This window comes from Drosophila nasuta, unplaced genomic scaffold (genome assembly GCF_023558535.2).
Source record: "Drosophila nasuta strain 15112-1781.00 unplaced genomic scaffold, ASM2355853v1 ctg7_pilon_split, whole genome shotgun sequence".
NCBI classification, from domain to species: domain Eukaryota; kingdom Metazoa; phylum Arthropoda; class Insecta; order Diptera; family Drosophilidae; genus Drosophila; species Drosophila nasuta.
Genome location: NW_026869620.1, coordinates 31,823 through 150,351, shown reverse-complemented (window position 1 = coordinate 150,351; position 118,529 = coordinate 31,823). Strand labels below are relative to the sequence as shown.

Genomic DNA, 118,529 nt, shown 5'->3' with positions numbered 1-118,529 from the left:
ATCTCTTTCTGTTGACTTTGCTCAATCATCAATTTGTACCGTATGCGCACAGTCGCCAATCTAAAGCAACAACAATATAATCTAGAATGTCCTCTACAATTTTTCCATTTCCCTGTCTTCACTTCTTTTGTCATTAAAAACAAATTATGTATTGTATTTATCCAGATGCTGTTCTAATTTTTATTGGATCATTTTGCTCGCGTGCAGTCTTGTAGTGAGTTATTCTTTCACTTTTCAAGAATTGACTAGCGAAAAGTATTTAAATTAAATTATATTAGCCAATCTTAAAAAATTATGGCAAAACATTTTTATCAACCTGAAAAGTGTATTAGAAGTTCTACACCTCAATTTCTTATTTTGTTTACATATTTCCCAGAACCATAACATTTACATATATTAATTTCCTAATTTGCTAATTTCACAATATTGTTATACCCATTACCCATAGGGTAGAAGGGTATTATAACTTTGTGCCGACAGGAAATGTATGTAACAGGTAGAACGAGGCATCTCCGACCCTATAAATAATATATTCTTGATCAGCGTCAACAGCCGAGACGATCTAGCCATGTCCGTCTGTGTGTCTGTGTGTCTGTCCGTATGAACACCTAGATCTCAGAGACTATAAGAGATAGAGCTACAATTTTTTTTCGACAGCATTTGTTATGCTTGCACGCAGATCAAGTTTGTTTCAAATTTTTGCCACGACCACTTCCGCCCCCGCAAATCAAAAAAATCCAATAACAAGCGTAATTTTAAAGCTAGAGTAGTGAATTTTTGTATGTACAATAATAACTATAGTAGTTATGATTCCTAAGAATTTGGTTGCGTTCAGATAAAAATTTTGGAAGTTATTAAAGAAATACTTTTGTATGGGCAAAAACGCCTATGTACTTACTAAGGGTCTTAGTTGCTTTGGCTGACAATCTGGTATATTGTGCCGTCTATGGTATATTTTGAGTGCGGCACTACACCGATATTCCACATATACCATTTGGTATATTTTTAGTATTTTGCAGTATATTTGGTATATTTTGAAAATAATAACGCAAAATATATTGCTTTTAATTAAAATGGGTAGCGGGTATCTCACAGTCGAGTACACTCGACTGTAGCTTTCTTACTTGTTTTAAAGTTAGAGTCATGCATTTTGGTGTATACAATAATAACTATAGCAGTTGTGATTCCTGTGATTTGGAAATAAAAAATAATAATCAGATAAAAATTAGTCTTACTAGGGATCTTAGTTGCTTTGGCTGACAATCTGGTATATTTTGCCGTCTATGATATAATTTGAATACGGTACTATATCGATATACCAAGTATACCATTTGTTATTTTTAATACTTTGTAGTATTTTCGGTATATGTATTTGAGAATAATATCGCTGTTATTCAAAATGGATAACGGGTATCTCACTGTCGAGCAAACTCGACTGTAGCTTTCTTACGTGTTTCCTTTTTTAACTATCAAAGCAATTTGCTAAATATTTTACTTCGCCGTTGTTAAATATTATAACAGTGTAAAACTTATTTCTGAACCGTGAAGATCAAAGATATTTAAATAAAAGTAAAACAGACCAGAGTCGTACAATTACTGTTACTTAGAAATCAAAAGAAATTAATTTTAATGCATTATAAGGTAAATCGCTTCTGGCCAATTGTCTCTCATTCCCCTCAATTTAATTATTTCCATATATAGCGACTGTTTAAGAAGCAGAGCATGGTGCAAAACTTTGAATAGATCCCATTCCAATGGTCGCTTACTACGTTTCTTTTTTACTCAACCAACCTTTCCTGTATTACAAAATATATTATATAATACCAAATATACCATAGTGTACAAAAAATACCATATTATACCAAATGTACCGTGTAGTAAAAAATATACCATACTATAAAAAGGCTCAATTATATCCTTGTACTAAATTTTATCTTCTACTTTTCCGTATTCCATTACCGGAATTCCCATAAATCATCACATACAGAATTTCCATTTTTTTTGCGGTGCAGATTTTAACATAATAAATATAGAATGTTTGCAAATTTGTTCTGAATAGTAGCGATAGAATACTTGGGGGCTTCAGACAGCCAATTTATTTATAAATTTCATTGGGGGGATGGAAGACCTCCAGGGAATATTTTCGTGATAACCCCATCACCCCATCCAAAAAAGAAGAGAATGTGTTTTAATGTATATATTGTTTTATTTGTTGATTAAGGTACTTGTATTTGATTTAGAATACACGTTTGTCTATTCGTGTGTTATGTTCACCATTTGGAATATTGTATAATTAGTTAAAGTGTGCCTCATAAATGTTAAAATGTATACTTCTAAAATCGTGCAGTATTACAACTATATAAAAGTCGCTTTATCCGTCAATAATCATAAGGGTGCATTCTCTCTAGATAATATCAAGCATTTCATAAAAATATCGCATTAGAAAATCATTATAAAGCTGAACACTCATCATTGCAAAATTTTGGTTGCGAATCTCTTTGAAGTGATCAAAATTGCGACAAAAATGTATTAAGATTATGGAATCAGAGCTCAATGTAATGCAAATTGTTTCTTGAATAAATTTTGGGTTATTCTACACATTTAAATGAAATGAAACAGATCAAAAGAGATTCCCACATTTAAGCTATGAATCAAATTCATCGTTTTCAATGATGAAGTTGCTTTCGTTGTTGCAAATTTAATTTGGAATGTATGTATGTATATATGTATATTTGGTGCATTTCATTTAAAATGCTTGTCAAGTTGTGAATAGTATTTAAAAATAGTGTTATTTTACAGCTATACATATTATACCAATAGAAACATGGATATATGGTAATATTAATATTGCGTTGAAATAAATATGGAAAACTGTGAAGGATCGCTTAATTAAACTAGATAGATATCGATAATGATGCGATGGCGTGCATCAAATTGACCTGGAATGTGTTTTAAGGTTACAGATTGCTTCTCTTAAGTGATTCTCCTCTACTATATATTGTGTATATAGCTCTTTTTTTCTTACTTTTTGATTTTGTGTTTTTCTTTTCTTTTTTTTTTTTAGTTTAAAAGGCTCAGTCTTAAGAGTAGTTACAGTTACGGTGTTGGACAGCACATACATACATACAATATCTGATCGGAGATTCCATATAAAGCTGAAGATCCCATATGTATGTATGCCGACGTGTATGTACATAGCAACCAAAAAAAAAAACATACATACATATATCTATATTAACTAGAAAAAAAATTAAAATGTGGATAAATATGATATAAAGAGCGATTGGTTTGCTGAAAACGTTTGGAATCACAGTTATGTTGTGTTGTTGTTATAACTCTGTTTTTTGTTGTTGTTGTCCTTGAATGTTGTTGGGCTTCTCAATGCTTGCGGCGATTCTTGTGATTGTGCAACATGACAATCTCATCGCCGCTTTCATCGGCCACATCCAGCTCCAGCTCTGGCGCCATATCCATCACCACTTCGTTCTCGTCATCCTCATCATCCGTATGCAAAATGTGCTCCAGCTGCTCCTCGTCGAAGTACGGCTGAATGGTCATGCCACCTACCCAGAGAGAGAGAAAGAGAGAGATATAGAGAAATAGGAAGAAAAGGTAAATAAACATAAAGACAAGAAAGCATTTTCAAGCGGAATTATTTATAAAATATACCAAAATAATTTAATGGCAAATAGTAAAATCTATTAAAGGTATATCGATATATTATTCCATTTAAAATATACCATAGAATACAGAAACATTGTTTCTTAAATAACTTCTACAATATGCATAATACCGTAACTTTCAGGAATTCAGAAATCATAAGACTGTGGCATCCCAAAGTGTTGACTCCCAGGAAGTTCTTATTGAAACATACGTCGACCACACTGCTGTCCTCATCAGGAACCATTCACTTGGCAGTTGTATGGGGACGCGGCGAAAACCCTTTTGAATACGATCCGCGAAGCGCAAAGCAAGATCTTGAGGACAATATGCAATGCAATGGATATCGCAAGAGATCTAGGGACCAAGTGTTATTTTAATAGACTAGCCTTACACCCAAATGCGCTTGCTCAACGTCTCTTGGCAAAAGGAGTCTAAAAAGACTGAACCTGCAGGATCTGCCTACTAAGGTTATTTTTTATGTCTGTGATGTACATTTACTTAAGTGACTCTTAATGTATAGTAAATCTAGTCGTGATCTCACACTATTTTATGTTATAATAGGCAATATGTGAAATTGTTAATGTATAATTAGGTTAAGCTGTCACATCGGTAGCAGTAAGCTTATTTAAACAACTTGAATAAACTAAATAAATAAACAAAGACTGTTGTTATGAATGTACGTGCCAAAAAACGATTTGCGAAGGTATAAGTGAGCGTGGCACAACTCTAAAAAAAATTAGATATATGTGTATCAATACATGTGCTGTTGAAAATTGAAAAATTATAGATTTATCTGTTATAGACCCTAAGATCAACGTGTTCATATGGACAAATTCCCTTCTACGGGTAGCGGGTAAATAAATGGAAATTCGCTTACGCTTTATGGGGGAGCGAAAGAGCTCCGTTTCGCCATCGTCCCCAGCATCCTCGTCCAGCTCGAACTGCTCCTTGCCCTTCTGCGGTAAGAGGGAAAAGTCGTAGTAGGGCATCTTGCCGCGATGGCGACGATAGAACCAGAACTGTGCGCACAGCACACAGATGACGACGCCCACAATGATGAGCACGCTGGCCACAAGGATGAACACGAAACGGGGTAGGCCAAAGACGCGGGCATTGAACTTGAGGTGGAAGACAACGTTCTCGGTGGGCTGTCCAGCCTGAGGCAAACGAATGTCCCGGGTGGCCTCAAAGTGTCGCGGTGCCTCCACCTTGAGCGTCACCGCGCCGACGGGCACCGAGCGCAGATAATATTCACCCATGCTGTTGGTAAAGTTGCGCAGACGCGTCAGACCCGCCGGATGGATGACCGAGATCTTGGCATTACGTATGGGATGATTGCCGTCGTCGAGCACAATGCCAGTGATGCTGGTCATACCGCTGCTGCTGCTGCCGCTGCCGTTAGCGCCATTCAGTTCGGTGACCTCGCCACGGATCAGGCTGAAGGCGTGCAGCTTAATGGCACCCAAGTCGATGAGCTGGCCAGACTGCACCGTTGTCTTGATGATCTGCGACTCGTGGTTAGGCGCACTCACCTCCAGGCCGTAGAGGCCCTTGGGGAGCATCAGCTGGAAGCGCGCCTCGTTGCGCGACACGTTGTAGATGCCCTCGTGCTCCAACAGTCGGACAAAGGCCTCGCGCAGCGGCTGTCCCTTGTCGTTCTGCACCAGGCCACTGATACCCGTCTGGACTAGGCCCAAAAAGTTCTTGATCTTCTCGATGTTGGTGCGCCAAACGGAAGCGATTTGACTGTGCGCCGGCATGCGACAGCAGGACAACCCCAACGTATACATGGGAATCTTGTAGAGTTTGTACATCAGATTGGTAAGGCGATCGGTGGTCTCGCGATGGAGTTGCCTGGTGGCCGAGCTGCTGCACTGCAGCGGCGAGTAATTGAACTCGGTGCGCTGTATGCTGTGCGCGAGCTTCTCCAGTATGGAGTCGCCCTTGGGATAGCTGAGCTCCGAGCTGCCGGCACTGAATGTCAGCATTAGATCAAAGTGCTCGTTGCGCAAGAACTGCAGCAACAGATCCCGCGATGCTTCCGTCTCGGGGCTCAGAATGCGCTCGGCCAGCTCATCGGACACCACGGGGTCGCACACAGAATTGCTGCAAAGAGCGACATCAGATATGGCTGCCATCGATATGCACATGACAAAACAATACTTACTTGGCGTTGTACATGCTGAAGATCGACATAAATTTCTCCGTTTGCGGCAGGAAATAGATGACGCTGCGCTCCAGAAGCTGCACCACAGTCGAGTCCTGTAGCTTGTGTCCCTCGATCAGGTGGCGCACCAGGTTCAGCATAATCTCTCTGCCCAGCGGCGCTGTTGTATCGTACAGCGAACTCATCACCAGAAGCTTGTACTTGTGTTCCTCCGGTTCGCCAATCTGCAAGGGGAGGACACGCAAGAATTCAGCATATATAGCAAGTAGGGAAACTGCAGTCGGTGGGGTTAAATCTTAAGATATACTGCAAATAGTACTCTAATATACCGAAGTCAATAAATGGTATATCGATATTAAATTACATTCACAAGTTATCCCAGACTGCCAGCCAAAGCAACTGAAATGGACTTTTCGAAATGCGGGAGTGGACGTAATCTATAAACTTGATCTGCGTGCAACAATAACAACTGCTGCCGAAAATAATAGCTCAATCTCTTATATCAAGATGTTCATATGGACGGACGGACAGGCGGGCGGACAGACAGACGGATTTGGCTTTATCGTCTCGGCTTTATGGGGTCGGAGGTGCCTCCTTCTATTTGTTACCCGACCCCATACGGGTTCAGATATAGTTGTGTCGCTACTCACATTCGAGGTCAGCTTGATGTAGTTGAAGTGGCGACTGAACTCGTTGTCCGCATACCCGAAGCTGGCAATCTGCGGATTCTGATTCTCGAGCTCGGCCAGACGGTTGCGCACCTCAGCGTTCGTGTGGTATCGGGTGTTCACCACATTCTCGATGATGCGAAAGTCGTTGGCCGACGCCCAGTGCTGCGGATCGTCGCGCATCACCGTCACATCCAGTCGCATGCCGAAGGGCTCCGCGTCGGGCACTTCGACCTCCACTCGCAGCGGGGCAAAGCCATCGGCCAGAACGGTGACATTGTGGCGTCCCGGCAGCGTCAGTTTCCAGTAGTCGCCGAAGGTGCCGCTGTACGTCGACTGATTGCCGCCATTTAATCCGACGGCAGCGCCAGCTATTGGTGTGCCAATGGAACTGCGGACAAAGCCGTGGACACCATGGTGCACCTGCTCGATGAGCTGCAGCAGCGGCTCACGATTGTCTTGCCAGTACTGGGGCAGATCCTTGGCCTCGGGAAACTTGTCGCAGCCCATCTCGATAGTCAGCTCCATGCAACCGGCGCGCACATAATTCCAATCCTGCATGCCGCCGGTGACACTGTACCACTGAGCGCCATTCGTGATGCCATCGGTGAAGAGCTCGTTCTTGAAGAGCGCACACGGCTGGCCCAGATGCATGGTGGGATGGGCACGGGAATAGACCAGAGCGAGATGGCGGAACAGTTCGTTGTCCTCGGTGGGATTCAGCTTGCGACCACTGATGCTGGAGTCGCGCAGACGCGAGTACGGATCATTGAAGTCGTTTTCGTTGTCGTCGAACGGATAGTTGGCCACCAAAGAGCCGCCATGCAGATTGGCCGACAGCACAAACGGCAGAGAGAGCGTCCAGTTCATCACAGCAGCCACCTCGGGTTCGGTGACCTTATTGAACTTATCGGTGCCATATTGATCCGGGAAATTGCGATTCAAGTCCACGTTGTGGGCGTTGGCGCGACCCAAGGCGCTGGTGCGATCGCCCTCCCGCGATATCTCATAGCCATCGGGATTCATGCTGTACAAGAAGTGCATCCGTGTGCCATTCACCAGACGCGTAACACGCTCATCGTTCTCGTAGCGCTCCAGCAGATACTTGGTCAGCAACAGGAGCATCTCCTTGCCAACCACCTCGTTGCCGTGCATATTGGCCACATACTTGAACTCCGGCACGCCCGGCACATGTGTGCCCGGGGTGGTGGATATCTCCATCACCCAGAGATCGCGGTCCTGCACGCTCTTGCCAATGCTATAGAGGCGGGTCAGCGAGGGGTAACTGGCGGTCAAGTTCCTCAAGAAGCTGCAACCAAGTGGACTTGTTACAGCAACTGCTCAAGGTGAGACAGCCGAACGCTTCGACTCACCTCTCCATGGCCACATAGTTGTGATGCTCGAAGGGCGTGGGCGTGAGGAAGCCATCGAATTTCTGCTTAAGCTGCTCCGGTGGCTCGGCGCGTTCCACTTTCTGTTTGCGAAAGTTGCCTGCATTGAAGAAAGAGTTGAGAAATTGATGAACGAACGAAGAACAGAACAGTACAGAACAGACAACAAAAAAGATCGATAAATCGATGTGCATCGCCATCGAACTTGACGCACGCAATGAGTGGCTGAGTGTGAGAGCGAGAGAGCAAATGCAATGCAAGAACCGAAACCGAAACCAAAACCAAATCCAAAAAATAGACAACTAAACCCAAGACATGAACCAAAGTCAGGTGCCGAATCGCAAGATGCACTTTAAATTAGAGCGATAAATTAACTATATACTATGTTAATAAAATATGTGTATGTGACATGCGAAAAAGCAAAAGCGATTTTGTTGAATTATGCAAGTTGATAGCGCGACGTGGTGATTTGTTTTTTGTAAGCAATCAATCAATTTGTGGTTTCATTTCATTACACATTTATTTCGATTAAATTAGTTGCAAAAGGAGCAAGACGAGATCGACGTCGAGAGAGATAAAGATAAAGATAGAGAAATAGCAATTTTAAAACGAGATAGAGAGCAAAAACAGTCGTATTTCGTATCGAAGAATTAACAACGACGCATGTCTGTCTAAGCCATTATGTACATATGTTTGTTGATTTGAACCCTGAGAAATTATTGCATTCTGTAACTTAACAACTTAACTAACTAGTTTGCACCAGTTCAGTTGCAGTGCGAACCATTTGTCAACTGGACTTAACAAATGTCTAGGCTACATATTATAATAGTTTTACAATAAAAGTAACAATAAAGAGTATACATAAATATGCCAAATATAGTCGAAATTGTTATCCAATCGTTAATGTATATTGTTTGTAATTGTTATCGTAGTTATTTATTATGTTTTCTAATAAGCTTTTTAAAGAACAACTTAACAGATGGATGGCAAATGGATTTAGTCCGAGTTCGGGTTCAGATTCAGGATCGGTTTACGGTTTAGGGGTTGAGGGTTTGAGTTTGGTTTTGCTTCAATGAAAATAAAACGCACTACGCAAAAAAACAAAATTTTATTTGGCCTGTTCTTGTTTTCTGGTTTTGTTTTTCTTTTCCTCTAAATATGCCATTATCGTTATTATTGGAATTATTCGTTCAACTCCATATGCTTGTCAATCATTCAATACGTATGCATAATGTTGTGTTAACAATTTGTTCAAACTCACGCTGACATTTCTAAAATGTTTAACAATCTTTTAATCGATTTGTATGTTTGCATATATTTATATATCGGGATCTATATATTTATATATGGATATTGAAGACATGCATATTAGGCTGCTTTGTTTTTTGTTCTTTTTGTTCGCATATATGTATGCTGCGTTAAAATAATTTTTACACATGATTTTCGTTTCGGTTTTTTTGGTTTTAGAGGTAAGCCACTAAATGTATATAGTAATTTGTAAAGTATATATATATATATATATATATGTATATGTTCTTGTATAATTGAGAGGGGGGATTTAAAGGCCATTGTATGGGTCTTGTGGGTGGGGTTTTCTACGAGTAACGCACTGCTTTCAAATACTCTTGTATGTACAAATCAAATTGTCTATATAGGTAATATATAGCATATACATATACCATATGTTTAAATCTCAAATTTTCAAATTGATATTGTTGTAACTGTAACTGCAATTCTAACTGTAACTGTAGCAGTGGCTGTGTCTGTGTGAATGTTCATTAGCTGTGTGTGTGCGTTAAGAGAGCGAAAGCAAAAAAGAAGACCATATGCTGTGTGCGTAAAAGTAAAGAGATTCCACAAATGCGAAAATGAAACTGAAAACTGCTACAAAATGCACAAGGAAAATATGTGTGTGTGTTAACGTGCGTTTAGATGCAGATAATCATAAATAGATAGAACGAGTGTGTGTGTCTGCTTGTGTGTGGGTGTGTGTGGGTACAATGTTAGTAATAATCGATTAGTTAGCTGAGCGATAGTTCGATGACGGTGCTTGTGACGGCTGCTGGTGAGGTTGCATTTGTTCGCGGCGGCGACTTCTTTTGTTCTTTTGTTCGTGGGTCGACGACAGTGCCGAGATGTCTTAAGATCTTGCACAACACCCATCTTCCGTCTAGTGTCTAAAAAAGTATGGATTGTAATAACTGCTAATACCATCATAATTGGTCTCAACGGGCGACAGCTTGAAGTCGACGCGCATTGCCTCCGCATTGTCATTGGTTACATGCAGCTCCTGGGGGGCGCTCGATTGATAGCTGCAAATGAAAACAGGAGATACAGGAGGGTTCAAATTGACAGATGGATCTCTTACCCAAAGGCCGCCGCATAGACACTGTAGATGCCTGGGGTGAGCAGGCGCCAGTATTCGCCACGCTTGGAGGTGCGGATAGGCTTATCCTCGAGACCGGAGACAACAATGGTGGCATCCGCAATGGGGTAACCGCTGGCATCCTGCACCAGACCCTTGATGCCAATGTGCGCCTGCTTCAGCAACTCTATCAGCGGACGCTTGTTGCGCGCCCATTCCGTGGGCAAAGTGCTGGCCGCTGGGAATTTGCAGCACGACAACTCGATGGTCAGCTCGAAGCAATTGCTGAATGCATAGTTAAAGTCCTGCATGCCGCCAGAGAGCTCATACCAATTGGCACCGTTGGTTATGCCGCCGGCAAAGGTGTCGTTGCAGTTGTTGCCACGTCGCATGATCGGATGATTGTCCGAATACGTGTGCGCCATTTGCTTGAACACGCGATCATCCGGTGTGAGACTCTCTTCGCAGCAGTCGTTGTGCGCTCTGCGTTTCAGACAGCAATACTATTAACATCGATTGACTGATCAATGGGTTAGGGGGGTGGTACCACTTACAGAGAGTTATCGTAGGGATAGCTGGCGACGACAGCTCCGCCATGGAAATTGGCAGATAGCACAAATGGTTTGCTCACAATCCATTCGGCCAAGGCGGCGGTTTCCGGCTGACGCGACTGTGAACGTAAATGATTGACATGCTGCTGATCCAGACGATCAGGGAAATCCCGATTCAAGTCCACGCCAACGGCGTTGCCCCGTCCCACATAATTTGGCAGCGATTCGCAGTTGCCCTCCTGCAAAGTGAGAGAGAATGGGAGAGAGAGAGAACCGAGAGATTAGTTAATTGATTACGTGCATTAAATATGTTTATAGGTAGTTCCTCTGGCTTTATTATGTTATGTAGGCAATTTGGCATTCAGTTCAGACATGACCAAACTTGATAGTCAGGTCGCAAAGCTCTTACAACACACATTATCGTTAATGTATGCATTACCAGTGGCTGAGAGAGAGAGAGAGAGAGAGAGAGTCGGAGCGAGAGTAAGAGTGTATTGTGCAATACGCGCTTAAGGCCCTGCAAAAGCTCAGCATAGGCTTTCTGCCGCTTGATCCTCTCTGCTCGTAACGGCAGCAACTGTCAATTAAATAATTGGAGCAAACTGTCAATCGATCGAAACGGAATCAGACAATTGCTTGTGCTTTGGTTGTGTAATAAATTAATTGATTGCACTCACATAGAATATTCATTACATTATTCATTTCTATAGTATGTATTTGTATGAATGATTTTATAAAACTAGGCTAGTCACAGTGGCCGATCACGCAAAGTGGCGGCATTCAAATTACTCCAGGCGGTTGGTGGCAGGAAAACGGGGGCGGTAACAATAACAGAAAAAAACGGTATACTTTAACTACATACAATTGTCAAAAGCTTCAGTGTTTGCAGAGTGCAAGCAGTGGGAGAGAGCTTTGGCAATATGGATGCAGGTACGTTCAACTTAACACACACACACACACACGCTCATATACATATGTGCAATGCAATTGTAGGTAAATCGATAGCAGATTGCATATTACACAGTCTGATGTTTACTCAAGCCTAACCGTTAATTCGCCCTACGCTCATTCGCTAATCAACACACATCGAGCGGAATTAAAGCAATTCATGTGAAAGCAACAAGCTTCGCAATATGTCAACAACGAAGGGGCGTGCCAGAGAGGAAGATAGCAAGCCTACGCAATCAAAAGGCAAGTGCGCAACAGCGACGTCACACACTCACACACACACACCTATACGATAAGCAGCGCAAATTCTGCAGGGCAGAAGCTGGGCTGCGTTGGCTTCACATTTCATACAGTACTAAGAATGTATGTGTGTATTTGTGCATTGGTTATCGATTTTTCCCAGTCACACGCAAACAGGTGATGACAGTAATTTGATAGCACACAGACACATACCTGGGAGAGAGCATAACCGTCAGGATTCATGGTGGGCATCAAATAGATATCGGTGCTGTTCACCAGCTGGGCCACCTCGGTGCTCCGTTCATAGTTGCCCAGCAGATACTGGGCCAAATAGACAAGCAGCTGTCGCCCCACTGTCTCATCGCCGTGCATGTTGGCAATGTATTTCACTGGCGGCGTCAACAGCGCACGCTGCCTTGTGCTCTGCGAGATCTGCAGCGCTAACAGATTGCGTCCCTCCAGCGAACGGCCAATGCTGTGGACACGCGCCTGATCCGGATATGCCTTCTCGAGCCGGGCAAACAGATCCTCGAGCTGCTCCTGGCTGCTGTAGTGTGGCAGCTGCAGAAAGCTTTCGTCCTCCTTGATGACATAGCCCTGGACGAGCAGCGTCGCCACCAACGTTGTCATTAGCATCAATGGCAACAGCCGATGCGAAAGTTTTTCTAGCCACTGCTGCATCATTGTTGTTGCTGGCTGCTGCTGTCAGTTATCACTGGAGTGCAAATTAAGCGAGCGGCCCGCTTTAGATACAGCGCTACTACAAATAAAACACCGTGTGTACCTCAGTCACCGTCGTCGTTGTTATTGCAGCAGCAGCAGTAGCTCCACTCGATTCAGTTCAGCTTCAAAAAATGTACTGTTTGAAAATTTGCTGCGTTGATTGGCCTTAAGCCCGTGCTGTCCGCCCGCTGTCCCACTGCCGCAGTCGACGTCACTGCCACTGCCGTCGCTGGCGTTGGTGCTCTGTTGCTGAGAGCGACGACGTGCGATAATTGTAGGGAAATTACACGCCAGAGAGCGTCGCGTTGCCTCGCGTCGAAGCTTTGTCAGTCACGAGTTTTGTTGTTGTCTTCTCTCGGTGTATGCGTGTTATTTTTTTTTATATACATACATACATTTGTTTTGTTTTGTTATTGCCGCATGTTATTGCGGCGACACATTGCGTTTAAGCACAAATTAATAGTTTCTCGGTTTTTCTCTCTTTTATTTGTTATTTATTGTGTACGGGGTTTTTTTCTTCTTGTGTACATATGTGTGTGTGCTTGTATGTGGCTTTATTTTTCGCACATCTCGATTCCAGCCCAGCCGTGAGCGGCGTGCGGGCGGCGTTGCCAGATGCAAGTGAGGCGCCTGCGCCAGTCATCGGCGCGAAAGAAAGAGCGAATGCGTCGACTTCAGCAGCATGCTTCAATCGTCATCGACGCCTACGCACGTCACATGTGTCACCAGGCAAAAGGATGTTATTACTGTAGCCTATATTAAAATCGATAACTTGCGAGTTTTTGTGACGTCAGAGCGCCCAGTGCACTAACAATAACATTGAGCGTGGGCTCAATTGAAATTATTTTCGTATACACTCAGACGACGGCCTTTCTTGTATGCGTGTATGCATGTGTGTGAGTGTATTTAACTGTTATCAATTGCTCGCGCTATCGGTTGAGCGAGAACGTTTGTGCGTGTGTGTGTGTGTTTTGTGTGTAAAGATAGTCCAGCTGTTTATTCACACCAGTTAATGCCAAAGTTTATCTCCATCGATTATGAAGCCCTAGATCGAACAGATCTATAAACTGAATCTCGTAGATATGTCTTAATAAATTCAAAGAATAGTTTCAATATGCACATATTGCAAATGCAATCGACAAAACTCTTGACATACATTTTGTACGTTGATGTTTGCACTTACATACATACAACATACATATGTATGTATGTACATATGTGCGCGTCTGTATGTAGGATCAAGTTGTGTTCGATACAGCGCTACAGTGTCAACTACATAAGACGAATTTCTCATTGCAATTCACATTTTTCCAAAGCAAAGATTAACAAAATGTCGATGCAGAAAAGAAGTCATAAAGCTGCGACCTAAAGCGCACTCGACTAAAAGATACCGTGTGTGACATACGGCTTCTTTTTAATAGTCGAGTACTCTCAAAAGATTTCTTTTTACATAATATTAAATTGCATTTTAATTATTTTTGATTCGAAAGCTATTATTATTATTCGCTATTATTGCGGAATCCAAGAAATAGCAAACTGCCTTGCAAAAAATATCAGCAACAATCAACAATTTTTTTTAATTTAATTCAATTTTTGGATTTTCAAGATTTTATAAAATTTAAAAAAATCCTGAAAATATACACAAATAACAATAAATATGCCCCATTGAATAAACTTTATGGGCGTGCAAAAAGAGCAAATATATTGTAAAGACAACAATGAACCGGTTGCATAACATACAGTGTGTCAAATCGCAAGAAACTGGTCAAAGACTCTTTCGCTGCAAAGATTGTCAATAGAGGCGAAACAGTTGAAATACTATAGCGACGGCTTCTAAACCAGTTTTGCGGTGCTCTGGCATAAACATCCATACTCTCATACGTACGTATGGTTGTTTATAAATGAAGATATTAATGTATATAGTAGATGTACTCGTAATTACACAGTACATTGCAGCAGATGACGTCAGGCGGGCAAGGGGGGAGGGAATGGATTAACACCAACCCAACATTAATTTGATCTTTATTTATAGTCCCGGTAGCCATAAAACTGTCAGCACAATCAAAAGAAATTTGGTATAACTAATTCGTACAACCAACTAATCTAATCAGACAGCCATTGAAAGCGGTGACAGAGATACACACCAAGTCATAAGTAATGCCATATAATGCCCATAATAAGCAGCTATAATCCACGTTCTTTCACCTCTCTCAAATAACCATATGCCGCAAGCCAAAACATGCCACATGTCGCAAGCCACATGCAACATGCCACATGCCGCATGCCACAGTTATAACTCCCGTTCTGTGATAAGATTTGAAAATCTTACTTTGCTTTAATGGCCCATTAATTTTCTATCAATAAAAAAGGCGATAAAGCAGTGTATACTTGATATCGCAGCTAAATATGACACAATATGCAAACAAACACTTTGAATTCCCTGCAATAGATTGAAGAGAACCTCGAAATGTCGATAAGGCAACTAGCAGATAAGCGAGTTCGTGAGTTTTTAATGCATGTTTCGCATGAACTGGCTGTCTAAGATATTCTATCAACTCACACTAGAAAGTTATTATAATATATACATACAACCTGAAAAACTTGACCGAAGCTTTAAGATTTTCTTTTCTTTTCACATATGGAACATCAAAGAAAAGGATATTCATGATATTACGATTACGATTGCATTAAGATCCAATTGAAAAGTTAAGATCCATGAAAAGGATGTTATGTTAATGGCAAAACATGAAAAATAACCCGCGTGAAGAAAGGATAAAAATTCATAGAAAATATATAAAATAAATAAAAATGTGTAATGATTACTTGCACAACTCGATGGGGACTCGACATTCATATAATACCATAATATATACAAATCAAGATGGGGGAAGAACCCATTTTTTTGGTTTAGTGTACAACAAAGTATAGAACGAAACAGAAAAACTTGTAAATTTGCAATTGTTGCCGGCATTAATGTTAAATGTGAATGAAGACCAGAAATATGAACTTGAACTTTTTGTATAACAACAAGACAGAAAACTAAGGAGTGGCAATGACCATGATGACACCTTCCATATTAGCGCACCCGACAAGTGTTTAACATTATGTTATCTTTATTTTAACATCTGCCTAAGATTTTCTGGCAAGCAAATACATACTTGAAATATCGCTTGACTGACTTTAAAGAGCTCTCGATGGGGATAGAGATCACTTAAATAACCACTCGATGTCGATAATATACACAAGCACTTAGCTTGCCCTCGACATATTATATACATAGATGTAGACACAATTGCTAATTAACCGATCGTGCTACGTTAATCCCAAGCATACAATTGATAAACTGGGTCAAAACACAATATGCGCTCTCTATTTCTTTCTCTCTCTCTCTGTCAGTTTGGACTTGTGAGGCTCTCTTCTTGGAGCTAAGGAATGCTATAGTTCAGTTTCGATTCTGTTGTGAAAGGTGAGCATGGTTTTCTTGAGAACAAAGCCAAGTCACAGCAAGTGGCTGAATAATAGCCCGGAAAGGTTCAACTCATGAAATGAATCAGACAACACTCACAGATTTATATACATACGTATACGTCGTATTTGGTATGTGTAAGTATAAGTACATTCACTTTTTGGCAGGTTCACTCAGGTCTGCAGCTGTTCACAGATTGAATTGTTTCACATTTCGAGAAATGAAAAAAACCCATAAGCGCAAAGAACCTCTCGTTGTTTCTTAGCATACCCGGCAGTCAACATCGCTAAGGTGTATAACCAATTTGTGCCAATGAATAAACGGAAGCCCTCAGGTATACAATTATTTATTCGTGACTACAGTCAGCTGACTATCAGCTATTGTATATAAGAGTTCTACAGCTTAAAAAAGTGCTAGCAAAAATCTGAATAAAAAAAACCTGGATAATTCCAATTTATATTGTAAAAAATGAATACATTTTTAAAATCCATTCTCATCGGGGAGAACTATTAAAGCAGCGTGATTGTATAATATCATTGTTTCGATAAATAATATTTTGTTAACTTATACCACTTCGTTTTTATTATTTCAATTTTTACCAGGTATCGCGCAATCGAACTCAATCGACTGTTTTGGACTGTCTTTTCTCTTTGTAATAAAGTCGAACTGTTTATCAATCCTATCAGAGCGAGAACTTAAATGAGGGGATCGGTTCGCTTGATCTGCGATTACAATAACTCTACTGCTACTTGGATGGATAACTCACCTTGGCAAGGGCGAAGCCATCCGGATTCGCACTGGGCAGGAAGTGTATTTCAGTTGTGTTGAGCAATCGCTGAACTTCCTTGTCGATTTCATAGCTACTGGCCAAATATTCGGCCATGTAGAGGACGATTTGGCGTCCGAGGGTCTCGTCGCCTTGCACATTTGCCACCAGCTTGACCATTGGACGCAGCAGATCGCCCGTGGTGGCGTCCGATGTGGGCGCATTGAGCGCCAGGGCGTTCATGGGACGCCCCTCGATGGTGGTGCCGACGACATAGGGTTGGGCCAGCGTCGGGTAGTCCTTGTTGAGGCGTGTGAATAGATCTCCGATTTCCTCATTGCTGAGGTAATGTGGATTATCCAAGAAGCTCTCGATTTGCTCGATTACTTGCACTTGCGCGATGGCAGCCGGTGTTGTTGTCGGATTGGCTGCCGCAAGACACGTAAGAGAGACTACAACTACGTAAGCGAATACGTACATTTCGCGACGACACGTAAGCAGCCAATAATAACAACGAAAGAACCACAACAATAGTGCGTAGGCGCAGGCGCGCGCGCCGCGCGGAGTTGTCCGACAATAGACAAAGATCGAGCGAACGAGAAAGAGAGAGAGCGATCGGTAATCACTTGTTGAACGAGACGATAAATTGCAATCCGCTTGCTCACTTTCTTTTACTGTGATATGCAATTAGGGTACACTGTAAACTAGACAAGGACAGCAATTGAACACTTGTATTTAGCTAATACTTGTTGAGACTGCTTTCTTTCTTTTGCACTTGCGACTCGTGAAAATAGGTGACAGCGACTGGGACTGGGGCTTGATGATGACGTGCACTAACCACTCAAGAGCCGCTCTTAACTTACCTTTAGAACGCACACATACAGACACAGAGACACTGCACTAACTACGCACTAGCTGGCGCGACTGACTGTCACTTTGTATTCGCAGAATTAATTCTTTCAGACACTAAATAATATAAACACATATAAACAAAAAAATTACTTAAAGGAAGAGCTTTGTTAAAGCTGTTTTATTTGTACGAGTGCGACCATAAGCAATATTTCTTAAATGTTTGTTTTAAAGTACCGATATATACCAAACTATTAAGGCCAAAGAGTTGCCACCTGGTTACACACCATTACTAAACAATCGTATGTTGAAGCAGCTAATTTCTATTTTTTCAATAAATTTTCATTCTGGCTGAAAAATTTTGTTTTTAAAATTTAACCTTCTGTCGCAATCTATAAGAAGCTACAAGTGAGCAAGGGACAGGTAATGAAATCGAATTTTTTAAGTGTGGCTGTATGTGAGCTAAAATATCGGTATTTTTATTTTATTTATCGATTTCCATAGCTTATTATTACAGCAATATATTTTGCGGCATTAAAATGATTTAAAATATTACCGTTAACTGATGTACAATTCTTTAAAGCGAAGCAAATTATGACTAAAAGCATTATTAATTATCAATAACTCTACTCTTCACAAATGATGAATGAAGAGCTGATAAAATGGACACACCCCGAATTTGTTTTACATTTGGATTTCCAATTGGAAAAATTGGAAACTGCAACTTACTATTTTCAATTAAAAGTCTTTTAATACTAATATTATTACTTAAATTCAGTATTTGGTTGAGGGTACCCAATTGACTACAACAGATATGCATCATCTGTGCAGGAAAGTAGCCTCGTCTAGACATATGCATGTATGTACATATGTACATACATACATAGTCTAAGAAGAATTTTTAGTCAGTTCAATTCGCCAAAATGTAAAAGTTGGGGATATATTCCAGCTTGTCGCTTTACTGAGTTTCCTAAGGCCCACATGTGGAACATTTAATACTATACGTAACCTATCATAAGTAAATCAAAGCTTAGTAGCAAGATTTTGGCTTTTCACTCCTTTAACTTCGAGCGATATCATAAAATAATGCTTTTTCTGCTTTTTCCCAAAAAATCAGAAGTTGCAGTCAAAGCATGGGTAAAAATCGAAAAGCTACGAAAATTCAAAATCATCAACAATCGCCTCATTTCTTTATTTACTTTCTGCTTTGCTGTTGCTTTCGATCGTGTACATACGCAACTGCAGCACTCGGTGACTTTCGGAAGTCATCGGTAGCCACTGTCGAGAAAATCAAACGCATTCGCCATTTTTTTTTTGCTACTTTTGATTTTTGTTTGAGCTGCTTACGATCTGTAGCGTAGTCAAAAAAGAATTGATTTTCGCGACTGTACAGATTATAACTTCCGAAAGTCGCCGAGTGCTGCAGCTGCGAGTTACATACATATATATGTACATATGTATGTACATACATATACGATCAAAAGCAATAGCAAAGTCAAAAGCAAAAAAATAAAAATGGCGACTGTTGATGATTTTTTTATTTTCGTGTTCGTTCGCTTCTTTTAAACTTACGCTGCTGATCGTAAGCAGTTCAAACAAAAATCAAAAGTATCAAAAAAAAAATCGAATGCGTTTGATTTTCTCGACTGTGGCTACCGATGACTTCCGAAAGTCGCCGAGTGCTGCAGCTGCGTATGTACATATGTATACGATCGAAAGCAACAGGCAAGCAGAAAGCAAATAAAGAAATGAGGCGATTGTTGATAATTTTAAATTTTCGTAGCTGTTTGATTACTGAAGTTTTTTAAACGCTGTATTAAAGTAAATTTTGGGCCTGTGACGATTTTTTATGTACATATTCCTATTCCTACCCTATTCCGCATTACATATCACACTATGAATATGAAAATTAAAAATAATGGTAATACTCAAAATATTGTTTTACATCACACAAGATCCCCTGGATATCCTGTTTAAACAAATTTGTATTTAAATATAGTAGTCATTTCCACAATAACTTGACACTACGAAATAGTTTGATAGCATTTTTGTCTCTTCATACAAAAAGCATTTATTTATTATTAGATTCAAATTAATTCCTCACAGTTCTATTGTAACAATCAATTTGTAATCAAATTATTTGAGAAACATATATATATAACGTAATAACTGAAGAAGTGTTTTAAATGTGGCGTACAAACTTCACTCCACAATGCATTCCATTGCAAATATTGTTCGATTGGAGTTAATTCTTTCCAATTAACTTTACTTAACTTAATTACTTAATTCATCTATAAACTTAAAACTGAGGAAACATTTGAAACGTAGTTAATTTGTTAAGTTTCATACAAAGGAGTTAACTCCAATTTTATAATGGGTCCAAGAACGTTTTTTGGTTTTTTGTGCCCCGATATAAGTTGCAGTTGAGGATGCGTGAAGTGACGACGAATCTGATAAGATAAAGATAAATTTAAATTAAGAAACACATAGTATAAGCTTTTCGCCCTTTAACTCACCAGCCCTTCGTTTTCGCCAATATTAGCGTAAATGACAGTCAAAGGAGCATGACGATTGTGCATTGTAATGTTCATGAGATATCGGTTCAATGAAAAAAAGTTACATCCAAGTTCTATACGTGTTATTTCCAGGATCTCTAGCGATGGTCTTTGGGCTACAATTTCCCACAGGCATATCTCACTTGAACAGCTCCTGCGGTCGAGATCCAGTCGCACAAGGTTTCTGAAAGATCTAACCTCATTGCACAGATCGTAATGTATGCACCAAACTCCGTCCAGCATCAAACCGCGTATGTTGTCTGTATTGCCTTCAGTACCGCCGTATTGGTCTATACCCATGAGAGTGATAAGCGGATCATACAATGGTTCGTTTCTATTTCCAAATTCGTCGGACACGCGAATGGTAATTGTTCGCAGATTGGGCAAATGCATAAATCCTTGAAATGAATGCTTTATAATGTAGACGTCAGGTGCAACCAATTCCTCAATCGACGGTAATTGTCCAAGGAAACAAAAATGATAAGTATGGTGTTCGAAGTACGGATGTACAACGATTAGCTTCCGGAACTGCGTCCACTTCGACATCGAGCAGTAGCAAATAGGAAGATCAGGCTTCATACAGCGCACCCCAGGAAATATGTGCGTCATTATTCGTTGAGCCTCAACACGACTACGAGAGTCATCCAATGTACAGGATAATATTTGTACACTGGGTAAACAGAAATTTTCGCAGATCCTCAAAAATTCCATTGGTACACTCTGCAGCTCCATTTCCTCCACTTTCACACTGAGGCTGGACATAAATGTGTTCAATAATGCTCGGTTGTTTTTTAAGTGTCTCACAATTCCTGGAAGTAAGTTCAATGCAAGTTTGTTGATTCCAGGTAGAGATCAGATTGATGTGTATGCGATTCAGATCGTCCGAATCGTCTTCACAGGCTTCGTATAGTGCCATCTGGTCGGTCAAGTTTAAATGTTCAATTATTGCCAATTGGCAATAATCGTTTAGTACTTTGAACATCGTGGTGTATCAATGCGTATATAAATTTAACTGTAAATCACAATTTCCACTGCGGCGTGCGTAGTATCTATTGGCGACTGTTAGGCGGCAACGCTGCAGTGTGACCATCTCCGTATATGAAAAACGGCACATTTCACATTATTACGTTTTACCGCGAAAAGCTTGAATTTTGTTTAGCCAATAAACATTAGCTAGCTAACAGCTGATTAACAAATTATTAAACCAGTAAAGTATTAATTAATTTTACATTCGTTAAAACTCTTCCTGCATTCGGTGATTTATTAACATTTCCTGAATATCCAACAAATCTTTTGACAGACAGATCGACAAAATTAAAAAAAAACAAAGTGTGCACAAATCTTGGCAAATATATCGATATTTTTATTAATAAAAATGCCATTTCCATGACAATCAGCTGATTACCGTTCAAATTTTTACGCTTTAAAATTATTGCAATTTGTAATTTGTAGTTTGTAATTCTAGAGAAAAAGAATATGGAAAAAGAAAATGGGTACAACCAGAATTTCTTTTCTTTTTATTTTAGTGTTGTGTTATCTCCCAATGCAAATAAGAACTGGAGTTAAGACTTGTTTTTAATATGGTGCAAATTCCAAAAATATAAAATTTGGGCATATACGCCAGTTTTTTAGCTTAGCTGAGTTGCTCAAAGCCCCAGATTTATGGCAATTAGTACTCTACGTAAACAATGTACGAACCATAACTAAAGCAATGCCATTAAATTTTTATTTGGATATATATACATAGTCATTTCTACAATAACTTGACACTACGAAATAGTTTGACAGCATTTTTCTTCATACGAAAAGCATTTACATATTTATTATTATATTCAAATTAATTCCTTAGAGTTCTATTGATACATATATTATACATATATATAAAGTAATAACTGAAGAAGTGTTTTAAATGTGGCGTACAAACTTCACTCCACAATGCATTCAATTGCAAATATTGTTCGATTGGAGTTAATTAATTACTTAATTCATGTTTAAACAAAAACTGAACAAATATTTCAAAGGTTGATCACAAACTTCAATGGTTTTTATTTCTTAACACTAATTGGCACTCTGTGACACAAATACTTGAATAGTTAATTTAAGAAGTTGCAGCCGGAGTATGTATTGTAGTTCAAATTTCATAATAGGTCCATAGCGGTTTTTTGGCTTTTTGCAACTTTGTGGAAGTTGCAGTCGTGGATGCATAAAGCGACTATGGATCTACTAGGATAAAGACAAATTAAGAAATACTCAAAGTATGGGCTTATTGATCATTAACACACCAGCTGTATGTTTTTGCCAATATGAGCGTAAATGACTCTCAGAGGAGTAGGGCGATTGTTTAATGTTGTAAACAACTCACTTCGGCTCAATGAGCTTGAGCGATGGACAGTTGGCGACTATTTCCCACAGACCTGTCTCAGTTGAACAGCTATTGCTGTCGAGATCCAGTCGCCTAAGGTTTTTTAAATATCCAACCATTTGGCACGCGTAGGACTTTTCGTACACGATTCTGTCCAGCAACACATCGCTTATCCTGTTTAGATCTCTTTGAGTGGGTGCCCAATCGAGAATCAAGAACTTCTTCATGTCCGGATCGCGCATAAACTCATATAATGCGACCACGCGAAGTATACATAATTGTCTTTAGCTTGGGCAAATCATTAAATATTTGCGACACATTTAGTAACATGTATCTTTCTGGGACAACCAATTCTTCAATAACCGGGGAATCCGCCAGAGTACATTCGCACCCAACGTAGCATCGCGGGCGCGAATTTCGAATGACTAACTTACGCATATACTTCCACCTCGGCAACATGTAAAAGCAAAAACATTTATGAGGTGTCACACAGCGCACCCCAGGAAAGATGTCCCCCAATATTAGTTGTGCCTCAACAGCAATATTAATATCATTCACTGTGTAGTCTAATATTTCTACTTTGTAATTGATGCAGGTCAGAAATGTGTGCAACAATGGTCGGTTGTTTATAAGTGTCTCAAAATGCTGTGGACTAATTGCAATGCGAGTTTGTTGTTTCCAGGTTTTGATCAGATTTATGTAATTCCAATTCGCTTCGGCTCCATTGGCTTCGTATAGTGCCATCTGGTGTGTCAGGGAATTACCGTTTGCTGCGTCCATTATCGCGGTGTTTTGAATGTATAAAGTTAATTTTAAATTGCTTATTGCTGCAATCCAGTTTCAAAGGAAAAGCTGCTGCTTTGCGTCTTTTCCTTTTATATTAACAACTACTACTGCAAGTATTTCGCGGCAACGCTACAGTGTGGCCATATCGCATAAAAAAGGACACAATCTAAAAGCGAGAGCGGTCACATTGCAGAAGCTAATTTTGTGATCACACTGACCGCTTTGCCAAAAGCCACCTGACTGACAATTATTATTAGGGCACTCAAATGTTGGCAATAATTACATTTTTTTCCACTCGCTGAATTATTGATATTTTCTCAATATCTGTAAAAATACCATGTGCTTCAACCACGCGATTCTATGATGCAAGTGTTAGCATCAAGTCGCATTATTCAAACAGCTGTTTTGGGGTGTAAGTGTAAACAAACTTATGCAGGTAGAACAAGATTATCACAAATCAATCGAAAATATGCCATTTCATAAATAATGCGAAATCAATCAATAGCGATAAAATTCCTATATGAAGTGGCCAATTTGATCGTCTCTTTTCTTTAAACATTTTCTTACGCCTTTGTATATTTCCTTTTATTTTTATTGTGATTTTTAAGAATTACAAAGCATTGTGAAATCATTTCAAAGCGCCAAAAGTTCTTACTTGATATTTATCGATATAGTACTCTTATCGATAATCATTGCCGCTTCGTTGATGATGCAGTTCGATCCTCTCCATGCAAACTGGTAGATAAAAAATATTTGTCGAAAGATTCCACTTTATAGAAATTCTTAATTATGCGGCAGTATAAGCAGGAACTATCAAAAATATAGACATTTCTCATGAATGTTGTGCTGCGCACATTTGTATATCGATATATATATGAGAAAATTGCGTATGTCTTCCCATCGCGAATTGTGTATTTGGCGCGTACTCAAAAAATACTTGGTTGAATTCCCATTTATTTGTGTTTTTATTTTATAATGTGCTTGGCTTTGCTTATACAATTTAATAACAACATATTTCAAAAAGAACAAAAAAGATTGCGTTGGCCTATCATTATAATAGAAATGATAAGAAAAGCCTAAGTTTATAATATTAAAACGTGTATATATCAAAAATTAGTATAATATGGTTATGTTAAGGCAAATTTTTGAAGAAGTGCATCCTTTTCAAACGGTATCAGACATTTGGATTTGCATCATAAAGTATTTAGAGTTTATACACGTATGTATACTATATAGTTACAGCTACGAGTATAATAGGTGTGTATTACGCCATATCAGAGTCTTCGTCTTAATTTTATGTGAATTATATGTAAGGTATGTATGTCCGTGTACTCAAGTTGCCACAGCTAATAGATTGATCCTTCAACGCCGATGCTTGGATATATCGACTTCGGATACCGAAGAGTGATTTTGTTAGCTTAGCGGAGCGTAGTATTTGTTTTAAATGTAAAAAAGAAAGCTTGCTTGGTGTTGGTTTTGATATTTTTGTCCGACACATTGTACAAAAGGTAGACTGCTTACACAGTACGTTTTCAAGTATAATGGTAAAAAAGATTTGTTGGTGTTCAGCGTTTCCACAATTTGACACGATTTCAGTGTACATATGTATGTCTCGAGTAGGTTTAGTAATTATATTAGTATTGCAACAGGTTTCCATTCACATTACATTGGCTTGCACTCTCACTCTATCTCTCTCCTTTTTCTCCCTCGCTTTAGCTTTAAAGCTATCGAGAAATACAATCTGAATACAACGTATGCAAAATCAATAATAAATCATTAAAAATTCATAAATTTCCCTACCCTCACTTAGGTTCAACATTTAGCCACCACTTACGCGACCTGCCCTATTTGTCATGTCGCCCTGCCCATTCACTCATCATCATTGATTGTGGGCTCCCACCGCTGTTGTGTTATTGCTACTTTGAAGTTGTTGATCCTGGCGTTGCTGGCGACGCTGCTGCTGTGAGTTGGCAATCCGCTTCTTGAGCATTTGAAATGTCTGTTGCATGTTGGTCATCTGAAAGCGAATCGAGGTGCTGACGTCACGCTGTAATTGCTGCACTTCCTGGATGTCCTTGCGTAGATTCTGATATTCATTTTTTACTTCAGTCATGGACTCGAGAAGCTCCATCACCTCCATTTCATCCATTTGCTCCATCGTTGTCTGGTCCAGGCTGCGCTCCACCGCGTGCAGCTTGTGCGCCATAGTATACAGCTGTGAGCCAGCATTTGCCACCTAAGGTCAAAGGTTAGTCGATTCCCAATTATGCATGTTCCATACACACCGATTTTTCCAAAGCGTTGATATCCTGATACCCCGACATCTCCATATTGTATATGTATGTGTTAAGACAATGAATGTATCGAAGTCCAATATGCCTTACTAGTCCAGTGCCATGTTGACTAAAACAATTGTTAACTGCGCAAATTAAAGGCAAGTTTGCAATTCGCTCCTTACACTACGTTTGGGCGCCCTGCCAAGCCAGCGACTGTCTGCGAAGTTGCGACGTCTATGCGATGTAAGCGAATCCTGCGGCTCTCGCTCGGCTATTTATACACACGCAAGCCATTGGCACACGACGACGTCACACACTCGCACACTCGCTCTCGCATAGATATTACTACTCGTCGTATACCATTCTGCTTGTGACGCTTAGCTCTTCCGCTTCCGTCTCTGTTAAATGGACGAAGGCAACGACGAAGCGCCAGCGACCTATTGAATGTCACAACAACAACGAAAATAGGATCAAAACATCTTGTAAGCGACGTGCAAATACCCTTCCACTGAATGTTTCATCATTAACATATTTTATATAGCAAAGTAAATATATACAAAGTGAGTTTCTAAAAATTTGAAAACGAAATTTTATTTATTAATTAATTTTCAAATGTTAATGTTAATAACGATCATTAAATATTTGTCTATTACATTTAGATGTCCTTGTATTTATTTTATAAAAAATATACATAATAACATTTTCAAGTGTACTCAAATTCTTGTAGTTCCCCGAAGCATATTGTTTTGTATATATGTATAGTAAATATGTATTTGTTACTTAAGGACTTACTTAAAAATATTACTTTTATTTTCTATATTGAGTTACATGTATATATGTCTATAATATGTAAAAATAAAAACAGTACATAAATGTTGCTATATGAATTAAACCAAAATTTGCAATTTCTTAAGATGAGCAAAAGCAATATCACAGACAATGCTAAATCGTGTAAATCGTGTCCAATATTATTCAAAGGCAAACTTTAGACCAAATGCATAAATAAGTTCTAGTATCCCCTAACCCCACCAATGGTAGAGTAAACCACCACCAATCTGCCTGTGGAAATGTGGGATTGTGCTTTATCCAGTGAATGGCAACTTTGGGCTAGAGAGAAAGTATTTTAATTATGATTGTGTACACATGTTGTTGTTGACCAGGAAGCGGAAGTCGGTCGCAACTTTCGTTGACCCGCTAGCCAATGTAAAAGAATGAAAGAAACTTCACTCATTAAACAAATTTGCTAGCCTTTCATTTCCTGTCTTTTTTATTCGAAATTCATTAAGGTTGTTGGGGAATTACACAACACTCAAGCAAGCAGTTAACAAAATCCCAAGTGTTTCGCAATGGACAATGCGCACGGCAAACAATTCGGGGATTCGGAAAAGGACGAAGATGCTGAAGTGTTGCCGCGCTTCAAGGGACTACCCAACATTACGGAGGGCGTCGAGAATATACATCTTCATCTGATGCAACGACATCTTTATTTATATCCCGCCGATGGCTCCCATACCAAGTGGATGGCACCGCAAGTGATCATTCTATTCGAGTCGGGCCATATCAATCAAGTGGTTGATGCTGTGGTCAATGATTTAAAGCATCCCATTGGCTATGGCCTGATTGCCAGCATCTTGGTGCAAGAGCCACTCCGTCAGCCACTCGTCCGACGCCTCAAAGCCCGCATGGAGCTGATGGATGAACGCATTGCGAATCATCCGAATTTCCAGCACACGCTCAAGATGATTGAGCGTATGAATTGCAAATCGGTTTTCATCGAAGAGTTCGATGTGACGGACAAGCAGAAGCTTTATGGCCGAATGAAGGAAAGATCACCATTAGTCATCTTGGACTTCCCTCAAATCTATTTTGGCGAACGGCCCTCGGCAATTATCACGCTCAACACGTTTCGCAATCTCAACGAAGCGATCCAGTTGTGCTTGCGTGAAGGTCTCAATTTCGATACGGTTTCCGTGTGGACCGCAAAATTGACAGAGGGTTACGACCTGGTATCGGCACTGGCCATGTTTCCAAATTTTAAATTCAACTGCATCAATGTGCCGTTTCAGACCACAGCTTTGGTGGTGGTTAACAACAATTACCATTATGAAGTGTTGTCTGTGAGCGGTGAACTGATAACAATTGTTTTTCCCATACAATATAATATGTCGTAGGGCCCTTCATTTATTTTTGTATTAGTAAAAATCAGTAAAAGCATCAAACAAGTTGCGTATTGTGAAAAGTAACAGAATATCGTTGAACGTCTATCGATAACATCAGCTGTTGCAATTAATCGATATTAATGACAATGGTAATTAGACATATATATATATAGAACTTTCTAACAACGTCAGATAGAAATTAATTAAAATATAGTCAAACGCAAACGATGGGCAATTTTCATAAGAAAGTTTTACGTGATGCGATTTGATATCGATAGCTGACGTTAAAGGTGCATGAATAATCGATATGCTGAGCAGCAACAACGACATCGATTGCTCTGCCAGCACTAGATCCCATCCGCAACTTTGGAAATAAATACAATAAATTGAAAATAAATATCAGAAAAGCAGTGCTAATGTTGCCCGATTTGAAGTGACGCCGAACGCAATGATTTGTCGCTTGTGCTTGAACACATTAGACGAGCAGAATGCCGTGCTGCTGTTCGCTGCCGCCGACAACGAGAGCAACGACAACAGCAACAACGACAACAATTTAACAATGCCGGAAAACTATTTGGTTCAATTGATATCGACGCATTTGTATCTCTGTGTAAGTGTGAATTGCAATCAGATCTTAGTTGTATCCCCTATCTAACCTCAAGCTCATACTCATACGCAGCTGTCCCGCGACGATGCCATTTCCACGTCCATTTGCACCGAATGCTGCGCCCAACTGGAGAGCTTTCATAACTTTTGGAAGCTAGTAGAGCACAAGCAAACGACGCTTTGCAGTCAGTTCCTCGAGATCGACTGCGATGTCAACTGGTCGGAGGATGTTGGTGGCGATGTCGAGCTGCAAACATCAGTCATCATGGATTTCAAGCAGGAGCCAGGCACGGAAGCAGAACCTGAACTTGATGTCGATGCAGATGAGTTCAAGGCGGCGGTAGCTGCAGCGGCGGCCGCGGCTCACAAGTTTCCATGCATGTTTTGCGACAAGTCCTTCAAGATGAGACGCTATCTGGAGGAGCATGTGGCAACACACACCGGAGATCGACCAATTGCCTGCGCCTATTGCAACACAGCGTTCCGCTGTCGATCCAATATGTATACGCATGTGAAAACTAAACACACGACGCAATGGCAAAAGGCGCGTGCCGAACGCGATGCGGCCAAGATCAGCAGCAGCAACAATAACATTCAAGTCCAAAGAAGTGTCAATGGCGATGCCGATAAGTTTGCCGATTCGGCAATGCTGGCGACCAATGAACTGGATTTGAGCGAATTACGAATACCGATTCCCAATGCGTCGGCATCAGCTCTAATGCCGACAGCGCCAGTCTCAGCAATGCCAGCCCCCGCTTCACCATCCCCTGAGTGCAATCCAGACAACATTGTCATTGTGAAAAGCGAACCAATGGAGGCAATCAACCTAACAGTGGGTAAGACTTCATCGCCGCCCGTTAAGCGCTTGACGCGCGCCAGTCGCCGCAAAACGCATTCACCCAAAAAAGTGCAGCACACGGAGCGCAACCACAGCGCAAGTGAGGACAGCAGCAATGATGCAACAACAACAGTTGATTTGCATGGGAAACGCCTGAAGACTGAGCAGATGCAGCAGCAGCAACTGACGACGTGCAAGGAGAACGAATTGATGCTGGCCAACTATAATGCTGTGGCGGCCGTTGTGGCAGCGCAACAACAACAAAGTCTCATGCAGCAGCAGGAGCAGCTGCTTAGTGCAATGGCGGCCGTTAACAGCACCAGCAGCACAGCAGTCGCTGCAGCTGCAGTGTTAAGCATCCAAAGCAGGTGTGTTTAACGCTTTAATCGAAAATAACCGGAAAACGACTTGAAAACTAAATGATGATTGCTTTTTTTCGTAGCATGACAGCCGCTGCTGCAGCAACTGAGCCGTATACGTGCAACATTTGTGGCCAGTGTCTGCGCAATCAGCGGGCACTCAACAATCACCTACACAATAAGCACAGCGGCACGCCGACGTCCAGCGCAATTCTGGAGCTGCCCATTTGCGGCAGCTGTGGCGAGCTGTCCGGTCGCAATCATCGCTGTCTCAGCAAAGCCAAATACGCCTGCGATGTGTGCGGTAAATCATTCAAAATGAAGCGATACCTGGAGGTAAATAATGCTGCTCTCAATTCTAAATCCCTTTTACGAATTGAATATTTATTTATTGTTCATTCAGGAGCACTTTGCCACGCATACGGGCGTCAAGTTGCACACCTGCGCGTTTTGTCCCACGGAATTTCGTTCCAAATCGAATATGTATCATCACACGAAGCGGAAGCACAAACTCGAATGGGAACATTCGCGTGCCAGCCGCAATGCAGCCAAGATAGCCAGTCAGCAGCAGCATCAAGTGGACGCGAACGTGAAGGAGCCATCAGTCAATGATACAGCATCCTAGTGCACGAATGAATCTCGTCGTGGAGGAGCAGGCACCATTATATAATCAATAGTTCACTTTTTGTAGCCGTACTTATTACTTAATGCAATATGCGCATTCTCTAATTGTATTTCTGGGCTAATCGGAGCAGCCCACATGTTGTACATATATAACTTATATACACTACCTACCCCAACTTCTCCTACTCCCCGTTTATGCCTTACCCATTTAGATGTAAAGCACCGCTTAATCTCCTTTTTCTCCCTTTCTTTCTCTTTCTCTCTCTAGCTCACACACATAAGCACTCTCTTTGCTAGTTTGATTTAAAATTCTGAGTAATCTTATACACATTTTTGCCTAATTTAATTAATTTATTGGTTTTTATACACACATACAGAAAATATGAAAAATATTCAAATGAAATATTCCAATTTTATTTGTTATGCTCTTTTTATTTGTAATTAATGTATTGTATATCTACAGACGAATGAGAAAGAAACGGGGACTTAAATGTGGATGATACCTTTAGAAATTAAAAAATATGTAATAAAAAAATGTTCAATATAACTCAAAATAGTAATGTTGGTTCGCATTCGCTCTTTCTCACTCGCTCACGCTTGCTCTCTCTCTTCAATTGACGCCAGGCGTTCTGAGAGCGCGTCCTTAACTCTATGGGCAGGAGGGGACTGGGTATGTTGGAATTTTACATTCCTCTGGTTTGTGTGGAGATGCCGCTGATTGTGCCGCATTCACTGAGATTGGTGCTTCCTGCTTCGATTCCTAAGTTCCGCTGCTCCTGCTTCCTTCTGCATTCACTTGGCATTGCTGACTCGCAAATTCATCACATCGATTGGCGGCACAGAGAAAACAAAAGCTAGGCACCCGAAGCGCAACAGGCTACCATGGGCAAGCACTGCGGATCCCTCCCAGGCGCCAGGCACGATTGGAGCATTGGGTGCAATTTGGCAGCGGCAGGCTGGTTTTAAAATTGGTGCCAATCTGCAGAGTGAACAAAATTGCATTGCAGTTAGAGTGATAATGCACTGCTGTAAGTTATCGATAACATGCACACACACATTTGGTGGCATTTTTGAAAATATTTGACAGATGCTTACTTGTTATGCGTTTCCCTTTTGGGGTCATACTGGCGCTGAATGTTTCGCCGCTTGTCAAGCAGATCATCGACACGCCGCTTGAGCTCCGCATCATCGGCACGCATCCGCTTGCCGCCATGCGTTGGCGCATACTCCGTTAAATCGCATATGTACAACTGGCCATTGACCTCGGTGCCAAACTCAGAGTAATTGATCAGCTCAAACGATTTGGAGAACTCGTCATAAAAGATGATGGCATGCTGCGGCGATATGCGTGCACAATATCCAATTGCCGACAGATCAACAGTTTCGGTGTGGGCCAACGTTGTCGACGGCGTATAGTGTCCGCCGTAGCCAATGTAAAGGGATCGATAGCGCATAAACAGCGACTGCTCCAACCCCAGTGGACTGAACCAGCGGCTGTCCTCCAGCATATCGCCCAGTGGCGTCAGAACTGCACGCGCTCGCACTTTGCACCGCAGGAGCTTTAGCTGAAGCCGCGTGGCCAGCTCGTAGGCCTTCTCTGTGTCGCTGCGCTGGCGCGGTACATAATTCTCGGCAGCGGCATCAGCGGCCGCAATGGCAGCGGCTGTGGCGAGCGCTGGATGCAGCGCCATCATGGGATCTTCGTCGGCACCATTGCTGTTCTTTTGTGCCAGTATTGAGGATGTTTCGCTGGTGAAGAGCAGCGAGAAGCGACGCATATCCTCTGGCGCCAGATCGCCTTGCAGTGCTGTACACTGTGGATTGCCATTCGCGGTGGTTGTCGTCATCGTCGCCGTTGCCAACTGACGCAAACGTCGCGCTGCTGTTCGATTCTTGTACTGGGTAACAATCTCGGGATGCTCGACGACTAGCTGCTGCAAGCGTTGATGGGCCAACTGCTTAATGATGTCAACGTCCAGATGACACAGATCGGCGTCAATGATACCCGCTGATGATGATGCCTTGCAATCATCTTCATCCTCCTCGTAACTCAGATCCAGATTGCTGCAATTATTTTTGGGTTTTTGTGTCGGCTCTAGAGCAACTGTAGTTTGCATTGGGCAATCATTCTGATCGCTAGTCGCGTGCTCATCCGCTTCCGTCTTGTTATCAGCTGCATTGACTGTGACAGGAGCAGCAACATTTCTATTACTTTGACCATCAGCGTCGGCATCGGCATCGCTGTCGCTTAAATTTGCATCGCCATCCAAGTCCACATTGCTGCCATATTCACGTTGTATCTCGCGAAATTTGGCACGTGCGCAGCGCAATGCTTCCAGATCCTTGATCAGCGATTCAGTGACGCTTTCCTTCGAGATATCCTCCACAGTCGTGGGCAATTGTTTGCGACGCTTGACGCGATCATAGCGCAGCGTTTGGCGCATCGATGGCAACAGCGCTGGCGGATGCTCGTAATGATAGCGCACTATGGATGGGACCTCTATATGGGCACGACTGCGCATATCTAGCTTGACGCGGAACGGCGGATGCTGGGTGTTGACACGGCGAAAGAACTCCATTTTGACATTCTCATGGTCCAGCGGCTGATGGAAGCGATTCCACAAGCGCACGCGCTCCGTCGCTGAAATGCTGTTGGTCATGTTGGCATCCTAAACGTATACGAAATACTTGCAATTAACACGGGAGTGCATTTACTACTTGCTCTCTGATCTAGTGAAGTGGAACTTACAATAAAATTCTCGACATGATTGGGGCACATCCACAGGCCAGCGGGCAAGGCGGTCAACGGCGGATCGAGGCAATCCTGATGATAATACAGCGGACAATAGTCACACGATATGAGCGGCGCTCGCTTGCAGCTTCGTGTACAATAGAAGCAGGTTTTGGCGGGCAATGGGACCAGCCCTTGGGAGTCCAATTCGAATGGCTTCGAGTTGCGTCGCTGATTGCCAGGTTTGGTGCGATGCCCCCCGTTGCCATGTCCACCGTTGCCAGTGCCTCCCCCACCGCCACTGGCGGCGCCACCACCTTGTGGTTGTTGCACTGGCTGCACTTTGCCATTGCCCGGGAACTGTGTGTGTAGCTCCAACTCCGGTGGCAACGAGAATTGCTGCGGATTCAGCATGCTTGCGGCGCGTATGACGTCGTCCAATGGCGTCGGTTTCTTATTGGGATCGAGGGCACGCTGTATGGCCAGCGGCATCTTGGACAGCAGCTTCTCGGTGCTGTTGCGTTCGCTGTTGCTGCGCTTGCGTAAGTTGCGGATCTTGAGCGGAATGGACTCTAGTTCACCGGATGACGGCGTATTGGCGCGCGATCCGCTGCCTGCCGATGGCACTCGCTCCACGGAGCTGGCTTTGGAGGAGCAGGCCGGCTGCGACACTTTGGCCATGCGACAACTGTGACACAACCACTGGCCACTTGGTATGTCCTCCTCATTTAATGGTGGATCACTGTGAATGACAGATAAGACAAGTTAAGGCCGCACATCAATTGGACGGTCTAGACACTTACTGGCATTGCAGATGAAAGCTGGATGGGCAGCGATCGCAGCACAATAGATTGCCGCCTTCCTCACAGGCATCACACAAATCATGGTTATGTCCGCGTCCTGGACGCCTATAATATGGATGCTTTGTGTTGCCGCTTCGCTGCACCAGTTTCTCGTCCTCGTTCGGCGGCGGCTTGATCAATATCTTAATTTGCTACATGGGTGAGGTGGGAAGGGAAAGCACAGTTCGATTCAACACATTATGTGTCTGTTTCTGTATCTGCTGAAATCTGCGGAATCTCTCTGATTCTCTGCATCCCGAATGTGAAGCTGAGAAAATGCGAGATAGTAGGCAGTTGATACGCACCTCCATTATGCTCAGCGAACCAATTGGATCCTGGTCAGCCTTTGACATCTTGCTAGCGTTTTTTCGTTTTCTCCTTTTCTCGTTAACACACCAACCAAATTTGTTTTAGCTTGAAGTTGGAACCAAAACCAATCACAGCGTTGTATTTGTCGCAGTGTGACCGCACATCCCATTTTAAAACATACCGCAAACGGCGCTCAGTATTTTGCAATCGTGATAAGGGGCACACTTTTAAGCTGCTTTCACTGTTGATATTTGTTGAATCGATAAACGACCACACTCGGTGAAGAACATATAAACACAACAAAACATACCTGCTGCGCATATATTTGGCAATTAATTGAAATTATATTAAAAAGGCAAATTCGTTGCAAAGAAGCAGTGTTAACGCTAGCAATGTTTTCGATATTTGGCAAACGCAAGCCAGCCGAGACACCTACTGAGGAGGCTATACAGGGCCCATCGGATGCGCCCAGACAAAGCAACGGTGATGATTTCATATTTGTGGAACGCAAAACTGACACCGAACCCATCTCCTCTCCCATTGGCGGTGTCAGCGGCATGATGTATCCACCCATGCCACAATCAGCATTTGGGCCCATGCCATACCCGCCAGCACCCGCGCTGGGCCCCAAACCAGGTGCAGCACAAAATGTACCAGTAAACTATCTTCAAGACATACCATTTGAGCTGTCGCCCCAGTTATCGAGTAAGGATGGTTTTAATGGTACACAGTCGCAAATCGATCACATTTTGGCGCTCTTGACTCGTCAAATATCTATTGATGGCCTTGCAGATGAATACACCTTCAGCCTGGAGCGTTCGGTGCAAAACGAGTGTTAGCTGCATTGAATAAATGTAAATCTAACTATACATACACTTTATAACATATTATAGAATAAATTTAGACCTGTTGCGAATGACCAGTTACTTTCATTCAGTTTCAGTTCTTTCATGGCACCTCTTTCAGAGCGATAGGCAATCTTTACTTTCTGATTACTATGTACCATTAGCTTTGGCTGCTCAACAACAGATGCCGCCAGAATCATTTTCATATTTACAATTTGGGATTTGTTATTCGAAATCTAAGTTGCCTTTGCCTTTTCAACTTATACTTCCTAAAGTCAAGCTAACGAAAAGCTCAGTATTAATTTGTCGTTCGACGTAGAAAGTTAAAATTTCCTGTTCTCTCTCATAGTTTATTATAAATCCATAAAGATCCAAATAAATTTTTTTCATTCGAATCGTATAAGTTGTTTTTCCGGTTGTATATAAAATTTCAAGTGGTTGAAACGTAAGGCGCGTTGAAATTGCAATGGCCAGCTCAAATGTGTCCGATTGGGATGAGGCGCTGCCCACATCATCGACCGAAGAGGAGGAGGAAGAGGATCCCGACTACTGCAGCCCGGAGAATCGCAAGAAGCGGCAGGAGGAAAATGTCTCCAAGTTGCAGTCATATGTGCGACGCATGGCCTACCAGCCGGCCCTGCCGCCCAAGGCACGTGCCTATGATGTGGCACTGTCGCAGCCCAAGCGTCTCACCTTGGAGGCCAATTACGAACAGTTCAAGGACTATTATGATCCCAAGCTACGTGCGAAGCGCATTAAGCGCATGCTGGGCAAATATAATGCAATCACCACTGAGTAAGTGTTTAGAATTGGTTCGTGTCTTCGATAAAGAAATCCATTTGTGTCTTAGTTTAACTAAATTAAATGTACGTTCTTGTGATTCACAATATTAAACAGTTTGAATGGTGTTCTTTAAAAAAAGTACATACATAGGTGCTTGATCAATTTAAACCTATTTTCTATTTGCTCGCTCCAAATCAAATGCAATTAGTAATTGGGACTATTCCATTTTAGGCAACTCGAGGATGTGCTCAAGAGCACAAAACGAAAGGAGCGCCGAAAGGAGGATTTCCTGAAGCGCAAGCAAGAGCTCTACTACAACATGCTCACCAAGATGGAGCGCCAGTGTCGCACCCAGTATCTTAATGTGCTGATCAAGAAGTTTGCCAAGTTCATCGCCCATCTGGCAACAACAATGCGAATACCGCCACAACTGGTCGATCCATATGCACGCATGCAACGCGGCATCTTCTGCAACATACTGTTGGCTATTGGGGTGCAGCCCACATCGCAATCGGCCATTTACTATACCAGTCAGGATGCCATCGAGTACGATGTGTGCCATCGCTTGGCCCATGCGTTGCTCAGTCTGATCATTAAGGCGCTGGACACGGCCGCCACAACCGAGTCTGCCAATGATCTCACCAAATCAGCAGCAGGAACGACTTCAGCAGCAGCTCCTTCAACGCAATCGCAATCCGCTGATATGGACTTTAAGATGGACAACTACATAAAAGAGCGTCTGATGTGCGCCGCCAAGAAGAAGATACGAAATGAGCAGCGTCGCAAGAGATTGTCCACATTCAACTACGATGCCTTCCACAAGTGTTCGCGCCTCGACTGCGAGTGAATCCAAATCCCTTTCCTTATCATTTTTGTTTTTTCTTTTTAGTTTTCCGCATTTTTTTCTCCCAACAATAACAAGCAAAACAGCAAATGTAAAATCCAAACAGTGCATATTTAGTTGGTAGCAGCAAGCTTGACGCAGAGCCATCTTTGTGGCACCTCAAAGCGATCGCTGGGATTGGCCGTGTAGCTCTCAATGCATGGCACATGCCACACACCCTTGTCCAGCTTATGGGTGCTAAGCAGATACCGTATCGGCTCCTTTACCACGATCTTTCCCATAGGCTGCGTTTGGGTAGCTAGTGAATATTGATGCTCCTGTTGCCAGCGACGAAACGTGGACTTCAACTCGTTGCCCAACAGAAAGGCGTGACTGCGCATCAGATCACGCGAGAAGAAGTCTGTGTCCTGGCCACTGTGCAGTGTAGCGTACAGCAAGAACGGATCGTCTTGAGAGCTGCAAGACAACGGAAGGGATTAATGGATAAATTCGTAGGAAACATGGGGGCAAACACTTGCATATTGCTGGTTAGGAAGACGCAGGCATTGCTTTGGATGTATTGCATGGCCGGCTTTGACCAACTGCGCATATGCTGTCGGCCCAGCACCAAGACACGCTTCCGTCGCTCCTTGAAATACCGCACTACGGTGGCCAAGAGTTGTGCCAGCTGTGGTGGCGGCTTCTTGTTGCCCGTGGAATAGGCAACGTTCAACCCATCGATGACACAATCGTAGGGCGCCGTTTGCTCCACATAGCGCTTGAAGCGCTCCACTTCAGCAGGCGTTGACTTCTGGAATATGTCGTTGCGTATGAGCACCTTGTCCAGAAACGCATCGCGCAGACTGGCAAACTCCGCCTCACTGATGGCCACATGTTCCAAGTGTTGTTGGCAGGCGGCACATTTCCCCAGGCGCTCCAAATGCGTCGACGTTACCTGCAGCTGCTGCGGCATCTGCTGGGCGAGATTGAGCAGCTGTTGCGCCACCTTATCAGTGATGAGAATGTTGTGCTTGCCCAGAAAGTGCAATAGTCGATCCACCTGGAGCGCGAAGCCTGCCACATCGCGTGCACTGCTTTCAAGCTGCGCCACATACACTTCGCATTTGGGCAGCTTGCGCTGCTCTAGCATCTCCTCCAGCAATCGCCAAGCGAGCTCCGGCTGCGAGCAGGTGAACGCCTTGGCAGCCACGGCGCTGTACGCCGACACAGTGGGTGTGCTTGTCACCTTCATCATCTGTAGAAAGTGCACAGCACGTTGCCAATGCTCCGTGGTGGCCACCAGACCATAAATCAAATTTTCACAGCTGCTGGCGTCGAGGATCTCATGGCTGCCTTGCAGCCTATCACAGATCTGCATAATCTCAGACTGCTCCTTATCGCTGAGCATACGCAGCTGGTGGGCAGAATGGTAAACGCGCAACAGGCGGCCTAATGTCGCGGCATTGGGTTCGATTTCGCTAGTCTCTAGATAGCGCAGATAGCTCTTAGCTAGCGGCAACTGTTCGCCGCTGGCGCACATGCCCAGTATGACGGCATCGACATTATGTGCGCTGATATATTTATTCCTGCCACTCAGTACACTCCTCACGTGCTGCCATTCCGCGTTGCTAAGAGCTTCGCTTCTCACGAAATATTCAGACTTTAGTTGCTCTAGCTGATCCGATTGCACGGCGCCTAGTTGGGGGCGTCGCTTGTGCGCGCTGGCAAGGAATCGATGTGGTGGCAATCCTCTGATGCAGCTGTGCTGAAGCTGGCATAGTAAGCGTAATTTGTACATAACTATGGCATTTGTTTTGCTATTTTCTCACTTGTTGCCGGTTCGGTTGGGCAATCGATTACCGATTGGTTTGTCGGCGACTAATTCGATAGCTGTCAATTTGTGATCGTTTTTACACATAAATAAATGACGCTAAATGTTTATTTGCATTTTAATGGCATTATCGGCATTTTAATTGTGACACATACATACATATTTTACAATAAAAAGGGGACTAGGGAACAAAAATGTTGATGCTATTTACATGCGTACTATCAAAAATGAATTATTCAATATTTCAGAATACACATTAAATTGTTATTAAACATGATTTTACTTAATAATATTACTTAATTATATTAATATATGTACATATGTATAATATTGTAAGTCGATAACAATTGTTCCCAAACAACTCAACATGTTGAATAGTTTGCGTTTGCTTGTTCCAGTTCAATTGAACTAAGTTCCGAGCTAAACAGTTCACATGAACAGTGTTGTCGGTGGCTGGAGTGAACTGCGTACAACGTAGTTGTAAACACACAATATTTTTTGTTTGTTAGTAAGTTCCCAAAAATTCGCACGTGTGGTTCAATTTTGTTGTGTGTGTTCGAGTGCACTTGCAACATAAACAAACGCACATATACATACATCCGTAACCCAAGATCCGATCATCGTTATTATGCCGATGTAAAATGAATGCATTGCGTAATATATTCACGTCGCGTACGCTAAACTATCTCCGTCAAAATGGCCAGAACGCCATCATCAATGCTACACAGCAGCCGGCGACGGTGCCGCTGCCCGATGCCGATGCGGAGCAAGCGCTGAAGGATGCGCTGCGTACTCCACCGCTCTCAATACCACGCTCCATACTCGATGCTTGTCGCTTCACGGCCATTCCGGCTATTGGCGGAAATGCGGGCGGAGCAGCTAAGCCATCGGGCTCGTTGTCGCCCACAACGTTGAAGCGTTTTCGACGCATGCAACGCCGCATGGAACTGGTGTATCTGTGTAAGCTGTGCAACACACGCAATACGAAAATCATCAGCGAGGAGGCGTTTACCAGTGGGGTCGTCATCTTGCAGTGCGATGGTTGTGCCGTCGATCATCTGATCAAGGATAATCTCGGACTTTTCGCCAACGAAGACAACAATAGCACCAGCAGCGGCAGCAGCAGCATGGATATTGAGCAATTGCTGGCGAAGCGGAATGCGCGCGTGCGGATCATCAAAGTGAATGAGCATGGCGAACTCATTTAGTGTTTCCATCTAGTCAGTCGAGGATTTTGTAATTGACTGGTAACGGGTGACTGGTGATAATAATCGTGGCCGTGACAGTGACGCAGTGTCGTCGTGTCACGAAGCAAAGCCCAGCACTTGGAGCAGTCAGAAAATCCCCACAACAATGCTTAACTCTTGTTTTGGTTTTGTTTTTGTATATAATACACATTGTATGAGAGCCGTTGGCTAAATATATAAAAATTTGTTAATGCTGGTCAAACCTGCCCATGAGTAAAATTAAAAAATAAATAAATAAAAAAAATCGCAAAAAAAGCAAATCGAACAACAACAATAATCGAATCATCGACTTTCATTTATTGCAATCTTATCGGTTCATTCAGCCCGAATTCTGATTAATGTGTTTACCAGCATTTGGAAATTCGTGGTATCGCTAAAAATAAGCCCAACAGACATTGACAGAGAACTTTAAGCGTATCGTCAAATGCGAAACGAGCACGCGCCAATCACATTGCCATTTTCTGTTTCATATCTAGGTGCTGTAGCTATGGCTGTTTATTTGCCAAACACACACACACCCTTCCATTCGAGCATACAGTGTACGTCGATTATGTGCAACGACGGTCGGGCAGAAACATAATATATGAGCATATATAAAAAAAGTTCAATATGTTTCTTTTCGCAGAAAGCGAATACTTGCAGCATGCAAATTGGAACAATTGAAATGCATTCGATCGATTGTAAGCTGCCAACTAGCCCTAGCATTTTAATTGATTGGCAGTAAGCGATTTAGTTTGCATGCACTTATAGCGAGTGTTGACTGTGGCAAAAACAGATCTTTCTACGTATATTGCGTACGTAGTATCTCTATCTCTAGAGCGTGCCAGAACGCAAAAACAACGAGTCATTCTGAGTGGGATGGGTTGTGTTGGGAGGTGCTGCTTGCTTCGCTAATCAAAAATGTTGGCAAAATATACATATGTATGTATGTACATATACACACTCAAAGTCCGATAATATTTAGATTTGCTAATTACCCAGACGGCAGACGCAAATGAATAACAACAAAATTTAGTCACTTCTGATTGACGTGCTTGTGCGAAACGTAGCCTAAAACAAATACTAAATGGCTGGATCGTAGGTAAAACTGGAAGCAAGCAGTGCACTCTGCCTTGCTTTCGTGCAAATTAGGCCGTGCACTGCTTTACATGCCTGATCAACTTGACATTCATTAACGTGAGAGCGTAGCCTAGTTGAGTCTAGACTTTTCAAATAAACATCAAACGAGCGTATTAAATGCTATCTCTAATGCTTTCGTCATCTTTATCAACACAGCACCCCAATCAACAAAAACTTCACTGGGGCTTGTCACGTAAAGTATTACTAATACCACGCATTGTCCCACAGTCCGGTAAATTACTGGTATGAATCTTGAAACGCCTTTTGCTGCTGATAAGCAACGTATCGCGTCTATTCAATTCGTCATTCAACAAACACTCGAATTAGATCCAAAAAAAATATCTCTGTATTTATTGCTAGTGGGTTACCAAGTTATTAAACCAAATCTCAAGTACATTCTTAGTAATATATGTATATGTAGTTCATTTTAAATTAAACGACAGCGAGATTAAATAAAATTGTAGATTTATTTTCTTTTTATTTTATTGAAATTTACATGTGGTAGAGTTCGGCTCTAATGATAATCTCTGTGCGCGCTTTTTTATACCCTAGCTAGTTGCAAGTTACAATATATCTATGCCAACTGTGCCCAGATTTGTCTATTTTCATAGCACATACTTGCCAAGGGAATGATTGCGGTTAATTACTAAATTTGTTTTTAATACTACAAATTATTCGTATTAGTTTGTATAAAATCGGACTACTTTAACATATAGAAATGATCGAGTTGCTTGGAATTTAAATACTGATCGATCTTGAGATTTTCTTTTAGTTGAAATTATATATAGAATTGTTTTCATTCTGCAAGGGTATTGAATATTCGGCGTGCCGAAGATAGCTTCTCATTCTTGTTTTCATATTGCAATTGTTTGTTTGTTCGATTTTACCTTCTTCTTTTATTAATATACATAGTATGTATGCTATATTAATATTAATTTATGCAAATTTTGTATTTGCTTTTTTTGTTTAGATTTGTTTTGTTTATAGGGTGTTTTCTTTATTAGTAGCTTACGGAAGCGCACTTTGTTACGGCCTCTTACGACGAATTTGATGCGATTATATATTCATGTATAAATTTGTTTCTTAGATCTGCTGTTAACTATTTCACAATTGTTTGTTATTGTTGAAAACAAGAATTCAATACAACGAAATACACAAGTCTCCTATCAAACACACATGCACACACGCACGATAAGTTCACCACTTGCGTGTATATGTGTATGTGTGTGTGTTAAGTTAAGTTCTTAAAGCATAATGAGTAAGCGAAATGTAATCAAATACTTAAGTTTAGTATGGAGCTGCTGCAGTCATTTACATGTGCTTGTGTGTATGTAAGTGTTGTATATTTATATGCTGCCGTAGCTTTTACTTTTTGTTGACAATTGTGCTAAATGAACTTACAACTAAGGTGAATTTGTTTGCTTATCAAAAATATCCATCATTCTTCATAATGATGAACTTATACATTGTATGTGGTGTATTTGTATATGTGGGTATGTGTTTACGCTCTCCTACTCTCTTTTTGCATTCATTCATATCTGTTTATCGACATCGATTGGCGAAGAGCGGGCAACAAATGTGCACATCTCAAAATTATTTACATTAACGGAAGCGGTAACGATCAATGGATTTTGAAATGCAAAAAGCTTTGCGGAAAACTATTGAATATGAGAGCAAGAGAAGATTTGTTGCATTTCGATATGATGATTTGCAGCCACTTCCTGCTTGGCAATATTCTTTCATAAATTCCAGAAAGTAGCTCTACATACAATAACAGGCATTTAGTATATCCAGTGATGCAATAATAAGTACAATAAATGAACAAAACAAAATGAATTAGATTACAAATCAGCCCTAGTACTATGTTTACATTTTATCATCTAGTAATTATAGTTGAATTAGATGCTATAGAAGCAATTGGTTTAACAAGGCTGCCGCACTCGTGAAGGAAGGTTTCATGTTTATACTATTTATCATTTATAGCTGTTTGTATGTGTTTGTTGTGTGTGTAAGTAAATGTATTTTTCAGATTCAGTCGTTTATGTTATTTGTAAATTAAATTAACTAACATTGATGTGTGTTTTGTTGTTGTGTATGTTTTACAGTTGTGTTATTGTTATTCAAAGTGCAGAGCTTAGCAACTCTTCTTGATATTCTTGCTGTTGCGCTGTTACTCTTGTTATTATAATTAATATAATTATTATTGTTTGTTATTTCATTTTAATGGCCCTGCGCATGATTCGCGTTACAACTTCGCACTTTGCGTATTTAAATAAATATATAATTAATATGCATACATATTTGTTTTGGTTTTTTTCGTAGTTTGTAATTGTACAATAGAGAATACTTGTAAGAAATACTTGTTTCGTTTTCTTTTGACACTTATTAATCATTTAACTAGTGTTGTGGAATTGGAATGTGTGTGTTTGCCTCAATGTCAGTGAAGCACATTTTGGGGGGTATTATTCTGTTTTGTTTTGTCTTTAAACTCATAATAATAATCTAAATTGTTAACTAAAGTTACGCTTTTCATCTCTTTCGTTTTTTTCTTTCCTTTTTTTGCCACCAAATTGAGACGTTCAGCTGCTGTGCGAGCAAGACGGCAGATCTTTTCTTTTCTTTTTGTTTCTACATATATTGCATTCACGAATACAATAATCAGTAAATATAGTGCGTATGTGTAATGTTTATATCTACATATTAAAGTTCTTGGCTTAGTTACGGACAATTTTAGTTTGATTGTAAAATACTTAGAAGCTTAAGTACAGCTGTGTGAAATGTATACAACTCAAATACAACTTATAATAATCGTTAAAAAAAAAATATAAACATAGCTTGTGGATGTGTCATTCATTTCTTAGGGGTGGGGGAAATGCATAGCTGCAATAACTTAGATCTGTTGATTGATCTTCTTTACTATATATCAGCGGGTGGCTGGCTCACAGTGTGGTGCGACTGGAGCGACCACCGACGGCGCCGGTGCTGCCATTGGGACGATTGTGACGACGCTTGTGCAGGTAGAGGCCAGCGGCTTGGGCGAATGCCGAGCCGCATATTTGGCAAACGTAGCGCTTGACCTTGTCGTGTATCTGTTTGTGATTCTGTAGATTCTTGGTAGACTTGAAGCTCTTGCCGCAGATGTCGCACTTGAACTCCTCGTTGCTGTAGTGTTGCTTCAAGTGATCGAAGAGACTGTGACGCGAGACAAACGATTTACTACATTGCGGATAATCGCATTTGTAGCATCGCTCTCGCTCATCCTGATGCACCACCCGATGCGCATTTAAGTGTCCCGGCGATGCAAACGTGCGATGACAAACCTCGCAGGGGAATGGCTTCGATCCATCCCCGGCGAATAGTTCGTCGTCGTCGCCCACCAGGGAAACATCAGTAGCTCCGCTGCCAGCAGCATCTGCATCGCCGCTACCGCTATCGAGTATACTGTGATTCAGTGCCAATGTGGGCAGGAATAGCTCATCGTTGTGGCGTCTCAAATGCTCATCGTAATTGGACTTCTCGCGAAAACTGGCCGTGCACAACTCGCAATTATATTTGACTTCGTTGCCCGCGCCCAAATGCAGTTGCTTATGGTTCTCAAACTCTTCGCCTGTGTTGAACTGAATGCTGCACACATTGCAATAGTAACTGCCGCCCAGACTTGGCTGATGGCTGAGCATATGCAGATCGAGTTCCCGCAACGTTTGCACTATTTCGCCGCAATGTTCGCACTTGAATGGCGGAATGTCATCGTCCATGAAGTGCATTTGATCGTAGTAAATGTAATTCGGTATAAATTTTCGACCCATGCGTTCGGCGTTCAAACGTTCCATCTTCTGTTTGGAGTAATCAAAGCGCAACTGAGAGATACGTTTCGAGATTTGTATGGTGGTTACATCGATGAGCTGCTGCAATTCCATAGCCATTTGTTGCAGCCCCTCGCCGCGTCGCTCCTTGCTACGATAGTCGGGATCGAAGCGATTGTAGAAGCACTGATAGCGCTTAACCATAACGAGCAGTTTGGCGGTAGAGGTATCGTTCCATATGGCCGAAAAGCGTCGTCTGTATGAGGTTTCCTGTGCAGGAACAAATCGAAAGTGCATTAGAGAACAGGTATGGTTTTTTTTTTTTGCAATACCGTCTTATTTTAGAATACAAAGGCTACGTTTAAATTGCAGCACGATATCTGCTGTAACTTAGGCTATTTGTTAAAAGATTAGTCAGTCGAACAATGAGTTAGAATTAAGCATTTTGTATAACTACAAAGCTTGATCTGCATCTATGTTCCACTTCTTTGCAATAACATTGAAAACTACAACTGGTTCGTAGCTTTGCTAAGCACTGGTTCAAAAATATTCTATAGTTTGCTTAATTGAATTTAACTTTTTATTGAAAAAAAAAAAAAAATATAATTGGAAATTTAATAAACCATTTCGTAGCGCATGATCAAGTGTCGAAAATGATGTTCTATAAAAATTGCAACCTTCCAGCTCATAAATTAAAAGAACGTCTTACTATATATCAGCATTTGGTAGTGGATTAAATAGTAGTTGACTTTGCTAAACTCGCATCTCAACTCAATAGAAAGTTAATAAAAAAAAAACGTAGATTTACATTAAACTAAAGAATTCAATTCTATGTTACATAAAATTAGTAATAACTAACGCAATTTTTCCTTCTTATCTGTAACGCATAAAAGACTCGACTCGAAGATTCCAAATCCCCACCGTTGTTTAATCGCTGATATGTGTGCAGTTATATAATCCATCTCCAGCTCTAGCTCCAGTTCAAAACAAACAAGAAAGCGTATCCAATAGCAGTGTCTGGTACACAAAAATACTGATCGCTTCGTATTGATTTACGGAACTCACCTTGACAACGGCGTCGGACATTTTCGAGTTGTAACTGTAAAGTTCGTTAAGAAAATGCAGCTCCTTGAAATACCAGAGAGTGCTGATGTTCGTCTTCTCGAGAGCCATGCGATTGCATTCGCGCTTGTAAACAGTGCGCAGATTGTCCCATTTCCTTGTGATCGCATCCTTGGCCAGTGAGATGTTAAAGCGATTCTTAAACTCGAGCACAATCCAGTCGAGGAAGCGAGCGCGTTTCACGCGATCCCGGAACTGGGCATGACTGTGATCCCACAGAAAGGGATTGCGCTTGTAAGAGTGTATCAGGAATTGTATCATCTTGCGATCCTTGATGTGCATGGTCAGCTCCCGATCGCGCTACATTCAGAAAGCAAAGAACAGAGATTAATGTCTAGACAAATTAAAAGAGCCTTAAAGAGTACAACTTACGCCTAACAGAGATTCCTCCACCATTTCATCATAGCTGAGAAAATCAGATTCGCCACCAGCTGCACTGTTGTTGCCATGTCCTGCATTATAGCTGCTGGGATTGTAGTCAGGATACTCATTTGAATTGTCATTCAAATAGTTATGATCATATTCATCCATCGAATCATCGCCGTCGGCTGTTAGCGGCTCGTTCTTCACATCGACCACATTGGAGCCACTGCCGTGCCGTCCCAGGTATGGCGGTGGTCCAGCCAATTTCATGCGGGATCTGATGTTGGCCCTTGAGAGATCACTCTCGGGCAGAATTGCTTCGCTGTCGTCGTCCACATTATCAGTGTCATCGGCGGGCAGTAGATTATCGTCATTTACGGCATCATCATCGTTCCCGTTGTCATTATCGTGGTCGTTATCATTGTCGCTGCTGTCTAGCTCTTGCAGCTCCTGTTTGATGACCATTTGTGGCTCGAGCAGCGCAGTGTCCGCATCGGTCAAGTCTTCAATCTCATCAAACTGTTGCAATAAGCTGCTTCCATTGCCATAACCAAGTCGCCCTCCTACGCCGCTGCCGTCATCAACGTCGTCGCCATCACCATCAGCATCGTCTAGGCCTATGGACATAGGTTGGCCCAAGCCCAATCCCAACCCCAGGCCCAGTCTGTAGCCAGAGCTGCTGTTGCTGCGATGGGCTGCATCTTCGAGATGCACAGTTTGCATGTGACCGATGAATGCATCGAAGTAGAGAAACTTCTCGCTGCAGAAAATGCAGCGTAAGGCGAAATACTGAAAGTCCTCCGTGGCCGTCACAACGCCACAATCCTTTGTGCACTGTCGAAAAATCTCCTCATCATTTGTACGTGGATATGCCAACACACTCATTGTGCTCCCACCACGCTCCCACTTTTGCTAGAAATCTCTGTTGGCAATATGTTAGCTTGGCACACTGATTATCTTGGGAACTCACTGCACTGATTGAATTTTAGGTGATATTTTTCCTCTCCCCAATTAACAAAAAAAAAAAAAAAAAATTGTCGCCGAATTAGTTTCGTTTAGAGATGCGTGCTAAGCTACGTTTGCTTATCGATATCGTAGTATCGGGGTATCGGTGCCTTCCTTGATGATATAAATACAAATGTGTACATACATACATACACATGAACGTATGTATGTAGCGCTCCAAACAGACAACAAAATGAATTTCAACAAATATTTAAATAGAAACTTCTTTGCTTTGCCTCATTCTTCAATTGGGACTGGTAAGCTTCACATCACCACACACTGTCACAATAATACGAATTTGTTCATTTTGTAAATACTGCATAGACTTTAATATATTAATTAAATGTTATTACGAATAACAAGAAATGCAAACATGTTTTTATTTGAGACTGTCCACTCGATAATTTCGAGAGTGGCCGTGTTTACCACAATCGATAGTTCACGAGAATATCATAATAATTGTATTTAACTTGTATTATATTATAATATTATATATATAATTCATAATAAATTCTAAATTGTGGTATATTGTTCAGTAAAGTTACTTCATGTTTTGGAAACATATGTAAAAAACTTACAATAGCGCAACAAGAAATCGATAACTTTTGTATTCTCACACATATTGTTGACTTGAGTGATTACCCACATTATCGCTATCGAATGTTCTGTGATTCTACTTAAACCAGTCGGCGGCGTGTGTGTTGCACTTGCATTTAATTTGTACTCAATAATTTTAATATTTATTATTGAACTAAATCACAGAAAATGGCTTCAATCAGCTTGTTAAACCCAAAGGCTGAATTTGCCCGTGCCGCTCAGGCGTTGGCCATTAACATCAGTGCGGCGAAAGGTTTGCAAGATGTGATGCGCACCAATTTGGGACCTAAAGGAACCGTCAAAATGTAAGTAATCTATATTAAAACGCAAGTTTATAGACACCATGACATAACTGAAAAATGCACAATGTGCAGATGCTATTAAACTAGCGCATTTCATAAACAATTTGTGACATCTGCTGCGGCAACCAATTTCCAACAGTGAGGTTAAGACCGCTTGTCGGCATGCGTCATCTGCTGAGACTGAGACAGCAATAGCAAATTTGCAGTGCAAAGCTCAATCATTTTATTTGCATTTTCTAAATAAAACTGCCAGTACAATGAACTGATTGATGAAAAAAATGGCAGCATATTTTATGATGGACTAGAAGTTTTTCCTTGAAAGCCCCCGTCATGTGCGCTCCACACGCATACACACACATGTGCATATGCCCATATGGTTGTTTATGTGTAGACAGGGACAGTGAGAGCGAGAGAGAGGAGCGTGATTCATTCTGTGCATTCTCGAAGCTTCGCTACATCGATGAATCGATAACGCTTGTTGATGTTATCGCAAGGAGTGGAAAGCGACTTATGGCAATTATATTTATTTGTATTGCAGGTTGGTCTCTGGTGCCGGTGACATCAAAATCACGAAGGACGGCAATGTGCTGCTGCATGACATGCAAATCCAGCATCCCACTGCTTCGATGATTGCACGTGCCAGCACCGCACAGGATGATTCCACTGGCGATGGCACCACGACAACAGTGCTACTAATTGGCGAGTTGCTGAAGCAGGCGGACATCTATTTGTCGGAGGGTTTGCATCCTCGCATCATGACTGAGGGCTTTGAAAAGGCACGCGACAAGGCGCTGGAAGTGCTTGAGAAGGTTAAGCTGCCCGTCGAGATCAACAAGAAGAACCTAATGGAAATTGCCAACACCAGCTTGAGGACCAAGGTGCATCCTCAGTTAGCCGACTTGTTGACCGAAGTGTGTGTGGATGCTGTGCTGTGCATTGCCAATGAGAAGCAGCAGCCCGTCGATTTGCACATGGTCGAGTTGATGGAGATGCAGCACAAGACGGACACAGATACGCAGCTGGTACGTGGCTTGGTCATGGATCATGGTGCTCGTCATCCCGATATGCCCAAGCGTCTGGAGAATGCGTACATTCTGACTGCCAACGTTTCACTCGAATACGAGAAGGCTGAAGTCAACTCCGGATTCTTCTACAAGACAGCCACAGAGCGCGAAGCGTTTGTGCGTGCCGAGCGCGATTTCATCGATCAGCGTGTCAAGAAGGTCATCGAACTGAAGCGTGCTGTCTGCGATGGCACCGACAAGTCGTTTGTTCTGATCAACCAGAAGGGCATTGATCCCATCTCGCTGGACGCCCTGGCCAAGGAGGGCATTCTGGCTTTGCGACGTGCCAAGCGCCGTAACATGGAGCGTTTGGCACTCGCCTGTGGTGGCACTGCCATGAACTCATTCGATGATCTGCAGGAGGAGCATCTGGGTTATGCTGGGACAGTCTACGAGCATGTGCTTGGCGAGAACAAGTTCACATTCGTCGAGGACTGCAAAAATCCGTTGTCTGTGACCATTCTGATCAAGGGACCCAACAAGCACACAATCACCCAGATCAAGGATGCTATTCGCGATGGCTTGCGTGCGATTAACAACACGATCGCAGATAAAGCTCTGGTGCCCGGCGCCGGTGCCTTTGAAGTGCGCGCCTACAATGAATTGGCGCAGTTCAAGGACACGATTAAGGGCAAAGCTCGGCTGGCCGTGCAAGCTTTTGCCGATGCTCTACTGATCATTCCCAAAACACTTGCCATTAACAGCGGCTACGATGCCCAGGACACTATTGTTAAGCTCACGGTGGAGGATCGTTTGAGCCCCGAACTGATTGGTATTGATCTGGCCACTGGTGAGCCGATGAAGCCAACCGATCTGGGTGTCTACGACAATTACATTGTGAAGAAACAGATCCTCAACTCGTGCTCCATCATTGCCAGCAATCTGCTGCTCGTCGATGAGGTGATGCGTGCGGGAATGACCAGCCTCAAGGGCTAGTTGTGTCACTAGTTTCCCCTTGCTGTCCCTTGTGTAGCGTTTATGAGTTTCATTTAAAATTAACACACACATTTAAATTAAACAACACACACAACAGAACAAACACTACACAATACAAATTCTTACATGCACCCGCTAACTACGACAACAACAACAACTCAAATATGAACGATTCACGTCGTTGCTGAATGAGAGTAAAATGCTAACACTTATAGCTCCAAGTATTTCTCAACATTATTTTTTTGTATCACTAATGTTTACTTAATACAAACCATTGGTTTAAAAAACAATGAAAATACACACAACTTCATTTCAACATAACTGGCTTGTACTTAATTTTAACATAGCTGTATGTTTTTGGTTACGAAACGTATGTTTCCAAAACGAGTAATGTGGAAAAACCGTGGTCTTTAAGATTCGAGCGAGAAATGGATATTACGGCCATATCTGTATTAACAGTCTGTCTGCGTTTGCTAAGGATATCTGTATATGTACAAATCTATATAAAGTTGTTTATTTAATCCGAATGATGCGTTCACAACAATTTCACTTGTAGTTTAAGGAATGCATGTCAATTTCCAATTTAAAATGTGCTTAATTGGACAACTTTTCTCTATTTTCTTGGCCTCTGCAGACATTGAATTCAAATATCTCAGTCATAAATGGAAATTTAATCTTATTTCCATATGATTTATTGCTTATTTTAAAATTAATAAATTTGCAACGACTGAAGACCTGCTGCGGAAGTTGAGTCTCTAATCTGCCAATTGAGCAGCCGTTTTTTTTTTTAGGAATTGAATTGCTGTTTTTTTGCTGAGTGTATGTATGCACATTTGTATATATAATATATGACTTAATCATACGAAGTTTGTATATTTTTTTTATTGAAAGTCAAAACAAATTTATTTTCATCTAAAAAAATAGCGAGAAATCTCATAGAGATCCCTTTGATATTATAATAATACTAGCAAGACTAGCAATTGGATTCGTCCTACATTCACTGCTTAGGGCTTGGGAGGATGAACTTTGTTATTATTTTACTATTGTTGAATGGTTAAATTTAAATATTTTGGTGAGTCTGACATTTAAATCCCTGTTTTCATTAATTTAGCTAAATGCCTAATTATGAATAATATTTCCGCTACATATGTATGAAGTAGAAGCGTATTTTTGTAATCGGAACATATAAAGTATATACATTTTTCATCAGCATCAACAGTCAATTTTATATAGCCCTGCTACAGTTTCTGAGCATGAGTTGTTATAATATTACTATTGGAAATACTGAAAACACTAGAACTATATTGAACTATAATTTGCCCCGAGAGGAATGAGTCTGGATCCTATATTAATATATGTTACATATGTACACTCAAGTGCTATTTTCAAAAGTGATATATTCTAGTCAATTAAGAAATCTAAGAAAAAGAAAACATATTGAATATGTTATGGAAGATGATCATTTCAATAATATAGAGGAAACGAAATCATCCGCGATAGTCGTATTGCAAATTGAATGATATAATTTACTAGCTTGTTTCAGTCGCGGTTTAAGATGTTTGTATTGCTTTACTTTATTCCAAAAACTACAAAATGAAAACATTGCTACAACGAATATGATGAAAGACTTGGAAAGGAACATGCATAGAATCACTTTAACGGTGAGGAACTACTACTAATAATCAACAATTCATGCTATTTTATTAATAAAAAGTAAAGTAGTAAGTATAACCTTTCAAACGATCATAAACGATTTCTTGCAATTATAGGCACCAGTTTTTTTTACAAAATAATTAAATGAAAATAATCAATAAATAATAATTGGTATATTGATAGAGTACTACCTTTTAAATATACCATGGAGTACTTAACATACCAGATTGTCTACAGATGTGTTGCCATAAAAAAGTATTTCTTTAATAACTTCACATTCACATTTTCAGGAATTATACATTCTACAGTTATTATTTTATGTACCCCAAATTGAAAATCAAGAATATATTTACTTTTTGGGGTCGGAGATGACTCCTTTTGCTTGTTACCTATGTACATATTCCACAGTCACAAAGATATATGTATATACATAACATATGTTACATATATATAACGGGTATAAAAACTAAAATTGCTATTAATTGTGTGTGCAGAGCTTTTTTCTAACTTCGTTCGCTTTCGCATACAAGTTTAAATCCAGACAGTTACTCAGATTCCAATAATATAATCAAGTATTGATAACGGCTTTTTATATACTTTTCGAGAAATTATTTTAAATTGATAGAGTAGAAAATTAAACAAGTATGAAAGCGTTTTATACACCCGCTATCTATTTTCAATACAACCCTGCAGTTCTGAGCGCTAGTTCGTTGCTGGTGAAATAAGCACTTACCAGCAGACCACCACTACTTACAAAGTGGCGTCTAGCCATGCGTTTTTTAATTTCCGTTTTTGTATGAAATGTCCGCAAATAGGGTCAATCGCCACCGCCTCGATTACCCACGAACTAGTGAAATAGTGCAACATATTAGGGTCTTTAAAGAAAGTACTTACATTACTAACCCCATGGAAAGGTCGGTAAAATAAGTGCTTACATCGGACCCCATTGAAGGGTCGGTAAAATAAATGCTTACATCGGACCCCATTGAAGGGTCGGTAAAATAAATGCTTACATCGGACCCCATTGAAGGGTCGGTAAAATAAATGCTTACATCGGACCCCATTGAAGGGTCGGTGAAGTAAGTACTTACATTGGAACCCATGGAGGGGCCTGCCATTATAAATTAAAAAACATGTACAATTGTAATTACAGTTTTTATTTAATTTAAAATTGTCTTTATTCTTACGAGTCTTGTTCTTTCATTACTTTTAGGCAGTTCGAGTTTTTAAAATATCTCTTTTTTTTGGTTCTGCAGGGCCTTTCTCAATTGGTCCTCAGCTGGGTCAATACCGCCGACTGCAGATATTGAATCTACAAATAAAAGGGATTAAAAAAGTTTTAATAGATTGAAGTGGATAATGATTATTAAATAATTATCTTTTAAAATACTCACCGATCAAAACACCAAAGAAATTGTCTTCTTTTTTTAGGGCCGCAAACCCCTGTCATTATTTCCATAACGTAGATTTTCTGTCATAATTTCCAATTCCACTTCTTTAGGCACATTGTAGTTTTCCACCGTAAAACTATACATTATGCTAACTGCTTGTTGTACTTTATTATCTGTTTATTTAATATTTTACGCATTAAACATATAATATGTTACATACATTTATTATTTTTTAAGTAACTCACCTAATAATAGATCGATTGATCCGCTTTGCATTTCTCAAATGCTTGCAGAATTTTGTCAGCCAGCAAACACAGCTGCGTTTGAGCAAAAGAGTAGCACAAAATAAAACAAAGACGCGTAAACAAACAGCGATGTAAAGCGTAATCGAAGTTTTGTCTTTAATCTTGTGTATGCTCTTTCCACAAAATAACAAAAACCAAAGCGATGCTTGCCGTTATTTTGTACTTATGCGTTAAAGCGCATACATTTATAAACTAGGTGGTTCGACGTTCGTTTACTATAGGGTCAATCTAGTAAGTACGCATGTAGTGATCGACGAGGTAAGCACTTACCCAATCGACACCTCCTGTTCTGCAGGGAAGCAAAACTGTGTGGAATTATTCTTAAAATATACGTAATTAATATATCGTAGATTACTGAAATAAACTTAAGGCTATATTTGATATATCTATATACAATTATATACAAATATTCCAAATAATATCTTTTATGGACTCTGAGATTTAAGTGACATGGTTATGTTGTCTCGGCTATTTATTTATTGATCAAGAAAATATGCAGATATGGGTAATTCTCTGACGGATATAGCGTGCGACCATCTTTACAGTGAAAATAAAAACATAAACTAAAACATTTTTAAAAATAAAAAAGATTATTCTTATAGCTCTAGATTAGTACTATAATTAGAGCCAATTTTTTTTGTGTTATGTTTTCTGTTTTGATAATTGCGAAAATTGACAAATTTATACGCAAACCAAAAGATGAACGAAATTATGTATTTTATAATAAAATAGAACACGTTCCTAAAATTAATCTTAGCTCTAAATATAGTGCTCATCCAAAGCTTTAAGAATAACCTTCACTTATTTTTAAAATTGTTTTAGTTTATGTTTTTTTTCACTGTAAAGATGCTCGCACGCAACAAATTCCGACAGAGCATTACCTATATGTATTATTTCGAAGATATCTCTTTATGTGGTGTCTGTTATATACATATTTTCTGTAGGCACTAAGTGATAATGCCCTTCTACCCACTGGGGAGCGGGTATAAAAATTACGGTCTTACCTCATTTATTGAATAAATTCGCTGCCTTACTGTTTGTGCTGTCAATCAGTTAATCAGTCAATCAGAACACGAGATGTATTATTATTGTATGTCTTAAACTAGTTTGCCACAACTATAGCAAGTTTTGCTTTGAATGTGAAATCAAGTTGGTTAATTTTTTGGCCTACACTTGATGCCTTAAAACTGAGTTGTGGCATGAATCTCATTTCGTGTGTCTCAAGAAATGCATAGTAAATTGGGTATTGGCTGTGCCTTTGGGTGTTTAATTCAAGGGTGAGTTAAGAGTGAAGAGGGGAAAGCAATCAACACTTTGTGAACCTTGGCAGTGAATTATGCAAATGTTCGTGTTGTTGCTGTTGTTGTTGTCCTACACATCAAAGCCGGAACTTGACCGGAGACGGGCACACATGGAAAAAAAGCTTAAACAGCTGACAGAACCCAATTTCCCAACGCCCAGCACGCATATATGAATGTGTGTATAGAAGCAGTGAATACACTGAGCTAAAAAATCAATCGACTTTTAAAAATTCAAAATTCTTTAGCGCAATATTGTGGGAGAGTATTACAACTTTGTGCCTCCATGATATGTATGTAACAGGCACAAGGAGTATAAATATAATATATAAAGTATATTTATTATAAAAATAAAAATAGATCAAGCGTAATTTTGAAGCTAGAATTTCTCGAATATATTTTCAATATGCCTGGTCTAGAATTAAAATTTTTCATAAAATTTTATATTCACACATATTATTTTAATAAATGGCTCTGTTCCACCAGACACAAATTTTGTATCAGTTAGAAATTGAACCATTGATTGATTTGCGACGTATTGTGTCAATTGAGAAAATATGTATGCGCCAATCTAAGGTCTATCACTACGTAAACAATTATATAATATATTGTGAATCATAATTTGTGAAATACAAAAAATCTTTCGTGAAAAAATTTGTAGTACATTTTTGCTAAAATTGGTACATTTTTTCAAAATTTTGGTACAACAAATTTTTTTTGGAATGGCAACCGTGGTTATACATATAAGAAATAATTTTTTTTTTAATTTATTTAAGTTAAGAAATGACTATTTAAAGCTTTCTTTAAGTAGCTAAAACATATACATAAATTACAATTTTGGAGGATCAAGTGTTTTCTCGCAGTGCACATAAATAGCTGTGCCATTCAAAATGAATTCCTGCTGTCGCCAGGCTCAATGTAGGACATTTGTAAAACGTCTGAAAGGATTTTTCATGTCTCCCAATACCCCTGCCACGCCCTATGCCCCGCTCCCGCTTTTCCATCGCCTGTGAGCTTGTGCGGAAATTGATATTGAAATGTGCATGATAATGAGCTTCAAATTTGTTTGCGTATTTTCAGCACATTTCACATGTCCACAACTGAGTTCTATCATTGCCTTTGTACGTCTGTGTGCGTATTGTATGTGTCTCTCTGTATGTCCGTGTGTATGTGTGTGTGTGTGAGTGGGAGTGTGTGTATAAACTATTTGGCGTTCATATGTGTAATGGGCTTAAATGCGGCACAAATGTATGGGAATCCATTACAAACTCGTCGCCAGCATACCTTTGGCCACTTTTGAGTGTCTCTCTTTTGTGGTTCTACGAGTTGACCAGGATTTATGTTTGACATTTGCTGTTCCCACCCTGTATGTTCTATTCCCGAAGGGGAATATTGAGTATTCATTGAGAGTTTTCAATTAAGTGAATTTGAATGAATCAAGACTGATTTTACCTTGATGATAATTCCTGTTTTTATTTTTTTTATTAAATTATTCACAAATAGATATTCAATTTTTGCACAACAAAAATTTAAAGTGGCTCCACAAATTGAAGATTGTGTTTATCTTTATTATAATTACGTTGGATGTAATATGCATTTTTTTTATGTCTGTAAATTATCAACATTATCTTACTACTATTAGTAATAATATTATATTATTAATAGTACAGTAAAACTTGAAAAAGACTTTTTCGAATTCAATACTTTATATTGAGACGTATTTATGGATTCATAGTTTACAGGGTATTCGAATGTAACTCATTTTTACAGGCTTACCTGCGTTTACAATAGAGTTAAATGGAAATGGAATTGTGGAGTGGCATTTTCCTAGAAATGCGATGTGGTTCGACTCGGTTCAGTTCAGTTAGGGGTAGCCTTGGGTTCTAGGTTCTGGGTTTTGGGTTATGTTCGTTTTTTCGTTCTTCTCTATGCGGAGCAGAGTTCACAGTTTGTGCATCAAATTGGCTTTTGTGCAGTTGCCAAATTGATGGGCCCCTGCATAATATAAATGGCTGGGCATTTTTAAGACTTTTGACGGTTCCGGCGGCGGCAGCGGCGGTGGGACTTTCGTTAAATGCAAATTCCTGTTGCATACGCCAGGGTGAGGAGGGGAGATAGCGGAAAGCGGGCAAGTTCCAAGTTCAAAAGTTTCCATTTCGCTGGCTTTGTGCAAGATTGTCGTTTGCCTCCCCCGGACAGACGGTGACTTCATTACCGATGCCTTCTTGGCGGGGCAGAAAGTTGCCCGAGTTCGACTTAAATGAATTTGTCGGCATTTTTGCGTAACTTTTTAGTTTAATTAATTTTAAAGCCAAGGCGAACAAAAATAGAAAAAAAACAAAACAAAAACCGAAAAAGAAAAAATCACGTCCAAAAGCCAAAAGAAAAGTCAAGTGAAGAAAACGCAAGATGGCGAAAAGTTGAAATTTATTTTTATTTGCTTATTTGATTTATGCGCTTAGCTGAAAAGGCAACTCAAGTAAATAAATTAGTGCAAAAAGGATTAGGCACTGAGCAATATCAACTCGAGGGGCGCCAGCACGCACTCTTCACACTCTTTACTCCTTACTTCCCTTCCTATTACTCAGTAGGTTCCCCCGCTGCCATAAATCATTCATTTCCGACTTGCCAAAAAGCCATAAAAACGGGGCCAGGCATATTTTTTTATTTAATTTATTTGTCGCTGCTGTTGGCCTTGCCTATTGTGCCACAGAACTCCATCCTCATGCCCCCCTTTCCATCTTTCCGTCCGCTTTTAAATATACTTTCGTTTTTCTTGATTTCGCCTTTGAACAGCAAACAAAATAAAATTGGGAATAATTCGCATGTTGTAGGCGGAAGGGACACAAATAGCAGTTAAATTGCACGAAAATTAGACGCGAAAAATCGCTCCAAAAAAGTAATGCAAAAATGGCAGCAAAACAAAATTACGCAAGCCTGGAAACAAACGATGAAAACAGCAGCCAAAGAAATAGCTAAAATCTGGAATATGCTTGCAGAAAATACTGCGAAATAATTTGGCTATAAATGTAGCCGAAGGAATGTACAAGTAAGAAAGTTACCGAAAATACCAAAAAATACTAGAAAAAATATACCAAATGGTATGTTTGGTACACCATTCGAAATATTCCATAGACGGCACAATGGACCAGATTGTCAGCCAAAGCAACTAAGAGCCCTAGTAAGTAGGCGTTTTTGCCCATATAAAAGTATTTCTTTCATAACTTCCACAATTTTTATCTGATCGCAATCAAGGATCAGGAATCATAATTACTATAGTAATTATTGTATGTATATACCAAAATTCGCAACTCTAGCTTTAAAATTACTCTTGTTATTCGATTTTTTTTAAATTGCGGGGGTGGAAGTGGGCGTGGTAAAAATTTGAAACAAACTTGATCTGCGTGCAAACATAAAAAATGCTGTCGACAAAAATTATAGCTCTATCTCTTATAGTCTCTGAGATCCAGTGTTTCATACGGACGGACGGACAGACGGATATGGCTAGATTGTCTCGGCTGTTGACGCTGATCAAGAATATATATACTTTATAGGGTCGGAGATGCCTCCTGCTACCTGTTACATACATTTCCTGCCGGCACAAAGTTATAATACCCTTCTACCCTATGGGTAGCGGGTATAAAAAATAGCTGAAATTGCTGGAATTTATACTCGACGTTTCTTGTAGAAAATCAGTTCCGCATATACGGCAAACTGAAGGGATAAATTCTTTTCTCATCTTGTGTCTACACATGACGTGACTGGAAGAAAACTTGTATATTGTCTACTAATAAAACACAATTGGGACATCCCTTATCCATCATGGACTTTGCCTCAGTCGGTGTCCAAAGAACAACACCAGACTCATTGCAAGAAGCTTTCTACAAGAAGATTCATCTAGCGATCTACAGGAAATTCTTGCAGTCACGGTCTTGGCATGACACGAAACACCCCAATTGTGTTTCGTGTCATGCCAAGACGGAGACTGCAAGAATTTTCTGTAGATCGTTAGATGAATCGTCTTGTAGAATGCTTCTTGCATTGAGTCTGGTGTACGCGCCCTCTTAGCGCAACACGTAATTTCCCTAACGCCTACTTTTCTCGAACATGTGCAATTTTGTGTATCATTTGTCATTTGTTTTGTGAGTGTTGTACAAGAAAGTTGATTTTTTCCTGCGCGTCTTTTATAAAACAATAAGAGGTAAGTTGTTAATATTATTAAACTACTATTCTAATCTGATTTAAATTAAAAAATATATTTGTATTTGTATTTATATTTACAGTTTTGAGGACCACGAAAGAGCTACGTTGGATGATAAAAATAGAAACTACAAGGCATTGTTCAGGGCGAAGAATATTGAAAACGGCGAAATAAATTAATTTTTTCTTTTAGCTATTATATTATTTAGTTATAAGTAAAACTGTTTAGATAATATTATATATAAATTTAAGTACTCATTGTATTAGTTTTAATAAATTTAATTTCAAGTATAATAAACATTTTATTTACTGCATATATTTTTGAGCGTATTTTTATTTTGCATACTCCGAACTACGCACTAGAATCTAAGCACAGATTTTCGGCAAGAGCTGCACCGCATATTTTCTACAAGAAACGTCGAGTACAAATTCTGCCAGCGCAGCCGAGGGAAATTTAAATTTCCCTTTGGCAAGAATTTATACTCGACGAGTCTTGTAGATAATCAGTTCCGCATATACGGCAAAACGAAGTGAGTAAGTCTTTTCGCATCTTGTGTCTACACATGACGGGACTGGAAGAAAACTTGTATATTGTCTACGAATAAAACACAATCGGGACAATTGGGGTGTCTGTGGAGTGGGAAAGGGAGGGGCAGTGTCAGGGACAATGTTGCCGTCAAAACTGGCTTTTTCAAATACCATTTACTTGAAAAAATTGCAAACAGCGGGCAGCGGGAATTCTCGCTTTTTTTTTTACATAAATGTTTTTTTAGATTTTTTTTCTATTTGCCCAAAATTGTGGGACAATATTTGCTGTAGCTGTTCTGTCGATGCTTGCCAACATTTTTAGTGACAAATCGATTGTATAGTGTTGTTAGGCAATCTCAAAGAACACTAAAGGCGAAAGTGAATTGATCTTAAGTTCAGTGTGTTTTGATTGTTTAAAAAAAAAGTCAAAAGACTTTAAACGAAAATATCGGACGACACGGAAGACAGTTACTGCAAATGTACTATTACCGCAAAACTCTCTGATTTGCGCGCCCATGCTTTGACCAAAAAGCATAAAAGTGCTAGGTTTGCTGTATGCAAACAAACCAAATAGATTTTGTAGCTTTGACGGTCAAGACGATGGAGCAAGAAACAGTGCTATCTCTTTTTGTGGCCGAGTGTACATTGTTGGCTCATTTGGATCATTTAGGAAACCAAGCAGTTGAATACTTTGAAGTCGACAGCGCTATTCGTTTTTCTACTCGTTGTTTTCTACTTAAAATTAAAATACATTTTATTCTAAATCATGCATTTATAGTTATGGCTTGCGCAGACTTGACAAATGCTGATATAGATATTCCTTGCTAATAAATTCCTAAAAATGATAGGAGCTGGATGAATATATGACTATAAAAATGAGGAGAATGAGGATAGTTTTAATGAAATTCTCCAAATATTGTGAATATTAGAGCAGCTACTGTACAAATTCTATACATATGTTTCAATATAACCGATTTCGTGCGTTCACCCTGTGACTATCAGAAAAATATAGAGAATCCAATAAATTGAAAAATCAGTTTTTTTTATAGCTTTTTTTCTAATTTTTCAGCTTTTTTGCATCGTTTTTCCCGTCAAAACAGCTTTTTTTTCTGAACAAACTTTGGCAACACTGGTCAGGGAGCGGATGACATTGCGTGCAAATGGCTTTTCACATGCTAAGTTGCTGCAGCAACAACAAACAGTTTCTCGGCAGAACTGGCAACAGCAACAGCAACAGCAATCAACGTGCAACAAGCCGAAGTTGAGGACAAAATCGTCGTCGCACCTGAAGTGGCTGTCATGTGTTGTTGCTGTTGTTGCTTCAGTTGTTTAGCATCGCGTAATTCATTTCGAGGGCACACAACGAGTCCGCCTCTCCTCCCCTCCTCACCCCCCTCATGAATATAAATAGTAAATATGTGTGTATAGTCACACTTAAATACATACATATGTATGTTATATACATACATACATACATATGTACATACATACATATCATTTAACCATTTAAAGCGAAAGCAACAAAAACTAATCGAATTAAACATATGGTACAAACATATAAACAAACGTGTGCTCAAACATAAAGGAAAAACACATCCAAGCATAACCCAGCAAACCTCCAGAAGGTACACAATGACTACTAGATAAAGATAAACGAATTCAAAAATGTTGACACATCCCTGCAGAACTGGAGGTGTCGATTGGCCATGGGTAAGTGCTTACCTCGCCGATCACTACATGGGTACTTACTAAAGTGACCCTATAGTAAACGAACGTCGAACCACCTAGTTAATAAATGTATGCGTTTTAAAGCATAAGTACAAAACAACGGCAAGCATCGCTTTTGTTTTTGTTATTTTGTGGAAAGGGCATACACAAGATTAAAGACAAAACTTCAATTACGCTTTACATCGCTGTTTGTTTACGCGTATTTGTTTTATTTTGTGTTACTCTTTTGCTCAAACGCAGCTGTGTTTCCTAGATGATGAAATTATTGCAAGCATTTGAGTTGAGAAGTGCAAAGCGGATCCGCGATCAATTATTAGGTGAGTTACTTAAAAAATAATTTATGTATGCATTATATGTTTAATGTGTAAAATATTAAATAAACAGATAATAAAAGAATATCAAGCAGTTAGTATAATGCATAGTTCTACAGTGGAAAGCGACAATGTGCCTAAAGAAGAGGAAGTGGAAATTATGACAGAAAATCTACGTTATGAAAATAATGACAAGGGAATGCGGCCCACAAAAAGAAGACAATTTCTTTGGTGTTATGATCGGTGAGTATTTTAAAAGATAATGATTTAAAAATCATTATCCACTTTAATCTATTAAGACTTTTTAATCCTTTATTTCCAGATTCAATAACTGAGGACCAGTTGAGAAAGGCCTTGCAGCTCCAAAAAATAAACGATATTTTAAAACTCAAGTTGCCTTAAAGTAATAAAAGTATCCGACTTATTAAAATAAAGAAAAATTAAAATTAAATAAAAACTGTAATTGTAATTGTAAATTTTTTTTAATTTATAATGGCCGACCCCTCCATGGGGTCCGATGTAAGCACTTATTTTACCGACCCTTCAATGGGGCCGATGTAAGCACTTATTTTACCGGCCGTTCCGTGGGGTCTAATGTAAGTAGTTTCTTTAAAGACCCTAATATGTTGCACTATTTCACTAGTTCGTGGGTAATCGAGGCGGTGGCGATTGACCCTGTTTGCGAACATTTCATACAAAAACGGAAATTAAAAAACGCATGGCTAGACACCACTTTGTAAGTAGTGGCTGGCTCCTGGTAAGTGCTTATTTCACCAGCAACAAACTAGCGCTCAGAACTGCAGGGTTATTTCTAGCCGCGACCTATGGCAAAATGTTGGTTAAAACTATTAAATTTGTTTCGTATTTTATAGAGTCACAATTATACACAAAATCAGACTTCGAATATATATAGGATTTTTCTGTAGTGTACGGATGTGCATTTGAATGCAATATTATTTTTTTTTCAGAAGATGAAGTGATGCTTAAGCTGACTCTGGGCAAATGTACCTAATCACAAACAAATTTAGCATTCGCAGGCAAAAATAACAGAAGTAATATTTATTTTTGATTACACTGTTCAGTGTTATGAATGCCATTTTGTATTTCTTTGGTTTGCCTTTCAATCAAATTCCATTCAAAAAAATATTGCAAAAAATAATGGATCTACCAATACTACATGTAGAAGTATAATTAGAACACTTTTGTTTGTTGTATATAATATATTTTATACATATATGAATATATATTTAAATTTTATAACCACAAATAATATATAATAGTGAATTAAATTAAATTAAACATTTTGAAAAGATAAAAAAACATTAAAAATTATTGAATACTCTTAATCATGCAATATCATGCATTCTCTCAATTTGTTAGATACAATTAAATTTTCTAAACCGTTTTTGATTTTAATTTTAATAAGATGCTGCATTGATCAGCATCATCTGTTCGTGCTGAAAACTATCGCTATCGCTTACTATGTCGAATACGAATTTTTTGTTGACTGGGTAGAAGTGCATGACGCCTTCTATATGTGGATGTGAGTGTGTGTGTGAGTGTGTGTGTGAGTGAGTGTGAGTGCCCCAAAAGTTGGCATTCGAAGAGGACTTTTGACAATCGATTAACGATTCATGTGGCGGTGTCGATGGCGGGTGGCGCATTATATGTGCACAGCTGTTATTTGGGCAGACGCCAAATCTGATATTCTAGGAATTCGCTGCTACTTTCACCTAAGCTTCAAAAGCAAATATGTATGTATGTGTGTATATTAAAGTTGATGCGAACTGTTGGCAAATGAAATCTTAATGCAGATTTAACATAACAACCGCAGTAGTAGCAATCGCACAACAGACAAGAACTCACAACTGCGTCGTCATCAAAGCAAAAAGGAAAAAGTCAAATAAATTTTTCGGCTTCGCAAACACGCGAACGAGTCGAAAGAGTCAAAATAAAAAGAAAATAAAGAAAAAAATACTCGGTGCCAAAGTCAAAGGCGTATTCAAGTCGTGCAAGCACATATGAATTTGCCCCCCTTCCCCCATAAATACATACATATGTATATATATATATGTATGTGTGTATTCAGATTATATGTGCCAACGGGTTTCATTCGTTGCCTTCAACCGCTGCGCGACTGAAAGCACATTTTAAATACAAATTTATATAAATGTTTGTAGGGAGTTGGCGGCGATTGGGAGGTGTTCGCTAGATGTGTCTTTGCTCGCGAGCTAAATTTTATTTGACTTTGCATGACTTTCGTGTGTCTTTGAACTGCAAGATGAGCCACCACCCATCCGTTACTCCCTTCGCCTTTCTCTTCCTTTTTTCACCTTGAAAATCAATCGATCTTCCATAATTCAACAAAGGCAATTGAATTGTTATGTTAAGTAAACACTTCACATTAAATACATATGTAATCGATTAATCCAGACGAATTCCATTTAAAGACGATATTTAAAGCGCAGTTGTGCAGGTTAAATCTCCACCTCCTCGTCTCCCATCATCCAAGAACAACTAACGCTTAAGGCTGGATACACAAATCACCCGAACAACAGCTGACAGTTTTAACTGCGCCGCAATTGGAAATTCTTGGAGGCCATAAAAACTGAGCAGCACTTCTTGCCATGCCAATGACCATTAGAATGCGGCCGACTTCGCCTGACCGAACAGCGACTAGACTCCTCGCCTACCCCCACGCCTCTTAATCAAACTCCACACACCCACATCGAGCACACATACATACGTTCACATACAAACAAACAAACAATTGTGCAGAGAAAATGGCCACGCTGAAGTATGCAAAACAAACGACGAGTTGACGTAATGCGTTCTCTTGAATGCCATTTAATTAGCAATATGTATTATTAATTAGTTTAATATCTAGACACTGTCGCATATTTGATTTATGCTGCCCGCACAATCATAAACAGCGATATTTCATAGAAATCTCCACATGTACACACATACATACATATATTCCGAGGCGTTTGCATATTCATTCATATATTATGCTACATTCAATGAAGCCTTGCTTTAACTAGCGCTTTAACATTGATTGTTCTTTGCAATCGATTAATGCTCTTATTCTAATTGTCATCGATAGTTGCAATTTGATGATTAAATAATGTTAGTTGAAGCATTTTATGTATATGTAGACGAAAGTCTCAACTTTTTGAACAGCGTCAATTCATCACTGTCTTGCACAAATACAGTGCAAACTCGAATATGCATAATTTATGTAATTTAAGTTATCACAAATTAGCAAATGAATTTGTAAAAAACAAAAATATTATCTAGAAAAAATGCTGCTTGTTCGACGCTCTCGAGATGAACTGATTAAGGTGTTTATTATAATTGTAACACTTAATGCGAATGAAAGCATTGCAGGTGTAAAATGAAAGAGACAACAAAAATGAAGGTGACCGGCTTTAAAAAATGATCCGACTTATCAACACCAGACTGTAGACAGACTCATAACATTTTCATTAAGTTAAAAGCAACCAGGGAAAACTAACCAGCAGCGGGAACTGAAAAGAGTACGAAAGTAGCTACGAAGGAAAAGCTTGGTAAATAAAAATTGTCAAATTAAGGAATAGCCAAATGGACAAAAGTTGTAAAAAAAAGTTTATTAATTATTTAGCAATGCCTGCGGAAAATTTACCTAAGTTTATAAAACGTCCTTTCACTTGCTCGTTGTCGACCTTTCTTCGTTTCTCATGGCTTTGTGCGTGTGCCCTAGTATATATGTATGTATGTACATATGTATATATAGGTTACATCTGTACATAAATACGTATGTTGGCTTTATGAAAGTGTTTATACAGTGTACCCTGAAGAGTGAGCACTCTATTTTTGAAAGTTACAAAATAAAATTATATTCAAACATTAACTAAGTACTATATTTAATATTCAATTCTTCCCACTAATTTTTTACATAAGTTTTCCTTTTGTCAAAATGTAAAAATTCTAATCTCTGATTTCGATACTTATGTAACTCTAACTTTAAGCAAACTTAAGTTTTATGATGTGAGCATTAATCAATTAAATAAATAAATATATGTTTATTGTAAATAAATTCAGTGTTGTGAACATCACTAATTTGTATTAGTTCACTGTAACGGGTGTATACTATATAAATCGCGAAGCTTGGCCCTTGTTTACGTTACGTTGCCAAGGATAAGGATAAGCAGAGGTAGGAGGAGGTGGATCAGAAAATGGAATCGCAAACCTTTCTGCGCTTCACATCTTTCATAATCTTTTATTCTCTGGTTGTGTTGGCCGTTTGTCATCACGCATTCAGTCAGACACCACACACACACACACACACACACACACACACACACATACACATACATACACACACATACACATACATACACACACATACATATATTCACACTCAATTCTAGTACATAAAGGACAAAGGTCTTGACTTTTAGCTGCGGCTTTTGGCGAAAACATTTCCTTGAATGCCACAATTTGGACATTTTGCTTTTTCCGCTTCTGTTCGGTTGAATTGGATGAAAGCGACCTTGTACATGGGTCAACTTTGAGTGATGGCCGCGACGAAATTCCCGCATTATGGAATCCATGATACAATAATACAAGGTAGTCTCATTGTGCGCCTTTTCGTTTGGTTTCAGTCCGTTAACGTTCAGTGCGCTCGCGCTTGTTGAAGGGAAAGGTTGTATGCGGACGATTTTTTCCCTAAATATTAACCCTTGTGCAAGACAAAAATGTCAGATTGTAATTATGTTATATATATATATATATATATGAACTTTGTGATAGAATTAAGAACCTGAACAAAAAAATTAGTAATCAAAAACAAAAACAACGATTACTGTCAACTTCTAAACTATAAAAAATTAAATTATAAAAAACATTTCAACTCTTTTCAATATAGTGGAAAAATTAAACCCTATGCATCACTTAAGGGTTAATCATAAAGCTCTACTGTCGATTCTTTCGCCCTCACTAGGCGCAGTCGTTTCACTCGCACTTATGTATGGTATAGATAACGGACAGCTTTTGCCGACGGGACTACCTTGTATAATTGTATCATGATGGAATCCATAGAAGAATGCAAATTCATTAACTGCTTGCCAGCTGTGTAGCTGTCTGACCACCATGCACTTTGGCGTGCATATTGCAGCAATCAATTGATATCGACACGAATATCGATATCGATATCGATACGCGAATATGCAATATTGCATATGCGCTCCATCGAAGCGGAAACTCATTTGAAATTCATGTATTCGCGACACTCTTAGCGGGGAATTGTGGTATGCGCAACAGAAGCGAGGCAATTCCATTCTATGTATCTCTCCCTCTTGCTCTCTGTGTTATTGCGTGCGTGCCTTATTATGATGCATATAGTAATAAAATATTCATTCATTTGCCATCTAGACGACATGTCCGGGGCAGGCAAAGACAGGAGATTAACTGCGTGATCCAACATCTTTCCCCTTAGATTAGCAGCCTTAATTAATTTGCATTTCTGTGCATAAAATACACAAAATGTAATCATTTTTATTTTTAATTATTTCAATGCTTTGCATTTAATTTATTCTGATGTTATTCATAAGTGTTCTAATTCATTTATTATTAATGCAGTGCTTAGATGTTTTCTTTGTGCCATGTGATTCAGAATATAGTTATTTGATTATTTCATTCAGTATACAAAAATATTATTTCTAAGTGATTTATTTGTAAAGATGAACTTGGATGCAAATTATTGTTTTCATTACACTTTTGAGCGTTGTAAAGAGAGTTTCCTATAATTAATTCGAACTCATTCTGAACATTCTCGTATGATAATTGATTGGATTAAATTATGTAGTTAAGTGAAAATGTTGAACAGAGCTTTTTCACTCGAGACTTCTGTGTCCAAGTAATGTACTAGACTTGGATACAGGTTCCATCGAAGTCTTTCGATCGCGACATCAATTGTTATCAGTTTTTAAATGTGATATAACACAACTTCTTTGTCGTATGTGTGACTAAAGCAAAGGACTTGAGTGAATTGTAACAATAACGTTTATTCGTACTTGTGCGTAGCTCAAAGCATGATACAATTATACTATAATTATCTATAATTGTGTCATGGCTCAAAGTAATACCTTCTCTAAAAGATAAACTTACGCTTGGTGTTCAAAGCTCCAAGTAAAAGCCTAGCTGACATGTACATAAGGAGCTAATTCTAGTAAGGGGATTGTATGGATATACATATATGTATGTAACAAGGGTGGAGGCTAGTCGATATACCCTAACGGTGTCAACCGACACCGACACAGTATCGCAAGCTTAGCTTATTTTAAGCTAGTTGCAGCATATTTGAAAATGAACAAGTAAGAAATTTACAGTCGAGTGTGCTCGACTGTGAGATACCCGCTACCCATTTTTAATAAGTGCAAAATATTGCGGTATTATTTTCAAAATATACCGAAAATACTAAAAAAATACTAAAAATATACCAAATGGTATGTTTGGTATATCGATACAGCACACCATTCAAAATATACCATAGACGGCACAATGTACCAGATTGTCGGCCAAAGCAACTAAGAGCCCTAGTAAGTAGGCGTTTTTGCCCATACAAAAGTATTTCTTTAATAACTTCCACAATTTTTATCTGATCGCAACCAAATTTTCAGGAATCATAACTACTATAGTAATTATTGTATAAACCAAAATTCGTAACTCTAGCTTTAAAATTACGCTTGTTATTCGATTTTTTTGATTTGCGGGGGCGGAAGTGGGCGTGGCAAAAATTTGAAACAAACTTGATCTGCGTGCAAACATAACAAATGCTGTCGAAAAAAAATTGTAGCTCTATCTCTTATAGTCTCTGAGATCCAGTGTTTCATACGGACGGACGGACAGACGGACAGACACACAGACGGACAGACGGACAGACGGACATGGCTATATCGTCTCGGCTGTTGACGCTGATCAAGAATATATATACTTCATAGGGTCGGAGATGCCTCCTTCTACCTGTTACATACATTTCCTGCCGGCACAAAGTTATAATACCCTTCTACCCTATGGGTAGCGGGTATAAAAAGCTTGTAAAATATGCATCTAGCTTATAGCTTGAAATATAGTTTTTTTTATACCATTCGGTATATTTTTAACATTTTTGGAGTATATTTGGTATATTTTGAGAATAATACCGCGAAATATATTGCTTTTATTCAAAATGGGTAGCGGGTATCTCACAGTCGAGCACACTCGACTGTAGCTTTCTTACTTGTTTCTTTTGGAAACTGTCGCTATGGAAATTTAAAGACCTACAGGCATGCTGCGGTATTCACTTTTCGTTTTCGTTTTGGGACAAAATCCGAAATTTTCGATTTTAGGTTCTCCGGTTTTCACAAGTTTTTGGTCATCGTTTTGCTATCGGAACGTATCATTTTTTACTGCTGAAACAGCTGACTTGTGTTTTGGTAAGAAGTAAACAACGCGAATAATGCCTTTCGTATGTCCAATTTCCTGCGTGGATAGAACTCATAAGGATAATTTTATCGTGCATAGTTGATTTATGCTTTCCCTGAAAAAAATATATTTGCCTTTTGTCTTTTGTCAAACAAAGATTTAAAACTTTCTTTAAAAAAATCAATTGAACGGCAATCATATGTTTCTCATAAAAAAGGGAATGCCACCTTTTTAATGGATTTCATTCCGGTTATTCCAACAATTTTTTTTTTTTATAAAATTTTAGCACTTAAGTAATTAAATTAAATACATTAATTTTTATAAAACATATTTTACCCAACTTCAACAAATTTAATGCCATTATTATTATTATGTGGCCATTACAACCCTTTTATCGGGTCTCAGCCTGAAGCGCGATGTGCCTCCACGCGGCTCTGTCCTGAGCGCGCCTTCGCCAGTTGGTAACACCAAGTGTGGACAGGGTTTCCATCACCTGGTCCTGCCAACGCGTTCGGGGTCGTCCTCTCCTTCGTGTCCCAACAATCATCGCATCAAACACCTTACGAGCCGGAGCATCTTCATCCATACGGGCAACGTGGCCCAGCCAGCGAAGTCTTTGAGATTTCACTCGACTGGCCACGTCAACATCGCCGTATAGCTCATACAGCTCGTGGTTGTATCGGATGCGATAAACATCGTCCACGCAGATTGGACCAAAGATTTTGCGAAGAATTTTCCTCTCGAACACTCCAAGAGCAGCTGCATCTGACTGGGTCACAGTCCAGCAATCCGCACCATATAAGAGTACTGGAAGAATGAGCGTCTTGTAGAGTGTGGTTTTTGTGCGTCGAGAGAGAGCTCTACTATTAAACTGCCTACTGAGCCCAAAGTAACACCTGTTGGCAAGTGTTATTCTCCGCTTAATCTCCAGACTGACATCATTTGTGCTTGTTATAGCAGTGCCTAGGTAAATAAACTCCTTGACGGACCCAAAGCTATAGTTTTCTGCAGTCAGCTGAGAATCAAGACGCCGCGATTCTCTGCTAGAGCACACCATAAACTTTGTTTTCTCCATATTAACTGCTAGTCGTACTTTTGCTGATTCCTTTTCAATAGCCCAGAAGGCTCCTGTGACATCACGCTTGGTGCGGCCAATGATATCAATATCATCAGCGTAACCAAGGAGCTGGACACATCTGTTGGTTAATATCGTGCCCGTCCGATGTACACCGGCCTTTCTTATAATACTCTCCATTAAAATATTGAAGAGTATACAAGACAGCGAGTCACCTTGTCTGAGGCCACACTTGGTAGTAAAGGTTTCGGATTGGCCACATCCTACCTTGACAGAGCTGATGGTGTTGCTCAATGTCATTCTGCAAAGTCTAGTCAGCTTTGCTGGTATACCAAGCTCAGACATGGCGGCATATAGGCGATCTCGCCGGGGCTATCAAATGCAGCTTTGTAGTCGACGAAGAGATGGTACGTGTCGATCTGGTTTTCGTAAGACTTCTCCAGGATTTGGCGCAAGGTGAAAATCTGGTCAACAGTGGACTTGCCAGGCCTGAACCCACACTGATAAGGTCCAATCAGTGCTTCAGCATGGGGTTTCAGTCTTTCACACAATACGCTCGTTAGGACCTTGTATGCAACTGGAAGAAGACTAATTCCGCGGTAGTTGGTGCGCACCGTGGCATCACCCTTCTTCAGGATGGGACAGATCATGCTGAGATTCCAATCTTCGGGCATGCTCTCCGTGAGCCATATCTTACTGATTAGTTGGTGCATGCTCCCTACCAACATATCACCAGCTGCCTTAAACAGTTCTGCCGGCAGGCCGTCAGCACCTGCAGACTTTTTGTTCTTAAGCCGCTGGATTGCATCCTTGACTTCGATATGACTTGGGATTGGCACTTCAATATCAGTGCCATAGATTGGGGTTCGTGGATCATAATCTTCAGAGTCTGTGCTTGAGCCAGATAACAGACTCGAAAAGTGATCCCTCCATAACCTCAGCACGACCTCTGCTTCTGTGACAAGGTTTCCATCATCGTCCCTGCACGCCACTGCACCAGACTTAAATGGGTCAGACGCTTGACCCTCTGGTAGAAGTTACGTGCTTCATTTCTGCATCTGCTGCTCTCTATGCTCTCACACTCTCGCCTTTCCTGCTCTTTCTTCTTGCGTCTGAAAAGGCGTTTTTCGTATCTTCTTCTCAACCTGTAGACGTCCACAATAGCTCGTGTCGCCCCAGCCTGCAGTGTTCTCCTGTAGGCGGCGTCCTTTGCAGCTGTTGCGTCACGACACTCCTGATCGTACCATGGATTCCTTGTTAGAGGACGCTGGAATCCAAGCACCTCTTCTGCCGAAGCTCGCAGGGAGTGAGATATGAGCGCCCACATATCGCTTATGTCTTGAGGTATTGAAGGTGCTCGGCTTAATAGCCCCGAGACGTGAGTGGAGAATGCATTCTTCGCCTGTTGTGATTGCAGCTTTCCGATGTCCAGCCTTCTTAACGCACTTCGACGTGCAATCTTCGCCACACATAGCCGTGTGCGAATCTTAGCTGCAACAAGATAATGGTCGGAGTCGATGTTGGGACCCCGACAGGATCGTACGTCGAGTATGTTAGATGCGTGCCTTGCATCGATCACAACATGATCGATCTGATTTCTGGTCAGTCGATCGGGAGAGAGCCAAGATGCCTTATGGATGTCCAAATGACGGAATCCGGTACTACGAACTACCATATTATGCGCAGCTGCAAAGCCTATTAATCTGAGACCATTGCTCGAGGTGGTCTCATGTAGACTAAATCGCCCGACGGTGGCACCAAAGATGTCTTCTCGTCCTACCTTGGCATTAAAATCCCCGAGGAGAATTTTAATGTCATGGGAAGGACAGCGGCCATAAGCTCGGTCGAGCTCCGCATAGAAAGCGTCCTTGGTGGCATCGTCCTTTTCCTCCGTTGGGGCATGTGCGCATATCAGGCTGATGTTAAAGAATTTGGCAGTAATTCGGATCGTTGCAATTCTCTCGTTTATTGGCCGAAAGTGAGAGACTCGGCGCCGCAGCCTGGCACCTACAACGAAACCACAACCAAATTCATGCCGTTCTGGATGGCAGCTGTAGTAAATGTCACAGTTCTTCCTCTTTATGCAGCCTTGTCCTATCCATCGCATCTCCTGGACAGCAGTGATGTCAGCCCTACATTTGATGAGGGTATCTGCTAGTTGTTGAGCAGCACCAGGTTTGTACAAAGTTCGTACGTTCCAGGTGCATACAGGTCAAAGTGTCTGATTGCATTCAACTTGGTGAATGCCAGCATGATTCCTGTCACTGCTTTCTTCAAGCCGACGCACTACCTCCACGTGGTTCTCCCCTGGATTGTCGCTCGACAGCCGTTGAGTGGCAAACTAAAGCGCGCGACGAGAGTCCTAACTCTACAAACTAGGTTTTGGCGTAGGACTTGGAATCCACCCATGCAAAACACAATTTCAGTGAAGGAAGCAAGAGAAGCCTCGGAAAGGAACCGATCTAACGTTGACGACCATAGCAAACGTAAAAAGGACAATGATTCAATACGTTTGCTATGGTCGTCAACGTTAGATCGGTTCCTTTCCGAGGCTTCTCTTGCTTCCTTCACTGAAATTGTGTTTTGCATGGGTGGATTCCAAGTCCTACGCCAAAACCTAGTTTGTAGAGTTAGGACTCTCGTCGCGCGCTTTAGTTTGCCACTCAACGGCTGTCGAGCGACAATCCAGGGGAGAACCACGTGGAGGTAGTGCGTCGGCTTGAAGAAAGCAGTGACAGGAATCATGCTGGCATTCACCAAGTTGAATGCAATCAGACACTTTGACCTGTATGCTTCCCCCCATTCTGCCATCCGTTTCATTATACAAGTATTTTTAACTTGCTTTTTCATTCCACCAAAAGTATGGCAGCTTAGGCGATAACTCATGGTGTCGGATTTACCGGTCGCTCACCAACACGAAAATTGTTGTTGCCGACGGCAAAATTTTATTTCCAAATTTGAGGTGGGGTCAGAAATTAGTCGTTTTAAACATAATTATAAGCCTAATCTTTTGGCGCTCTTATAAGAACGACAATTTACCACTGAGTCAGCTGCTTTTTTCATTTTGCAAATAAGATCCGATTTAATATAGAAAAAGGCATTTACTTTTCATTTCGGCAAGACAAATTTTCTCGTTTTACAATTCGAAAAAAATCTTGTGAAAGTGAAAACGGGAGCACCAATTTTTTAACGAAACCCAAAAGTGAATATTGGAGCATGCCTGAAGGTTCATCTTTTCTCTCATTTGGGTGTAGATTATTTTTCTGCATTATTCTTTTAAAATTTGGCTTATTATATTCAAACGAGAGAAGTAGATCATCAGTCCTCAAAAAATAGAACAGTTGGAACAGCAGCAGCAGTTGTAACGAAGTCAGTGGTCAGTAGGAAGTAGAATTATTTAAGTTTAATCAAACTGTACTATTACATATATATATTATCAAATATCCCACATATCAAAGATAATCTTTATAACCAACATTACATACATACATGACCATCTTATTAACGAACCCGATAAAACCTTGCACGCTCTTTGCGAATAATTTTCTTAATACTTTTCTCGTATTGTAGAATACTTATATAATCGCAGCTTGTGTGCAGCTAGCACAGCTGATTTCTTAACTACCCTGCAGTTCTGAGCGATAGTTGGTTGCTGGTGAAATAAGCACTTACCAGCAGACCACCACTACTTACAAAGTGGCACCTATCAATGCGTTTTTTAATTTCCGTTTTTGTATGTCCGCAAATTGGGTCAATCGCCACCACCTCGATTATCCACGAACTAGTGAAATAGTGCAACATATTAGGGTATTTAAAGAATGAACTTATATTAGACCCCATGGAACGGCCAGTAATGTAAGTACTTACATCGGACCATATGGAAGGGTCGGCCATTATAAATTAAAAAAATTTACAATTACAATTACAGTTTTTATTTAACTTTAATTTTTCTTTATTTTAATAAGTCGGATACTTTTATTACTTTAAGGCAACTTGAGTTTTTAAAATATCGTTCTTTTGGCCTTTCTCGACTGGTCCTCAGTTATTGAAACTGGAAATAAAAAGGATTCCAAAAGTTTTAATAGATTGAAGTGGATAATGATTATTAAATAAATATCTTTTAAAACACTCACCGATCATAACACCAAATAAATTATCTTCTGTTTTAGGGCCGCAATCCCCTGTCATTATTTCCATAACGTCGATTTTCTGTAATAATTTTCACTTCCTCTTTGTTAGGCACATTGTCGTTTTCCACTGTAGAACTATACATTATGCTAACTGCTTGTCGTCGTACTTTGATTATCTGTTTATTTTATATTTTACACATTAAACATATAATACATACATATATGTATTATTTTTCGTCAGCCAGCAAACACAGCTGCGTTTGAACAAAAGAGTAGCACAAAATAAAATAAAGACGCGTAAACAAACAGCGATGTAAAGCGTAATAGAAGTTTTGTCTTTAATCTTGTGTATGCCCTTTCCACAAAATAACAAAAACGAAAGCGATGTGCTTGCCGTTATTTTGTACTTATGCTTTAATACGCATATGGGCAATTCTCAAAGAAAGGTAAACCACGACCGAAAAAAAAAATCTTCACATTCATCGTATTTTTTTGTATAATGTCATAAAGAAATATCCAAATTTTTATAATACAATGGATCCGTAGCATATCTCGGTTGTTTTATAAAAAATTTGCCTGCAAACTGAAAAATGTAATTTTTTCTCTTTTAGCTCCTTTTGTATGCATTTTTATGTTTTATTATTTCACAAAGAAAACATATGATATGTTTGCTCTTTTTCTACCAAATCTCTTAATAGCAATCCAATAATAAGATAAAAAATGCAAAGTGAGCGAAAATATGTTCAATCAACTGTTTATTTTTATTTTGCTTCTTATCTATGTTCAAATCGTACGTTCGCGACCAAAAACATCATTTTATTGTAATTGCTCCGCAATAAGTGCAAGCAGGTGAATGAAACTTCTCGTGTTAAGTGATTTTGGTATATATATTAAAAATATAAAAATCGTTGGGGTTACTCAAACCAATCTTTTTTATTGATTGTCAAAGTAGCGTACGTTCGCGACCTTACCTATAAGCATATGTCGATTTTACTAGCGTCGCATGGATTTAAAAAATTTTTTTTGTTTTTGTTTTTGAAAACTATGTCGTTTGCAGTTACTTATTACTTGTTAGTTATTACTTATTATTTATTACATATTTTTCTTGCTATTAATAAATTTCAGTACATATTTCATATTTAATAGAAATTTATTTTTTTTGCTTTTAAATGTTATTAGACACATTAAATTGAGTTTGTTTTGTTTGTTTGTTTTGTTTTTATGAAATATGAAGTTATTAATAAAAAAAGTTGTGGTAAAATAAAAATTTTATTAATAAAACAACATGGAAAAATCGTACGTTCGCGACCGTACGTTCGCGACCGGAACTTAATTAAATTAAAAATAAATAAATGGAGATATTTTCTTGGGAGTAGACTTAATAGAAAGCTACATGATTCTACTTTAAAAGTAAAGTTATTTCTTTAAAATATTCCGTCTCAATTCGCAGAGTTTTGCATTTTACTGTATTAAGCCAAAGTCGACTTCCATTTTGCGTACGTTCGCGACCGCATGTTTTTTGACAATATTTTGAAAATTAAAAATCGATAAGCCCCATAATTTACACTAACCAAAGAGCTAAACAAATGCTATCGAAGAGTGAAAAAAAGTTTCAGGAAACGTTTGTTTTCGATTTTATTTTTCTAATTTATCTCGTACGAACGTACGTTCGCGACTTTGAGAAATGCCCATATATTTATTAACTAGGTGGTTCGACGTTCGTTTACAATACGGTCACTTTAGTAAGTACCCATGTAGTAATCGGCGAGGTAAGCACTTACCCATGGCCAATCGGCACCTCCAGTTCTTCAGGGTAATTACAGAATATGAAAGTTTATGCTTTGCCTCAGATAATATATTATATGTATGTTCGTGTTAATTTCATTTGCTGGTCATTAGGCGTGAGTAGAGAAGAAGGTGGGTAGAGCTAAGCAGCCAGATCGGGTTTGCAGAAGAAAAAATATTAAAATTCGCTCGATGGAATTTTTAGCAAGTGTATGGTAGAAGGGTATCATCTAAGTTGGATTTTTATATGAGATACTTTTGCATTATTCGCACTATTTTACTTTTATTCAAAATGAGTAGCGGGTATCTCATAGTCGAGTACACTCGACTGCAACTTTCTTACTTGTTTTAATTTGTTACCTTATCGATTACATAAAAATGGGAGTCAGGAAGGAAGAACTTGAGGCTAAGAATTATTTGCCGTGGGCTTCTTTTGTCATTTACAAGTTGAGCACAAAAAGTGACAGACAATAAATATAAAATACATTGTAAAGACTGAGAAAAATTTCGGATTTAAAAGTGACTTGAAATGCTTTTCAATGTATGTTGTTGAAATTTTGTACAATATTCTTTACATTTAAATAAATAAATTATTATGGCTTAATAAACTTATAAAATAAACATGAAAACTCAACAAATCATCTTATGCTATATTTAAAATTGAAATTTTCGATGTTTTAAAAATATTTCAATTAAGATGTTGGGTCTAAGAGTTTCTCTTCATGTAGCTGAGATATATTTTTGTTTTGTATTCGTATTTGCAGCTTTAGTTAGTTTATTTGTTTATCAAATTTGTGCTATTTTGTCTGCAAAGCGAATAATCCGTTGGCTAATTGGTAACAGAGGAAACTTTAATTGCAATGCAAATTTTCGTAATGCAATTTATTACTTCTTGTTGCCGTAGCTTGGGAATTCGCTTTGAGCTTTTGAGTAAATTTAGTTGTGCCTCGTTGTGAAGCTGGAGCTGGAGCTGGAGCTGGAGCCGGGACACCTTCGCCTCGCCTCGTCTCGTCTCGTCTCGTTGCGACTGGCCTCGCCTCCATTGGGTATAGAAGCCGAATTATTTTTCATGCTCAAAGGCGCTCAAAGCATCTTGCAGCGGCAGGGCGGGACACAGCACATTTGGGGCGTGGCAGCTGCAAAACATATCCGACAGCTGTTCATAAGCTGCCTGTTACCGATGAATAGACGAGACAGAGACGGAGGCGGAGAGGCAGCAGGTAGACGAAATGTTTTCACTGTACTTTATGTATTTCCGCAATTTGTTTACCATCATAAAATCGCAAACGCATATTGAGGCAACCAAGTATTAAATCCCTCTTGACAGACAAGCCAATTGAGGCAACCGAGAGCGAAAGCGAGGCAGCGATGGTGTGGGACGTGTAGATAAACCAACGTGGCGTATGCGTAATAAAAATAATAAATCGCTTGTCTTTGTTTCCTCGCTCGCATAACAAAATCAGGAGCATTGCATTAAGTTTAAGATTACAAACGATTGAAGGAGTCTCTGCCTGAACAGCTGGCTGAACGGCTGGCAAAGTTCATGTCGACGCTTCTGCTAATTTCCAATTAAATATTTAATAAGCGCAGTTAAAGCTTTACTTTTTGTTTTTGCTTTTGCTTCAACTGTTTTCGCAGGTGCTGCCACGAGCCTGCAATAAACTATTCATTAGCTCTATCAAGCGGTAATTAGACATTTCAGTAGTCACTAGAGTTAATTTAGCTAAGGTCTTAGAATGAGAAACTTTAATTAGAAACAATATCTAATGAATTATGTTAGATTTAATCGCTCTATTGTAAACGAAATTGTTTGCAACTTAAGTCCCAATCATCTGAACACTCAAAGTATCCACACTCAATGAGAGTATCACAACCAAAAATAAAACAAGTAAGAATGCTACACTCGAGTGTGCTCGACTGTCAAATACCCGCTACCCATTTTGAATAAACGCAAAATATTACGGTAATAATCTCAAAACATTAAAAATATATAAGAATGTATTCTCGATCGGGATTTGAACTCGAGCACCACCGACCGGGTGGTTAAAAACAAAAAAAAAAGTTTGTACCTCGAGCGGGCTCGAACCCGGGCACCACAATATGCGCGGCTTGCACTCTACCACCTGAGCTATCGCATTGCTTATGAACGTTCTATGCATACAGATACTGATATAGACGAGCATGTATATACATATGTATACGCATACATACAATACATACAGCTGTGATCTTTGAAATAGCAGTGCGACAGAGAAAAGACTATGTAACCGTTTTTTTGGTTATTCCTTTTTGTTAGTTGATCGCTAGCACATTGTTTTTGTAAAATGAAGCATAAAGATAAGAAAACAGCAAAAACCCCGTTAGATTTGATCAGTTTTTCTGAAATTTTGATATTTTTACCCACTTTTGGGCTGAACATTAGAATAGCAGTTTTTTCTTTTCTTCCACTAAAAAAGCCGAAATTGTTTTTAATTTTATGAAAAGTGAGTTTAATTTGGTTTATTATTGTAGTTTATACGACAATACACTATAACTATAAAAAAAAATTAATTTTAGTGTGTAAAGGACCTTGAGCTTAGGAAGGAGCAAAATTGTATAAAAAAAGTTCTGTGTCGCCTAAAATGTTTTACCAAAATGGTTTTCAATGACATAAATTATAAATCAAAGCCTGAAAACCGTGGTGCGATACAAAAAACCACAATTTTAGAGGACCGATGCATAGTGCTCTTCAGCTAAACTAATCCTTTTGCATCCTCTAGGGATATTAAAGCAGGGCTGAGTTGGGGAATCAGTGAAGTGGCTATTGGCCGAAGACTGGTGGATACAAATTTGAATACCCTAAGTCCAGAAAAGGTGCAATTACTTGGTTATAGACATCTCAAAGCGAGGTGGGAGTTTGCCAAGCGCCACTTGAATTGGCCATTTTCCAAATGGCGTAATATCCTTTGGACAAATGCGTCTAAACTGGTGTTAATTATTAGAAAAGTTCAAGACAATATGTCCGTTGACCACCAAACACCTAAAATGACCTAAACCATACCCTTAAGACCGCTAAACATGGTGGTCTTAAAATCACGATATGGGCATGTTTCTCATACAGTGGTGTGGGACCTATAAATATGATCGATGAGATCATAGACCAAGAAATCTTTGAAAATATATTAAGAAACATCATGCTAAAGTATTCTCAGGATGAAATGCCCCTTCAATATGGAGTTTTCAGCAGAGCCACGAAACCTAAACACACCGGCCAACTGGTCACGGAGTGGTTTGGTCATGAAAAAACTGATGTAATGCCATGTCAGCACAGTTCCCGGATTTAAATCCGATTGGGAACTGATGGAGGACTTCAAGCATTATGTTGCCAAGAAATCCCCGACATCTAAGCCACACCTTTGACAAGTTGTACAGGAGGTATAGGGCCAGAATCCCTGCAAGCGTTGCGAGGACGTGGTGGACTCCATGCCACGTAGCTGTGAGGCTCTGATAGCCAATAAAGGCTATACAACAAATTATAAGGTCGTATTCAACTCGAAATTTAGAAGGATTAAGTTATTTATAAGATTTTTTTAAATTTATTACATTTTTGTTTTTTCACTGCTATTTCAATGTTCTTCATAATACGGACATTTTCATATGTTAATATCCACATTCGGAAAAATATTGAATTATCCAAAATGAAAAATATGTTTAATTATCGCAAATTAAATATATTAAGCTGTTATAAAAAAATTTTGTCTCGAAGTTGTGTTTATAATAGTATTTTTCAACTTTAAATGTGTAGGTCGTCTGCACTGCTATTTCAAAGATCACAGCTGTACATAGCAGGCGGTTTTGCCCATACGAAAGTATTTCTTTAATAACTTAAGCAATTGTTATCTGATCGCAACCAAATTTTCACACAAATCACAAACAACATTGTTATTATTGTATATACTAAAATTCGCACGTCTAGCTTTAATATTACTCTTGTTATTATTGATTTGCAAGAGCGGGAGTGGGCGTGGCAAAAATTTGAAAAAAAAAACTTGATCTGCGTGCAAACATAACAAATGCTGTCGAAAATAGCTCTATCTCTTATAGTCTCTGAGATCTAGGTGTTCATACGGACAGACAGACAAATGGACATGGCTAGATCGTCTCGTCTGTTGACGCTGATCAAGAATATATATACTTTATAGGGTCGGAGATGCCTGTTTCTACCTGTTACATATAGTCCTGCCGGCACAAAGTTATAATACCCTTCTACCCTATGGGTAGCGGGTATAAAAACACGCAAATCAGCTAAGAAAAAAAAGTTGTGGGCTCTGTTTAGCTTCCAAATGATGACATTATAATGAAAAAAGCAATGGAAAAAACGTATACACCAACAAGCAGATAGACACATGAGGGTGCCACTTGTGCAGGTGTGCGTGCGTGTAACTCTGCATGTATGTGTATGCGTGTGTGTGTGTGTGTAAGCGTCAGTGTGTGTACTTTTATACTGAGATTACTGACAGTCAGGCCTCAGGCGGCACTTATGTAATTACCGCATTTTGGGAGCATTTATCAGGCACTCGAGATAAATTCGATTTGTTGACTGCTGAATGCACTGCTATTTCTATGTTTGTTATTGAAAAAATCTTCACCTAATTATTGGACATTGAATGAATAATAATAATAATAATAATAATAATAATAATAATAATAATAATAATAATAATAATAATAATAATAATAATAATAATAATAATAATAATAATAATAATAATAATAATAATAATAATAATAATAATAATAATAATAATAATAATAATAATAATAATAATAATAATAATAATAATTATAACAATAATAATAATAACAATAATAATAATAATTTGTACTACAGAGTAACCTACTCGCTTTCGACAACCGAATGAAAGTATATAATCCAGGATGCGAGTGTCTACGTGCCCAGGTGCTTCTATGTGTGTGTGTGTTACTATACACCTCGGGCAACGGGAGTCGTCGTCGTCAGCTCCTTTATTTCAATTACGTGTCAGCAGCGCGCTGCTTGAATTGACTTTTGGCGGCGCAAAGAACTCATTTGAGTCACTGCCGACAGCCAACACTCGACACTCGAGTGTGCCTGCTTCCCCCTCTCCTTAGTGTGTATTCTCTTTCCCTCGCACGGCGCATTTAATTAGCAAACCAAAGTTATGCAGTCTACATCAGCAAGAATGTCCAACAGCAAATCAAATGGTAACAGCAACAGCAACAGCAATAACAACAAAACTGGCGCCTGCCACAATCCGCATTGCGTGTAATACCTCCACGCATGCTGGAGTTCGCACATGCACACATCAAACAATTGCAGTGAACAGAAACAAAAACAATATAGTTCATGCATATATAGTATAGTATGTAAATCGTATGTTCTGTGAGTTGTGAAGTTGCCTTACTACTTGGATGTTGGCAGTACTATAAAGTTGCACTTTATATATGTACGTATTCACTGATAACGGGAATATACGTATGTATGTATACTCGTATAAACCGTCTATAAATACAATATAACTTTTTATACCCGTAGTGTATTATATTATAACTTTGTGCCGGCAGGAAATGTATGTAACAGGAAGGAGGCATTTCCGACCCTATAAAGTATATATATTGTTGATCAGCGTCAACAGCCGAGACGATCTAGCCATGTCCGTCTGGGCGTCTGTCCATATGAAACACTGGTTCTCAGAGACTATAAGAGATAGAGCAATAATTTTTTTTCGACAGCATTTGTTATGTTTGCACGCAGACCAAGTTTGTTTCAAATTTTAGTCACGCCCACTTCCGCCCCCGCAAATCAAAAATTCGAATAACAAGCGTAAATTTAGAGCTAGAGCGAATTTTGGTATGTACAATAATTACTATAGTAATTATGATTTCTGAAAATTTGGTTGCGATCAGTTAAAAATTGTGGAAGTTATTAAAGAAATACTTTTGCGTGAGCAAAAACGCCTACTTACTAGGTGTCTTAGTTGATTTGGCTGACAATCTGGTATTTTATACCGTCTATGGTATATTTTGAATCTGGTACTGTATCGATATAACAAACATATCATTTAGTATATTTTTTTTTAGAATTTTTGCATTTTTGGTATATTTTGAAAAATACTGCAATATTTTGCTTTTATTCAAAATGGTTAGCGGGTATCTCACAGTCGAGCACACTCGACTGTAACTTTCTTACTTGTTTTCTAATGAATAGGTTTTTACAAGCTATCTTGCAATAATATTTAAATAAAATGTTAGATTATTTACGAAAAGGTCAAGATCATGTCCTTTTAGACAATGACGATGCTGACTGTTATCAAGTATATTTACCAGTATTTGATTTTGTAAAGCCAAAGCAGCTAAGACTCGATTGCAGTAGGGGTAATTTGATTTACAAAAGTATTTCTTTAATAACTTTAACAACTTTTATCGCTTGTTATTGTGTTTATTTGATTTGCTGGAACATAACATATAATCTTGTATGTTGACGTCGATCAAGAATATATATATACCTTATGGGGTCGAAGATGACTTCTTCTGCCTGTTACATACATTTACTACCCTATGGGTAGCGAGTAGAAAAATTAGCTTCTATGTATATGTTATAAGATTGAAGCTGTAAGTGAAGCTGTTGTTGACAGATTCAAGGCCTTACTACTTCTGCAAATAATATCAACTCATTTTAAAATTCCAAAAAATTAAGTTAGATCTAGGTTTTTTCCATTGAAGTTGTTATAAACTTGTCTGCATTATCAATTTGTTAGGCATCAAAGATTGATTGCAAATTCGAAATGTTAGTACCGAGATTATTATTATTCAATATCCTTAAGATACATGTCATCCAGGGGATCTGCCATATACAATTCCTATATATGTATAAATCCTGGAAATGCATAATTTGGATCTTTTTCAGAATATCTTTTTTAAAAAAGTTAGTTTATACTCTAACATTTCCACTAGCAGATCTTTTAGTCTTTAATATGTGCGGGTGGCCATGGGTTAAATTTTATTATTATAATGATGATATTAAGTATTTAAATGAATATAGAAATTGAAAAAAAAAAATGTTTTTTAATTATTCTGTTAAAGCTACTCAAAGTAAGATGCCTTTTTCTTGATCACTGGAATACACACACTTAGGCTTCTCAATTTGTTATTAGAAAAGTATTTCTTTTCTAACATAAATTTGTAATTGGTGTTTATATTGCATTTATCATTTGTTAGTAATGACTCCATATTTAATCTTATAATTATATAATTGGTTTAAATTCTATTTACAGCATAATACATATTCTTTTTCCGGATTGCGTAAGTTCATAAGATATTAAATATCTAATGTACGCAGCCCAGTGTTGAGCAAATGACTTTAAATGAGACAGGTGGCACTTTTGCCCAATGAGCTTTAAACTCTCTTTAAACTCTGCGCATACATACGAACACTTGCGTATGTTTGTGTGTGTGAATTTCATTAGAATCTTATCTGGCTGAAGAAGCCGAAGCCGCAACGTTTACACGGCCCAACGCCGTCATTTTTATACGCGGTTCGTTTTGTTACCCCGCACTAATTTTTTCCTTTTTTGCTTTTTATTTTTACTGCACAGAATATCTGTACTGTGGTCGTTGTTGTTGCTGTTCATGTTGTTGGTGTTGTTATGCATATTTTAATGTGGCACATATAAAAAATATCGCGTGAGTTAATAAAAAACACAACAAACATTTTGTTGAGTTGAGAGCAGGTTCATGTTGCTGCTGTCGCTGTCGCAGTCGTTGGCTTTGCCATCGTCGTCGTCCTTGCTGTTGCCGTTGCTTGATGATGTTGTTTGCTGATGGCTATTGGGCATATTCTAATTTGACTATACACAATATTCCAGCCGTTGTACACACATCAGTGTATGTACCACACAAATGATTTAATCCTTTCGTGTCCTTGGGGATTCTAAAGGATTATTGGTCGTAATTCTTAAAGTGCGCCTCTACTCGATGAAACGTGATCATTTAAGATATCTTACTTACAATTTAACAGCAAACCAATCCAATAGTAATTGTAAACGAAAGCAAAGTAATTTTTGTATTTTTCCAACAAAAACAAAACACAAAATAAAACAAGTAAGAAAGCTACATTCGAGTGTGCTCGACTGTGAAAACGGGTATCCCATTTTAAATAAAAGCAATATATTTTGCGGTATTATTCTCAACATATTCCAAAAATACTACAAAAATACTAAAAATATACCAAACGGTATATTTGTTATATCGATATAGTACCACGTTAAAAATATACCATAGACGGCACAATATACCAGATTGTCGGCCAAAGCAACTCAGACCCCTAGTAAGTAGGCGTTTTTGCCCATACAAAAGTATTTCTTTAATAACTTTGACAATTTTTATCTGATCGCAATCAAATCAGAACTCATAAATACTATAGTTATTATTGTAAATTCCAAAATTCGCAGCTTGAAAATTATTTATTATTATTTTTTGATTTTCGAGGGCGGAAGTGGGCGTGTCAAAATTTTGATACAAACTTGATCTGCGTGCAAACATAACAAATGCTGTCGAAAATAGCTCTATCTCTTATAGTCTCTGAGATCTAGGTGTTCATACGGACAGACAGACAGACGGACATGGCTAGATCGTCTCGTCTGTTGACGCTGATCAAGAATATATATACTTTATAGGGTGCGAGATGCCTCTTTCTACCTGTTACATACATTTCCTGCCGGCACAAAGTTATAATACCCTTCTACCCTATGGGTAGCGGGTATAATTACTTAAAAAATCGCTTACACTGCATATCAAATATATATATATTTATATATACATATATATTTAGTTTTGAGGAATATATGTATATTAAAATGAATATACAATTTATTTATATTAATATTAATTTTAAAGCTGTTTTAAAATTACACAAATTGTTAAAGGTGAACAATTTTGATTTTTTGTTTCTTTTTCTTTCTACTTTCCAATTTACGTAACTCATAAAACACATTCACTAAGAGAGCATTACTTTTAAAATAAAATTGATCTTTAATGAAAGCAGCGCACTTAAAGCTACCCCGCAGTTCTGAGCGATAGTTCGTTGCTGGTGAAATAAGCACTTACCAGCAGACCACCACTACTTACAAAGTGGCACCTAGCAATGCGTTTTTTAATTTCCGTTTTTGTATGAAATGTCCGCAAATTGGGTCAATCGACACCACCTCGATTATCCACGAACTAGTGAAATAGTGCAACATATTAGGGTATTTAAAGAATGAACTTATCTTAGACCCCATGGAACGGCCAGTAATGTAAGTACTTACATCGGACCATATGGAAGGGTCGGCCATTATAAATTAAAAAAATTTACAATTGCAATTACAGTTTTTATTTAATTTTAATTTTTCTTTTTTTTTTAATAAGTCGGATACTTTATAACTTTAAGGCAACTTGAGTTTTTAAAATATCGTTTTTTTGGCTTTTCTCGACTGGTCCTCAGTTATTGAACCTGGACATAAAAAGGATTCGAAAAGTTTTAATAGATTGAAGTGGATAATGATTATTAAATAAATATCTTTTAAAACACTCACCGATCATAACACCAAATAAATTATCTTCTTTTTTTAGGGCCGCAATCCCCTGTCATTATTTCCATAACGTCGATTTTCTGTAATAATTTTCACTTCCTCTTTGTTAGGCACATTGTCGTTTTCCACTGTAGAACTATACATTATGCTAACTGCTTGTCGTCGTACTTTTATTATCTGTTTATTTTATATTTTACACATATAATACATACATATATTATTTTTCGTCAGCCAGCAAACACAGCTGCGTTTGAACAAAAGAGTAGCACAAAATAAAACAAAGACGCGTAAACAAACAGCTATGTAAAGCGTAATAGAAGTTTTGTCTTTAATCTTGTGTATGCCCTTTCCACAAAATAACAAAAACGAAAGCGATGTGCTTGCCGTTATTTTGTACTTATGCTTTAATACGCATATATTTATTAACAAGGTGGTTCGACGTTTGTTTACAATACGGTCACTTTAGTAAGTACCCATGGCGAGGTAAGCACTTACCAATCGGCACCCCCAGTTCTGTAGGGTATTTTCATATCCGTCTACTCATATGGTAGAAGCGTATTATAATTTTGTGCCTGTAGGAAATCTATGTAACAGGTAAAAAGAGTCATCTCCGACCCCATGAAATATATACATATATATATATTCTTGATCATAGTCAACAGACGAAACGATATAGCCATGTTCGTTGTACGTATCAACACCTAGATCTCAGAGATTATAAGAGAGAGATATAATCTTTTTGTCAGCACTTATTTATAATAAGTTATTATGCTTGCACGCAGATTAAGTTTCTTCCATTTATTTGCCATGCCCACTTCCGCAACCGCAAATCGGAAAAAATCGAATAACAAGCGTTATTTTGAAGCTAGATTTTCGGTACATATAATAATAACTACAGTACTTATGATTCCTTAAAATTTTGATGAGATCGGATGAAAATTGAAGAAGTTATTTATGAAATATTTGTGTGTGGCACAAAATGCTTACTTTTATGGGGTCTTAGCTGCTTTTGCTGACAATCTAGCATGTTTAGTACTCTATAGTATGTTTTGAATATACAAAATATAGCCTTTGGTATATTCTACTATTTTTCTGGTATAGTAATTAGCTATATTTTAAGAAAATTACTGCACACTCGACTGTAGTTTTTTTCTTGTTATGTCTCATAAATTGTAAAATCGACACACTTATATAAACAGATAAACACTCACATATATGTACATACATACATATGTATATACGTTTCTATGCGGAAATGGAATCAATGGAATTAATAAAAAATCTGCAATCGATACCAAATTATCGGTAACTATTTTCAACTAAAGTTTGCTTTGTCTTTGGAATTACCTTTGTGAAATGATTAGATTTGCATTCGATGCGGTGACATCAATCAGACTGCATACTAAAGAGCTTGCAAGTGACGATTAGTTGTCAGTCATTGTAACAAGCATACATGGCTTGCACATACATACATACATGCATGCAGACATTCTCACACACTCACATAAATGCACATACTTATGTATGTATAGTATGTACGAATGCAATTTTGGTTAGAGTTGTTTTCTCCCTCAGGAGAGTTGTTCGTTACTTTAAGTTATTGGTTAGTCTTGGCTTAGGTTAGCAGAGATAACAAAAATACATGTACATATGTATGTAGAATGATGTCTAGAACGTATTTTTAAGATTTTCTCAACAAATCAGTCCAAGACTCAACTTCCAGCTCCTTTCTATGCACTTGATTCCATGCTATTTTTCGGTTATAATTGCATTTTAAGTGGCAGTTGCTTTTGGGATTTCGAGGCGTGTATTTGATGCGTGTCGTTGCCGCAAAGCAATCTTGCCAACCGCAGTGCTGCATTGTGCTTTCCTTAAGCTTTGGCGCCTAGTTTGCATGCAAACTTATTCCAAGTGAGAGAGAAAATGCTCTTCATGCTCTGCTCTGCTATGCAATGCTGCTTCTGCTGTTTTTTGCTGTGCAATTTTCCAGTGCCGAACAGCAGATTCCAGCAACAAAAATGCTATTGCGGTCCCAATTGTGTTTGACCAGTGGGCAACGTTGCATGTGCTGCCTTGCACCCTCTCGTTTCTCTTCTTTAATGTACGAATGGGACATTTCTCTGACATTCCGTTGCCGTCCATTGTAAGGTTTCATTTTTCGACTGGGTATTGTTATCAATGTACGCACCAATATGGTTTTCAATTGGAAACGTATGTATGTGGACTACGAAGTAATTTATTTGCTTTGCCTTTAAATAACACTTTATTTTTTATTTTCTCCTTAAAACCTTAAAACTCTCAGTCTGAAGATTTGACAAGCTTGAATGATTAGAATTGGCATTTAATAAGATATAAAACAATACGAGTAGGAAATCTTGTACATTTTCCATGCTTGTCAATCCATTTACATAGTTCCTAATGTAAAATTAAACTTAATAAAAATCGTTCAGAAATGCAACACAAAAGCTGCGGCTTCGCATCTTCCATTCAACGTGCGTCAAACTTTCCACTCCAGCGCAACATGTTTGATCCAGTTAAGTATCCTTTACATTGTTCAGCATCGAACTTGCATAAAACGTGTTTGATCAGCTTGTCGATAGTGCAGCACATAAGCAGTGTTGCCAGAATCTCTGGAGCAAAAATTGCTGGATTTCAGAAAAAAAATTGCTAAAAATTGCTAAAATTATACAAAAAATAGCCAACAAAATTGCTAAATATTTTAAATGACATTATTTATCAAGTTTGTACATTTTTAATTCATTTAAGAATAAAATCTTGAAATTAAAAATAAAAAAACAGGATTTCGTATATTTATGATTTTGTTAACACTTAGGGGGCAATTATAACACTTGAAATGCAGGTAACTTTTCAAGTCAGTGAACTCAAGTAGCTCATATAATCGAACCACTTGGTTAAATACAAGCCCCGATTTCATTGCAAACTGTTAATCGCAATTTTTGCAGTGTATGACAAAAGGAATACATAATAATAAGGATTTAAGTAAAATAGCTAAAATTGCCAAAAGAGAAATAAAAAGTTGCTAAATTTGTAGCTAATAGCATTTTTAAGTTTAAAAGTTGCAAATTAACTAAAGCAACTAAATTGCTAAACTGGCAGCACTGCTTCACAGTTTCACAATTTCACAATTTGTATTTAGCTAATGAGTGAACGAACTAAGTTCGCACATGAATTATAAACAAAATCGAACTAACATATAATGTAAATTTTATGATTAAACCTCAAAATACATCGTATCGGTAAAAGAGCTATCGGAACTTTTTTAAAAAGTGCCAAAAGTAGCCGAAGCTTTGAAAAAAAAATGGTAGATTTCTAGCCAATAGCATTTCACAAAATCTTACAGCTTTTGCAGTTTCAAAATAGCTAGATCTAGCAATAAATTAGCTAAAATGGCAACACTGCACATAAGTTCAACGCTCGGCAGCAACATGTTCGATTCCACCACACGCTGATCGAGCAGTTGAGCGCTTTCTGTCTGGCAGTTGTACTTAGAGTTGCCAATGTGATTTGTTCACAACTTTAAGGAAACAATTTTATCAGGCATGCTCCGGTTTTCACTTTCGGTTTTCGTTTTCGTTTTGAACCCGCTACTCATTTTGAATGAAAGCAATATATTTTGCGGTATATTTCTCAAAATATACCAAATATACTACAAAAATACTTAAAAATATACCAAAAGGTATATGTGGTATATCGATATAGTACCGCATTCAAAATATACCATAGACGGCACAATATACCAGATTGTCAGACAAAGTAACTAAGACCCCCAGTAAGTAGGCGTTTTTGCCCATACAAAAGTATTTCTTTAATAACTTCAACAATTTTTACCTGATTGCAACCAAATTTGTAGGAAACATAACTACTGTAGTAATTATTGTATATAATTGGTAACTTTAGCTTTAAAATTAAGCTTGTTATTCGATTTTTTTTGATTTGCGGGGGCGGAAGGGGGCGTGGCAAAAAATTGAAACAAACTTGATCTGCGTGCAAACATAACAAATGTTGTCGAAACAAAATTATAGCTCTATCTCTTATAGTCTCTGAGATCTAGGTGTTCATACGGACGGACGGACAGACGGACAGACACACAGACGGACAGGCGGACATGGCTAGATTGTCTCGGCTGTTTACGCTGATCAAGAATATATATACTTTATAAGGTCGGCGATGCCTTCTTCTACCTGTTACATACATTTCCTGCCGGCACAAAGTTATAATACCCTTCTACCCTTTGGGTAGCGGGTATAAAAATTGGTGCTCCCGTTTTCACTTTCACAAGATTTTTTCGAATTCCAAAACGAGAAAATTTGACTTGCCGAAATGAAAAGTAAATGGTTTTTCTATATTAAATCGGATCTTATTTGCAAAAGGAAAAAAAGTAGTTGACTTATTGGTTTATTGTCGTTCTTTTAAGATCTCTAGAAGATCAATTAGGCTAGTAATTATTTTTAAAACGAGTAATTTCTGACCCCACCTCAAATTTGGATATCAAATTTTGCCGTCGGCAACAACAATTTTCGTTTTGGTGAGCGACCGATAAGTCCGACACCATGAGTTATCGCCTAAGCTGCCATACTTTTGATAGAATTAAAAGTTAAAAGTTAAAAATACTTGTATAATCAAATGGATAGCGATAAATTTGTTGAAGTTGGGTAAAATATGTTTTTTAAAAATTAATTTATTTAACTTAATTACTTATGTGTTAAAATTTTATAAAAAAAAATTGTTGGAATAGCCGGTGGCATTCCCTTTTTTATGAGAAACAACTGATTGCCGTTCAATTGATTTTTTTAAAGAAAGTTTTAAATCTTTATTTGACAAAAGACAAAAGGCAAATATATTTTATTCAGGGGAAGCATAAATAAACAATGCAGGATGAAAATATCCTTATGTGAGTTCAATCCACGCACGAAATTTGACATACAAAAGATTAATTAATTTTGTGCCTGCAAGTTATGTATAAATTATTTAAATCAATTAAATTGTTTTACTTTAACCAAGAGTTTGATTAAATTGATAACACCTGAAATCCAAGAACTTGAAAATGAAAGGCGGAGTATTTCTTATTACTGTTTATTACAGGGCCGATGTGCCTCTGTTCGAATAAAGAAATGAACTAATACATAAAATCAAACAAAACAATCCCGCAACTTATGGTTACGAGATCGTTTCATAGCGGCCACGCAAATATGTCGTGGTTGCCGGCTATGCAACGACATCCGGTCAAATGCTTATTCAGATATTTGGCCAGTGTCGTTTCGGTCAGCGCACTCAGACCGTTTGTTTGTCTTAACTTATATGTATGTAACAGACAAAATGTGGCATATCCGACCCAAAGACAATATAGCAACTTAGCATGTCTGTCTCTACCAGAGAACGGCACGGGTATACACACTCAATCGGTGCACCGGTTACTCATGTGCCTTTTCGGTATACTTGCACTCATAAGTGTGAGTAGCCAAAAATACACACACTCATGAGGCTTATACTCATGAGCAATAAGTGTATCGAAAGGCTTATACTCATGAGCAATAAGTGTATCGAAAGGCTTATACTCATGAGTGTGAGTATCAAGAAAGGCCCGACACTTATTGTGCAAGTGCCGAGGCATACTCGGCAATTTGCGATCGGTGATTCTATGCACTCGGGTAAAGCCGGTGCCGGTGGTTATGGGTAAGTTTATCCGATACACTTGGTAAAAAATATGAGTGGACCGGCTCGATTGTATGTATGTACATACATATGTATGTTTGTATGTATGTACATATATTGAGATGCAAGAAATGCCGTCGGCTTTTTGTATTGTTCTTGTTATTGCTGGAGCGCTGTTCTTGCACTCATTTTATTTCTTGAAAATTTAAATTCGAAAACTATTTTTTGGCTTTGTGTAGTGTATTTATTTGATGTCATATATAATTAATAAAAATTTAATTTAATTTAAAGATTAAATAATAATTTAATTAAGAATTTTTATATATTGATAAGGAAATATATTTTGGAAAATCCGGGTTTTATATAGAGAAATTTTACCTGTTTTATGAATTCTTGGGTTTTTTATATTCATCAATAACCGGAAAATCAGAAATTTTATTACCAGTTTATAACACTATTGTAAATGCCTATATAAACAAAAGGGTATTTTGCAAATTTGTGCAATTTCCATAAATTTGAGGAAAAACCACCTGATATTTTATTTGACCATTTGTCAAAGTAAAAAAACACCCAAAAATCATTCAAAGAAGTCAAAAGTCATATAACTTTTCATATGAAATCTACCCGCGAGCCGCGACACACAAGCATCAATAGGGGTGGGGGAAAAACACCCGAGTATTTGCTCAGACACCCGAGTGTCTGATCAAACACTTAAGTGTCTGAGCAAAACACTTGGGTGTCTGAGCAAGACACTTGGGTGTTTTTCAGAATTTGAACAGATACTCATAAGACTCAAGCCATTTTGTCTAAAATGATCGGTTGCACGAAGAACAACCACCGGCAAGACACAAGTGTGTACAAGCCGAGTGCCTAAAATGATCGGGTGCCGAATAGGCAAGTGCACGAGTAGCACTCGCACTCTTAAAAGTACGGGTGTGAGTCGAGTGTCGAAATTTGCCACCCGTGACGATGTCTGACCGGCACTCAAAAATTTATGGGTGTGAGTTGAGTGTCGAAATTTGCCACCCTTGACGATGTCTGTCACACACCAACAAGCACGTTCTTCTCTCTCCGAACACGTGTGGCAACTGGAAGAATATGTAACAAAATGTCGGAAACTTCAGAAGACGAGCAAGCGCAATTGCAAACAAGCGATGAAGATCTCAGTGCTGACGAAGAGCCAAAAAAGCACAGATGCCGGGGAAGAGGATGAGGAAGACGACGGCGACGATAAAGAAACTGAAAATGAGTCTGATGACGATGCGTCCGCGGCCGATGAGGATAAAATTGAAAATGGCGACAAAGCGCTAACGTGGAAAGATCTTGTAAGTTACTTAAGTTAATACCAAGCAAACTGCAAATGCTAACCACAAAGTTTTTAATGCGCTTAGGGTCTCAATGAAACACTGTGCAAGGCTTGTGATGAGATAATGTGGAAGGCGCCTTCAAAAATTCAAAAGGAAGCGATACCAATTGCCATACAGGGCAAGGATGTAATTGGTTTGGTAGAAACAGGATCGGGTAAAACCGGCGCCTTTGCGCTGCCTATTTTGCATGCATTACTAGAGAATCCGCAACGTTATTTCGCACTGGTCTTAACGCCACCACGTGAACTCGCATTCCAAATTGGTGAACAATTTGAGGCGTTGGGTGAGTTTCAATTATATTATATTTAGTACTAGGAATAATCCAACACAATGATGTTAAAACCTTTTTGATTTTATGTTTGTAAAACGTAAATATGAAATGTATTATTTCTTTATTCGTCACTACCTCTGAGTTCCCTACCTTCTTTCGAATGTAAGGCGTAAATATTTGTGACATGTTAAAGTGCATGTTTTTGTTCTTTGACTTTAAGGCAGCAGCATTGGCATTAAGTCTCCAACAAATATCAAACTGTCGATCAGCTACAGCAATATTATCTATTTATACCTGTAAAATACAAAGACGTCTATCTGGTGCATATCCTCAACGAGCTGGCTGGCAACAGTTTCATGATCTTCTGCAGCACTTGCAACAACACTGTGAAGACTGCCTTGATGTTGCGAGCTCTGGGCTTAGCTGCGATTCCGTTGCATGGACAGATGTCGCAGAACAAACGCTTGGCAGCGCTCAACAAATTTAAGGCGAAAAATCGTTCGATTTTGATATCCACCGATGTTGCCTCACGTGGTCTTGACATTCCCCATGTGGATGTGGTGGTTAACTTTGATATACCCACGCACAGTAAGGATTACATACATCGTGTGGAACGCACAGCGCGTGCCGGACGTTCCGGGCAAGCCATCACTATGGTCAGTCAGTATGACATTGAATTGTATCAGCGTATCGAACATTTGCTGGGCAAACAGTTGCCTCTGTACAAATGCGAGGAGGATGAGGTGATGGCTCTGCAGGAGCGTGTGGCGGAAGCACAACGTATTCGGAACAGTTTACGGGTGCGCGCAAGCGCATGAAACCCATGGGCAAGGGTGGGAATAACAACTATAAGAGCAAGGGGGGCGCTGGAGTTACCTTCTCTACCCTATTCGTAGAGATGTAGAGTCTACGACAAACCAAAAGAGGCACGATCCGACTGGACACAATCGGAACGACCGTTATATAAAAAACGACAAAGAAGAGAAGACAAATTTGCGAAGTGACGTTTGGTTCGACTAGTCAGTCGAGTGTTAACACAGGAACAGAACAGATGTCGAAATAAAAAAAGAATGAAAGGAATAAAAAACAACTGAGCGTTTTGATTTACACCACCAAAAGAAAGCATCTACACCAATAGTGTTATCAATCTATTGGTAACTCTGGCGGTGCCAAAAAGAATTGGAATCGTGGCAAAAAGCGCAATTAATTAGTAATCATATAAGTAATTTAAATAAATGTACAACAAAAATGTTCTGGAAAGAAATATATCGTTTTATTTGTGTGTGATTAAATTGATGAAAACAGATAGCTTTAAAACGAAAGATCGTAACTGCTGGGTTAGGGTTTGTCCACCCAGCTCTTGGTGCGTGGCCGAAGCTCTTGGTGACGCTTAAAGTGTTGCTGCTGCTGATCACGAGAATGTTGCGGTCGCTGTTGCCGATCTCGAAAATATTGATGTTGCTGTTGATTATCACGAAAACGTTGATGCTCAATGGAATACGGCGAATAATGTTGCTGTTGTTGTTGTTGGGGATATTGATGCTGTTGCGAATGAATTTGTTGCTGCTATTGATGAGATGACTGAAACCGCAGGATTGCAAGCAGCAGCAATTGCAGTTGCGCATTTGGCTGATCTGCGCAATCGTTGTATAAGATTTGAGCAACCGTTGTCACAGTCGAGTACGAGCCCTCTATAGGAGTAAAAAGAACCAGCTGACATACATTATTCTTGAGCATTTCATTTTTCTGGGTCACAGCAAGCTCGGCAATTCGACTGCCGAACTCCAGAGGAATAGGAAATGCACGGGTATTAAAGAGTTCCTCCAATTGCGGCATATAATTGTGCCAATATTCAATGGCCAATATTTTGAGCAACTCGTTGATTAACAGCGGATATTGCAGCAATTCATTTGGTTGCCACAGATATTTCATTAGGTGAGCGACAGTCACCTGTGATGACATATGAAAGCGTAACAGCGTTTCGTAGATATCGACTATAAATGGTGCACACAACTCCATATACAAACAACAATCGTTAATCATCCTGAGCATATAGTTGCGCAACTGACGACTGCCAAAGATTGTGGCAAACAAAGCGAAATACTTTTGAAATAGAAGCCTATGGCGCAATATGAAGTTATAGCAGTCAATAAGTTGTTTATTGGTCATGGAGTTCAGACGACGCCTGACATCACCAATCTCGCTGAGTTGATGATTGCAGTTGGGATTGGCGCAGGAACCATCCAAATATTTCCAGCATTTGATGTCAAACGCGGCGCTGTTGCGTCCCATGCCCCTGTAGATGGTAAAAGTGCTGGACACGCTGCTTGACGCTGCTGGCTGCTCAGACCTTTGATAAGGTGGTACAAAGATGGGAACTGCATCCGGAACTGCTGCTCGTATCGGCCTGCATATCTGTGTTTCTGGCTTCAGAGGCTTTTGCCGCTGCAAATTAGCTATCGTGGGCTGGTGTGGATTGCCATTGAAGAACGGTTCTTTCTGAGCATTGCATCTGGGCAGCTGGCGATTGTCATTTACTAAAGACTCTTTTTGTTGCTGTCTGCCATTAACGACTCGATGTTGCTGCTTGTGCTCGATGTTGTTAGCAGGCTGTTGCCTCGCTTCCTCGGACTCTCGTTGTTGCTGCTCTCCATTCACCAACGCCTGATTATGTGGTTCCTGCAGCGTCTCAAGCTGCAACTTTGGATTATTCGTTTTCTTGGGAATACGAAAGCTGCGCAAGTCATTAAGTGATATGTTGGTTTCTACAGCATTAGTTGCAGGATGAGCTGTAGCTTCTGGACTGACAGCAGCCGTAGTAAGTGCTGTCAATGGACTCATAGAGTCAACAATTGAAGCAGCAATATCTGATTCATTCCTATCCATTTCATTCACAATTGAATTTCGCTCATCATTGTCGTCCATGCCGCCATCCCAGGAAGAGCTCAATAAAAGGACATCGTCCGAGTCGATTTCGAAATTAAGCTCATCTTGCAATAACGCGTCCTGCTCTAAGGGAGTTTTGTCATTATTCTTATTCTGTTGTATTGTCGTTTTAAGATTGTCTTGCTCGACCAAAGCAATATTATCTGCTAAGTTTGTCAAGTTGGGATCATGTTCTATCGATGCATTTTCTGATCCTGTCTCCGAGGACAAATATAGATCATTTTGTAGCATCGTTCGACTTATTTCCATTGAGTGGATATTATTCTGCAATATTTCTATGGATTCCTGTGTTAAGTTAAGCTCATCGTCTAACATTGTATTCTGTTCTAATAAATTAAAGTTCGTTGCTAAGCTGTTTGTAGCTGCCTCCAATTGATTGAAATCAACATTTTCTTGGTCAGCATTTTTGTCAACATTAACAGGTTCTTTTTTTTCGCTGTCTTTCTCTGTCACTATCATTAGACTACTGAGATCTTCCGCTTCAACAACTTCTAGAGTTACAGCTTCTTCTGTGCTTGAAGTATTGTTGGCTGAGGGTGGCATGTGAGCAGTCGGTGCCATTATCTGTGGTAACAAAAAAAACTGATTTGCTATGCACTCAACTGATTTCGCTCGCCTAATTCGAGGCGGCTTAGACTTTAATTTGTCTAAATTAGATTTGCCAGGCACTTGTTGTTTCTCATTTTTATCAATCTTATGGTCCCCTTTTTCAATTGTGAGCTTAGTTTGTGTGCGCATTCGTTTTGCAGTTGCTTCGTTTTGTTCTGTCAAGTTTACAGAGTTTATTCGCTTATTTTTAGTTGCGTTATTGTTTGTTGATTTTTTTTGTTTGAGCCTTTTCCTGTTTGGGGCTCGTGCCTAACATTAAAAGATCGCCCTGAAACGGGGAAAATCATTAGTTAAGAACAAACAAATGACAACAAAATTGAAGAGCTTTGAAGCTTCTTTGAACTTCTATAGCACATAAGTTTTAGTAAAGGCTTTAGAATCATAAGCACAGTCGATTTGAATATCTCTGCGATTTTCAATTCATTATGTTTTAGCGATAATCTAAGAAACTCGTAGGTCTTCTATATATTCTTTACTTAATAATTCAATAATTTACGTACATTATCCTTGTGCTTTGCCATCTCTGTTTTCAAATGCATCTGCCGCTGCTTCGATTTAAATTTAATATCCGCCAACTGCTGATTAAAATTATTATTGTCAACCACACATCGTCGCGTGGATCTTCTTAACGGAATTATTGGTTCCACTTTGATTTTATCTTTCAGACGATTTTTTTAATGCCGACAGCGGTTCATCATCTATATCGGAGCTTGTATTCAAACTTTTTGAAATTTCCATATTCTCCTCAAGCTCATCCACTAACTTTTCCACCTGCAGAAATATTTCAATTTTTATCGTTTATTTACACAATTACAATTTAGAGACTCACACTTTGAACACTTATATAGGGTTCATTGTTATCGTACATGGAATTCAGGAATTCTTCGTAAATTTCCTGCCACTGTCTGTCCGTGTATTTGTCGATGCCCGTTTGGTCCACAACCTGATTCCAAAGGCGAATAATGTCACGTTTACGCATCGTTATTGATAAATATAGTTTAATTTTAATGTCACGTTGGCGTTCGAAAATGAGAAAAGGAAGATGACAATTAGAGATGGTCGAAAGTTAATTTTATGTCATCAACTAGAGATGAACAATATTTTTTATTCATATCAGATAACTGAATACTCAATTTCAGTGCTGTAAAGTACAAGGGTAGAGACTCTCTACGTCCGTCCAAACGTACAATTGAATATCTGAGACTATGAGATAGAGCTACAATTGTTGACAGCTCATGTTATTATTGCAGACAATAAAAGCGTATTTTGTTCAAACTAATCGTAAGCCACATTCAATCACATTCATTTCTTTGTATTGTGTATGTAAAAAGTCGTTAAAACTAGATTCTATACTTTCGCTTTGGCAGCTATCGGTTTTTCGATAAAATAAAATAAAGTGTTGATCGACGATGAATAAATTTGATATGTACATTTAACTAACAGGATGTTGCCAGATCACCACATTTTGTTCAATGTTCAAACGTAAAATTAGCGTTTGAATTAAAATCATCCATATAATTTTTTGTATATTTTGACGTTGACGCACAAGCATTAGCATCTAGTATAGTTTCAAGTGACCCAGCAGGCAAACAAAAAAATGTTTAGCCATGCCTTAAATGGAAAATGTAATCTTCAAATATTTGTTGCACAACTAGTAATATAAAATAATACGATAATTATAAGAAATAAATATAATAATATTTATCTATGTACATATTAGATATATAAGGACAGTTGAAAGATTAAAGCTTTAATTTGTAATTTATTTTGTACCTACTTCATAGATTAATCAGACGTCAGAGACTTGCATATGTAGCCATCGCTACTCTACTCTAAATTTAGGTTTGTAATTTTATATTATTACTATATTATAATATATAAATAAATGAAATACAAAAATTAATCACTATAAATACTAAATCGAACAAATATAATTTTTATTTTAGCATAAAAAAAGTAAAAAGGGGTAAAAAAAAAAAAACAAATTTAATATTATTTTTATTTTATTATTATAATATTAACATAATTATTATAATATAAAATTGAAATAAATATATAATAAAAACACAAATGTTAAAATGAAATTTAATTAATTTCTCCGTTGTCTGGGACTATTTCATTTTTATTCATTTAAAGTTTGGTATCTATTATATATATTTAATAATTATAAATTATAAAAATAAATGCTGTCGATAGGCCACTATCGATGTTTTTTGGCACTTCAATGAGAGAAAAATTAAACAAAGTATTAAAGTGAGGCATCGCAAAACTTAAAAAAAATATATTAAGTTGCCGGAGTTAAAATACTAAAAGCCGCTAGCCGCTATTTTACAATTTCTTCTTCATTTGACAATTTAAAAAACGCTAGATATATTATGAAAATAGATACACTAATGATATGTTTTAATAACCCATTTGAATTAATCGACAAAAAGTTAGCACAGGCTCATCGATAAGCTGTCACCGCCAAAAGTTTAGCATCTTCGACGATGTGGCAACGTTGTGCGTACTTAGATTAAACATTTAAGTTTCTAACGTCGCATTGCCATTGAATTTGTGTGTCGCAAGTCGGCTTGGGATTCATTTGTAATTTGAAATTCGTATTGTATTTTTTCGCTTTCATTCAACATAACAAAAAATACTGTATAATTTTGTGTAAGTTTGGCATCGCGTGCATTTACCGAGCTGCTGTCAAATTAATTGTAGTCCCAAAATTTAAAGCCATTTAGCGATCATCGGAAAAGGAGCAATACAAAGCGAACAAGCATAAAGATGCCACGAAACGTACGACAAAAGAAGCGCGCCGAGCGTCGCATGCAACAAGCTAAGAATGCCACCATTGCCCCAGTTGGCGTGCCAGTTGCTGTCTCTGTGGGCAAGGAGAGGTCGTTGCAAGCTTCGGAGTGCAATGGCAAGAAGAAGCCTGGCCACAGCCAGATGGATAAGCAAGCCATGGGTGATGGTGGAATGAAGTGTAGCGACAACGACAACGACAACAAGAACGAGAACGAGAAAGACGAAAACAACATTAAAAGCAACAGCAACGAGAAGAACAACAATATCAGCGATGATGACGGCGACAACTATATCGAAGGAAGCGACAAGAACGCGTGCTCGAGCAACAGCAACAGCAGCCTCAACGTCAATGCGAACATGAGGAAGCCGCGCGCATCTCGCGCTGATCCGATATTGGCAGCACTGAGCCGCAACTCGCTGCGCATGAGCGATGTGCAGCTGCTGCATGGTCCGCACTGGATCAACGAGGCGATTGTGAACTTCTATTTCGCCTACATGGAGGAGATCAAGTACAAGACCAACGATGACTTTCTCTTCCTCACGCCCGAGATGTCGCAGTGCATGCTGTACATGGACGACAAGGAGCTGCACTCGCTGCTCGTTGCCCAGTACAAGGCGACGCGCAAGTCCTTCATATTCATGGCCTTGAATGGGGTGCGCACTCGGGATCGTAATACGGCGCACTTTACGCTCTTGGTTGCCTCGCGACCCGACAAGGCCTTCTATCACTTTGACTCGTATGGAGGCAACAATTCAAGTGAGTCGCTGGAGCTGTCCAACAACATCAAGGATGTGCTGGAGATGCAGCACGCGCGCTTCCGCTGCCAGCGCTGCTTGCAGCAGACCAACGACTACGATTGCGGCATTCATGTCATTTGCATGGTCGATCAGCTGACCGACTATGTGAATCGCTATGACAGCCTCGATGGGGTCCAGCCGCTGCCCCAGGATGTCGTCAAGGCCAAGCGCAATCAGCTAATCAAGCTCGTCGCATCGCTGGGTAAGCTCATCGCTTAGAATGAGCCCATCTACGTCGTTCTCTCCGTCTCTCAAAAACACAGCGACAACAACAACGACAACTACTGCAAAATGCGGTAGAAACTAAAACAAAAAATGCGTTTGTCTTTTGTGAACACACACAACACTAACACACTGTAAGAAGCAACTTTTCAGCATATTGACAGAGACATTAAATGACATTGAATAATATTTTCATGCGGTATTTCTTTTTGATCGAGGGAGATTTGTAAGGGAGAAGTTTGCTCCTTTCTTTTCCTGCTCATACCGATTGTTAAAGCTAGAGCATCCGAATTGCGTGACAATTCGCAACGATCAAGCAACAATTTATCGAAAAACCTTGCAAATACATTTATTTGATACTTGGGAATGGAGTGGTGCAGCTGCATAGCAAAGATTCATGTGCCGGCCATGAAGATCCTAACCTCACTTCGTTTAACATTTCAACCTTGCTCTTTGCCTCTTTGGGACACTAAGTAAATAAGAACACAGTAAATACTTTTTGATGCACGTGCTGCCGCAAATGTTTTGTTTGCTGTTTGCTATTTGGTGGCGGCTGCTCCCTTCGTGCTCCTTGCTTCAATCGCTTGTGCTTCTGGCTCCTGCTTCTGCTCAGTAAAGTGTAAACTCAATTTACGTGATCGAATTTTTTCCATGGCACTTTACGTGTAATCAGATTCACAGCATGCTCTTCTAGCACACACACACACAAACGCACACAGAGAGGGGAAAAACACACTCACACTTTGCGTTAGTCTCAAGTTTTTAGTTTGGTTTCAGCTTCAACGGACACTTCGTGTGTACCATGGAAATCAACGAGTTATGTATGTCGCATCCAAGTTCTTTCCTAACTTTATTAAAGACATTTTAAAAACTTCATTTGCTTAAAGTGTGCATTGATAAACAAATAATAAAGTACTACTAAAAAAAGTAATTATCCAAGAGTTTAAATTTAGTGTAAGGAAATACTTAAATTGCCAAATTGCATTAAAAGCATAGCTCTGCAATTTGAAGTGAAGGCGAAATTGCATTGTGTTGAAAAGGGAAATAATTGGAAGACAATTGGAAGATTGAGCAACGCTTTCGAGGAAAAGAGAATCGATGGCACCAAAGTGAGACAACAAAAAAAGCATTCAGCTTTTTAACGAAAAAAAAAGAGTATTTACGATTGCGGCTTGGCACAAGAATGATGCCAAGTTTCAATTCGGGAGATTTTGTTGTTATTTATTGCGTGCATTATTTGCACCGCCGACTATTACCGAATTGTATGTGGGCAAAGGGGAAGGGAGGGTGGATGGATGAAGAGCGGTAAAAAAGAAAAGCATGAGATGAACATGAACAGGTAACTGTGTGGTTGCTATTGTTTTATTGTTTGACTTGTGTGTGACGTGTGCTCGTTTCTGATTTTTATGATATTTGTTTTGCTCTTCATAGACAACGCAGCTGCCCTGTGTGTCAGTGGCTACTCAACACATACATTCATATGTATAAAAGGATTGTGTATTTGTGTTTGTAGGCGTGTGCGTGAAAAGCACTCTACGGGCACTCGCGGACACACGCACACACGCACAAGCACAGCTGAGAACACACACAGGAACGTAAGAGTGTTTTGCAGCTCGTTATTTGTTACTCAATACTCGATACTTGCGACGGCAATACTAAATACTCAGTGCCATGTACTGCGTAGTGAGGACTGAGTAGACCTGCAGCTCAGCAACGATAGTTAGGTTAGGGACGATTTTCATGCACGTGTGTTTTTCGCAACAGGTTCAAAAGGAACCTGGAAGCCGCAGATGATGGCTTTAAAGCTGGCACTTGTTACTCTGACCGCAAAAAGAATTGGTGTGTCCAAAATACTCGCGCTTGGTTACTCTTGGCTTGCTGGTTAATGAACCATGAACCAATAAAGGGACACACATGGCACACGCTTGCTTCTGCAACAGCAGCAGAAAATGGAAATAAGCAGCTAGGTGACGGCGAAGTGTGAGTGTGCGTTTATTCCGTATGGTAATGGCGAATCTTCCCTTCTTTCCCCTTCTCCTTTTTCCTTCTTAATGCACCTCAATGTTGACCGGTATCATGTCAGCTAGTACCAGAGCTACCTCATTCACCATTGTCGTTATTCCTGATCTGGCGCAACGGCAAAGATTATAGAGGCGACAACCCTGGCTAGGAGGACTTGTTTTCCGCACACCAATGTAACTGCGATGATCGATGCTAAGCTGAAGGCACGATTCTAAATGAAAAATTGTTGAGACGTCATTTGGCAAGTGTATAGTACGGAACCAGTCGCCTTCTATAGTACAATGTAGACAGTAGTTGTATACATCCGAAGAGTTTAATGTAGAAAATCATCATTATCATGATAACTACGCATTAGAATCTAAACGCAGTATTTTCCGGATGACCTGGACACCAGACTGTCTGGTAAACACGTCAAGTACAAATTCCCCCCAGCACAGGCGAGGGAAATTTAAATGTCCCTGTGACTGACATGATACTTGAATCTGGTAGAATCTCAGTACCGCATATTAGGCAAAACGGTGGACAACCGCTGTGTTGTCTGCTACTAAAACACAGTTAGCAGTACTGAAGGGAAAGTAGTGTAATAATAATAATAGTTCGCTATTCCTATGAGCGGGAAATACGAGGCCAATGCCACTCCAGCACTTATAGCTCAATTCAATCTAATCTTTGTTTTGTAAGCAACGTTTAGATCTGATAGCAAAGTGTTGAAAAAAAATAGATTTATATTTTGAAACATTTGAAAAATTTAGTTGATTAAATTTAAATCAAGTAAACCTGATTAGTGTTCATTTTGGTGTTTTTTTCTAAATGGAGGATCTTTTTGCCTTCGATGTTATTTGAAAACATTAATAGATTGACAGAAAGTTATCCAGCTGTTTATATTTAAACTTTAAACTTGTTATAGCAATTTGATAATTCATAATATAATTTAGCAATGAGCAACGAGTACTACAGCGTTTTGAGACTGCGAATTTCAAACTGCGGAACAGAGCAACAGATGCGCACAGAAGTGATATATTGCCACAGAGGGCGAAAACCGTTGCAATAACAACAGCAACAACAACAACAACATCGAGAACAATTGCTAGAAAGGATGTTCACACGTGGCACAAGTAATTCTACTCTTATATGACGATAATTTTTTACCGTTTTGCCATAAAATAAGCTGGAATTTTATTCACACAGGCATGGCAATATTTTGCTCAAACAACACTGACACTAATTTCAATTGCTTGAAATAATTATGAAAATAATTAGAATGTGAACTCAAAGGGGAAATGAAAATGTTCGACTTGGAAATACTGATCTTAAAAATCAATGAAAATATGCTTACGTCATAATAAATATATTTATAATAATATGATTTGCTCAACATTATATCTTAAAAGTGAAGCTAAAAAGAAATATTCTATTATTCAAAATAAATTTAAAAGCTAACCATTTTCATACATTTCATGCAGTTACTAAATTTGTTTAGAATACTTTAAAAAGTTTTAAAACTTCAACTTTAAAATGTAAATTGATATGTAAACAGTCATGCAATTATAGTATATTGCTCTCTTAGTCTGTCCTAAAACGTTGTGACTATAAAAATAGTTGATTACATAACTTTAGAGTTTATTATTATGCTGAAAGTTGTGGCCAAGATATTAAAATAAAGGTTTGCAGTGTGTCCAGGCAGCAGATAAGAACATAAAATATACACATATGTATTTTTTAGTTATTTAAAGGAGCTCATCAGAATTAAAGTTCGAGAGTTTATCTAGTGCCTCGTCTCGGAGTTGAAAGAATACTCTTCGATTTTTGAGAGTTGAAGTTAGTTTTGGCAAAGAGGCAGTGGCAACTGCAAGAACACAACAGCAACAGCAACAACAACAACGTGCTGCTGTCTGTTGACCTTAACAGAAATTTATGTTGTTTACTTGGGAATAAGCATACAAGTCGCCGAACAAATGAATGGCTGGCAAAAAAACTACAACATCACGTTCCCACCAACCCAGCGGGCGAACACATTCAGTAGCTGCAACACCCGCAAAGCAGATGGAGTGATGGAGGAAAGGAGGAAGGAAAGCAAAATACCACTAATGCCATTGCATTTGCGAGTGCAAATCGTAAGATATATAGGCATTATTCTCACATTCTACACTCGCTATATCCCCAATGCCATTCCCAGCCGGAGACAATCAGGCATGCTCCGGTTTTCACTTTTCGTTTTCGTTTTGAAACCAAAACCGAGATTTTCGTTTTTAGGTGCTCCGGTTTTCACTCGTTTTTGGTCATCGTTTTGCTATCGGAACGTTTCATTTTTTACTGCTAAAACAGCTGACTTGTGTTTTGGTTAAAAGTAAACAACTCGAAAAAATGTCTTTTGTATGTCCAATTTCGTGCGTGGATTGAGCTCACATAAGGATATTTTTATTCTGCATTGTTTATTTATGGTTCCCCTAAATAAAATATATTTGCCTTTTGTCTTTTTTGCAAAGAAAGATTTGATACTTTCTTTAAAAAAATCAGTTGAACGGCAATCAGCTGTTTCCCACAAAAAATGGGGATGCCACCTTTTTAATGCATTTCATTCCGGTTATTCCAACAATTTTTTTTTATAAAATTTTAACACATAAGTAATTAAATTAAATAAATTAATTTTTAAAAAACATATTTTACCCAACTTCAACAAATTTATCGCTATCCGTTTGATTATACAAGTATTTTTAACTTTTAACTTTTAATTCTATCAAAAGTATGGCAGCTTAGGCGATAACTCATGGTGTCGGACTTATCGGTCGCTCACCAAAACGAAAATTGTTGTTGCCGACGGCAAAATTTGATATCCAAATTTGAGGTGGGGTCAGAAATTAGTCGTTTTAAAAATAATTACAAGCCTAATTGATCTTCTGGCGGTCTTAAAAGAACGACAATAAACCAATAAGTCAACTACTTTTTTTCCTTTTGCAAATAAGATCCGATTTAATATAGAAAAAGGCATTTACTTTTCATTTCGGCAAGTCAAATTTTCTCATTTTGCAATTCGAAAAAATCTTGTGAAAGTGAAAACGGGAGCACCAATTTTTTCGTTTTCGATTTCAAAACGAAAACGAAAAGTGAAAACCGGAGCATGCCTGTCAGTCTCACTCTTGAGTCACCAACATCAGCGACAACTCGATGGAGTCGATTAAGTTACCTTGGTATTTAGGCGTCGCCTTCAGCAAAATCCAGAGGAACGCAGAGACAGAGAGAGAGAGAGAGAGAGAGAGAGAGAGAGAGAGAGAGAGAGAGAGAGAGAGAGAGAGAGAGAGAGAGAGAGAGAGAGAGAGAGAGAGAGAGAGAGAGAGAGAGAGAGAGAGAGAGAGAGAGAGAGAGAGAGAGAGAGAGAGAGAGAGAGAGAGAGAGAGAGAGAGAGAGAGAGAGAGAGAGAGAGAGAGAGAGAGAGAGAGAGAGAGAGAGATATAGCGCGCTTATTGAGTGATTTACGTGGCGTTGCACACCTTCAATTAGCGGGCGATTTGCTTCGGCTTTTATTCACCTTAAAGCAGGCAACACAATTCGAATGCAAACACAGATACGCACAAAGCGATGAGCATTGAAAATAAGTATGAATCTTACACAGAGAGCAAACATTAAATTGATTCGATTTTTCCATAAGAAGTTAACCATTTTGCATTTCAATTTGTGATTTTCTTTATTAAGCTTTAGTTTAATTTCAAACTTTTCTATGCAAAGTTCTCTGCTTGGAATTTAAAGTGCTAATAATTGTTATAGTGCATGTTTACTTTTCGCACATTCTTTCTCTCTGTGTATGTGTGTGTGTGTTGCTATAATCAGATATGCCACATTGAATGAAATATGAATTGAACGTATACGACGCGTGTTCCGCAAATCAAATCAAACGAAGCAAGTAAATTCGAGTTCGAGCACGCCGCTCAAAATATGAAAAGCAAAAAGCATTGATGTGTCTCAACTTGATTCTGCTTTTCATTTTTTACTTTCTTTCACATTTCTCGATGCCCAAACAAAGCATGCGAACGGAAAATGTAATATCGGGTGGGTGTAGAAAGTGCGGGGACGACAACAAGGGTATTGTGGCTTAGAGGAGCCGGAGGGAGGAGTGGAGACGACTGACCAGCAACAAATTGCACAGCGGGCACAATAACGTCAAGCATAATAAAGCAATTTAATGCTTGAACAGCAACAGTAGCAACAATAACCAGCAACATTCTGGCAGAATGGCAAAGGGAACAACGCATCGGGGAGGGGATAAAATTGGAGAGAGAGTCGAAAGGAGCAGAGGAAAGGGAGGGAATGGGAACATTGGAGCTTAGGGACAATTGATATTGGTTGCTCATGCATGAATTTCGACACGAATCGCCAACGGAAGGGAAAAGGCAAAGGCAAAGAAAACAGAAGACAGGCAAAGTCGCGACGCGATGCGACGTCACTCGACGCATAATACCCTGTAGAACAAGTAAATCAAAAGCCGGGTGGGTTATCACAATCCTATTAAAGAAAGCAAAACAACAAACACCAACTTTATTGCCTATAGGATAACTTCTAAGGAACGTTCTCTCGTCCCTTGCCGAACAACAGCTCCTATTTTTGTTACCTAGCTTAAGTTCAAAATAAAAAAGATGAAGAAATACACTGAAACAAACGGCAGGAAATGTATGTAACAGGTAGAAGGAGGCATCTTCGACCCTATAAAATATATATATTCTTGATCAGCATCAATAGCCGAGACATTCTAGCAATGTCCGTCTGTCTGTCTGTGTATCTGTCCGTCTGTCCGTATGAACACCTAGATCTCAGAGACTAAAAGAGATAGAGCTATAATTTTCGACAGCATTTGTTATGTTTGCACGCAGATCAAGTTTGTTTCAAATTTTTGCCACGCCCACTTCCGCCCCCGCAAATCAAAAAATCGAATAACAAGCGTTGGAAGTTGGCGTGGAAAAAATTTGAAACATACTTGATCTGCGTGCAAACATAACAAATGCTGTCGAAAATTATAGCTCTATCTCTTATAGTCTCTGAGATCTAGGTGTTTATACGGACAGACACACAGACAGACAGACGGACATTGCTAGATCGACTCGGCTGTTGACGCTGATCAAGAATATATATACTTTATAGGGTCGAAGATGCCTCCTTCTACCTGTTACATACATTTCCTGCCGGCACAAAGTTATAATACCCTTCTACCCTATGGGTAGCGGGTATAATTATGGAAGTTATTAAGGAAATACTTTTGTATGGGTGAAAACGTCTACTTACTAGGGGTCTAAGTTGCCTTGGACGACAATTTGGTACATTGTGCGGTCTATGGTATATTTTGAATGTGGTACTTTATCGATATACCAAATATACAATTTGGTATATTTTAGTATTCTTTGCATTGTTGGTATATTTAAAAAAAAATACCGCAATATTTTGCTTTTATTCAAAATGGGTAGCGGGTATCTCACAGTCGAGCACACTCGGCTGTTACATTCTTACTTGTTTTTGTGTTGTTAACACTTAAGTACAAAATATGAAAATGTGGCAGCTTTACGATAGTCACTTACAAACAAACCAAAAAATGTGGTGGTGTATTCCGTCACCATATGGTGCGCGGTGAAGAAAAGCATCACAGAAATTTTGGAATTCCTGGAATGTAAGAATATTTCTGAAATTGAACGCCAATACAACAACATCAATTTGATCATGTGGGACAACATCAACGACACAAACAAATTTTGGTTTGAGGTGCTACACTTTAATAATTCTGGTGGAAACCGCAGATTTTTTGAGTTGGCAACTGTGGCCATCCAAATATTGTGTTTGCCCTGGTCAAGCGCGTAAATAGAAAGGGTTTTTGGCCAGGTTAACCTAATTAAATCGAAATTAAGAAATTCGATAGGCCTCAGCATGACTAACAGCATTCTCAGCATAAGGAGTAGTGTTAATTTCAAACAAAAGATATACTGTTTTCAATATACAGATACAGATTGCGAAGGATTCGGAAAATGTTGCGTCGACTATGAAGTGTTAGTAAAATATCTGCACATGATAGGCACTAATAAGCGTATGACATATTAGTGAGGAAGAACAAGAAGATATCGATAAAATGATGGAAATCTTTTAAACAAAAATAACCTTAATAAATTGTTATTTTTTTTTGAAATTTTTTCGCTTTTTGGATACATTTGTCTTTAGCTTTATATTGGATTTATTTAATTATTTTTTTTTAGTCTTTTTTCTCCATTCTTTCCGTTAAAAACAGCTTTTTTACTGGTCAACAGTTGGCAGCAGTGACTGCTCTCTGGGCTGTGCAATTATTTATTTATGCGCCCAAAAGCAGGCAATACTTTTTGTTCGCGCGCCGCCACCGAAAAGCGCAAGCATTGAAGCACATAATGAAAGAGGGCCACCGAGGGAAGCAACTGAAAGCGAGAATGAGAGGAGGAAAGGGGAGGGGAGAGGACGGGGATAAACAGCGAAAGGGAAATGTCTTCAGGTTGTTATGACTGACCTTCTTGGCTGCAGCCAACAATAGTTGCATCGACAACAGCAACGGCAATGGCGTAATCGCCGCCCTGTCTTCATTTGCTTCACATTATTTCCACATTCCATTTGCTATTTCAAAATCCATTTTCAATTTGTAGCCCACAAGACTGCCCTTCTCCTCCCCCACTTTGTCCCTAATCCTGGCTAACCGTTGTTAGCCAAGCTGTTTCAACGTCAATTCAATCGACCAGCCTGATGACAATTACAAGCACCCAGAAAAACACGCGAAGCGCAGTCTCGAATTGATGACACCCTGTAATGGACGAACAGTGAAGCGTTGATAGATTCAACTTAAATACCCAACTCATTTGGAATAGTTGAATTCGTTAGTCTGCGACTGTTGTTCCCAACGCAATTAAGGTTTATAATTCGGTGTTGCTATTATCCTTTTGTTGCTCGCACATTGCGGCAAAACCTTAAAGTGTTCGTTAAGCAATTCTCGTTCGCTGTGCCTCAGTTGCTACCCCTTTACCTCGCCTCTTCGTGTGTGTGCAGCCAAATGGAAACCATGAAGAGACATTTACACACGCTACAAATACAGCTATTCCCCCACTCCCGCACTTCCCTCCTTATCTACCCGTTGGAGCTGGAACTGGAGCAGGAGCAGGAGCAGGAGCCGGAGCCGGAAACACGGAAGCTATCAACGCCGCTCAGTCCCGCTCTGGCAGCTTCAGTCAGTCATCAACCGGGAGCGTTGTTGGCGTTGACGTGCAGCAGACATTTAACTATAATAAACGATATTTCCTTCACATGCTGACAGCCTGAGCACTCTCTACTATTTTCCACTTCCCGCCGGCTCCGCTCCTCCTCTATGCTATTGGTAATCCAATCCAGAGCCAGCTTTTGTGCCAAAACACTTTACATAATTCTCTATAGTCTTTACTTGGCCCTGCGCCTGCCGACGACGATGACGACAACGACAAGGATGATGATGACGACAAAAGCAGTAAACTCACGGATTCATAGTGGACGCGATAGAAATGCACCAGAAGAATACTGACTGATCGAAGAGATTTGTAATAGAATCAATTACCAAATACATAAGATTACCTATGTGGCTATATTGACTTAATTATAATAATTAAACATATGCTTATTTCACTTGTAATTCATTTAAATAACTAATTAAAGGAAGTTAAAAAAAGTAAATTTAATATAATGTGTGTTTTTTTTAAATACAATTTAGATTTCCAAAAATTTTGCACAATAAACTGAAAATATTTAAAATTAATACAAATTTCGCTTAGTTTCTTTTTCAAAGAACGTTTTGGATTTTTACAATAAATAAATAAATAATGCAAAATACATTTTTAAAAAATGCAAAAGGAAAATCTTTTTTTTAGTTTCGTTTTTTTATAATGAGTAAATATTATGAAATATTTAAGCGCAATTATAAAATGTGATCTGAGTAATGGTTTTTCTCTCCGTGTGCGATATATAGAGTGCTTCTCGTACTTCATACAAGCATATGTACATGGACAGAGTAGCACTGAATCGCTGGGTTGATGATTGTTCAAATGAGGAGAGCAACGGGAGACTCAGGAGAGCGAAAGGCGAAGCCGAAGTCGAAAACGAAGGCAAAAGTGAAGGAAGATGCGGATGCGAATGCGAACGAGAGACTGCAACAAGAGACAAGCAGAGCTCAGGCCAAAGGCTCTCTCGAGCGAGACCAACTGACTGCGACTCACTTACTGCCTGACTGAGTGAATGACTAACTGACAGACTGCTCTATTATCTAACTTACTGACTGACTGACTGACGCTTTGAATCTCTAGCTTGCCGGACTCAAGCTGCCTCAATATGCCTGCCAACTCCTGCCGACTTCTTTTCTGGCTGGCTGCCTGCCCATTTACCATTTACCATTCACCATTCGCATTCGCATTCGCATTGCTTATTGGCGCTGGCCTTTGCTTTTATTATTTTATATGAGCTTTCGTAATCTTGCTACAGTCGAGAACAAGTGATCGGTCAGCTGTAATAAAATATAAAGCGTCATAACTTGACAGCCAAACACGATGAGATTCGCCGCAAGCATCGTTAAATTAGAGAGGAGTAAGACTGAGGAGGTCCCCAAATTGTTGCCCAAAATTTGTTAGCTCAAATTTTTATGGTCGCTGAGATTTCCCTAGGTTTTCGACTAAGTGGGGAACCATGGTAAGCTATACACTGGATAAAACGACCAGTTTTTATACCCGCTACCCATAAGGTAGAAGGGTATTATAACTTTGTGCCGTCAGGAAATGTATGTAACAGGTAGAAGAAGGCATCTCCTATAATTTTTGTTCGACACCATTTATTATGTTTGCACGCAAATCAAGTTTGTTTCATATTTTTGGCACGCCCACTTCCACCCCCACAAATTAAAAAAATCAAATAACAAGTAACAAATTTGCGTATGTTGTGAAACATATATTTAAATATACAAATATATTTTTTTTTTTGGAAGGCTTCCGCGGCACGCAGCAGCGTGCGGAAAAAAAGCTTCTTAATCTAAAACGATATATCTAGAGAATGTCATACAGATTTTTGAAAATATTGATTTTTGTGATTTTGGTGAATGTTTAAACGAAAAAAAAAACAAAATTTCACTAAAAATGTAGTTTTTTTCGTCAACTAAAAACCGCCTTATAGATTTAAAACAAGTAAGAAAGTTACATTCGAGTGTGCTCGACTGTGAGATACCCGCTACCCATTTTTAATAAGGGCAAAATATTGCGGTAATAATCTCAAAATATTTAAAAGGAAAAATATGCATATATTCACGGACGGGATTTGAACTCGAGTACCACCGACCGGGATTCGAACTCGCACACCCTAATTACTATAGTAATTATTGTATATACCATTATACATATATACTCTACCACAAGAGCTATCGCAGTGCCTCTATGCATACAAATACAAATATAGAGGCGAACATGTATATGCGTATACGCATACATACAACGCATACATACATAGAAGGCGTTTTTGCCCATACAAAACTATCTCTTTAATAACATCCACAATTTTTTATCTGATCGCAACCAAATTTTCAGGAATCGTAACTACTATTGTTATTATTGTATTTTTTTGATTTGCGGGGGCGGAAGGGGGTGTGAGATCCAGTGTTTCATACGGACAGACGGACATGGCTAGATCGTCTCGGCTATTGATGCTGATCAAGAATATATATACTTTATAGGGTCGGAGATGGCTCCTTCTACCTGTTACATACATTTTCTGACGGCACAAAGTTATAATACCCTTATACCCTATGGGTAGCGGGTATAAATATGTAATAAAATAAAATGCGGGCGTCGCGCGCACACACACACACATACACACACATACACAGACATTACTATACTATACTATACTAGACTACATATTAAGGCGGAATGAGAACTGAGAACAAAGCGCACAAATGGACAAATGGCCCAGTCAAAAGGCAACCAAAAAGCCCCTGAAACATACAAAGAGAGAAATAAATTAGACTTGACACAAAATTTGGTAAAAAAATTGTTGATAGGGTTTGTCTTCAAAAGTAGTTTCAGCATTTGTATTTAATGTTTACACTTTTCTGCTTGTTTTAATATTTTGTACATCATTTGATTAGACCATTTTCTCTCAGTGTATGCACAGACACACACGCACTTCGTTTACACAAAAAGATACGCGTCGGATGGAAAGTTGCCCAGAGAATATGTTAAATTTTCATTATATGAAATGCACAGCAATCTCAGCAAGTAACCCACAGACGTACATAGTCGTAAACTGATATTATAATACCCGGCAGACACGGGTTGCAAAGGTGGTATGAAGCAGTAGAAATCAGAAGAGATGAAGTTAGAGTTCGTATGAACCAATTGCACTTTTTAAATGACTTACAAATCTAAATCTACACAGATCTAGATTAATAAGATTTCAAATTTTGATGTTGGAAAGTCTTCGATCTAAAAAAGTCTTAGAAAAAGAGTTCTAGGTTAAAAAATTAAAAAAATATATGATTTTCAATTATCGAATTGAGATTTAAAAAAATTAAAAAGTTTGTTCTTGCCAAAGTGTAAATGTTAAAAGTTTTCAATAATAAAAAAAGTGTAGATGTATAACTATAAATAGCGAATAAATGCGAGAAGTCAAGCGTGCTCGACTGTGAGATACTTTAAATATACCTAATTAATATAATGAACAAATACCTAAATACAGCAAATGCCATATTTGCACGCTTAATCTTGAGACTTTACTTTTTTAATTCAATTATTAAAGTACTTAAACAATTCAATATATACCAGTCAAATAATAAAACAACCCTTTTATATGTAAACTTGAAAATTTAATATATATTCTCCATTTAATTTTTCCTTTTTTTTGTGTGTGTGATCAAAAAGGAATGAATGACACAAAACGAAAGAAGGAGAATCCAATATGTTTCCATGTTGCATTATTTCACAATGTGTCAACAACATTGCTAGTAATATTCGTATTTTCGCAACATAAATTTTCACAAATTTGGATTTTCGAATTTAGAATAAACTCCTAAAAATAAAAAATTACTTATTAAGTCAAGAATTTACCATCTTGGTTCAACTTTGAATTTATATAATCATGATTCAAGAATCTATTCTTGAATTCAGCAGGTCTTATTCCTATTCTTTTTTCAAAGATGTCAGAATTATTTGACCGATTAAGTACCGGGTATTTGATGGCCATGTATGATCTATCTACTTCTGACAATACGATCTGCACTACATTAATACATCGAGGAGATACTTATATTATCGCACTGAACTGGGCTCATTTAACACACACAAAAAGATTCCATCGCAATGCTCGCCCAATTTACTTGACCATTCAAATGAATGAATTCGAGTACTCGACTCGGCTAATATTCACGGTGTGTTCACACAGTTTAAAGCGAACCACGCCAACTTAGTGTTGAGGTTAGCTGACAGATGACGATAATCTCAGGCATTAGCTTTGCCATGGCAGCGTCTTGCCTTTAAGGACTACGTTGGCAAGTTACTCTGCTGCCGTTGCTTTTTCTTCCCTCTCTCTCTATCTTTCTTCGTTTTTTAATGGTCCAACTAATCCAGGCTAAGGAAAGCCAATATAAAAATGCAAAACCATTAAGTAATTTTTCCCCACAACAAAATAAGGAATCATATAAAATGAAAATAAAAATATACAACAAAATAATTGTTCCAAAGAAGCTGGATGCATAAAACAACAAGCGAAACCCAAAACATATTCCATAAAACTTTGCTCAATTCGACAAACGAAAAAAAATGAAACAAGGAGAGCGGACAAAAAAATCCATACGAAACTTTTGTTTCACATGAGCTGTAATTTGAGGCGGGCCAGAGGCCACGCCCACAATTGTTAGTATTTTGGCAAAACGATGACGCATGGGTGGAGCGCTGTTTGCCACAGCACATCACAGCGCAGCAGAGGAGAGCACAGAGTATTCATTGTTATCCCCTCATTTTGAATGGTGCTCAATTGAACAGCTATTGTGCCAACTGCCCCTTGCCCTTTCCCTCCCTCTCTCGATCTCTCTTTCTCTCTGTCACTCTTTAGCCTTATTCTAGTCCCTGAAATCTCATTCTCAGGTTGATTTTAATGCAGCTACCTTGGCGCAGTAGGCTATGAAAAGTGAAGGCGCCTCTCATTTGCCCTTGACTTGGTTGACTCAGTTGACTCGGTGGCAGCACATTCAACGGCTAAGTCACATAATCCAGAGATGGCCCCAAAATGAGTGTGTGCCTATACAAACAGCTGCTACATTTACCTGCATGCCACTTAGCAACGCACTCACACACAAACACAGAGAGAGAGAGAGAGAGAGAGAGAGAGAGAGAGAGAGAGAGAGCGTGGCACACACATCTCATGTCCCGCAACGGGGCTCAACTGCTGGCATTAGCGGCAAGTAGCTTAAATCCTTTACGTTATCCCTCATGTAACTGCTTCTAAGCTCGCCTAAGAAGCAAGTCTATCAGTCGCCATTGTGTGGCATGCAACAGATTTGTGACCGAGGTGTGGGGGCGGCAGTTAGCAAGTGGAAGCATGCCCCAATGTTGTTCTGCCAAATCAGACAAATTTAAGAGTAAATTTCCCAGCAATGAAGAGAGCCCGCTGGAAGCTGACTGGAAAGCTGCCAAGCGCACAACACCGCCAACAAAATGCCCCTAATCTCTAATACTAGTTCGTCAAATTTGTTGCTATGAACTTTAAAATCTCTATCATATCTATTTTTCAAATAACTGACTTTTAAAACCGAAACAGACAAGATATATTCTACAAAAAAAATATGCGTGTGTGTGTTACTATATGGACATTTTTAATCTGGCGTAACGATACGTTATTTTGCAGGCCAAGATTTATTTACATAGACCCAAATATGCTTGCTCAAAGTCCATTGAGTTACAGGGGCAAAAGCGTCTAAAAAGATTGCACCCGCAGGATCCGCCTGCTAGGCTTATATCCAATTCTATCTGTAATGTACATTTGTTTGAATTACTCTTTATGTACTAGTATTGTAATTCTAGTCGTGATCTCCCACTATACTTTATAGTGTTATAATAGTCAATATGTGAAATTGTAAATGTATATGTAATTAGATTAAGCTACCACACCGTTCGCAGTATGCTAATTTAAGTAATCTAATTTAAATGTCTGTTGCCTAAAATATTTATGTAGATCATTGTAGTAATTCAGGAGCACTATAATAAAAAAATTAATTTTGTGGAAATCGTTGGAGCCGATAAAAAATTTATAGGCAAATAAAGTCGCTACGAGGCGAAAAAACTAAAGTAAGTTTTGAGGTTATCTCTTAAAATCGCAAAACACTGCAAGTTAAGTTTCACTTTTGTATAAAAACTATTTTGACCTATAATTCGAAGGATCGTTACGTGTCTCGTTTTATGTTTCGAATATTCCCAGTAAAAAGTGGTTGAACAAACATAAACCATAAACCACCTTATGAATGAAATAAAATAATTTTTATTTTAAATGGGCCTATAAAAAAAAGTAAATTCATTTTAACGGTTTTACCCGAATGACTCTAAAATCTTGTGAAAAGCTTTTTGTGGGCAGTTTCCACCACCAAATTATTATACCCGCTACCCATAGGATATTGGGTATTACAATAAAGTAATATATATAGTCTTGATCAGTGTCAACAGCCGTCTGTCTGTCCGTAAGAAACATTTGATCTCGAAAACTATAAAAGACAGTGCTATATTTTTTTCGACAGCATTTGTTATATTTACACGCAGATCAGGATTGTTGCAAATTTTGTTCACGCCCAATTCCGCCCCTGTAAATGAACCAAAATCCAATGAGAAACGCGTTTTTGAAGCTAGAGCGACCAGTTTTGCTACATAAATCAAAATTTGGTTGCGATCAGATACAAATTTTAGAAGTTATTTAAGAAATACGTTTGTATGGAGAAAATGAGTTCTACTTGCTATTTGCACTCAATGGTGTATTTTGAGTGTTGTACTATATCAATATACCAAATATAGCCATTGATATATTTTGAATATTTTTGCGGTATGTTGATTTTGTATATTTTACATTTAATACTGCGGTGTTTTGATTTTAGTCACAATAGTTAGGTAGCGAGCATACTTAACTGTTATTTAATTACGTGAATTTATGTTAAATATTGTGTACATTACGAAAAACAAATATGTACATATAAAGCACTATATACATATATATAAACAATATATGCTCAACACAATGAAAGCCATTTCTTAAATTTAAGTGATTGAAAAACAATCATCTATTTCGTTTTTAATTAAACATGTGCAAGTTTCTTAAAATAATTTTTTAGAATACTATCCAAACGCAAATTTTGTAAATGAGGTTTAAGAATTCAAAAACGGATAAATAATAAAAATAATTTTGATAATAACGTTAATTCAGAAATTATTAACCAAGACCAAGACAAAACGCAACTAAAAACTAATACGCCACAAATTGAACTTGCCTCACTTCCAGTGCTGGAAATCGAGAGAGAGATAGAGAGTGAAGAGCGAATGCAAGAAAAGAGAAAATTACCCAGCACTTCAAAATGTTAACCGCAACTTAAGTTGTAATTCAAATCCGATTTCAACGATTGCTAACGGCTTTGGATTTTGTCGGATTGTGGTCTCATTTTTGACATCTATAATGTAATTAATTGTAAATAATGATGCATACTATGTATAATAATGCCTGTCAAACAAATTTGTCAAATGACATCCCGGTGTCCAGTTTCATAGGCCGAGACTGAAATACAGTCAGGAAACATACTTAAAGGATAGGTTAACTCGACGATACATTTAAGTATTGCATTTGTTACTTTTTACTTTTTTGTGTACACAATGTTACAGAACACAATGATTTTTTTAAACCGAAGCGACATAAAAAGTGCATGAGACGCTCTTTAGCCACTCGAGCAGAATACTATAGATATTGATAGCGATCCAGAGTAAAACATACAATGAACTTGAACAATGTAGTATCATGCAGTAGCATGATTTTGATGATACCCCTAAACTACTTAATAATAATAGAATACTATAGATATTGATAGCGATCCAGAGTAAAACATACAATGAACTTGAACAATGTAGTATCATGCAGTAGCATGATTTTGATGATACCCCTAAACTACTTAATAATAAAAGTTGGTCGAATGAAGACATCAAATTCTAACTGCACACTCTTCATTTACCATTTTATATGGTGTTCCTGATGTTCGTTATAGTGAAGTTATAGTTACTTGGATTGCTGTGGAAATTCTAGAACTAATACATGCAATTAAAACACGGACCCTCTGGAACGTGTGCTTTTTATACCCGCTACCCATAGGATAGAAGGGTATTATAACATTGTGCCGGCAGGACATGTAGAAGGAGGCATCTCCGACCCCATAAAATATATACATATATTCTTGATCAGCATCAATAGCCATGTCCGCCTGTCTGTCTGTCCGTATGAAACTATGAGACTATGAGATAAAACTATAATTTTTTTTCGACAGCATTTGTTATGTTTGATCAGATCAGTTTGTTTCAAATTTTTGCCACGCCCATTTCTGCCCCCGAAAATCAACAAAAATCGAATAGCAAGCGTAATTCTAAAGCTAGGGTCGCATTTTGGTATATATCCGAATAACTATAGTAATTGCGTTCAGATAAAAACCATCGAAGTTATTAAAGAAATTCTTTTGTATGGGCAAAGTATTTTTTTTAGTATGTTTGGTATATTTTGAGAATAATACCGCAATATTTTGCATTTATTCAAAATGGGTATCTCACAGTCGAGCACACTCGACTGTATTTTTCTTACTTGTTAGGCTAAAACCAAGCGATCGCAAGATCGTTACACTGGTTGAACTCTAGAAAACATAACATGCAGATCGTATGATCTCGTACCGACGACAGATCTATCTAGGAATACCATGGTTGAGCCTGAGAAACGTCTACCACATCTAAGAAACGCAGCAGGCGCGTAAATTACCCACTCCCAAAAATAACATTACAGGTCTTATTTCCGAGGCCCTGTAATAGGAATGAGTACACTTTAAGTCCTTTAACAAGGACCTATTGAAGAGCAAGTCAGGTGCCAGCACCCTAGGTAATTCCAGCTCCCAATAGCGTATATTAAAGTTGTTGCGGTCAAAACGTTTGTAGTTGAACTTGTGCTTCATACGGGTAGTGCAACTTACAATTGCAGTTAGTACTATCTGTTGATGCCAGATGATGGCAGGTGCGACCACTCAAAACAGC

The 118,529-nt window shown here is 38.9% G+C and overlaps 16 protein-coding genes and 4 long non-coding RNA genes across 23 annotated transcripts; 11 read left to right on the top strand and 9 right to left on the bottom strand.

Annotated features, from left to right (window-relative positions):
- Positions 1-2,996: 2,996 nt before the first annotated feature.
- LOC132798061 (carboxypeptidase D) lies at positions 2,997-17,992 on the bottom strand. 3 transcript variants are annotated; one of them, XM_060809780.1, is made up of 10 exons: positions 17,812-17,992; positions 16,949-17,652; positions 10,809-11,044; positions 10,258-10,737; positions 10,101-10,201; positions 7,872-7,989; positions 6,481-7,807; positions 5,831-6,054; positions 4,541-5,769; positions 2,997-3,563 (listed from the first exon to the last, which is right to left on the bottom strand). In XM_060809780.1, the coding sequence occupies exons 2-10, from the start codon at positions 17,426-17,428 to the stop codon at positions 3,379-3,381; spliced, it is 4,380 nt and encodes a 1,459-aa protein (XP_060665763.1). In that variant the 5' UTR covers positions 17,429-17,652; positions 17,812-17,992; the 3' UTR covers positions 2,997-3,378. The 3 variants fall into 3 exon arrangements, with proteins under 3 accessions (XP_060665763.1, XP_060665764.1, XP_060665761.1); XM_060809781.1 differs by lacking the exons at positions 16,949-17,652; positions 17,812-17,992 and adding exons at positions 12,207-12,708; positions 12,778-13,294; XM_060809778.1 differs by having other exon boundaries at positions 16,949-17,992.
- LOC132798067 (uncharacterized) lies at positions 3,537-4,339 on the top strand. The gene is made up of 2 exons (XR_009633887.1): positions 3,537-3,612; positions 3,806-4,339. It is a non-coding gene; the product is annotated as an uncharacterized LOC132798067 (long non-coding RNA).
- Positions 17,993-19,972: 1,980 nt separating the features above from the next.
- LOC132798084 (uncharacterized) lies at positions 19,973-21,601 on the bottom strand. The gene is made up of 2 exons (XM_060809805.1): positions 20,314-21,601; positions 19,973-20,247 (listed from the first exon to the last, which is right to left on the bottom strand). Exons 1-2 carry the CDS (start codon positions 21,112-21,114, stop codon positions 20,134-20,136), a joined length of 915 nt encoding a protein of 304 aa, XP_060665788.1. The 5' UTR covers positions 21,115-21,601; the 3' UTR covers positions 19,973-20,133.
- Positions 21,602-24,452: 2,851 nt separating this feature from the next.
- On the bottom strand, positions 24,453-26,028 carry LOC132798071 (uncharacterized). The gene is made up of 2 exons (XM_060809794.1): positions 25,786-26,028; positions 24,453-25,736 (listed from the first exon to the last, which is right to left on the bottom strand). The coding sequence occupies exons 1-2, from the start codon at positions 25,828-25,830 to the stop codon at positions 25,380-25,382; spliced, it is 402 nt and encodes a 133-aa protein (XP_060665777.1). The 5' UTR covers positions 25,831-26,028; the 3' UTR covers positions 24,453-25,379.
- A 1,009-nt stretch (positions 26,029-27,037) lies between these two features.
- LOC132798079 (uncharacterized) lies at positions 27,038-28,013 on the top strand. Its single transcript, XM_060809802.1, has one exon. The coding sequence runs from the start codon at positions 27,123-27,125 to the stop codon at positions 27,945-27,947; it is 825 nt and encodes a 274-aa protein (XP_060665785.1). The 5' UTR covers positions 27,038-27,122; the 3' UTR covers positions 27,948-28,013.
- Positions 28,014-28,256: 243 nt separating this feature from the next.
- LOC132798075 (zinc finger protein 865) lies at positions 28,257-30,725 on the top strand. Its single transcript, XM_060809798.1, has 4 exons — positions 28,257-28,545; positions 28,615-29,747; positions 29,822-30,074; positions 30,142-30,725. Exons 1-4 carry the CDS (start codon positions 28,384-28,386, stop codon positions 30,361-30,363), a joined length of 1,770 nt encoding a protein of 589 aa, XP_060665781.1. The 5' UTR covers positions 28,257-28,383; the 3' UTR covers positions 30,364-30,725.
- A 170-nt stretch (positions 30,726-30,895) lies between these two features.
- On the bottom strand, positions 30,896-34,407 carry LOC132798073 (PHD finger protein 12). The gene is made up of 5 exons (XM_060809795.1): positions 34,241-34,407; positions 33,897-34,087; positions 33,112-33,835; positions 31,458-33,031; positions 30,896-31,341 (listed from the first exon to the last, which is right to left on the bottom strand). The coding sequence occupies exons 1-5, from the start codon at positions 34,286-34,288 to the stop codon at positions 31,155-31,157; spliced, it is 2,724 nt and encodes a 907-aa protein (XP_060665778.1). The 5' UTR covers positions 34,289-34,407; the 3' UTR covers positions 30,896-31,154.
- An 89-nt stretch (positions 34,408-34,496) lies between these two features.
- Positions 34,497-35,163, top strand: LOC132798081 (uncharacterized). Its single transcript, XM_060809804.1, has one exon. The coding sequence runs from the start codon at positions 34,637-34,639 to the stop codon at positions 35,081-35,083; it is 447 nt and encodes a 148-aa protein (XP_060665787.1). The 5' UTR covers positions 34,497-34,636; the 3' UTR covers positions 35,084-35,163.
- A 228-nt stretch (positions 35,164-35,391) lies between these two features.
- LOC132798078 (uncharacterized) lies at positions 35,392-36,819 on the top strand. Its single transcript, XM_060809801.1, has 2 exons — positions 35,392-35,884; positions 36,104-36,819. Exons 1-2 carry the CDS (start codon positions 35,556-35,558, stop codon positions 36,717-36,719), a joined length of 945 nt encoding a protein of 314 aa, XP_060665784.1. The 5' UTR covers positions 35,392-35,555; the 3' UTR covers positions 36,720-36,819.
- Positions 35,488-38,579, bottom strand: LOC132798076 (mitochondrial ribonuclease P catalytic subunit). The gene is made up of 2 exons (XM_060809799.1): positions 37,235-38,579; positions 35,488-37,172 (listed from the first exon to the last, which is right to left on the bottom strand). Exons 1-2 carry the CDS (start codon positions 38,491-38,493, stop codon positions 36,830-36,832), a joined length of 1,602 nt encoding a protein of 533 aa, XP_060665782.1. The 5' UTR covers positions 38,494-38,579; the 3' UTR covers positions 35,488-36,829.
- Positions 38,580-38,967: 388 nt separating this feature from the next.
- LOC132798080 (DNL-type zinc finger protein) lies at positions 38,968-40,066 on the top strand. Its single transcript, XM_060809803.1, has one exon. The coding sequence runs from the start codon at positions 39,168-39,170 to the stop codon at positions 39,732-39,734; it is 567 nt and encodes a 188-aa protein (XP_060665786.1). The 5' UTR covers positions 38,968-39,167; the 3' UTR covers positions 39,735-40,066.
- Positions 40,067-40,447: 381 nt separating this feature from the next.
- LOC132798083 (uncharacterized) lies at positions 40,448-41,361 on the top strand. Its single transcript, XR_009633889.1, has 2 exons — positions 40,448-40,949; positions 41,049-41,361. It is a non-coding gene; the product is annotated as an uncharacterized LOC132798083 (long non-coding RNA).
- Positions 41,362-42,886: 1,525 nt separating this feature from the next.
- LOC132798074 (uncharacterized) lies at positions 42,887-47,553 on the bottom strand. Its single transcript, XM_060809796.1, has 4 exons — positions 47,151-47,553; positions 46,190-47,102; positions 45,761-46,117; positions 42,887-44,965 (listed from the first exon to the last, which is right to left on the bottom strand). The coding sequence occupies exons 2-4, from the start codon at positions 47,063-47,065 to the stop codon at positions 43,832-43,834; spliced, it is 2,367 nt and encodes a 788-aa protein (XP_060665779.1). The 5' UTR covers positions 47,066-47,102; positions 47,151-47,553; the 3' UTR covers positions 42,887-43,831.
- A 294-nt stretch (positions 47,554-47,847) lies between these two features.
- On the top strand, positions 47,848-50,405 carry LOC132798077 (T-complex protein 1 subunit zeta). Its single transcript, XM_060809800.1, has 2 exons — positions 47,848-48,087; positions 48,623-50,405. Exons 1-2 carry the CDS (start codon positions 47,951-47,953, stop codon positions 50,082-50,084), a joined length of 1,599 nt encoding a protein of 532 aa, XP_060665783.1. The 5' UTR covers positions 47,848-47,950; the 3' UTR covers positions 50,085-50,405.
- Positions 50,406-61,424: 11,019 nt separating this feature from the next.
- Positions 61,425-61,896, top strand: LOC132798094 (uncharacterized). The gene is made up of 3 exons (XR_009633890.1): positions 61,425-61,504; positions 61,572-61,741; positions 61,821-61,896. It is a non-coding gene; the product is annotated as an uncharacterized LOC132798094 (long non-coding RNA).
- Positions 61,897-70,333: 8,437 nt separating this feature from the next.
- LOC132798086 (uncharacterized) lies at positions 70,334-72,053 on the bottom strand. The gene is made up of 3 exons (XM_060809808.1): positions 72,031-72,053; positions 70,967-71,935; positions 70,334-70,844 (listed from the first exon to the last, which is right to left on the bottom strand). The coding sequence occupies exons 1-3, from the start codon at positions 72,051-72,053 to the stop codon at positions 70,334-70,336; spliced, it is 1,503 nt and encodes a 500-aa protein (XP_060665791.1).
- Positions 72,054-73,982: 1,929 nt separating this feature from the next.
- On the bottom strand, positions 73,983-76,398 carry LOC132798068 (uncharacterized). The gene is made up of 4 exons (XR_009633888.1): positions 76,295-76,398; positions 75,931-76,076; positions 74,153-74,325; positions 73,983-74,070 (listed from the first exon to the last, which is right to left on the bottom strand). It is a non-coding gene; the product is annotated as an uncharacterized LOC132798068 (long non-coding RNA).
- Positions 76,399-92,348: 15,950 nt separating this feature from the next.
- On the top strand, positions 92,349-93,650 carry LOC132798085 (ATP-dependent RNA helicase DDX47-like). The gene is made up of 3 exons (XM_060809807.1): positions 92,349-92,519; positions 92,586-92,844; positions 93,073-93,650. The coding sequence occupies exons 1-3, from the start codon at positions 92,349-92,351 to the stop codon at positions 93,648-93,650; spliced, it is 1,008 nt and encodes a 335-aa protein (XP_060665790.1).
- Positions 93,651-94,095: 445 nt separating this feature from the next.
- LOC132798088 (protein deadlock-like) lies at positions 94,096-97,463 on the bottom strand. The gene is made up of 3 exons (XM_060809811.1): positions 97,217-97,463; positions 96,888-97,158; positions 94,096-96,655 (listed from the first exon to the last, which is right to left on the bottom strand). The coding sequence occupies exon 3, from the start codon at positions 96,514-96,516 to the stop codon at positions 94,399-94,401; it is 2,118 nt and encodes a 705-aa protein (XP_060665794.1). The 5' UTR covers positions 96,517-96,655; positions 96,888-97,158; positions 97,217-97,463; the 3' UTR covers positions 94,096-94,398.
- A 1,463-nt stretch (positions 97,464-98,926) lies between these two features.
- On the top strand, positions 98,927-100,390 carry LOC132798087 (sentrin-specific protease 8-like). 2 transcript variants are annotated; one of them, XM_060809810.1, is made up of 2 exons: positions 98,927-99,042; positions 99,109-100,390. In XM_060809810.1, exon 2 carries the CDS (start codon positions 99,160-99,162, stop codon positions 100,198-100,200), a length of 1,041 nt encoding a protein of 346 aa, XP_060665793.1. In that variant the 5' UTR covers positions 98,927-99,042; positions 99,109-99,159; the 3' UTR covers positions 100,201-100,390. The 2 variants fall into 2 exon arrangements, with proteins under 2 accessions (XP_060665793.1, XP_060665792.1); XM_060809809.1 differs by having other exon boundaries at positions 98,935-99,042; positions 99,094-100,390.
- Positions 100,391-118,529: the final 18,139 nt, after the last annotated feature.

Coding starts and splice junctions, on each gene's coding strand:
- LOC132798061 (XM_060809778.1), bottom strand. CDS start 17,428: ATGTACGTATTCGCTTACGTAGTTGTAGTCTCTCTTACGTGTCTTGCG. Junction 11,045..16,948: donor ATGGCTTCGCCCTTGCCAAG/GTGAGTTATCCA, acceptor CTCACTTTGCAG/GAGGGCAACTGCGAATCGCT. Junction 7,990..10,100: donor CGTTGAGACCAATTATGATG/GTATTAGCAGTT, acceptor TCTTCAATGCAG/GCAACTTTCGCAAACAGAAA.
- LOC132798084 (XM_060809805.1), bottom strand. CDS start 21,114: ATGTCCAGCCTCAGTGTGAAAGTGGAGGAAATGGAGCTGCAGAGTGTA. Junction 20,248..20,313: donor TTGGCGAAAACGAAGGGCTG/GTGAGTTAAAGG, acceptor TTATCTTATCAG/ATTCGTCGTCACTTCACGCA.
- LOC132798071 (XM_060809794.1), bottom strand. CDS start 25,830: ATGGAGATGTCGGGGTATCAGGATATCAACGCTTTGGAAAAATCG. Junction 25,737..25,785: donor TCAACGCTTTGGAAAAATCG/GTGTGTATGGAA, acceptor CTTTGACCTTAG/GTGGCAAATGCTGGCTCACA.
- LOC132798079 (XM_060809802.1), top strand. CDS start 27,123: ATGGACAATGCGCACGGCAAACAATTCGGGGATTCGGAAAAGGACGAA.
- LOC132798075 (XM_060809798.1), top strand. CDS start 28,384: ATGATTTGTCGCTTGTGCTTGAACACATTAGACGAGCAGAATGCCGTG. Junction 28,546..28,614: donor CGACGCATTTGTATCTCTGT/GTAAGTGTGAAT, acceptor ACTCATACGCAG/CTGTCCCGCGACGATGCCAT. Junction 29,748..29,821: donor GTGTTAAGCATCCAAAGCAG/GTGTGTTTAACG, acceptor TTTTTTTCGTAG/CATGACAGCCGCTGCTGCAG.
- LOC132798073 (XM_060809795.1), bottom strand. CDS start 34,288: ATGTCAAAGGCTGACCAGGATCCAATTGGTTCGCTGAGCATAATGGAG. Junction 33,836..33,896: donor AGCTTTCATCTGCAATGCCA/GTAAGTGTCTAG, acceptor TGTCATTCACAG/TGATCCACCATTAAATGAGG. Junction 31,342..31,457: donor AAAAGGGAAACGCATAACAA/GTAAGCATCTGT, acceptor TTCACTCTGCAG/ATTGGCACCAATTTTAAAAC.
- LOC132798081 (XM_060809804.1), top strand. CDS start 34,637: ATGTTTTCGATATTTGGCAAACGCAAGCCAGCCGAGACACCTACTGAG.
- LOC132798078 (XM_060809801.1), top strand. CDS start 35,556: ATGGCCAGCTCAAATGTGTCCGATTGGGATGAGGCGCTGCCCACATCA. Junction 35,885..36,103: donor TATAATGCAATCACCACTGA/GTAAGTGTTTAG, acceptor ATTCCATTTTAG/GCAACTCGAGGATGTGCTCA.
- LOC132798076 (XM_060809799.1), bottom strand. CDS start 38,493: ATGTACAAATTACGCTTACTATGCCAGCTTCAGCACAGCTGCATCAGA. Junction 37,173..37,234: donor GTCTTCCTAACCAGCAATAT/GCAAGTGTTTGC, acceptor GTTGTCTTGCAG/CTCTCAAGACGATCCGTTCT.
- LOC132798080 (XM_060809803.1), top strand. CDS start 39,168: ATGAATGCATTGCGTAATATATTCACGTCGCGTACGCTAAACTATCTC.
- LOC132798074 (XM_060809796.1), bottom strand. CDS start 47,065: ATGAGTGTGTTGGCATATCCACGTACAAATGATGAGGAGATTTTTCGA. Junction 46,118..46,189: donor TGGAGGAATCTCTGTTAGGC/GTAAGTTGTACT, acceptor TTCTGAATGTAG/CGCGATCGGGAGCTGACCAT. Junction 44,966..45,760: donor TGTCCGACGCCGTTGTCAAG/GTGAGTTCCGTA, acceptor GTTCCTGCACAG/GAAACCTCATACAGACGACG.
- LOC132798077 (XM_060809800.1), top strand. CDS start 47,951: ATGGCTTCAATCAGCTTGTTAAACCCAAAGGCTGAATTTGCCCGTGCC. Junction 48,088..48,622: donor CCTAAAGGAACCGTCAAAAT/GTAAGTAATCTA, acceptor TTTGTATTGCAG/GTTGGTCTCTGGTGCCGGTG.
- LOC132798086 (XM_060809808.1), bottom strand. CDS start 72,053: ATGAATTTGGTTGTGGTTTCGTT. Junction 71,936..72,030: donor AATTTGGTTGTGGTTTCGTT/GTAGGTGCCAGG, acceptor CTTTAACATCAG/CCTGATATGCGCACATGCCC. Junction 70,845..70,966: donor ACCTTGTCACAGAAGCAGAG/GTCGTGCTGAGG, acceptor GCCAATCCCAAG/TCATATCGAAGTCAAGGATG.
- LOC132798085 (XM_060809807.1), top strand. CDS start 92,349: ATGAAGATCTCAGTGCTGACGAAGAGCCAAAAAAGCACAGATGCCGGG. Junction 92,520..92,585: donor CGCTAACGTGGAAAGATCTT/GTAAGTTACTTA, acceptor TAATGCGCTTAG/GGTCTCAATGAAACACTGTG. Junction 92,845..93,072: donor TGAACAATTTGAGGCGTTGG/GTGAGTTTCAAT, acceptor ATTGGCATTAAG/TCTCCAACAAATATCAAACT.
- LOC132798088 (XM_060809811.1), bottom strand. CDS start 96,516: ATGCGCACACAAACTAAGCTCACAATTGAAAAAGGGGACCATAAGATT.
- LOC132798087 (XM_060809810.1), top strand. CDS start 99,160: ATGCCACGAAACGTACGACAAAAGAAGCGCGCCGAGCGTCGCATGCAA.